At 50.1% G+C, this 132,847-nt stretch overlaps 5 protein-coding genes and 1 long non-coding RNA gene across 15 annotated transcripts; 3 read left to right on the top strand and 3 right to left on the bottom strand.

Moving 5' to 3' along the window:
• Nucleotides 1–19,095: 19,095 nt before the first annotated feature.
• On the bottom strand, nucleotides 19,096–44,743 carry SLC30A2 (solute carrier family 30 member 2). 4 transcript variants are annotated; one of them, XM_061560008.1, is made up of 8 exons: nucleotides 44,607–44,743; nucleotides 34,360–34,532; nucleotides 33,400–33,546; nucleotides 29,574–29,727; nucleotides 28,278–28,476; nucleotides 27,709–27,814; nucleotides 25,507–25,641; nucleotides 19,096–19,344 (listed from the first exon to the last, which is right to left on the bottom strand). In XM_061560008.1, the coding sequence occupies exons 1-8, from the start codon at nucleotides 44,729–44,731 to the stop codon at nucleotides 19,199–19,201; spliced, it is 1,185 nt and encodes a 394-aa protein (XP_061415992.1). In that variant the 5' UTR covers nucleotides 44,732–44,743; the 3' UTR covers nucleotides 19,096–19,198. The 4 variants fall into 4 exon arrangements, with proteins under 4 accessions (XP_061415992.1, XP_061415993.1, XP_061415995.1 ...); XM_061560009.1 differs by lacking the exon at nucleotides 44,607–44,743 and adding an exon at nucleotides 39,983–40,598; XM_061560011.1 differs by lacking the exon at nucleotides 44,607–44,743 and adding an exon at nucleotides 39,363–39,367.
• Nucleotides 38,714–47,473, top strand: LOC133347614 (uncharacterized). Its single transcript, XR_009755740.1, has 3 exons — nucleotides 38,714–39,156; nucleotides 45,201–45,317; nucleotides 47,326–47,473. It is a non-coding gene; the product is annotated as an uncharacterized LOC133347614 (long non-coding RNA).
• Nucleotides 46,646–62,484, bottom strand: LOC133347589 (pantetheinase-like). Of its 2 annotated transcripts, XM_061559991.1 has the most exons (9): nucleotides 62,300–62,484; nucleotides 57,915–58,205; nucleotides 55,844–55,980; nucleotides 54,586–54,790; nucleotides 53,697–53,750; nucleotides 52,486–52,723; nucleotides 49,530–49,918; nucleotides 48,470–48,640; nucleotides 46,646–47,579 (listed from the first exon to the last, which is right to left on the bottom strand). In XM_061559991.1, exons 2-9 carry the CDS (start codon nucleotides 58,164–58,166, stop codon nucleotides 47,358–47,360), a joined length of 1,668 nt encoding a protein of 555 aa, XP_061415975.1. In that variant the 5' UTR covers nucleotides 58,167–58,205; nucleotides 62,300–62,484; the 3' UTR covers nucleotides 46,646–47,357. The 2 variants fall into 2 exon arrangements, with proteins under 2 accessions (XP_061415975.1, XP_061415976.1); XM_061559992.1 differs by lacking the exon at nucleotides 62,300–62,484 and having other exon boundaries at nucleotides 57,915–58,218.
• A 2,262-nt stretch (nucleotides 62,485–64,746) lies between these two features.
• RPA2 (replication protein A2) lies at nucleotides 64,747–81,063 on the top strand. Its single transcript, XM_061560038.1, has 9 exons — nucleotides 64,747–64,897; nucleotides 65,872–65,984; nucleotides 67,856–67,957; nucleotides 69,319–69,432; nucleotides 70,378–70,452; nucleotides 71,804–71,947; nucleotides 72,655–72,756; nucleotides 73,504–73,598; nucleotides 80,865–81,063. Exons 1-9 carry the CDS (start codon nucleotides 64,882–64,884, stop codon nucleotides 80,947–80,949), a joined length of 846 nt encoding a protein of 281 aa, XP_061416022.1. The 5' UTR covers nucleotides 64,747–64,881; the 3' UTR covers nucleotides 80,950–81,063.
• Nucleotides 81,064–91,218: 10,155 nt separating this feature from the next.
• On the bottom strand, nucleotides 91,219–106,829 carry LOC133347592 (AF4/FMR2 family member lilli-like). Its single transcript, XM_061559995.1, has 5 exons — nucleotides 106,760–106,829; nucleotides 100,314–100,560; nucleotides 99,099–99,178; nucleotides 97,310–98,114; nucleotides 91,219–94,787 (listed from the first exon to the last, which is right to left on the bottom strand). Exons 2-5 carry the CDS (start codon nucleotides 100,548–100,550, stop codon nucleotides 94,467–94,469), a joined length of 1,443 nt encoding a protein of 480 aa, XP_061415979.1. The 5' UTR covers nucleotides 100,551–100,560; nucleotides 106,760–106,829; the 3' UTR covers nucleotides 91,219–94,466.
• A 4,999-nt stretch (nucleotides 106,830–111,828) lies between these two features.
• LOC133347599 (enoyl-[acyl-carrier-protein] reductase, mitochondrial-like) lies at nucleotides 111,829–125,560 on the top strand. Of its 6 annotated transcripts, none has more exons than XM_061560017.1 (11): nucleotides 111,829–111,914; nucleotides 115,995–116,209; nucleotides 117,640–117,737; nucleotides 118,174–118,305; nucleotides 118,783–118,926; nucleotides 119,323–119,425; nucleotides 119,796–119,898; nucleotides 120,331–120,404; nucleotides 121,637–121,697; nucleotides 122,257–122,329; nucleotides 123,063–125,560. In XM_061560017.1, exons 2-11 carry the CDS (start codon nucleotides 116,052–116,054, stop codon nucleotides 123,227–123,229), a joined length of 1,113 nt encoding a protein of 370 aa, XP_061416001.1. In that variant the 5' UTR covers nucleotides 111,829–111,914; nucleotides 115,995–116,051; the 3' UTR covers nucleotides 123,230–125,560. The 6 variants fall into 6 exon arrangements, with proteins under 6 accessions (XP_061416001.1, XP_061416000.1, XP_061416003.1 ...); XM_061560016.1 differs by lacking the exon at nucleotides 111,829–111,914 and adding an exon at nucleotides 112,984–113,107 and having other exon boundaries at nucleotides 116,020–116,209; XM_061560019.1 differs by lacking the exon at nucleotides 111,829–111,914 and adding an exon at nucleotides 112,984–113,107 and having other exon boundaries at nucleotides 123,066–125,560.
• The last annotated feature ends 7,287 nt before the right edge of the window (nucleotides 125,561–132,847 follow it).

The following is a 132,847-nucleotide window of genomic DNA, read 5'->3' as shown; positions in this document are numbered from 1 at the left end:
CCCCAGTGGCGATGTTAATACGCCACACCAGTTACTCGTTTGAGGCTGAGTCGACCTAGGGGAGGTTCAAATAATCGTCACCGATGGTGGCCGTGAGCGGGAATGGAACTCGGTTCGCCGGGTTTGTAGCGCAGCGTAGCGTTAACCACTACACCCAGTGCTCCTCACACACCACACACGCACAGACACACACACAGACACACACACAGACACACGCAGACACACACAAACAGACACACACACACAAACAGCACGCTAACCACTACACTACCGCTCCCCACACACCACACACGCACACACACAGACACACACACAGACACACACACACAGACACACACACACAGACACAGACAGCACGCTAAGCACTACACTACCGTTCCCCCTACACAACACACGCGCGCGCGTCCATAGGTACACATACACGCGCTTGCTGCAGACACACACGACTGTCAGGGTGCGTACGGCAGTAAACGACTGAAAAAAGAAAGCGGCAATGCTGCGCGAGGAACGCCTTAGACCTGCAACACATTTGTGTAATGCGAGCGTAAACACACAAACACATACAAACACATACACACACATACATACACACACATACACACAAACACATACACACACATACACACACATACATACACACAGACATACACATACACACAAACACACACATACATACACACAAAAACATAGACAATACACACACACATACATGCAGACACAGACAGACACATAACACACATACATACACACAGATACATACACAGAAACACATACACACAATACATAGACACACACATACATACACATAAACACATCCACAGACGTACATACACACATACATACAGACACGCAGACATACACATAAACACATACAAAAAAACCCACATACATACACACATACACACAAACACATACACACACATACATACACACATGCATACAGACACACAGACATACACAAACATATACACACATACACATGACCCGGCTTCGCCCGGGACTTGGATCCACCACGCCCGGCCGCCTTTGTCTCCCCAGTGACGATGTTAATATGCCACACCAGTTACTCGTTTGAGGCTGAGTCGACCTAGGGGAGGTTCAAATAATCGTCACCGGTGGTGGCCGTGAGCGGGAATCGAACTCGGTTCGCCGGGTTGATAGCGCAGCGTAGCGTTAAGCACTATACCCACCGCTCCTCACACACCACACACGCACAGACACACACACAGACACACACACAGACACACGCAGACACACACAGACAGACACAGACAGACACACACACACACACAGACACACAGACAGCACGCTAAGCACTACACTACCGCTCCCCACACACCACACACAGACACACACACAGACACACACACACAGACACAGACAGCACGCTAAGCACTACACTACCGTTCCCCCTACACAACACACGCGCGCGCGTCCATAGGTACACATACACGCGCTTGCTGCAGACACACACGACTTTCAGGGTGCGCACGGCAGTAAACGACTGCAATAATAAAGCGGCAATGCTGCGCGAGGAACGCCTTAGACCTGCAAGACATTTGTGTAATGCGAGCGTAAACACACAAACACATACAAACACATACACACACATACATACAAAGACAAAGATCCCCCATATAGCCTTAACAGACTGTAGGGGCAAGTGCTGTTAGCGAGCACCTATGAAGGCCGGAACGGTACACGAGGGGGTGGGTGGCCAGCACCACGCCCGACCGCCTTTGTCTCCCTAGCGGCGATGTTTACACATCGCACTAGGTACTCATTTGAGGCTGAGTCGACCTAGGGGAGGGCCCAGGACCGGTTGAGATAATCGTCACTGGTGCTTTCCGTGAGCGGGAATCGAACCCGGGTCGCCAGGTTCGCAGTGCAGCGCGCGAACCGCTACACTACCGCTCCCCACATACATACACACAGACATACACATACACACAAACACACACATACATACACACAAACACATACACAATACACACAGACATACATGCAGACACACAGAGACACACATAACACACATACATACACACACATACATACACAGAAACACATACACACACACATACATACACACACATACATACACACAAACACATACACACACGTACATACAAACATACATACAGACACACAGACATAGACATAAACACATACAAAAAACCCACATACATACACACACAGACATACACACAAACACATACACACACATACATACACACATACATACACAGAGACAAACACATACACACAAACACACACATACATACACACAAACACATACACAATACACACACACATACATGCAGACACACAGACACACACATAACACACATACGTACACACGCATACATACACAGAAACACATACACACATACATACACACACAAATACATGCACACAAACACATGCACACACGTACATACACACATACATACAGACACGCAGACATACACATAAAGACATACAAAAAAACCGACATACATACACACACACATACACACAAACACATACACACACATACATACACACATACACATGACCCGGCTTCGCCCGGGACTTGGATCCACGATGGCCGGCCGCCTTTGTCTCCCCAGTGACGATGTTCACACACGACAGCAGTTACGCGTTTGAGGCTGAGTCGACCTAGGGGAGGCCCAGGTCCGTTTCAAATAATCGTCAGCGGTGGTGGGCGTGAGTTGGAATGGAACTGGGGTCGCTCAACCAGCTTAATGACTATTTGTACAAAGAACATATAAAGAATCGATTATAATAACCAGGCTACAGTCCACATTATAGACTGGCAGTACACGCACTCAGCTTCATAAGCAGGCTAGAGTGTACATGATAGAGTGGCAGTACGCTCACCGAGTTTAATAAGCAGGCTACAGTCTACATGATAGACTGGCAGTACGCTGACCCAGCTTAATGACTATTTGTACAGTGAACATTTAAGTAATCGATTGTTGGCGCGTTGGGTTTCAAAGTAATATTAATTGCACACATTGTGGTGGGGGTGGAGTGAATAGTAGGAAAAACTTTGATGAATTTACCTCAGAGTGGCGTGGTGGGTGTCGAGGCCTAGTAGCGTGCAGAGCCTGCGGCCTCGCCTAAATTGTCCCAGCCGGCAAAGGCAGGGTACGGGTGGCGTGCCTTCCCCCCCCCCCCCTTCAGCGCTCCAACAATACTGTGTAATGGCTATTATTTAATTATTTACGGAGCCTATGAAAGTGGCGAAGGCGTGGCTAGCCGTTGGCAGGGGCAACTGCCGTCCAATGAAACTGCAGCCCTTGGCGAAGGCGTCGCTAGCCGTTGCCAGGTCCAATGAAAGCGGCGAAGGCGTCGCTAGCCGTTGCCAGGGGCAACCGTCGTCCAATGAAAGTGCGTATGGTCCGAAATCCACACACACACACACAGACGGACAGACAGACATGCACGATTTTATATATATAGATGTAGAGCAATGAAATGCGTGACCGAAAGTGTGACACATTGAGCGCATACAGGCGAGAGCACACAGACTATCAGTCATTGGAATAATTGATTAATATGTTGATGATTGCTTTGATTAATTGGCTTAAAAAGAAAGCACTCAACATGTGCAAATATTCGTTGTGCGTTTGTGTGCGACACCCCCTTGCAGAAACTACAGAATCAGAAGATGTATTTATACTGGTAGGAACCTCCTGGTTACACCAGCCCACAGGGGATTATTGTGTCCGTCGTGCAGGGAGGGGCTGGGTGGGGAGGGAGGGGCTGGGTGGGGAGGGTGGGGAGGGTGGGGAGGGGCTGGGTGGGGAGGGTGGGGCTGGGTGGGGGGTGGGTGGGGTGGGGGGTGGGAGCGGTGAGGCTGGGTGGGGAGGGGCTGGTCACCCCGTGGTGCCCTTATAAAACTCAACGTTTAACCTACTCACGCCGGCTTGTGCCCGCCCTCACAGTCGGCCATATTTGCGGAATACACCACGCCGCCGTTGACCCTGGCCATTGACCGAGCAACCCAACGTTCCTACCAGCACCCTCCGCAGCAGGAATGTGTTACTGGAGGAATCCGACGAGCTCCACAGCTATTTTTGTCATAGACGTCTGATAGTGGCGGGTCAGAACGTCACAACAGCCAACAATACAGAAGGAGTGAAAAGTATAGGAATGGTAAACACAACACTCGGAAAATATATTCAAATAAAAATATGGGGTTTTTTGTTTGTTTAATCTCAGCAGGTAAAGTCCACCGAATTACGAACTTGTTTTTTTACAGAAGCGATGGCAGTTGGATGCAGTACAGCAAGTAAGCTGCTTTGCCGTCTGCACGGGTCGTTGAGCATTATCCCCGGGACACGTGACGACGAAACGTAACCCGCTCGGCCACGAGTTGGGGGCCGTCCATAAATGACGTCACGCACCTAGGGGGGGGGGGGTCAGACATTTGTGACGATGTGTGACGAGGGGGGGGGGTGGTTGAGAAATGTGACGTCACATCAAAATGCGCAACTTTAAATAAATATAGACAACACGTTCTACTTAATTAAATTTACTTTTTGATAAATGTTTCTCCTACAACATCAGCGTGCAGCGGCACATTAAATACGCACTACAATGACAATAGTTTAAAGCGATTTGAAGCATGTTTTATTTTCGGGGGGGGGGGGGGAGAGCAGAGCTTTGTGACGTCATATTTGAGGGGGGGAGGGGTCTGACTTTTTGTGACGCCGTGTGACGAGGAGGAGGGGGGGGTCAAAAATCATCCAAAATCGCGTGACGTCCTTTATGGACGGCCCCTTGGACAAACAATCGTGGCACGTGGGCTCCGAAGCAGGGCTCCGAGTATTGTCCGGGGCTGCCGGGTAGACCGTGGCCCGCGACGAGAAGCCATTGGGGTCAACTGTTGCCGCACGTGGTTGTGCCGGCCGCAGTGAAGCCCCGGTCGTGGTGGCGTGTAGGGTGTCAAGGGTCACCGCCACTCGACCTCCAATTCCAGAGACTGCCGGTTTAGTTCTCCTGGTGCGGCAGTCGAAACACGTGGAGGCTAATTTCTTAACCCCCCCTCTCCTTCCCGTCACCTCCCCACCTTTGTCCACCCAGCAGTATCGACAGGTGTGGTGGGGTAAAGTGTGGACAATCTCGAGGTGTGTGTGTGGGGGAGGGGGGGGGGGGCTCTCTCGGACTCCCTCTAGGGGGGGGGGCAGTGGCCTTACGACATTAGCAGGTCAGGGGGTGGCGCGGCAAGCGGTCAGGCGGGGCCCCCAACATTTAATTTGTCTCGCACGGTCGCACCTCGAGGCGATTTATACATCACGGCTCTTCTTAACGAATCACATCGTGACGCTCACGGCCTTGAACATTTAACGCTGTTAGGGGCGCTCCGTCTTCGCAAAATGCAGCCACTGCGGCTCCGTGGTTACCTCGTTGCAATACGTACGTTACTGCTCTAATTGAAATAAAATAAATTAACAACGTAGAGCGCAAACGGAAGCATTGATCATTCAAACTGCATTTGTGTTTTAAAACAACATTTTGTTACTTTACACCGCTGTTGAAAACATCTCACGGCGGATGCCAAGGGAGCCCCCCCAAACTCGTAGCTTTTGCTGGCGATGCGACTAAGCGGAGGCCCTTGGGCCCAGCAGCAAAGAGCGAAAGCGCTGCACCTTTAGCTTCACCGCCAGCCTCGGCGACTATTCCCATGCGAATGGAGGAGGCCTGCGAATGTTTGGTATTCATTATCGTTCCGCCGCCTCGTCCCGGGAGCGCAAACACGGCCACGCGGCCGCTCGGGCGCCCCATGGGAGCGCTTCACCTTATACCCCCGCAAATGACACGGGTGACACGTATCCTGTACACAGTGGCAGTATCACCAGATTATATTGACCCCTCCGTTGTCATTAACCACCACAACCACCAACCACCACGTGGGTCGTATGCATTGTCGTCATAGTCGTCGTTAGCAACAAAAGCATCGTCATCACGAACAAAACCACCATAGTCGCTAATTGCCACCATTACCTTTGTCCTCATTGTCACTAGCAAGACCATCATCATCATGATCAGTATCCGTCGTTATAGACGCTAACAATGCATCATTGTTGTCATCATGATCGTCATTAACACCACTGCCATCATCACAAACAAACAGTCTCATCATCATCACCACCACCACCATCTGTCAGCATCACAACAGCATTGTAATGATGCTCATTAATACCGTCGCCATTCAGGATCTTAATGGTGAATAACTGCATCATTATACTATACCGTAAATTATGATCACTCTAGCATTATAATCATCAGCATCGCCATCACCAACATCATCATCATCATTGCCATTTGTATTCATATGTCACAATTGACAGCACAGTTCGCAATTGCAGAGCCTCCATAAGCACGTTTACAGATCGATGTCTTTATTCTATATTTGAAATTGTCGATGTCTGTGTCGCGAACCCAACACATGCTTTACAATGGTGGCAATGCAACAGGTATAAGACCACCAAAAGTAATTCCTCTAAACTAATAAATGTAAGATTGTGCAAACTTAACACCGTGGGTGTAAAAAACCCCTACGGTGTATAAAAAAGTAACAAAACAAGGGAATAGCCGAGTAATAGCATTTTATTGGACTTAAGACATAATCGAAAATAGTTAGGTAAATACGGTTTAAGCTTACACCATTGGAACCTCCGTTGCCAGTATCAAAATATGATCATTGGTTTTTTACCCTTTTATCTGGCAACAAAACTGACACCTTTTTTACAAGGAGTCATGTTTGCATTAACCACAATACCTGCGGTCGGAATGCAAACAAAAATCACAACTCTGATAATGTATGCACTGTCCTTGAAATTGATTGGTCCACACCCGAGACAGCTTTTCTTAGAGCCTAGTCTCACATGGTGTTGGACCAGATGACGCCAAAGGGCGCAGGTTTTAGCTTAGTATTAGAGGCAGCTAATGAGTCGGCTCATCCCAATATCCAAGAGAAGAGCCGTTTCACTCGTGCTGGGCAGCTCAAGGGAAGTATTTTCATCCCCCACTTGATGTGCACACAGATATTGCCCTTCATGTGGAGAGACGTTCAGAGTCTAATCTTCGGTGATGAGTGAACTCAGGAAGGTCCCATGCCAGGGGCTTACGCAGGCCATAATCTTCTCCGGAGGTCAGTAAAGTGACGTCTACCACCTTGTGAAAATTCTACCGTGATTGTCTTACGGATAGACTCGTTCATCCGCGTCATAGGAATATGGCATTTCAACCGCTTGCCTGTTCAAAAGGGCCGTCAAACTGGAGATAACTGCTGCCCCAATCGTTCTAGATGTGAAGTTTTCGTGACTTCAAGGATCCATACTCTTGGTTCTTTCGGTAAAGTCACGTAGGTAAGGAAAATAAAAAGTAAAAATAAAATAAAAAAAAATACATTTTAATCACGACGTTTCGATTGATTGTGTTGCAATCGAAACCTCGTGATTTCATTTTATTTATTTTTTATCTTTTATTCGTATTTTATTTCTTATTTTCTTTACCTACGTGACTTTACCGAAAGAACCAAGAGTATGCTGCCCCAATGTTCATTTGACCAGGACGCCTCAACAGCAGCCAACGTTTCACCCTAAATACTGGGCGATGTCACCGTGATGCTCGTGCGAGGCTAGTCACATTTCGACGGCCACTCTCAGGTCACGGCATGGACCCCCCCCCCGCCCCCGGCGTCTACGGGATCACTCGCTGAGACGTCTGGCAGTTTGCAACCACCTCAGGCACATTCTCACAGGGTGTAAAACAAGCCTCACCCAAGGACGCTACACTTGGCGTCACAACCAAGTCCTTAAAAACCTTGCATCCGCCCTGGAGGACAAGCGAACTGCCACCAACTCCCTACCACCCCCAGCAGCATCACACCCCTTACGGACGACCTTTGTCCGCGAAGGGGCTAAACCACCAAAGAGCGGCTCTACACCAATAGAGCGAGACCAGCTGCGCTTGGCCCGCGACTGGAAAATGCTAGCTGACATTGGCCGGCAACTTGTGTTTCCTCCGGAGATCGCAACCACCACCCTAAGACCTGACATGGTGCTCTGGTCCCGTTCGCTCAAGAAGGTCTTCATCATTGAGCTCACAGTACCCTGGGAGGACTCAGTAGATGAGGCTTATGAGCGAAAACATCTGCGCTATGCCGATCTAGCTGCTGAAGCACGGCATCATGGCTGGAACACAGAAGTCCGACCAGTGGAGGTGGGCTGCAGAGGTTTTGTGGCAACATCTACAACCAGACTGCTTAGAGACCTGGGAATTAAGGGCCAGAGCCAGCGTTCGGCAATCAGAGCTGTATCGGAGGCGGCAGAAGGCAGCAGTCAGTGGCTCTGGATGAAGAGGAAAGACCCCAGCTGGGCCCCAAAGTGAGAGGGCCAGGAGGTATGCAGTCAACAATGCTTGACTCAGGGATGAGGACGCCCCTGCCATGCATAGTCCCATGGGATGTTGGCTATCAACAACAAGGCAACTCCTATGACTAATTGGGAATGGGACGCAAGCGTAGGATTGATCACCCTGTCGCTGGCCGCCTTTGGGGAGGGTGTATAGTATGAAAGGCCGAAACACCCTAGGACCCAAAGGTTCACTACTGACGATGCGCTCCCCAAATTTCACCAGGCTCACTGTTCATGAACTCTTGGAAGTGCTTGCACAAAGGATAATAACATCTCATCCTGTGTTCTTTGGAATCTGGGCGATGTCACCGTGATGCTCGTGCGAGGCTAGTCACATTTCGACGGCCACTCTCAGGTCACGGCATGGACCCCCCCCCGCCCCCGGCGTCTACGGGATCACTCGCTGAGACGTCTGGCAGTTTGCAACCACCTCGCTGGGTTGTATCCGCTCGGCACCGCTCGTTCTCGCGAGAGTCGCTCCTCCTCCGCCTCCTGCTGCTGCCGTTGTCATGATCGTCCTCGTCATCGTCGTTCTCGTCGTCGTCGTCATTGTCGTCATCATCGTCGTCATCGCCGTCGTTATCAGTAGTCGTTCCGCGTCCGCCGTACCAACGCAGTCGCCGATCATTGGTGGGCACGAACCATTGCGCAACGCGGTCCTGCGACCCGCACGCGCGTGCACCGACACCTACACAGCCGCCACCAAGTGGCGGTGACGTCACCACGGCGTCTGTGCCAGGCCAGGTGCACTTTGATGCCACGTGAAGTGTCGAAGGCTCGCTGACAGAGAGGTCTCGGGACAGACCCAGCAGGTGCCATGGGTTGGCTGACTGAGATGACCTGGTCGAAGCACCACCAGCTGTACCCCCTACTGTGCCAACTTGATGCATTGTATCCGCCCGGCGCTCTGCTCATTGTTGGGAGCGTCGCTCCTCTGCCCTCCGTTGCTGTTGGAGAGCGACTGCCTCCAACTGCCCACGAGTATTTCACGAGCCTCTCTCACATGGGGCCCATCTGTTGACACCGCTAGTTTCAGTCATTAGTTTAGCAAGTCAGTGAACTTGAGTGATATATTTTCCTACTGTATCCATAGACAAATGGCGAGTGCCTGGTCTTCCTCGGTGCACCGCAGTCTGCAATAACGTTACTAAATTATTTTCGTCGGTGTCATCATTCTGACGAGTTAATTTTGTCTCGGTATATAGCCACGCTTTGATCTTTGCTGGGTATAGTTTTAGTCATCGTGATTCTTTTTTTTCTCGTGGTTAACTAAAACCGAACCTCCCCCCCACCCCCACCACCACTTTGCTAATGAACATTTCCATCAATAATTCCGTGTACGAAGTAAACACTCCTTGTGTGTGTGGGAGGGGAGACGAAGACAGTCGGAAACACGCGGTGCACGGGAGCAATCTCCATCTCTGGCAAAAAAGGCGTCACTTCCGATGGCCCGACCAGCGAAGATACACCGTGAGGGTGCCCGTGCGAAATGGATGGGTTTTCCATTTTGGTGCAAGTGCTTTTTTTCTTAGCAAGAGACCACAAATCCACTTAGGGCCCCACAAAGCACGCCACAAACTGCTGGGCTTGGGCCAACAGCGAGGGCAGCGACGCGGTCGCTGGCGGCGGGGGAGGGCGGGGGTCTTTGTTGGGGGCCAAGTTAAAATGATTGGAACGAGAACGCCGAGATGGAAAGGAGATGACGAAAAGGGGGGGTGGTGGTGGTTTTGGGGCTCCGAGAATTGAATTTCGCGCGTGTGTATTTTTGGAAGGCTGCTCTATCTGGCCAGCCCTGCCGCGACACCGCCAAACGTTGCCCGCATCCCGCCCTTAAAAGCGACCCGTCCGTGTGAAAGGACCCCTTCATTTGACTCGAGGCGCTGGGCACATCGATTTGTTATCTTTTTGCGCGCCGTTTGAGGGAGATGATTAGCGCGGCGAGATTAAAGCAGCCCGCAGTCGCACCGCCGCGTAACAATGAAGCAAATTGAACGGAACCTCCGTTCCAGATGAGGGGGCAGGAGGGCAAAATAACAACAACTTTTGAATATGATAATTATTTTTTTTACCCTTCTATCTGGCAACAAAACTGAAACCTTTTTTTACAAGGAGTCATGTTTACATAGACCACAATACCTGCAGTCATCTGGTCCAACCCATGTGAGACTAGGCTCTAAGGAAAGCTGTCTCGGGTGTGGACCAATCAATTTCAAGGACAGTGCACATTATCAAAGTTGTGTTTTTTGTTTGCATTATGACTGCAGGTATTGTGGTCTATGTAAACATGACTCCTTGTAAAAAAAGTGTCAGTTTTGTTGCCAGATAGAAGGGTAAAAAAAACAATTATCATATTTATTACTGGCAAATGAGGTTCCAATGGTGTAAACTTTTGAATAAATAAATAACCTCTTTATTTAACATTGTCATCTAAAATACGTTGGAACATAACTTGGCACGCAGCGCAAGGAGCCGTTAACACACGGACACGGCACGTGCTCCACTGCGAATTAGCCATATTACGATGTCCCACGTCTTGGGAGAGTTTGTTCATGTTCTCTTCCTTTATCTTCGTAATAAACAGATAATCATCATCATCATCGACGTCGTGGGCGTCATTCACAACTCGTCATACGAAGCGGCCCCTTTCATTGGCTCTCGCATCACGTGCTTTAAAAATCACCTGACAAAAAAAATCAAACGCATTGTTGAAAGTCAGAATGTTTAGTGTTTTTTACATTGTCCACCATCCAGCCCAGTATACGTGGGCACACCACAGTCACGACGTTCAGCTCAGCCACGTGAGGTTGGGGTAAAAAAAAGAAAGTATGTGTATACTACCACCTCTCCCACGCAAGACGTGTCAGTCGGAGGAGAGAACATGCCGGAGAGAATGTCCACCGTGATTTTAAGTGCCATGAGTGTGGCTTGAGGGGGCGGGCGGAGGGGCGGGGTAAGGGGGCTGTGGTCTTCTTGGGGGGGGGGGGGGGTCGGGCTGATAAAAAAAAAGATTGAGGACTACCGGTTTAAGCAATCAGCAATGAGTACAACGTTAGACGTTGTAAAAACACGTACGTGATGGAATAATATTGACCGCGGTGATAAGTGGGTTCTTTTTTTTCACATTTTAAACGATGATGTTATTCATGGACGGATGGATAGGACATCGCAGCAAAGCAGGTAAACAAAGGGACACACTGACAGACTGGCAGTGTAACACAATCAACTAGGGTTAGACAACCATCATTAAATTCACTTAATATTTAAACCATGCCTCTTACATCGATGCGGCCTGGGCAGGGAATTCCCCACCCCCGGGTGGCAACTGCCCGCGTGAGACGCCGAGCTATCACAGCATCATCGGCCAGGACGTTCTGTAGCCAATAGGGGGCGATGTTGCTACTTGGCTTTCCCAATTAAGCAACGTGTGAGCCATTAATCACATTTGGACCATCGCCATCGGCACACATGGCCTACTCGTTATGGGCACCGCGGTGGCGAGATGTCAACTACCTCGCCTGATATACAGGAGGTCGAGGGTTCGACCCCGACCCTGACACCTGCTGTATATTTGGAGTGTACATCTCCTCCCCGTGGCAGCGTGGATTTTTCCCTGGGATCTCCGGTTTTTCCCTCCACATTTAGAAATATGCGTTTAGACCAATTGGCTGCTATAAATTCCCACGTGATAAGCCACTTCATTGGCGTATCATGTGTGGCCAGGTCGCTTCTGAAAAAAATGTTATATAGTTCAGTAGGCCTTACCTGGTAGAATAAAAAAATAGTTTTAATAGTAAAAAAAACATCCCCGGTTCTTCAATGTCTGCTGTGTAGCAGGCAGTGCATTTTCTTACGTAATAACACACCTACGACGTTTAACCGCGAATATCTGCAACTCGATGCAAATCCTCTGGAATGCTACAGCACACACCTTTGGGCCTAATCACATACATTCGTTTTGTTATGAACTATTAGATCAATTTCAGAAGCGACCTGCTCACATTATAGTTCAACGAAGTGTTGTTTATTATTATCATGTGTCGAATTTGATAGTCCCCAACAAATAATAACAAATATGTTTTCTAAATGTGGTGGGCAAACCCGGAAAAAAAATCCACGCGACCACCACGGGGAGAGAAAACACGAAATGTAAAATGCACAACAGGTATCATCATCAAGGTCCGGGATTGAACCAAGGCCTTCTTGCTTACCAGGCGAGAGAGACAACATCTCCTCGCCGCCAGTGGCATCCTACCAGCAAATTCAGAAAACCTTTTGCCGTAAAATTTCGCGTAAGTTTGGTGGTTTTATGGTTGGCTTATAAACTGACAAGTACCTTTGATCCATCCGTGAAGCAAATGTTCACGCTCACCCCAACACTTCAAAGGCAACATATCCATTAAAGCAAACGGCACGGACATTGGAATGATGAGCAGGACTTGTGAAGAAGGTACATGATAGATCAGAAAGAAATGTTTGTGATGCACAGCTGAACATGCGAAACACACCGATATAAATAAACGCAAAAAGATTGTTTTTTAAAAACATGTTTGCAGCACGCTTTTGTTAATCCAATGCTGGAAGGACGGTCTCCCTGTTCGGTCGGTGCTCGAGGGTTATTTTTGACCATACTTCACCACGAGCAGTCAGTGCGAGTTGGTGAATGGCTTGTCTAGGATCGAACAACCCCGGTCAGAAAATCTTTGCTGGGTGCGCCAAAATCAGTGCTCGTGATGTCGCAACAGTTGAAAGACGAATGTTTGTGAGCGGATGAACACGAAGCTTCGCAGTCTGTTGCCATACAGCAGCACCCAGCCTGATGGCGATTGGCTGCTCCGTGTTCCAAAGGCAAAAATTTGACTCCTCGTGCCCGAGACTTGGTCGGACGGTTAATCGATTCAACGGACCCAAATCAATGGTCAATATTGACGGTTTTTTTTTAGCAAGTCTCAGAAAAACTGAATGAACCTTCGAATCGCGTTAGACTTGATGACAGGGTCAAATCAAGACTGATAAGACAGATTTGGCGGTTCAATTATTATTGATTTAATTATTTCAGACTGCTTTATGAGGACCGGTGTGTTATGCTGCACCGGTGCACCGCCAATTACATCCATTCACCGTCGATCCATCGTTAACAACTCTTCAGCAGAAAAAAAAAACTTTGGTGCCGTTTGCACGGGAGAGATGCGTGCGCTCTTCCGAACGCGACCACAGCAGCTCCTGCCGCCGTGACAAATTCGACTTCCGTCTCCCGCCCGGGGGAACGGCGGGGCCGCCTCAAACAAAAGTCTCCTGCATATAAACCAGGGACACAAATAGGAGGGAATACGGCCTGCCCGAAACAACCGATCGTTAACCGCGGCGCTCCCGTGTGTTTTTGCTGTTGCTGTTGCTTCTGTAAACGCAGCAGGCCGGGCCGAGCCTTCGCCGCCACACCACGTGGGCCGAGAAGCCGAGCCCCGTGTCTAATTAGGCCTCCCGCGACCTTTCAGGGCTCCCAAGAGGGGCAAAACGAAGACGGATCGGAAACACATTTTTTTGTGTGTGTTCGGGCCTGTGTTGACATTTGCCTCGGCGCGTTTGACTGACTGCTGGTTAAGCCGAGGAGGCACGCCCCGAGAAAGGCAAATGCTGGACGAATGTGGGGTTTGTTTTTGGGAGACGAGCGAGGTAGGGAGAGATGGAGGGGGGGTCGCGAATCACTTAGTCAGGGTGGCTTTGTTCCGTTTGGTTGCCGGTGACGTCAGCAGTGACGTCTGCTGTCGTCATAGTTCCCCCCCCCCCGCCCCCCATGAGTTGTCGAGTTTGTAACCGCGTGCTGTGCGGCACGATGTCCGTTGTTTCGATCGACGGCCTTGGGGGGGGGGGGGGTGTGGGGTTGGGGAAGCTTATTGAGTAACTCTTTCAGTTGTTCAGAAACGTCGGACATGGTGCCGAACAGCTAGTGGGGTGCAGTTCGATGAACGCATCGGAAATGTATTCAGCGCTCCCGCAAAAAAAACTAGCATCTGAATACAAATTTATTTACAGCGAATAGAAAACACTCAAAGGTCCGCACAGGTCCGTGAAACTCGCTGCTTTGCTGCCACCTTCTAGTCGCCTCGTATGTGGCCCAGCGGGTTTTGAAGTTTCAAAAATCTCGGTGTGATCCAGCTACCCTTGCCTCCACTCAAAGGTGGCTGGATCGCAGGCATGCGCCAACACGCCCGCCTTGTCTCTTCCACAACTTCGCCGACCTTTCCTGCTGACGAGTCTGGATGGAAACAGATTCATCAACAAAGGCCAAGACGCTGACAAGAAGATGGATGACACTGCGGAATAAAATAATAATATAAATCGGTTAAACTCCTGCGTGCGAGCGTGACGCAACGCCTCTACTAATTTCAACGTGTTCTGTGAACTATTATTCACTCCAGCACTTCCTTAAACGCGGAGCACGTCGCATGCATTTTGTGGCGGTGGCTCTGAAGGGTAATAATGCAATGTCAGAACCATGGAGCGGGCTCCTGTGAGGTCCTTGGGTTTTTCGGCACACGTGATTAAAACCAAACTCTTGAGTTGATCTCGTCTTAAGCCCAGTTCATCGATGACTGCACAAAAAAGCATCACATTACGTAGAGCTCGTCACTTATTTCGGCTTATTCCGGCTCTACGAGATTTACAATTTCAGTTTGACAGATGCTCGACATGTTCCCTTGGCGTTGATTTAAAGACTTCAAAACTAGTTCCGTGATTGCCAGCTTCTGGGGCACTTCACTTGACACTGTTTGGGCTAAGTAGTTCATCATATTACAATGTTGAATGGTACTCATGAAAGTTCTACAATCGAATACAGTGATGTTTCTTCGATCTAAAAATCATATACGTCAATAACTAGCAGCGCAGTAGTGAACCCCGCTGTCTGGATTTCATTACCCGACCATGCCTAACACGGATGGCGAGTGATGTCTGGACGGATCCTGGTCCTCACCTTCACTAAACCCGACTCGCCGGTTATGTTGAGAGTTGTCAAACACCCACCGTGTACCCTCTCCGAGCACATTCTCTCCGTTGGCTGCCAATCCATCTCTCGTCTCATCCATTGGTCGTCATTCATTTTCGCGGTGTGCTGCTGGTACGGGTGTCTAATGTGTGTCCCATGATCCATCCGCGTGCCCCTCTTCCTCGTAATGGAAATTCTGATCGTGCATCTCTTCATCTTACTTTGTGGATTTCTCTAAATAAACTATGCAGGCTGAAAGACTGCTCAAATGCCCTGGCATGAACGCCCAACTTACCCAGTGCCAGGCATCCCCCATGCCCCGACTCTTGTCTCAAGCCACCGTTGGTCAATCTCACGCCAACCGCTGGCCAAACGTACGTATGGCCATTTTTGGATACACGAGTTGGGAAGCAGAGCTGCGGTGATTATTCAATGAAATCGATTAATCGACTGCTCCTTTTTGAGGTTGGTTACTCGGGCCCCGTTAAAATTCGTGGTCCACCTCGACATGCTGCCTCCTGAAGGTGGGAAAACCCCCACGGGCCACGCCTACCGCGGGGCAAATGGCGGTTGGGACAATGATGAACTAATGCGTAAATCACGTGGAAAATTGTACAATATATATTTAGTCTTAACAGATATTTTGTTACGTCGAAAGCTTCGTCACATTATTTCGTTTAAAATGAAAACTCATCGGGACAAAATAATTCACGTTACAATTTGCCCGGTAATGCGTCAGCGATGCACACAACACAACATGTGCGTCGTGCCATGAAATATCTAATAAAATACCTGCTTGGTCACCAAATCTTCATCTCTATGTAAGGAACGAAACGGTTAGACTTCTCCACAAATCTGGCTGTCGCTTGATAAAGCTAGTTGTAAAACTGGCGAAACGTCGTACTCAGTTTGTGAATGTTGTGGCTTGGCTCTCCAACACACCGGTGTGCTGTACTCGTGACGAATTGGCACGTTCTGTTTACGTGACAACCCGTACGAGTCGGCTGTGTCGGATGGTGGTGATTTTAACGACACATTTATACATTTACGCGATCTAACCCAAAAAATAAAACCTCTATTATCCTTGAATAGTTTATTTTAAATCACATGCATGACGCCGTCAAGTTCACTCTACGACGTCACGCGACGACGCAGAGGTCACGTGACGGCGCCGAGGTCAAGTGACGTCACCGCCGTGAATAATTTAAGCACTGGTTTTAATCGCCAGGTTTTTGGGCATTCGTTAAATCGATTTAGCCAGTTTTCTAGAGGGAACGTCCCGAATAGGAACACAACTTATTCCAACATTCTGTTCTTGTTGGCTCGCCTGTCCGAGAGTTATCATGGCAACTGCCCCCCTCCTCCCAACCCCCTTCAGTCACCTCCCTATCGGACAGACAAATCTCACGTGTTCATGCTCTCGGCCTTGAAAAGCTTTGGGGGAAAAAAGGGACCAAAACACCGACCACCAAACTTAATATGATGGGATTTGTGTGCCATCTAAATGCCACGCTCACGGAAAACAATGCTGAACATGAGATGGGCGCCGGAGTTAACAGCTCACGGGCAGAGGTAGAATTACATCCGAAAGTCACAACTCATGTGTAAAGAGCACAGGCTGATGGGCATCGGCAGCTTATTTTCTGTTTTCCCTTTTCGACTCCCCCCTGCCACCCCCATCATGTATTTTATTGCTTTGCTTGTTTACCCAGCAAAGCCTCACCGAGTCTCAAGTCCCGTTTTCACGAGGGTCCTGTCAAGTTCTCGATTAAGGTCAACCCCCCCCCCCCCCCCCAACGATCCCCCTGCATATTCCCATTGAGTCAATCGCGGCCGGCACGCGGTTGGCTCTCCTTGCAAAAAAAATACATCGCGGGACCTTTAACGCTCGCCACAAAGCAGATGTGCGCAGTGGGTTCACGGTGAATACGCGCGCAGTAATAACCAAATAAAATAAACATACATTTCATGCGATGGTGTTTTTTGCGTGCAATCATTGGTGACTGGACCGAGCCCATCGGTTTACCTGCAGTAAGGTTGACCAACTCAGCCCTGGTAGCACTCTCAAGCAGCTGCCCAGATTAGAACCCAGGAGTTCAGCAATGGCAGTCCAGCAACCGACTTCTGCACCAACCAGCCATCTTTTTAAACAACGTTTGCACTCGGATAAGCTTTGTTTCAAATTTTACAACTAAAACTGTGATATTCCATGGCTAACTTTAACCTGTAATGATAATCAAGGTCCAAGTTGGCTGCAGAGTGCAGAACAATTAGATCTCAGATACTATAAAACAAACCGATGTTTTATGTTACCTTGGTAAGGCTATGTTGCTCTTTTTCAGAAGCAACCAGACTACAAATGATAGCTCAACGAAGTGGAAATTTCGAGCAGCGAAATACTCTAACAGCACGTTTCTAAAATGTAGAAGCGAAAAACCGGAGGACCCAGAGAAAAATCCACACGACCAAGGAGAGAACATGCAAACTCCTGCCTACCACGTGAGGCAGGTAACATATCGCCACCAGTTGGCTCCGGAATTGCAACATCAGTCAGAGTGGCAAGGCTAAAAATCCGGGTTCGCAGCAGCCCATGATTAAACTGGTTTCCCATCGTAAAACAACATGAAATTTGTTGTTGTTATTTCCAAAGTGTTCAACGTTTCAAAGAAAATTGGTTCGACTGCTCTCAGATGAGCACCATGGTGGCGAGATGTTAACTCCTTTGCCTGGTAGACAGGTTGTGGGTTCAATCCCGAACCTGACGCCTGTATATTGGGAGTTTGCATTCTCCCCGTGGTCACGTGGATTTTTGTCCAGATCCTCCGGCTTTTCCCTCCACATTTAGAAACATGGGTTTAGAGTATTCGACTGCTATACAATTACACATGATAACCCACTTTGTCGAGCGATCATTTGTGGCCAGGTCGCTTCTGAAGAGCTATACAGCTCAGTAAAACTGTTTAGTTTATCGTTTAGTTTTGGCAGGGCAGGTTGGCGGGCGCGCGCCGCTTTGCGCGCAGAGACGGCAGCTGGAAAAAATGACGGTGTGACCTGGACAAGCGGTGACTGCGTTTGTCGATTGCTGCAGAACCATTTGCGGTTCGAAGCACTTGCGGCCGACCTGGTTAATAAAATCCCGCAGGGTTAACAACCCGGGTTAGGCGCCGTCTGCTCCATTAGCGGGCCCGTTAAAGATCTCAGTGACGTCACCCGAGGAGGAGTTGGGGGCCTAATTCGTGACACAAGTTGGAGGATAAGACCCAAAAGTGTTTTCAAGCGCAGCCCAAACGTGCGAAACACACTCGGATCACAACGCGATCAAAGATGGACTGCAGACCAACGAATGCAGGTGCACACAAATGGGTCATTGTGACGTTGGCAGAACAGTAGCATCATATTAAAATCTGATAAGAAAAATCTTATGGTTTTAACATTATGACCATGGCCCATAACGATTCACCCCTCCCCCCACCTCTCGAGATTCCGTCTAAGAATCGATTCATTTTGCCAGTGGTGCATGGAGCGTCTCCACATTGGCTGTGGAGTTTACGCAAACCAGTTCCATAGCAACAAACACGCACACAAATCGAGCAGCGCTCGACACGTAACGCAGACAATTCAACACCCACCCCCGCTTCTCCTGCGTAATAAATGCTTTTAAATCGATGAAGCATACTGCTCCTGTAAAAATGGCGTCTGCATTTATTTTCTTATTAAAGCGTTGTAGGGTGGGGGGTGGTGGAGAGCGGTGGGGGGGGGGCAACTGGGCCTCTCCGCTCGCACAGTTTCAGTCGCTCGGGTCCTGGCAGTCGGTGCAATTTTTCATCTCGTCCATGTAGCGCTCCACCTGGATGGTCGTCGTGTAGAAGCCAAACTTCTTGTGCAGCGCGATCGTCGCTTCGCTCAACACGAGGTGAGGGTCGACAGACTCCTCTGGAAACACACGGGGGGGGGAGGCAGGACGGGGGCAGTCAGAAGTTAGGTCCCGTGAACCCCTTTAGCACTCGTTTTTCCACTCGCTAATAGCATGAACCAAGCAGTGATACTCTATATGTACATATGTTGAACTTATTTCGCACCGTACGTAGCCGACCGCGCTAAAATCAGAGGTGCGGGGGAAGGACAACATTCAATATAAAAAAGGCAGTTAAATAAATTAGTTTTCAATCTATACAATTGGCTGGCCTCAAGACTTCACAAGACGATCAAATCTGGGGGCCAAACGGGGCCAGGGCCAATGATGCGTTTGTTGTGCGCGATGTCAGTGAGTATGGCGCCTGGACTTGTGCCTTGCATGTGATGTCAGCAGCACGGGGTTCTGCAGTATGAAAAAAAAACTACCCGATCCCTGCCAGGCTAGCTATGTACGGCTCTGGTACGTCTCTTGGTTGTTCAGTGGGGAAAACAAACGTAGTCGGCATATCTCTCTGTTATAAGAAAAGTTCAAGACTCTAAATCCTTCCAACATGCCTCTGTCCTCAGAAACGTTCAGCTAGCGCAAAGTTCACCTTCCAATCCGCAGAACAAAACGAAGTCTTGAAGCCACCACGCTGGCGAGATGGTAACTACCTCGCCTGGAATGCAGGTGTTGGGTTCAATCCCGACCCGAGTTTGCATATCGCTCTCCCACTGGTCACGTGAATTCTTCTCCGGGTCCTCCTAAAACCAATGTGCGTTTAGAGTATTTGGCCGTAAAACATTTTCACGTGATGATAAGCCACTTCGTCGAGCTATCATTCGTGGCCAGGTCACTTCTTAAAATGAGCTACATAGCGCAGTGGGCCTTACCTGATGAAATGAAAAACAATTGTTTAGTTTTATAGTTTATGTTGCACACTCGAGATGAAGGAACGTGGGCAGGTGCTCCAAATCGAGGGCAAGCACATTTATTTATTGTGGTTCATACGAATCTTGGGAAGAACAGCACCGTCACTCTGTAAAATGCAACAACGCGTGTGTTACACGCAGCAAATCTTCCGAGACGCCATTAACCATGTGGCTGGTTTACACGTGCGGTTATTCATTAACCCTGCCAGCCACCTACAGGTCTGACTCAGACATTACATGCTGCTGTACACACGTGTTGTTGATGCATTGCACAGCACATCAGGACTTTCACAGAACCACACTTTACTCCGTTGCTGCACAAGGTCACACTTAAAAGAGTGATCCATTCCTGATGTGCCACATTTAGTTTAAGTCGCGCGATGTATGACGACGCCATGCCAGTGCCACGCGACGACGCAGAGGTCACGTGACGATGCAGAGGTCACGTGATGACGTAGAAGTGAATAATTTTAGCACTGTTTTTGAGCCACAGGTATTGGGCATTCGTTTAATTGATTTGGTCAGTTTTCTAGCGGGAACGTCCCGAATAGGAACACAACTTTATTCCAACATTCTGTTCGTGTTGGCTCGCCTGTACACGAGTTATCATGATATCCGCCTTCCCCCCAACCCCACCCAGCCACCCTCGTATCAGACAGACAAAGCTCATGCGTTCACGCCCTCCGCCTTATTTGAAAAGCTTTGGGGAAAAAAATAATAAAAACACCGAGCACCAAACTTAATATGATGGGATTTTTGTGCCGTCTAAATGCGACGCACATGGAAAGCAAAGCTGAACATGAGATAGGCACCGGAGTTAACAGCTCAGACGGGCAGAGGTAAAATTACATCCGGCAGTCACAACTCATCGTGTAAAGAGCACAGGCTGATGGGCATCGGCAGCTTATTTTCTGTGTTGTCCCTTTTCGACTCGCCCCCGCCCCCATCATTTATTTTATTGCTATGCTTGTTTACCCAGGAAAGCCTCACCGAGTCTCAAGGCCCGTTTTCACGAGGGTCCTGTCAAGTTTTCGCGCAAGGGGGTCCTTTCTCTCGACGATTGCCCTGCATATTCCGATAGAGTAATTTGCGGGTCATTTGTCCAACTTGGAATAATTTGGACAGTGACACTGGCACAAGGTTCTCTCACTCCTCGCAAAAAAAAGATGTCCACGGGACCTTGAACGCTCGCTACGAAGCGGACGTGTGCGTAAGGTTTACGGTCAATACGCGCGCAGTAATAACCAAATAACATTCGGTGACAGGATTGAGCCCATCGGTTTACCTGGAGTAAGGTTGACTTACTCAGCCCCGGTAGCAGACTCTCCATAAGCAGCTGCCCAGATTTGAACCCAGGAGCTCAGCAATGGCAGTCCAGCAACAGACTTCTGAGCCAAGCAGCCATCTTTTTAAACGACGTGTAATGACCGAAATTAGCAACCACTCACCAAGCCAATGTGCAGCCTAAAGACGGTTCAAATATAAAGGAGGTCTCCAATTGGTGGAATGAGGCCTCCATGGTGATTGGTCGGGAGGCAGACTTTTAAAGTGATTGGAGGAATAGATGTTATAGAGATTATGGGGGAAACAGATAGGATCCCAGACAGAGATTGGCTCGGAGAAAAACAGTGACAAAAACAGTGCCGTGTCATCGCACTTGCAGAACCTTGTTTTTTGGACCACTCATTGATATGCAAATGTTTTCCCTAACCCCCTCCCTCTCTCTGCCTCCTCCCCCCTCTGTCTATTTAAGGCCACCCCACAGAGATGATCACCCCTCTCTGGTTCCTGTGTTGCTCCCTCTATGTATCTTGGTGATATCTGTCTGCTAATATGTCTGTCTATAGTTTTCTGGTTAGATTTTATGTCGCTATTTCATTATACCTGATGATGATTGCTTGTGTTGCAATCGAAACGTCGTACGCTATTATTTAATTTAATATTTTATCTTTAGACGTGACTTAACCGAAAGAACCAAATAATCAGTGACAGAAGATTCGAGAAAGGGGGCTCGAGAAGTATGAAAAGGAAGAGCACCAGGGTAGGGGACGTTCCAAGGAAGTTACGGGCCGAAGACAAGATCGCAACCTCGGGTCCCGTAGTGTGGCGGTGTCCCAATAAAGTGGCTCTCATTACATCGTTGTCAGAGTCGTTGTAAACGTATGCACTATGTAAACTTTAAAAAAAAATTTACAACACCCAAAACGTCTAAAAAGTAGCCTCAAGTACAGCGGCACTGCCATTCCAGGGCTAATTTTAAGTAATAATCAAGGTCCAAGTTGACTGCAGAGTAATTGGTTCTCAGATACCATTAAAAAAACTTTTTTTTTATGTTGCCTTGGTAAGGCTATGACGCTCTTTTTCAGAAGCGACCTGGACACAAATGACCGCTCAACGAAGTGGCTCCTCATGTGGACATTTATAGCAGCCGAATATTCTAAATGTGGAATGGAAAAACCAGAGGACCCGGAGAAAAATTTCACCGCAAACTCCAAAAACACAGCAGGCGCCAGGGTCGGAATCAAACCCACGACCTCCTGTTTACCAGGCGAGGCGGATAACATCTCACCACCGTGGCACCCTCGATAAAACATGGAACGGATCGGACCATCTCGGAATCAAACCCGACAGGTTCGGGTCCCATCAGTCTCGATGCTCGCATCGGCAACATTGACACAGCGGTCCACACGGAGCGCAGAGCAGTGCTTGCGTATTGCGTCCCCAGGGCCTTGCGCACACACACAGATTTAGCAGCGATGCAAATGCGTGCGATTATTTACACACGCGCTCCGCGGTGTTTTTCTCGGTTGCGAAGGGACCACATTTTTATATATTCTGGAAAATATTAATGACGTGATGCGTTCAGAAAGTGATACCATGTCCCATCAGATGCGCACCTGGTGCTGGCGGGAGTGGTGGGAGAGGTTGAAGGCGGGGGGGGGGGGGGTGAAGTTATAAATAATTAAATGCATTTAATAACCCACAATGCAAACTTCATTTATAAGCGACCTTTTGTGTCTTCGCCAAAAGCAGTCTCTTCATTTCAATTTGCTGCTGGGTGCGCCCACTGACCCTCGCACATTTGTTACGCAACGGTCACGCCGAGTCTTGTTCTGCTACGTGCAGTCAGCAGGTTTTGCTTAAGAGGTCATCGGTTCCCGTGAGGTGTCCAGCCAGCAGGGCAATGATGTCGCCAGGAGATGGCAGTGCAAACAAATAAGCCGCTGACCCCATCTGTCTTTTATCCTCTCAAAATCTCTGTGGGCTCGCTCTCTCTGGGTAATCCGGTTTATCCTCACACCCAAACGCTTAAAACCAACATGCTATTGGCCAAACATCCGATTGTCGCCGGATCGTCCTGTTAATTTTGTTCGAGACTCCGTGAGGCTTTTCTGGACAGGTAAATCAGCTGTTGTTGTTGTGTCGCAACTTCAGGGTCTGGGCAGGTAAAAGTAAAGAAATCCGAACGAGAGAAGCGTTCGAACAAAGGCTCTCGGCAAGTGGCTGAACCAGTGTCTCTTATGCAGTATTAGTCCCCCCCCTTGAGCCACCCAGTGGATGGGATTTTTACATATTCAAACATTGGGGGGGGGGGGAAAGGCGAATGCTAAATGGCAACCAGCCATGGGCCGAATGTCGATTTAATGCAAGAATACTCCATGAGGAATTTGCCCAGCATATATACTTGGCTCGAGCGACAACTCAAAAAGGCAGTCAACCCCCCTCACCAGAAACGCCGCCTTGGCTGCACAACAATAGATACGAGGGCTAACCGTCCCCCTTTCTCGCGAGCAGAGGCAGGGGAGGATCCAACGACGACGTACGGCCGACGAACGCAACTCTTACGCTGGAGTGTGTTGAATAATAATAGCAATCTTGATTTGAAGCTTTCGTGACTGCAGGAATCCATACTCTTTGGTTCTTTCGGTAAAATCACGTAGATATAAAATGAAATAAATCACGACGTTTCGGGCACAACACAAGCGTCCGTCATCACTGTTTTAAAAGGTTTTAAAACAGTTTGCATCAGCAAGGTTTTAAACAGTCTGCCTCAGCAGCAGATCGTGCTTTCCCACCCGATGACGGACGCTTGTGTTGCTCCCGAAACGTCGTGATTTATTTCATTTCATACCTACGTGACTTTACCGAAAGAACCAAAGAGTAATAATAACAATGATAATAAGTGGATAATTTTACGAATGCAGTGAAAGTGATGGCTCTGTATTCGTATGGGGGGGGGGGGGGGGGAGGAGGAAGGGCAACAATAAAAAAAACGTTCTACGAGTGCAGTGAGATTGGTGCGGGACCACGTGCCTTTTCATTATAAACCGCGTTTTCTAAAGAAAATGTATGTGCAGACATGAGCCCAAATCGTGGACACCCTGTGTCGCAACCCATCGCTAGTTACGACATCAAGCGTCCCTTTCCCTGTATCCACGCCCGGCAGGGCCAGCCACAATCACCCAACGAGGATGTTCTCCCTGCTGCTGCTGCTGCGTTGGTACCGCTGTAACGTTTTGGAAGCAGCTCTTTGTTCGTGTGTAGCGCCGCTTAATCCACGTGTTCCCTCCGAAACTAAAAACTATTTCAATAATTAGCAGTCTCTTCTCAAGCACTCAATTCGATCTATGAAATCTATCTCGGGACTAAGAATCTATTTTTATTAGAATAGTTATTCACGAATCGCAGCACCGGAAGATACGCGGCCAACGCACAATCAGGCTGGCGTTGCCACCCGTCGTGGTATTCCCCGGATATTCCATCTCTCTCCGAGATGGCTCTCGCCTAGCCAATCTGAAAGTACTATCCGTGCCAGTTGTTGCCAGTTACATAATAAGACGTCGCTTCAAGACAGTGCATGCACACACGCATTTCTCCCCTCCTCCGCTATCGTGAGATATTCTTCTTCCCCGTAACGCAACCGGAATTTTAGGAAGGGGTTCAGAGAGGCCACCCCAATGCCCCTCCCCCCCCCCCTATCTAAACTAAAAACTTTACTATTTTTTACTTTACCAGATAAGGTCTTCTGAGCTATGTAGCTTTTTTTCAGAAGCGACCTGGCCACAAATGATGGCTCAATATTCTGGCTTATTATAATGTGGAAATTTATAGCAGCAAAACAATCTAAACGCTTGTTGATTGTAAACGGAGGGAAAAACCGGAGGGCCTGGAGAAAAAATCCACGTGGAATCAAACCCACGACCTCCTGTATACCAGGCGAGGTAGTTAACATCTCTCTCCCCCCCCCCACCATTCCTGAAGTCTCACCGATGGCGATGTGCACGGACAGCACGGGCTGGTTCATGGTGAGGGCCCAGAGATGCAGGCTGTGCAGATCGCGCACCCCAGGCACTGCCAGCAGCGATGCCTTCACCTCGTTAAAGTCAATGCCCTTGGGGGTCCCTGCGTCAGGGGTGACGAGGAACGGAGGGGGGGGGGGGCGTTGGAGAGAAATGGGAGAAAGTGTGGCAGGTGAGGGTTAAAGAATGCAACACGTGGACAGCAATTTGGCGATAGAATTGTAATAAAGCCATTCTTTGACAGCCACTTTGTCAATCCACTGCTGGATGAAGGCCTACCCCCCCCCAACCCCACGCTGTGTCGGTCATGGGCAGTTTTTCTGATCATACTTCACCACGTTGGTCAGTGTAGCTTGCTGAAGGAGTGGGGTGGGAAAAGGCCCAGGACCGGTTGAGATATTACCTCGCCACATACGCTAGCCGTGGCCGGGAATCGAACTCGGGTTGCCGGATTCCTTAGGGTGGCGTGCAAACCCCTTGCGCCACCGCTTTCCCCGTAGGAGACTTCAAGAGGGCTTTGAAATTAAAAACGTGTTCTTTTTACAATTTCACGTGCTTATTTGGCGGTGTGGGGTGGGGGGGGGCGCCGGTTTCAGTAAACAGATCACACAACAATATCTCTCCACGCATTGTTTGCGCACGCTCTCATGGTGTGACGTTAGAATTTCTGCCTCTCGAGTTTTTATGTAATTTGTAACCCGGCTATTGAGGGGTGGAGTGATCATTAAAGACACGCACACGGCCGAGATAAGTGGACCACACAACACCGCGGGGTCCGATTTTAATGTCACCGTAACTGATCCCCCGATGCCCAACCGTCACCAGTAAGTTCGATACGGACTGCCAGGGGACTTTTGCCCCAATTGAAGCTGCACTCGCTGGCATCAACGTTGTCCGGACTCTGTCTATTACATCGACGACCCAAGTGGTTGCCAACCCAGCTAACACACGAGAAAATGTTCTCTCTGCGACAGCATTGTGATCGTGGGCTCCGAAGAAGCAGCCGCGCTTTTTAGCGCCAACGATAGCGACGTTGTAACGGCACACGGCCTCCAAACGCAGTGGCGGTGAAATGCGAGAAATCCGAGCAACTTGTGATAGTATGCCCTACCTACTCCTGCTGGTCAGCCCCTCCTGCTGGGTCAGCTCCTACTGCTGGGTCAGCTCCTACCGCTGCGTCAGATCCTCTGTAAAACTATTTTGTTCCAACACCAATGCAGATTAAATGCACCAGCAGGGCAGCGTTCATTTTGTCAACGAAATTTTGTGATGAAAATATGAGTTGGCAAAAGCATTTTCCGTTTGAGTCGACGACAGTTATTGGCGTAGCGATGGCTACAACTCTCTACCAAAGTCTGAGTGAATTCCCCAGACTCGGACTTGACTAGAGAATCCGATGTAAATAAAAACAACTACAAAAGTCAGCACACGGGTGAAAGGGCAGGCTTAACGGGGGGCAGGAGCGCAGACTCATGCACGTACGCACAACAACCACCACCACCGTTCATCACCAAGTAGTGGTGACGTCACAACGCCGCTGGTGCAATGCTAGGTGCACTTTGAGACCACGTGACGTGTCGAAAGCTCGCTGGCAGGTGGTCACAGAACAAACCCAGGTACCATGTCTTGAATGAGGTGACCAACTGGCAGATTGCACCACCTGTGCCAACTTTCTGCGTCTTAGCCGCTCAGCGCTACACGGCCCTCCATTGTTGTTGGAGGGCGACTGCCTCCAACTCCACCGCGGCATCCTTCACGAACCTCATCCTCAGGGGAGGCCGATCTTAACACTGCTGGTACCTGTCATCGGCAAGTCCAATCAGCTACAAAAAGAAAGATCCCCGAGTATAGACTAAACAGACTGTTGGGGCAAGTGCTGTTGTAGTGAGGACCTATGAAGGCCGGCACAGCACATGAGGAGGTGGGTGACCAGCACCACGCCCGACCGCCTTTGTCTCCCTAGTGGCGATGTTTACACACCGGAGCAGGTACTCAATTGAGGCCGAGTCAACCTAGGGGAGGCCCAGGACCGGTTCAGATAATCTATCACTGATGTTGGCTGTGAGCGGGAATCGAACTCGGGTCGCCGGGTTTGTAGCGCAGTGTGCCGACCGCAACGTTACTGCTCCCCAATCAGCTACACGCACACGCACGCGCGCAAGAGACGCACCTTCCATGAGCACCCTGAGCACGTCCCTCAGGATGCTGATCGTGGTGGCCAGCACGATGACTGAGAAGATGAACGTGCAAATCGGGTCGGCTATCTTCAAGTTTGGCTGTCAAAGCACAAAGACAAAGAAAAAGATTTGCACGTCAACAAAGTCAACAAGAACGGCAATTCCCCAAAACGCAACCGTTGTTTTGATTGAGTGACGTGCGGTGTACATCATCGTAGAGTGGTTTTAGGCTAGCGATGCAAATTCTATATTCATATCGCAGGGACCAGTATAGCGAGCACCTATGACGGCCGGCAAGGCACGCGAGGGGGTGGGTGGCCAACACCACGCCCGACCACCTTTGTCTGCCGAGTGGCGTCGTTTACACACAGAACCAGGTTCTCATTTGAGGCTAAGTCGACCTGGGGGAGGCCGAGGACCAGTTCGAATATTCCCCACTGTTATTGATCATGAGCGTGAATCGAACTCAGGTCGCCGGGTTCAATTAGTGTGGCGCACATACGCGTGGGCACACACGCGCGCACACACACATGCACGCACGAGCACGCACGAGCACACGCACCTTGAAGAAGATGATGATGGCAGCGATGAGAACGCCCAGGCTCTGCAGCAGGTCGCCCAGCACGTGAATGAACGCCGCCCTCACGTTCACGTTCTGCTCGCTCTCCTTCCCCCCTCCGTGGCCGTGGCCGTGGCCGCCGCCGCCGCCGCCGTGGCTGTGGCCGTGGAAGCTGCCTGGTTGGTGCAGCGTCACGGCCATGCTGCGGGGGGGGGGGGGGGGGGGAGAAAACGCGAGGAGGACGAGCGCATATTGACTCCCACATTCCCACGTTCCCAAACACATCCACCCCACCCCGCCCACATCCTCCTGGAAGACCGACTCCATATGCTAAACTCAAAACCAAAACTATTTTTTATTTTGCCAGGTAAGGCCCACCGAGCGATAGAGCTCTCTTTCAGAAGCAACCTGGCCACGAATGATAGGTCAACTTATTGTCACGTGGGAAATTTATAGCAGCCAGATCCTCTAAACGCAAGTTGATTCTAGATGTGGAGTTAAAAACCGGAAGGCCCAAAATGGAAATCCACGAGAACACGTGGAGAGAGACATGCAAACTCCAAATATACAGGCATCAGGGGTCAGGATCAAACCCACAACCTCCTGTATACCAGGCAAGGTAGTTAACATCTCGCCACCGCAGCGCTAAAATAGTCAGGTGATTCACCAGAGCCAAGTGAGTGCATGTCACCAGCGCCTTCGCTAGCAGGGCGAATACTTTTAGCACTGTTTTTTTCTAATTGCCAGATTTTGGGACACCCTTCAAATTCAATTTAGCCGCTTTTCTCGAGGGTTATTCCCAAATGGCAACATGACTTCACCCTATAATTTCATTCATCTTTGATCGTTCAACATACAAACATACATCCCCACCACGAGAGTTATCGTGGGCATTCCGTGACGCAGACAGACAGGCAGGCAGATGCCCAGAACCAAGGCTTCGCTTTCAACTTGAGCCAATCACCATCAGCCCTATTCGATCTGCTGAGTGAGGGCCTTCCCCATGCCATCGCCACCATCAGCCATGGTTAATCCACTGCTGGATGAAGGGCCTCCCCCGAGCCCCTCGCAATCTCCCACAATCCCGCAAGGCCACAACCCACCCAGCACTGGCACAAGAACCGGTTGCATCATTTCCCCTCCCGAACGCGTCGGCTGCCCCTCCGTCGTTGATCGCAGCCCTCGACCATCGTCCCCCCCGAGTGACGTGTCCAGCCCCAGGCTCACTTTGCGCACCTCTGCAACGCTGGACGGTAAAGCGTTCTTAAAAAAAAAAAAAAGGGACCGGGCGGTCCTCACATGATGTTGACGCCGACGGCGCAAGCGGCCGTGATGAGCATGACCTCTCCGTCGATGCTGAAGTCGTCGCTCACGATCCTCTGCACCGCCAGGTAGACCAGCACGCCCGTCACCACCCAGATGGACAGCACCGACAGCAATGCTCCCAGGATCTCTGCACATGCACGCATGCACAACCATCATAATAAATTCACATTTATTTGTAAGGCGCCTTCCACTAATGTCTCAAGGCGCCTTGTGAGAATAAGGAAAGGCCGAAAGAGAAGGAGAAGATACATATAATAAACTGACTTAAGATGTAAATCTTGACTTAAAGCTTTCGTGACTGCAGGAATTCGTATTCTTCGGGTCTTTTGGCAAAGTCACGTAGATAGTGTTTTCCTGATGACGACCGCTTGTGTTGCCATCGAATCGTCATAGTTTTGGGTTATTTTGTTATTTCTTTTAATCTATCTACGTGACTTTACCGAAAGACCCCAAGAATATGACTTAAGATGTGTTTAAAGATGAGACTTAAAATTATCCACATTAATCGGATAAATAAACGAACGGTAGGGAATGCCACAACCATGGCGCACAGACAATGCCCGCCCCACCCCAGGGACGCAGCTGGGATTGGGGTACACACAGAAGGGCGAAGTCTGCAGATCTTAACGATTAATTAACCCGTGAATATACGGTGGTGGTTCCAGTCCATGCAAGGCTTCAATAACTAGTGGAAGGCTCTTAAACTCTACTCGTTTCAAGACCTGAAAGCCAGTGTAATGATAAGAGAACTGGAGAAATGTAGTCAAGTAATGGGGATCAGGTGAGCAAACGTTAGCAAGCGCAGTTGATATTAATAACAATGTACATTTGTAAGGCACATTTCATCCATAGATCCAAACGCATCCCACGTGTATGGAAAGCAGGGAAATAAACAGAACCATGGTAAACGGCCAAGGCCAGGGGGTAACGGACAGTTCAAAGAGAGCGAGTTTTCAAGACAAGACTTAAACGTGAAGCTAACAATTCCGACTGTCTCATTAGCCACGTGGACATCATCATCAGCAGTAGCAGCAGCAAAGGAAGAGGAGGAGTGACCTCCCATTGTGTGGGGGTGGGTTTACTGTGGGGGGTAAGAGCAATCGACAAGTTCAGGAGTGGAGTGGGATCGAAATGCTGCAATTCCAGGATCCACGATTCCAGGCCAGGTTTTGCGGGTCACGAATAAGGAAATACATTTGGGCCTACCCGGTCGTAAATGAAGGTCATCTGTCCGTCACCCGTTGACTTTTGGTCGGGCAGCCCCAGTAATGGTGGGACGGGCCAATTCTCCCAATGACTCCTTTACGCTTCAATAACTTGAAAGCATTCCGCCCTCGTTGGCAATGACCCTCAATCCATTAGGCGCTGTGCGTGACCGAAGTGACGTACCAATTCATCGAGCCGAACAAATTATTACACTTACGACGCAATAATTAAGCCACGCAACCCCTCTCTGCTGGTGGAAGAGCTTCCACGAGAGGGATTTCTGGAGGGGCCCTCTCTAAAGCCATTCGTTTATGCAAACCCAAATTTCACAAGTTCAAACTTATAGCACCGAATTTCATCAGTCTCTTGCACCTGCATATCCACGATGTGAACGCACTCATGAAGTTTGCAAAAATGTTAACTCGTGGCCAGCGGAAAGAACAACGAAAAAAAACCTGAAGCAGTGGCGTTTAAAAAAAAATCGCAAATCCCCAGTGTTGGCAAAACGCTGGTTTCACGCGTCACTATTTGTCGGTAACCCAGTTCCAGATTGAACGAGAAAAATCTTGAGTTGCCGCAATGCCGCGGCCACGAACCGTGAGGCACGTGCACACAGGTGTACTTGTGCAACCCGTTGTGTCAACCTACTTGCTTGCTTTGGGGAAAATGCCTCCCAAAATCTTGCCAGCCACGAGACATATTTGACCATACTTCATCACAACGTTGGTCCGTACAAGTTGGCGATTGTGGAGGGGGGCAGGGATTGGGATATCATCCCACCCCTGAGTGGACAGCGATGGCTATACCGTACTGGTGAGTGCCAATGATGACAAAATCGATATGCAGTTGCCTTGGTGTCTTGCAGTTTCTTGGAACTCCCGGCTATCGCATTGCAGAGTGCACAGTTATTAGCCGAATGTCATCTTGATATGCAGAGCGTAAGGAGATTTTCCCATTGAGCCGTGCTGTCTGAAACACGTTTATTGCCCATGTCGCTATCGAATAACTGCGCAATCAGCGATAAGCGTGGCACTGCCGTTGTAGTGAGCACATCCCGAACGGGGGAGGGAGGGGGGAAGCGGACCTTGAGCAAAAAGTCATCGACAAAATACCTCAACACATCATTCCCAGCACCTCAGATTAGCACGGTTCGCTAGGACAGGTGCCAAAGAAGTTCAACATACATAGACACGCATACTTTTACGTCCGTAACGGCTACTATTGTTGTCGAATGAAAACAACCAAATCACAATCTCCCTCCGATAAACACGATGGATAGTTTTGTCGGCATTTTTCAAAAATTCTTCACATTTTAAAGCCTTTGTGCAGTAATGCGCGACTTCTTTTTTCTAACCCCTGAACAAATCGCTTGGGGTCTTGTTGAAAATGACGATGTTCTGGTTTGTTTGGCACAAGGCGCAGCCCTGCAAATGCTCGCTTTATCCGAAATGGGTCGCCACTAGAGAGAACTCGAGGGAGATTCTCCAGGAACTTATTTCATTTTTCACGAATAATTTTAGCTTGGGAATAGCACACAAATACTCACATTCAAGGGGGGGGGGGGGGGGGGTGCTGCGTGAATATTGGTGCGTTAATTTCAACAGCTGGTCCCGTTTCTTTGACGACGACGTCCAAAGTAATTCCTTTCTTGTTCAACGGCTTCCCCATTTTGCATGTTGTGAAGGGCTGCCGCGGACAGGGTCGTGGCTGATGTTGACGACCCAGAGGCTCACCAATTCCATAAGCCCGATAGTAAACAATGTTACACGATACACCCGCAACAAGCAAAAAACATGTTATTCGCACATCAATTCCTCCTTTTATTGGACAAAAAGGGTTCAAGTTCTGAAATGTGAGGAACGTGACAGTGGAGCCAAAAAGTGTGCGACTGATGTTTGTGCATCCACGCAACTTTGTTGCATTTCATGTCCTCCCTCGGGAGGCGTTGTGCCGCCATGACCCCGGTTGCAGTTACATTTGTGTCCACGTGTCCGAACCAGTCGGAATGTGCCCCCGGCGCCACCGGGAGAGAGATGTTAACTCGCTCGCCCGGTATACAGGAGGTCGTGGCTTCGATCCCAACCTCGACGCCTGCATATTTGGACTCTGCATTTTCTCCCCGGTGTTCGTGTAGATTTTTTTCCCCATCGGGTCCCTCCGGTTTTTTCCCCCCTCCACATTTAGAAACACGGTGCTATACATTCCCACTTTGTTGAGCTATCATTTAATGGCCAGGTCGCTTCTGAAAAAAAAGAGCTAGCTGCACATTGAAAGAGCAGCAGCGATTATCAATTGGGTGTTCCATCCTCCGAGGCTGCGACTACCATTATGGATGGTAACAACTGTATCATGTCTGTGGCAACGTTAACAAATAGGCAGAACAACTGTATGTATAACTTCCTTCGCACACCGTACATAGCCAACCGTGCTAAATCAGGAGGCGCGGGGGACGTGAGAACGTTTGTGACGACGGCGACGGGAGCGGTAGTAGGCCAGTCGATGTGTCGGCTCCAGTCACAGAAATCGTTCAAATTGTTATTACTTAGTGCAACGACCCTGTGTCTTACTGCGGTTGTTGTTGTTATTTTTTTACCTGCTCGGAACCACCCAAAGTTCATGTTCTTGGTTGCCGGCCTGGAGGAAACCCAGAGGGAGAAGAGACTGATGAGGAAGCTCGCAAAGTCCGTGAGGAGGTGAGCGGCATCCGTCATGATGGCCAGGCTGCCGGCCAAGTAGCCGCCTGTTCAGAATCAGAGTATTTATTGACACAGGAGGAATCCGATGAGCTATAAAGCTCTTCTCCACAGATATTCAGTAAGGGGGAGGGGGGGGCAGGTCATAACGTTACAACAAACATTATAACAACATGATAGAAGTACAGAGTATAGGACAGGTCAACAAATCACTTTAAACATATACACAAATAAAACTAATTTTTTTTATATCACCAATTAAAGCCCACTGAGGTATTAACTTATTTTTCAGAGGCGACCCGTCCACAAATTATAGCTCAACAAAGTGGCTCATCACATGGAGATGGTGTAGAGGGGAGTGGGATTTGGGAATCGCACAGCCCACAACTTCATTACCCTACGGCCCATGGTGGACACGTGGCTCGGGCTATAGGGCCCTGCCACTTAGAAACGTGGACTCATAAATACCATAACTTTTGTTCGACATTGTTGTCTACATGTGCCTTAGGCAATCTTCATCATTACAGGTCCCACCTGATGATGGACGCTTGTGTTGCGCCCAATACGGACCAAAGAGTATGGATTCCTGCAGCCACGAAAGCTTCAAATCAAGATTGAATCTTAATCATTGTTTAGACTGCAGGAATCCGATGAGCTATGAAGGTCTTTTTTTTTTGTCGAGTAAGGGTGGGTCAGCAAGTTACAACAAATCTAAACAATTTTCGGTGGGCGGGTGTCTGGACACCCACAATGGCTGCATGCCCCCCCCCACCCCCCTACTCTGTCCCTCCCGCCACCGACCCCTGGGCCCCGGTCGCACCGCCTGTGCACTCGACAGCAACGTTGGCGCACACCCTCACCGACGATCTCGCCGATCATGAAGACGAGGCACACGAAGGAGGCGATGTAGAGCTTGCGCTTGGCTTGCTGCTTCTCGCGGTGGCGCTCGCCGCTCAAGGAGCGGTCGGCGTGGCAGTGCCACATTGCCATGTCGAGCGACACCGACGGGCTGGTGCCTCCGATCACGCAGGCGCTGCGCACGGGGGAGAGGGGGCGTGCGGGGGCCGGCGTTAGATCGGACCAGCCGGCGCTGGTGCACTGTGGCTGTTGTGGAGGTGCATTATGGGTGCTTTTAGAAAGGACACGGGCATCTGGCATGGTAACGTTACATTTGTAGCGAGCGACTTCCGACACACGTCTAGTAGAAGGCTCTTTATTTATTAAGAGCACACAGGACGATACATTTCGTACCGCGGCTACACCTGGGCTGTCCAAACACGCAGCCGATCTCCGTTGCTGCACTACGCTGGCTGGTTGAAGAGCGTAGTTGCCGGGACGAAGCTGATCTTGCAGAAGAACAGCCACGTGGTCGAAGACGAATAGATGACGATGGCAGCGACGCAACCAGGACCCAGACCCCACTCTAACAGAGGTTCGGTGCTCCTTATATCTGCCTGGCACGAACACGCTCCACCTCTGGCCACGCCCCCTTTCCAGAACCTTCGGGTTGGTTCCCGGAGCTTCTCGACTGACTCCGCCCTTGACCTTTGTCCCAGTTACGCCCCTTCATAATAAGGCATTAAGTAATGCAGCTATAACCGTAATTACCCCTACAGGCCGGCAGGTGTCACCCTGTCATTACACATTGAAGACTCGCAAGATTGTCAGGATTATCGCCATTCATGGAAAAACACGAGAAGGGCCACCTGGTACCATGGGGTTACGCCCTGCCACGCGCACCAATGCCACGGCTTTCACACGCACAACTGAGCAAAGTAGAGAAAATGGATGAGCACGAGTCATTCTGTGGGGGAGCCTTCGGCTGTTAACCCCACCCCCCATCCCCCTCCCGTTTGTTGGTTTTCTCCAGGTACGCCAGATTCCTCCCACTTGAAGACAAATGCTCATGAACGGAATTGTCCAAACAATCTAATATAAGCAGTGCCCTAGCAGATTCGATTCAGGTTTCCAGGGTGAGCCACATGTTTATGTAAAATATGCATGGTAATGCCTCTTATTCGGACAATGGCATTGTAATCTCTCACCGTCTGCACTCAATCTGACCTCCTTCCCCTCCCTTCATCACCCTCACCCGCTCGGCTCACCACACACAGCTGCTCACACTCTGGCACCGTCTTCCATCACCTCGCCGAGCACGTTTCACTCGCACCCGTCACCCTTGAAAACACATTCCTCCTGCGGAGGGAGCTGGTAGGAACGTTGGGTTGCTCGGTCAATGGCCAGGGTCAACGGCGGCATGGTGTATTCCGCAAATATGCCCGACTGTGAGTGCAGGCACAAGCCGGCGTGAGTAGGTTAAACGTTGAGTTTTATAAGGGCACCACGGGGTGACCAGCCCCTCCCCTCCCAGCCCCACCCCTCCCTCCCACCCCCCAGCCCCACCCAGCCCCTCCCCACCCAGCCCCTCCCCACCCAGCCCCACCCTCCCCACCCAACCCCATCCTCCCCACCCTCCCCACCCAGCCCCATCCCACCCAGCCCCACCCCTCCCATATTTGGATGCCCGACGGACGGACACAATAATCCCCTGTGGGCTGGTGTAACCTGGCGGTTCCTACCAGTAACAAAATCATTTGGCCAGACATCCCAATGAAGGGAATGCTCCTTCAGAAAGCGTCTCGAGTCTCGGCGGTGTTTTCCTGGGTAGGTAAACTGGGCCATTACACCAACCATTCCAGGCTGACCGATTGACACCAGTGCGGGATTATCCTAGTAGCACAAGTAGCTACACGTGTAGCTACGAGCCCCGCACTTTCAAGGGCCCCGCGCTGAATGCTTTCAAGCTATCAATTCCGGTTCAGTGATTTTGCACTTGCTCTATTACTATAGTACTACACTGCCTTCAACTTTTATGAACGACTGGGTGTTTAAGGTTAGCAATTTGTCGTATTGTCTGGCTGTATAGCAAATGAAAAAATACAATTACTTTACTATGCAAGTAAAAAAATGTGTGTTTGAATATTTATGTGTTTTTTTAATGTAGGGCCCCTTTATAAAACACATGCTACAGGCCCCGCACCAACTTAATCCGGCACTGACAAGCGACAAGACATTCTTTGCAAGGCGTTGCGAAAGGTGCCGTCCCCTCGTGGGGCTCAAGGAGAGGCCGAGCGAAGTGACTTCACGAGCGCGGGTTTCAGGCCACGTCGTCTCTGCCGGGGAGCCGTTGGTTCACCGCGGCGAGAGCTCCGAATGAAGAAGCGGTGGGGTGGGGTGCCGGGAAAGATCACGAGGCCCGACCCTGCGGGATTGCACGTGCAGTCTCTCTCTCTCGCCTCCCCCCTCTCCTGCGTGGTGCTCCCACCGAGCGCTGCTCCCAGACACAAGGGGGCTCTTTGACTCCCCCGTCTCCACGCGCTCTTCTCGGGCCACGTGCTCCCCACCCCTCCCACGCGCGCGCATTCCACACGAAGCCCATGTGACGACGGCCACACGGCGTCGGGGCCGCGTATTCAACCGCCGCAGTCGAGGCCCTTCTCAGCCTTCGTGCCAGCGAGGCCGCATGCCACCGGGATTGCCCGATGACAATCTTGTCTGCGCGTGTGAGCGGCATTGCGCTATGAACCCACGTGCAACCATGTAACAATTACACGTACGGCCCTCTTTGTCAATCCATCGCACGACGAGGGGGGCCTCCCTCCCCACGCCGTGCGGGTTGCGCATGTTGTTTGACCATACTTCACCAAGCCGGTCAATGCGGGTTTGGCGAAGGTGGAATACATAATGGATGGTTTTGCTGGACTACCCTCTGCTGCCCACAATGCTTAGTCCGCCTGGGGGGGGTCACCCATACAAGCACTATCGAGGCTCGATCCTTTTTGCGCGTTTAGTTTGTTCTCCTTCCTCCGATTGCGTACGGTGTGAAAGAAGTTCCACATACACGCGCCCCTGCTTGGCTTCTTAACATCTGGCGAGCTCGGGTGCATGCCGGGTGATTTGGTCACCGAACACGAGACAACAATAATACAAATTAAATCGTCATCACAAATGTCTGCCAGCCGTTACTCGGTCGCGATGGAGAGTAATAACGTCGAGGTTTATGGGCAAACTCCTTCATTCACACACGACTCAACGACATAGATGTGATGGACGCATGCCCTCATTCAGTTGTAGAATTCGCGATTCATAACGCCTGTTGTTTAGTCAGGAAGTGCTTGTTCTATTGACTCGCCCCCGCCACGGGGAATGTGAAATATCTACCCGGTGGTCCTGGGTTCTAAACGGGATGCGAGCAGCACATCAAGCGCTCATTCGAGTCACACAATGCAACGTCCACACATATGGGGGGGGAGGGTCAGCAACCCTCCTGCTGTACTGCCATCTCCTGGTCAATTGGCAGCCCGGCAGATTAGGGAGTCACGCGGCATATTCATGCGAACTTGCCAACCCTGCCGATTTAAGCGGTTGGCGGCCGATCGTGTAGCACCCCTTCACTGCCTGCCAATTTACGAAGTAAAAATGTTGTCAAATGTTTCAATATTTCCCACCCCCCACCCAGAATGTTCTTCAGCGGAACAATCTCCTTTGGCCCTGCCTCTTGACACCCTTAACAGTGACCATGGGGCCGTCCATAAATGACGTCACGCACCTAGGGGGGGGCAGACATTTGTGACGATGTGTGACGAGGGGGTTTGAGAAATGTGACGTCACATTAAAATTCTCAACTTTAAATAAATATAGACAACACGTTCTACTTTTTCATAAATGTTTTCTCCTACAACATCAGAGTGCAGCGCCACATTAAATACGCACTACAATGACAATAGTTTAAAGCGATTTGAAGCATGTTTTATTTTGGAGGTGGGGGGGCAGAGCTTTGTGACGTCATATTTGAGGGGGGTCTCACTTTTTGTGACGCCGTGTGACGAAGGGGGGGGAGGGGTAAAAAATCGTCCAAAATCGCGTGACGTCATTTATGGACGGCCCCATGGCACAGCGACACGAGTTCGCGGATCTGGACTCCTTCAGGGTAACAACTCAAATTTAATGCCAGCTTTATTTTTGGGCGGTCATTGATGACCAGGCTGAGCAGGACAACAACTTATCGCAACTCTCGAATCTGGTTGAATGACCGTGGCAGGTGAAACACAGATTCAGACCCCACGATATAACCAGCGGCGCGGGGTTCAACATTGTTCCGACACGGCCATCAGGAATCCCCCCTCCCCCCCAAACCACTCTGGTACTTTAACCTGTCGTAATTGTGAGTGCAGAGTCATTGGTGGACAAAGTGCAGACATTATCAACTCCGCTACACTTGCGATATCCCGGATTCAAACGCGGGTGCTGTGCAGTGCTGGGCTCGGCAGCTCTGACAATATTCATTATTAATCTCGCCCCCTCTCCCCCACGGCTAACACTGCGGTAGGGGCTAACAATGCGGTAGGGGCTAACAATGCGGTAGGGGCTAACTCTGGTGCGTCTACCGTAAGCACCACGAGCTTGCCGAACAAGCCGTAACTTCACAGTTCACCTGTGGACTCCCGATGGGTGTGCCGAGCTCGTAAAAGACTGCTGTAATAGAATCCCGATCTTAACCAGATCCATCGCACTGTCCTCATACGTAACCCCCTTAGCACCAAGCTGAACGCAAAATCCTCTCGGTATCAAGTAAGCTTCATCTGGACAACGCTGCGGTAAGTTTATACAACTCTAACACGAACCCAACCGTAACCAGAACCCCAACCCAACACCAAACACTAATCCCAACTCCAACGCAATCCTAACACAAACCCTCTGCCTGAACACAACAACGCCATGCCTAACACAACAAACCAATAACTAACACTAACAACAGTAAGCATATCGTATCTCTTACGACAATAATAACCAAAATCATTACCCATGTGCTCCATCCCCGACTCCGGCAAGTAGCCTCCGACACCAAGTGCAAATTGTACGCGTTACAAATTAGCATTACGATTCAAACCCTGGCAGTAAACACAACATTACGGTGGGGCAGTTGGGGGTGGCTGTGTTGATTTTTTTTCAAACTTTTAAAACTGCACCTTCTTCAAGTTAGTTAGTGTTCCCTCTTCCCCATTTTGAAGAGCGCCTTTCTGAAGAGCGGTCCACGCTCAAGTCGGCAGAGAAGCGGCCGACGCCGCCACGCCAGCGAGATGCAGCACGGGCAGAAACAGAATGAGAATGGTTTGGTTTTCACATACCCGGGGAATCCGATGAGCTATAAAGCTCGTTGTCACATATCCAGCAAGGAGCGGGTAAGAACGTTACAACAACAACAAACGCCGTTTTGGTGGGGGGGAGGAAGGGGGTTACTTTCCGCATCATTGCAGCGCAACAACAGAGTCAAGTTACACGCGACTCACCGGAGCGGTGCGCTTATCAGGACGGGGGTGGAGATGAAGACGATGATGGTGGTGATCGTGGTGGCGATGATGGAGGGGTGTGGGGGGCCGTGTATTGAAGAGGTTGCGAGTTGGGCACAGGTCGAGAGCTCACCTGTCGTCTTCACCCGTGTACGATCTACTCTTCGCAACGCCCAAGAGACCCGTCTTCTCAGTGCCGTCCTTCATCTCCATCGCGATTCCACAACCTCGTGGCGGCCTGGCCGACTCCCCTCCAACCGCGTACGTCGTGGGCTTCCCCTCGCCTCCCCTCGCAGTCTCTCGCCTCTAGCCTCCCACCACACCACCAGCACCACCACCCCGTACTTTTACTTCCCCTCGAGCCTGCCCTCTTAACAGCCAAGCCTGCCCCCCGAGGTGGAACCACCGGGTTCACGGTTGAAATTCGAGCGAATGTGAGACACCGCGCGTTCGTGTCCGTCCGGTCACCCACGCCGTATGAACGCGCCTCGTGTCCCTTTACCGCGTTATTATTATTAATAACAACAATAATAATAACGAATGACTCGACCGAGGAACTAATTGCTTCGAATTGCCTGGCGTCGCATGGGTCGCGAATGTTGCAGCGCGCACACACGCACACGCACGCGGGCTGGAACAAGGCGCAGAGTGGAGTGTCCAAGGGCACTTGCTGCTGCTGCTGCCTTCGTCTGTAATCGCGCTTGCTGCCTGCTGCCGACCCGTGTGCAACACCACCCACAAGCACGCACGCGCACCTCAACAACAAAGAGACTTGCACACGGCACCACCACCAAAGTTGCAAGCGGCACCAATAGCTTTTTTTTTTGAAGTGGAGGGGGGGTGTTACCGAACGATAGAGATGCAACTTTGTTATCACCCCCCCCCCCCCAAACCCAGACGACAACCGCCTACCTAACCAACACCTCACACCCACCCCCTCCACCCCTGCCTTGCTGATGCTGTGACATGATCTCCGATGTTCTCTTTCACCGGTGCTGGCAACTTCTTCGCGAACCGAATGACAGCAGCGTTCACTCGATTCAGTTCCACGAAGAAGAGTTGCGCAGACTATACAGACAGGGTGTTCGGTTTCGGCGGAAAGCTCCCAGCGCGTGGAGAGCGAAACGTCGGACAACATGGCCGTGCAGCAACATTGGAGAAGTTACACCGCAACACCGGCCACAGTGCGGTGACGTCACGCACATTAACTCCTCACAAGGTTCCACTTTCATTCCGCCTTCCTTCTGTGCGGTGGTTATTCGGGGTTGGTGCGGTTAACTTGGGGGTTATTTTTTTCCTAGCATACTTTTCCGGAGTCTCCACAGGTGGCAAAGGTGGTGTTCACTCCCTCGCCAAGGATGCAGGAGGTCGTGGGTTCGATCCCGAACCTGACGCCTGCTGCTGTATATTTGGAGTTTGCATTTTCTCCTCGTGGCCGCGTGGATTTTTTTCCGGGTCCTCCGGTTTTTCCCCTCCACGTTTAAAAGGACGCTTTTAAAGTATTCGGCTGCTGTACATGTCCACGTGATAAGCCACTTCGCTGAGCTATCACTTTTGGCCAGGTCGCTCCTAAAAATATCGATATAGCTCAGTGGGTCTCACCTGGTAAAATCATGAAAAGTAAAAGTATCAAACTCAATTTGAAGCGTTCGTGACTGTATGAATCTATACTCTTTGGTTGAGTTGTAAAAGGGCACGTTAATAGTTAACCACACGGTGACAGCGAGATGGATACTTGAAGTGCTCGTGTCGAGTGGAGTTGCAATTGATTAGCCGGCCGAGTTGTCCTGAACTATGGCACACACCACGTGGGGCCGGTGTGGTATGCAGCACGTGGAGCCGTGTGCAACACAGCACGTGGAGCCGTGTGCAAAACAGCAAGTGGGGCTGTATGCAACACAGCACGTGGAGCCGTGTGCAACACAGCACGTGGAGCCGTGTGCAACACAGCAAGTGGAGCCGTGTGCAACACAGCACGTGGAGCCGTGTGCAACACAGCACGTGGGGCCGTGTGCAACACAGCAAGTGGGGCCGTGTGCACACGAAGTTTGGAGGGGATTGACACCACCACACCCCTCTCCACCCTCATTCCTTAACTGTCTCCCTCCACTCCAAAATGGAGAAGTGGGGGAGCTTTGCAGTGATAACACTGTGTAACCAAAAAACGTGGTTTTTTTCTTTCTGGATAGTAAGTGTTATTTCCTAATTTCTTATGCCTCAAAAGTGCAGAAAATGGCTAATATTCCCCACAAACCTTGCTTTTGGAAATGTACCTATTTTCAATGAGAAAACGTGTACATTTGTGTCTTTCATTCACAAAGTCCTGGTCACAAATTAAAAGTTTGTGGGGAATAATAGCCATTTTCTGTACTTTTGAGGCATAAGCATTACAAAAAATAACACTTAGTAGTTAGTACCCAAGAACAAAAATTATGTTACATAGTGTAATTAGTGCAGAGTAAGGCCATCCCTGTTCTCTGGTGTGCGGTCGCGGTCAAACCCGAATGCACGTCAGACGAGCCGTACGCAAGGGTAACAATTGGACAATTCTAGCTGTGTGCACGGTCTTTAGCTATTCCCGATGCGAGGGTTGGCAGAACACTTCCAATCCCGCTGCATGGAGGCCGCGGGGTGTTTGCTAATGCGTTGGCAGTCGAGAACGGCCACTGGGTTCAGGAACCCATCTGCACGGTCCCTTAGCATCCCCTCTTATGTTTGGTTATTTAATAATTGTATGAGTTGCTTGCTTAACTTTTCTCCGTCTTAACTCTTGTAACTTTCTGATCCCGGCTCCGACTAAGAATCTGTGAAAAAGTGCTTCGTGGCTCATCAGATTCCCCCAGGATGAAATCATATTCTGATTTCTCCCGCACACATTTCTAACTCCCTCCCGAACACACGAAAAAAACAGTTTTGAAAGTAAATAAAATTCAACTTTACCGGATAAATAACATTACAGTCGCGTATAGACGATATCAGCGCGAGCGTGCTTTGGGTGTCGCACATTACACGGTAACGAAACCCGTGGGCCTCGCCTAGATCGACTCAGCCTTAAACGAGCACTCCGAGCGGTGTGTTTGTGGTTGGTGATGGAGCCACCTGCCCACTCCCCGTTGTTGCATCAATTTGAACACTTTGTGTTCATGGCCAGAAACTCGTGAAGGAAGTGAAGAGTGAGCGAGAGCGAGCCTTGTAAAGTAAAGACCGGATGGATGTCTTGAGTAAGGATGTCTCGAGTAAGGATGTCTCGGCTCTTTTAAGTCGGCGGTCTACCACCGGCCAAGGCCGTGTGTGCATTACACACGGGTGGTGTCACGTGCTTCGTCTGCTGCTGCTACTGCACGCAGCGCGTGCGTGGAGCCGTGTGCACACGAGGAGTCGCTGGCGGAGTGCGGCGCTGGTGGTGGAGGTGCGGCGGCGGTGGTGGTGTAGGGGAGTGGCGGTGGTGGTGGTGGTGCAGGTGCGGCGGTGGTGGTGTAGGGGTGTGGCGGTGGTGGTGGTGGTGCAGGTGCGGCGGTGGTGGTGGTGGTGTAGGGGAGCGGCGGTGGTGGTGGTGGTGCAGGTGCGGCGGTGGTGGTGGTGGTGGTGCAGGTGCGGCGGTGGTGGTGGTGATGGTGCAGGTGAGGCGGTGGTGGTGGTAGTGCAGGTGAGGCGGTGGTGGTGGTGGTGTAGGGGAGCGGCGGTGGTGGTGCAGGTGCGGCGGTGGTGGTGGTGTAGGGGTGCGGCGGCGGTGGTGGTGGTGGTGCAGGTGAGGCGGTGGTGGTGCAGCGGTGGTGGTGGTGTAGGGGAGCGGCGGTGGTGCTGGTGGTGGTGCAGCGGTTAGCGCGCTGCGCTACTGAGCGGGCGACTCGAGTTCGATTCCCCCAACACCTGTGACGATTATCTGAACCGGGCTTGGGCGCTCCCCTAGGTCGACTCAGCCTAAAAATGAGCATCTGTTGCGGTGTGTAGACAAAGGCGGCTGGGCGTGGCGATGGCCACACACCCCATCGTGTGACGTGCCGGCCTTCATAGGTGCGCGCTATCAGCACTTGTCCCCCTTTGCCTTCGGGGGTCGGGGATGAGGTCACACCTCAGCACTTCCTTCCCCTCTTCCTCCACCCACGAGGGAGAAGTTCCTCCTTCTTTACTTTGCGCGCACGACGCCCGTCAGGCCCCAGGCAGTGTTTCGGATGCGAGGGCTGGTGGATCGCGCACAGACCGTTTGCGAATTTCTCAAACCCGCCGACTCGGAAGCCAAGCAAACCTGAACTTGGTTGTGCATCGCATGTCCACGGCAGATGGATGCGACTTCGAGAGCTGATCGCGAGCACAATTAAGACATTCCTGCGGCGGGAGCTGGTAGAAACGTTGGGTTGCTTGGTCAATGGCCAGGGTCAACGGCGGCGTGGTGTATTCCGCAAATATGCCCGACTGTGAGGACGGGCACAAGCCGGCGTGAGTAGGTTAAACGTTGAGTTTTATAAGGGCACCACGGGGTGACCAGCCCCTCCCCACCCAGCCCCACCCCACCCAGCCCCACCCCACCCAGCCCCACCCTCCCCACCCAGCCCCACCCTCCCCACCCAGCCCCTCACCACCCTCCACACCCAGCCCCTCCCCACCCTCCCCACCCAGCCCCTCCCCACCCTCCCCTCTCCACCCTCCCCTCCCCACCCAGCCCCTCCCTGCACGACGGACGGACACAATAATCCCCTGTGGGCTGGTGTAACCAGGAGGTTCCTACCAGTATAACGTACGCATCGGTACATGCCTACCTGTCTCCAATCCGTGACGACGCAGCCCCGCTGTCTTCGTCTTGTGTCTCCCACTCCTCTGCCTCGGTCTCGTGTCTCCCACTCCTCTGCCTCGGTCTCGTGTCTCCCACTGATGTACCCATCATCACGTTGACTCTGCTCTGTGATGTTTATGAGCAACTTTTGGTCCTCGCGTTACTGCCGCTGACTCAAACAAATGACCTGCCGTTCACACGCACACACACACAAAATCCCGCTTGTTTATGCTGTGTGTTAGTAAAATGAATAACAGTAACAAACTGTAGTAGCCCTTTTGTCAACCCGCTGCTGGATGAAGCCCTCCCAATGTCGTGTCGGTCATGGGGGGTTGCTTGACCATACTTCACCATGCTGGGCAGTGCACATCTTGCGATGGGCCGTGGGGGTGACCAGGATCGGTTTAAGATATCGCTCGTCGCTGTTGTTGGCCGTGGCCGGGAATCGAACTCAGGTGGCCCGGATCCATAGCTCCTCCAACCACCTGCGTGTTAATATTTAACGTTGTACACGGGGGGCACCGCCTGGAGAAAATCACACGGATATTATTGACTTATTGCGTCAGGGGGCCTCTTGCAGGAGGACACGTCACTAGAACAGCAGTAACGGACAACGGTCGAGGCCAACGATGGAGCGACAGTCAAAGGAGCGAACGCGCCCGAGGAGATTGGAGCTCTGATGTCAGCCCGCGTGCAGGTACCACCAGACGGATCGTGTGCATCGTGATCGATGATGAGAGATGAGCACTTGCTTGGAAAGGCCTTGATCCCGCAGTGGATTGATCGTGGCTGATGATGATGATTTATTTGCATCATCAACTCGAGAAACAACATGCATAATGCAAGGAACAGTAATTCACAATAAAATTAACAAAGTAACTCTCACTTTCCGGAAGGGCATGACCTTGACCTGAAGAGCTGGCAAAACAAAACCCATTTCCTATCATGGAGTTGAGAATTGCTCGCTAGACACCTGCCGAACAACATGTCTGTATTGCAATGTGTCTAATAGATCTGACGATAATACTGGTAGGAACCTCCTGATTACACCAGCCCACAGGGGAGTATTGTGTCCGTCCGTCCGTCGTGCAGGGAGGGGCTGGGTGGGGAGGGAGGGGCTGAGTGGGTGGTGGGAGGGGTAGGGCTGGGTGGGGAGGGGCTGGTCACCCCGTGGTGCCCTTATAAAACTCAAAGTTTAACCTACTCACACCGGCTTGTGCCAGCCCTCACAGTCGGGCATATTTGCGGAATACACCACGCAGCCGTTGACCCTGGCCATTGACCGAGCAACCCAACATTCCTACCAGCTCCCTCCGCAGGAATGTGGCAATAAAACAGCAATAAAACAGGTGTTAAGATGTTAAAACTTCACCGCAAGTATTGTGGTTAGGGGCCATCCATAAATGACGTCACGCGATTTTGGACAATTTTTGACCCCCCCCCCCCCCTCGTCACACGGCGTCACAAAAAGTCAGACCCTCACCTCAAATATGACGTCACAAAACTCTGCCCCCCCCCAAAAAAATATATATATAAAACATGCTTCAAATCGCTTTAAACTATTGCCATTGTAGTGCGTATTTAATGTGGCGCTGCACTCTGATGTTGTAAGGAGAAATAATTTATTAAAAAGTATATTTCATTAAGTAGAACGTGCTGTCTATATTTATTTAAAGTTGCACATTTTGATGTGACGTCACATTTCTCAACCCCCCCCCCCTCGTCACACATCGTCACAAATGTCTGACCCCCCCTCCCCCCCTAGGTGCGTGACGTCATTTATGGACGGCCCTTTAATGCAGACGTGATTCCTTGCAAAATGTTTCAGTTTGGTGTTTTAACATCCTAACACAACTGATTTATTGCCAGAACAGGTAATACCTATTGCTATTTTTTGATACTGGAAAGGGATGTCCCATGATGTTTGAAACTGTACATTGGTTCTGTCTGTGTACTGTACTGCGTGCAGTTTCCTCCTACACTCAAGAGGACATTTTTTTCAATGAAGCTCATTCAAACGCGACATTTACATTATTTGTTTTTAATCAGTACCGATTAAACAGGCAGAAAGCGGTCATGAATGGCAGGGGCTCTCAATGCATGCAACTCGGGCCAAGCGTCATTACAAAGCATAATTACAAAATTGTCAACACGCAATGAATAATGAAGTCCCTCTCCACTAAATTTATCTCGGTTTAAAACAAACACAATTTCTACAGCTCGTGAAATCATTCACCATGTGGGCACGGGTGGCGATTCTAGGGTGCAGTAAATAGGTGGGCGGTCAATATAGGCCAGTGTGTTTGGCTCATGTGAGTTAGAGTTATGGTTGTGGTCTGGTTGGCTACTGGAGACAGGTTAGGGGTAATGAAAGGGTCTCGTTGAGTAGTGTCAGTGAAGTTAGGGGTTAAGGTCTGGTTGCCGAGTGTGCTTGAGGTTAGCGGTTAGACTCGGATCTGGTTGGAGAGTTTGGTTCGAGTTAAGGTGAGTAGTGCTTGGGTCTGGTTGGCTCGTGTGGTTGGGGTTAGTGTTGGGGTTAAGACCAGTACTCTGATTGGCCAGTCTCGTTACTCTCCCTATAACAGCGTGCTCCGTCCCCCCACGCCATTTCGTGGCGCCCCCTCCCCACCCTTCCCCCTTCATCGCTCGTCCCTTTCGCTCTCCCATCGTCGTTCCCGTCTCTTCCTCCTCATCCTCCTCCACAGCAGTAGGAGTCTCAGCGCCCCGTCCACATGAGTCACCGCATCGCAACGCCGGTCAGCAGCGTCGCCACCGCCGCCGTGCAGAGCCCGAGCATCGCCACTTGCCAGCGGCCCCGTCCGATAGAACCGGGGCCACTGGGGCCTCCACCACAGCAATCACCCTCGTCTCGCTCGTACCAGCGGCCGAACAGCGTGACGGACAGAGGAGGGCCCTGCAGGCCCACGTCCGAGTTCATAAGACGCCCATCGTCCAGGACCTGCGTGGCCAGTCACACCACAAAACGCCTCGAGTGGAAACCTCCCCTGGATTGGCACGGATTTCAACAGGAAGCTAAGGGAATATCGTCCGTCCCGTTATCTCGACTGACCCCCCCACCCCCTTGAGAAAAGACGCTGCTGCTGCTACAACTTTCAAACAAGACGCAAATATTTGTAAAAAGAAACGCGGCCATTTGCGCAATTGTGAAAGAAAAAAAGAAACCCATCGTTATTTTCCCGAAGAAGCGATTTGTGGCGCTCTCAGGTCACCATCAAAATACATTTGAGCAAATGTGACCGACTGACAGCAGCAGTGGCGATGCGGCGATAGACAACCGCGGACCGGTGTCTTCGTGATTAGGACTCGTCAACAGGGCAGCATTGGTCACCAATGCTCACTGCTGCAAAGTCTGCCTCAGGGAACCAACCGTGGGTGTATAGTGCAGTCCAACTCAAAGAGCATTGAGGTGTTTACAGCCAGTGCTGGATATTCCACATTCCTATAGAGTTCCTGGGGGGGGGGGATGCATTATCCCAATAGGGAAAGCACTGTTATTTACTCAATTAGGCACTCTTTCTCTCTGACCTCCCTCTGTGACATGGCCAAGAGGCAATCGCAGTGTTATCGATGACAGTGTTGAGTTTTTATTGTTGGTTGGAAAGCATTACTTAGTGAACAGAGCACCGGGCAATAGAGCGTGTGTTCGTGCGTGCGTGTGCGCGTCACAGGACCACGTTGCGCCCACAAAATGATCGGCGACTGCGTTGGTACGGTGGACGTAGAATGACTCCTACGACGCTGACGACGATGACGACGAGGATGATGATGATGGTCATGACAGACGATCAGATGCCGTGCGTGCGTGCGACGAGGTCGCCCCCCGCGCACCTGGAACTGCCCTGGAGCGAGATCCACGCCGCTCAGCAGCACCTCGGGGAAGACGTGGCGGGTGCCGAACGTCCCGGACAGAGAGAAGCGGGAGAAGCGCGTGGCTGCCTCCTTCGTGGGATGGCCGCACGTCTCCTTCTCGGCTCCGGCGCACTTGAGCAGCGTGCAAATCTACAGGTCATGCGCCGCGGGGTGAGGCACGGGTTGAAATGGGGTGATGCGGTGCTGACATGTTAACTACCTCGCCTGGTATACAAGGAGGTCGTGGGTTGGATTCCGACCCTAATGTATGTATTTTTGGATTTTTCTCTGGCTCCTCCGGGTTTTCACTCCATATTTAGAAACATGCCTTTGGAGTATTTGGCTGCTATACATTTCCACGTGATAAGCCACTTCGTTGGGCTATCATTTGTCTCCAGGTCACTTCTTAAAAAGAGCTATATAGCTCAATGGGCCTTACCTGGGAAAATAAAAAATATTTCAGTTTAGAATTAACGGCACGTGGAGAGAGGTGTGCTCACAAACAGCGCGAAGCCACGGCCTCTGTAGTGCTATGTACGTAGGTATGCTGAACTTCTTTCACACCGTACGGAGCCTACCGTGCTATTTGGAGGTGCGGGGGGAAGGACAACAAACTGAACATTAAAAGCAATTCTCAAGAAATTATTTTTCAATCGAGATTACGTAAGTGTACAGCTCCAGTGGTGTCAGAATATCGGCAGGAAGAGCGTTCCAGACGACCGCAGAAGCGCATCTGAAAGCACACAATAAGGTGACTGTTTTTACACACCGCACCAGCTACTCATTTGAGGCTGAGTCGACCTAGGGAAGGCCCAGGACGGATTGATAAAATAGTCACTGGTGTTGGCCATGAGCGGAAATTTTACACGGGTTGTCGGGTTCGTGGTGCGGCACGTTAACCGCTACACCCACCGGTCCCCACCAATAACACCAACAGCCACAATTTGCTATAAAACGACGGTGACGTCACCACAGCCCTCGTACCAGACGAGGTGCTAGGCACCACCACCACCACCTTCGCCGTCACCGGCGATGCTACCTGCAGGTAGTACTGCCCCTCCACCACGTGCAGGCCGCTGAACGCCCCCAACGCGTGCAGCTCCCCGGCTGCCCGCGGCTCCTCGGCCGCCTCCGTGGCAAACTCCAGGTGGCAGCACAGCTCCCCGTGGCACACGGACGCGTTCCCGGCGCCGGCGGCCAGCAGCACCATGGTGAAGGGGTCGTGAAACACGTCGGCGGTGAAGGAGGGTGGCGACGAGGCGCCCGGCGAGGGGGGCGCCAGTGCGAAGGCGTGGCGGCCCCAGTCGGGCCGCTGGTACCCGGGAGCCCGCGGGCTCACGTCGAGCTCGGCGAGCAGCAGGTGCCCGTTGCCGGTGACGGCGTCGTAGTGGTAGGCGCGGGCGCCGTCCGGGCTGTAGATGCCGCTGCCTGCGGTGGGATGCGTGCCGTGGAAGGTGAGATTTTTTTTTGTTATGTTGCGCACGCAAGCCTTTGCGACAGTGTTCTTAGCTATTGTTCAGAGGTGGAGGGAGGGAGGGTGGGGGCCCACTTTCGCCAAGAAGACATCATCAAGTGTGAGGGCCCCCACACATTTGAAACCATTGGGGGTTTGACAGCAGCATAATATGGGGGCGGTTTCATATTTGTGTATTGTCGCGGGCCGCATTAAAGGCGGCCTGCAGTCCTTGCAATGAAGAACACTGCTTTACAACTGTGGTTGCAAGTGTTGATCCACGAGCACAGTCCATCTGTGGTGCCACGACCGCAGAGCCACTCCGCAAGCACCGCGACTCCCCCCCTACCCTCGCCCTGAACGCACACACACCACGCACACACGCCACGCACACACACCACGCACACACACACACGTAGTGTCCCGGTGGGGGATCGCCTGGCACCACGGGTAATCATCCGAAGGGCCCCTAGGTGGGAAATCCCATGGTTTCCCGGTGCCAGGAGATTGGCTGACCCGCCCAGGACAAATCACATTGCGGTCCCCCTAAATTGGCTTAAAATTATATGGGCGCACAGAAGCTCACGAGCCATCCGCAATGAGTCACTCACAGCACCGTGGAGGGGCCAGGGTGAAATATTAAGCGAACACCGGAGACGATGAGGTCAGAGGGAAATCCCCGTGCACACTCGCGGGTGTGTATTCGCCAGCCGGGCGGCCTCACAGCATTCAACGGCGTGCGCATTTGCGCCGCTGTTTAACGCTAGTCTTTGTGTGGAGCGGCTGCGTTGGTGGACGCGCGGCGAGAGTGAGGGCAGAGCCACGCCACGAGCACTCGTTAAAATAGTCGCCTGCAGGTGCGCGCGTGTCCACGTCGCTGCTGTAGTGTTAACTGTCGTACGCGTGTTAGAATATAAACATCAGCAGGGACGCGCGCGTTCGCGCCGCCACTGTAGCATTACCGTATTTTCCCGCATATAACCCGCGGGGTATACCACTTTTTACAAACAAAACAAGACCCTGCGGGGTATATGGAGGTGCGGGCTATCCCAAAAATATTTTACACGTGTGGCGTGTCTAAATCGTTTAATTTTTTCATGGTAGACTATCTACTATGCAACACTTACCTTTGACTAAAGCACTGCTGAATAAACCACTCACACTAAATTGCACATGTTATCACGTTTTAAATGATTCTAATTGTTCGTACAATTAAACGACAATGTTTGAAGTGGGCGCACTTTGTTTACCGGCGACGGGAGAGCTGGGGGGAGAGAGAGATGGGGGGGTTTGGGGGTGGGACAGAGCAAGATCTGTGGTGGTGACAGGAGAGTTGGGGGGAGAGGCAACGGCGTTACCGTAGTGCCGCTATTGTCTGCGCAGTGCGCAATCTACCAGTGCTAAAACTGTACTTATTATCTACCAGTTATGTGTTACTTATTTATTGGATATTTACTTTTGTTACTTATTTACTGTTTTAAGTTCACTCGTTTGCGGTTATTTTGTTTTCTTTGTGCACGTTATGATTTTAGTGTTAACAATTGATAGTGGAATGTATTACAAATGTAAACTTCGTATTAATATGATGGAATTGAGCTGCGGTAACGACGTTAAATATATGAATGCATGCGGGTATATGGAGGTGCGGGCTATCTGAAATTTGTTTACACAAAACGCAATTTTTCCGGGGTATATGCGTATGCGGGCTATATGTGGGAAACTACGGTAGTCAAAATGCGTGCGTGGGTTATAAAATAAATAGCCCGCAGAAGCGCGCGTGTTCATGCTGCCGCTATAGCGTTAGTCGTGGTGCGGGCGCATATTAAATTATATGCGTTAGCAGGGGTGCACGCGTTCCCGCAGCCACCTTCGCATTAGTGGTGGTGTAGGTGAGCGTGTGCGGAGTAACCCCGTGCGGCGGTGAGCCAGCACTTTAGCTATGTCTCTCCGAGAGGGCGCTAGCGCGGGAGGACCGATCACACAATCGGCGGGGGCCCGGCGGGAGCTGAGCGATGCGGTGGAGGAGGGAGTGGAGGGGGTGAATGTAGCACTCCACCTGCCCAGCGAGGGCGGTGGGGCAGGCGTCGGCCCCCACACATCCGTTGGTCTGCCCGTCCCGTCTTGTCCGCCCGGAAATAACTGTTTAGCGACACGGAAACTGAAGGCTGGCGCCGGGGGCAATTTTTTTTTGCTCTGGTTTGTTTCTGGGACATTTTTAGATTGTTTTTTTTTAAATCAAGTTTATCAAATTTGCATCTCTGGGTTTCGGGCAACCCTTTGTTGATTCACTCGTCCCGTTTTGATTTGAGTAAGTCTCTTATAACAGCACAACTTCACCTCACAGTGTCGTTCGGTATTGGATCGTCTTTACGAGAGGTATCATGCATGCACCCTCTGTTACAGAGATGGACGGACACCCTGAATGCAGTAACGCTCTCCACAGATGGACGTACAGACCTAGTGCAGTCCAAGCCTAACGATCTCGGTTGCAAAAAACGTCAAGGCCCCGGCTAGGCCCCGGCTAGGCCCCCCCCCCTCTCACCGGTCATGCGGTTGGTGGTGTTGTGCGTGTTGGCGGCGAGCATGTTGACGGCCATGCCCATGGCCCACGCCGAGTGGAACTGCACGGCGCTCAGGTGCGGCAGCACGTTCATCCACGCTGTGGGGAAGAGCACCGTGTCGACGGCGCCCTCCTCCACCAGTTGCACGGCCGGCGCGCGGAACAGGATGTCGAAGCATGTGAAGACCCCGAGCCGCCCAAAGTCTGTTTCCACGATGACCTGCGCGCGTAACCCACGCGACGACCATGGCCGGCCGTAGCCGGGGAGGGGGGGTATGGGGGTGGCGGCCGGAGGGGTTGCGGGGAAAATCACACTATGTGGACTCCCCCCCCCCCCCCCCCCCAACTAAACCAGTAGTATATTCTTGGTTCTTTCGGTAAAGTCATGTAGAAGGGAAAAAGTAAAATAATAATTTAAAAACTATAAACTTTTCACGACGTTTCGATTGCAACACAAGCAATCATCATCAGGTGTGAAAACCACAGCTTTACCGAAAGAACCAAGAATATGAATTCCTGCAGTCACGAAAGCTTTAAATCGAAATTTAAACCAGAAGTATTACATCTCACACCGTGACGTGAAAGCGTACCAACCCCCCCCCCCCTCCCCAAAGTGCGGTGTGCTGTACCCTCGGGACGACTCTGCATGCGATGATGAGTTGCGTTCAAGTCCTCACCCCCCCCCACCGTCCCCCACCACCCACTCAGCCAGTCCGTCAGGTCACTTGGACAGCTGCGACCCGTTGTGTTGTTCTGTGACACGTATGGCCCCTGACATAGCAGCAGGTTGCGGCGTCATTGGGACATCTGATGGGTCCAGGATAAGAGAGGGCCCCGGCAAGGTCTCCACCAGGCTGGTGAGGGATGTCTGCCTGACCTGACATTGGTGGTGAACTTTCACTCTTTGTATGATGTAAGTGGTTGAGATTTAGAGCTTTGTTCGATGTCAATGGTTGAGCTTTAGGGCTCAACCAATATTGGCGAACATCACTAATATATCAGGAACCCTCCCCCCCCCCCCCCCCCCCCCCCGTGTAACAAGAGTGGACTCAGCGAAACTTCCCTGGGTAATGGACATTATTAGTTTGCACAGACCACAATCATTAATCTTCATACACACGACTTGGTACACGCATCTCCAGCAAAAGAGTCGACTTGAGAGGCGGATCGACGAATCGTCTCCACGGGCCTACCTGTGTGGGCTCAGCAGGTTGGTCAAACTGATCTTCGCCCATGAAGAGTCGATACTGTGGGAACAAATGCAAATATTCTCTGCACAGCCTAACATAGACTGGTGGGGCGAGTGCTATTAGCGAGTACATATTAAGCGTGCACGCAGCACGAGGCACTGCGGTGTGGCCAGCACCCGGCCCGGCCTGGCCCGGCCGCTTTTGTCTATCCTTGATGTTTTACGCACAGCCTCGGTTACTCGGTTAAGACTGCGTCGAAGTAGGGGCGATGTAGAACTGGGTTAAAGTATCGCTCGCCAACGACGTTAAACCGTGACTGGGAATCGGAACGTGGGTCTCGTAGCGCCGCCGTTCCACTGTAGGAACATGCACGCACATTGGTTAGGTGCTCTGCAAACGACAGTGTAGCACCGGGGTTTATTTACCAGGTAAGGCCCACTGAGCTACGTAGCTCTTTTTCAGAAGCGACCTGACCACAAATGATAGCTCAACGAAGTGGCTTATCACGTTGACATTTATAGCAGCCAAATACTCTAAATACATGTTTTTCAATGTTGAGGGGAAAACCGGAGGACCAGGAGAAAAATCCATGCGACCACGGGGAGAGAGAACATGCAAACTCCAAATTTACAGGCGTAAGGGTCGAGATATAACCCACGTCCTCCTGTATACCAGGCGAGGTAGTTAACATCTCGCCACCGTGGCACCAAGTCCAGGTTTTCCAGTCTTTGGTGATATTTTGTCAGCATCGTCCGATATGTTGTATCGAGGCCCGAATTGCGTCGATTAACACGACGGTGAGTTGTTATTGGTTTTCCGTGCTGTGATTGTAATTCTGTGATTTTTTTGTACTAGTCCGAGACTTGGCAAACGCGTCTCGAAGCTTCCGCACCTTGTGATAGCGTCCCACCAGGCGGCCGAGCCGGTCCAGCACCACGTCCGTGTTGAACTGGTAGCGCGAGTCCGGTGGGCAGCGCGGGTCGCTCCCCCTGTCGCACTCCTTCCCGTCGCCCAGGTTCGCCACCAGGTACACACTAAGGTCGCGCGCCAGGCAGCTGAGCCTCGACAGCACCGAGCCCGGTTCCAGATCGTTTGCGCTTGCCCGGTGGAGGGGGGAGGAGGAGGAGAGGCAATGCTTTGAATCGATGTGGCTCCACAGCTGCTGCCAGTCACGGACTGGGACTAAATATCGGCCCAGCTATTTGTAAACACACCGGCCCAGATTCGGGCTATGGGCATTCTTTTTTTTCAATGGGTTGTGCGACAAACTGCATACGAGTAGCCCGATGTGCGATGTGACGGATTCGTGTGATTTTGCTGTGCGATCTCATTGGCCCATTTGAGTTGGTCCAAAAAACAAATGGGCCGGTGAGAAGGAATCTTTCGAGTTGTTGAATATGGGGACTTAATGCCAACTGAGGGTGTAAGTAAGCAATGAAGCATACACATTCGATGTAATTAAATATTTTAATAACAACAATATATGTGAATATGTATTTTTTTGGTAAAAAAAATAAGTGGATATATGTTCTATTTTACTCTGATCACAATTTTCCCACACAGACCGGCCCATCGGAGTGCCCTATGGCCAGTCCGGGCCAGGCTGTCGCTGTGAAGGAACGACGTCGTTGGGACAGCAGAAGTTGTGTATGGTGCTGGAGAGAAATGTGTGTTACGAGTTGTCAGTTAACGGTTATTTTAATGGCAAAACGGCAGCTGCTGGTGGTGGGGAGGTTCCAGTTGTGAGATTAACTTTTTCATTCTTGCGTAGGATGGCAATATGTGCGGGAGCTAAATGCCAATGTCGATACCTGCTGCTAGCTACGAAAGGGCTTCAGGAGAGAGTTTGTGTAGTTTTGCTGTTCCTTCTCCAATGAAGGGGCGCAGGCTGCAGTGGTTTCCCTACACGGTCCATAGTTTTGGTTGCATGGCCACAATCACATGACCGTAGCTTTCCTTTAATTTTCAATTTATGTAGGAGGTGTGCCCATCGGCCTGTGTGTCTTCTGATGCAGTTGATGGTTACACTGGTGTCTTTGAAGAGGTCACCTAGGAGTGGGCGACGGGAGAATGACTTCACGTGGGAAGATAAACTAACCTGCGAGGTTCACAACTGGGAAGATGATGTGATCTTGCAGACGGATCTTTACCTGGGAGGCTGTTCACAGGGCACCCAGACAGGCTGAGTGCTCGGATCGAGAATGTCCTCCATGTAGAACTGCGCCTCTTCCCGTGAGAGTGTCCATCCGTACAGACCGTCCTCCGGACTCACCACGATATCCGCTCCCTGGGTTGGTGCCACGTGAGCGCGCGGGTGAGACCTCGTCTCGCATGAAAGAGAGCTAGGGACGTCGTCTCGTCATCTCGTGCAAGAGAGGCAGAGCAAACACTCAAAAACACGCACAGCAACATCACGACCCAAGCGTTGGAATCTCCCTCGATGAATTAAGAGGTTACATTTTTATTAGAGGGGGCCAGATGGCTTGAAGGTTACAGAGCACTGAGCTAGCAGACTGCTGAGTCCTGGGTTCGAATTCAGGTGTCAGCTGCCTCTGAATTCACCGGGTTTTCAAGTGTAGTATTTCACAAACAAAACAAAACATATATATAGTTCTGTAACTTCCATTCAGCTAAATTCCAAACACACACTCGCGGGCCCTGCTGAAGTTCCTGTGACCACTCCTTCGCTGCGCCGGTGTTGGCTTCAGTTCTTGTCTCGAGGTGGTGCAGCAGCATCGCCGTGTGAATTCAAGCACGTTACATTTAAAACATCGTGTGCTTAAGTCATGCGTCCAATTCCCAGCACGCGACAGTTTTGGACAGCGCTGGCGACGGGCAAACGTCGAAGCAAGACAGCGGAAAGATCCAGTGCCCGATTAAGCTAGTGCGAGGCCTGTAGCATATGTTGTAAAGGGGCCCTAAATAAAAAAAAACACATACATATTTAAAAGACATTTTTAACTTGCATAGTAAAGTAATTGTATTTTTTTCATTTGCTATACAGCCATATAATACGACAAATCGCTAACCTTAAACACCCAGTCGTTCATAAAAGTTTAAGGCGGTATAGAACTATAGTAATAAAGCAAGTGCAGAATCACTGAACCGGAATTTAAAGCTTGAAAGCATTTAGCGCGGGGCCCTTGAAAGTGCAGGGCCTGTCGCATATGTAGCTGCTTTTGCTACTAGGATAATCCGGCACTGGAAAGATCGATTTCAGTGACCGTCGGTGCTGTGAAGGATATCTACTGACTCTACAGTAGTATATAAGACTCTATAGTAGTATCTACTGAACATAGTAGTAACTACTAACTCTATAGTAGTATCTGCTGACTCTATAGTAATATCTACCAACTCTTTGTATCTACTGACTGTAGTCGTATTTACTGACCGTAGGAGTAACTACTAACTCTACAGTAATATCTACCGACTCAATAGCAGTATATGCAAACTCTACAGTAGTGTATACCTACTCTACAGTCGTATCTACCTACTTTATAGTCGTAAATACCGACTCTATTATAGTATATATCGACTCTGCTAAATTAACAGAGTGCCGTGGTGAGGCCTAGTCCCGTGCAGAGTCCCCGGTCTCGCCTAGATTGCCCAGCCGGCCGAGGTGGCGCCTTGGCCGGCTGGGCTGGGCTTGCTACCCCCCCCCCCCAACCATCCCCCCGCCCGCTCTTCAATAGTAGTATCTATGGGCTATAGTAGTATCTACCGACTCTATGGTAGTAACTGCACACATTGGGGTGGGGGGGAGAAGAAGACATAACACTGTGAAGAATTTACGTCAGCGTTGTGTGCATTTTTTTGGCATTTTTTATGCAAATGAGGATTTTTCCCTGCCCCCACCAATTGTGTGTGTGTGCTAGGGCAAACCACGGGTCAGCGTTCTCGCGCATGCGCAGGTGCGTACTTTGGCGTGCACTCAGCGTCGTAATATAATAATAAATAGTAATAGATTGTTAATTTAACTACTTTACATTTGACAGATGGGAAAAGAAATCGCGATTTGTCGGTCGGGGGCTTATTGCGTCGTACATGTTTAGTTTGTTGAAATGTAAAGCCGGCAGTTTGTGAGTTAAAAGCCTCACAAGGGTGTGTACACAGACAGACACACAGATAGACAAAAAATACTTATAAAAGTAAGATAGTACGATCATTGTGTGTTATCTCCTATTGAGGTAGCCAAGGCTTGTTGTTATTGGTCGAACTCACCATACTGGCCGCCTTGCGGATGAGAGGCTCCATGATGTCCAGGTTGCTGTGCATGAGCGTCAGGGCTTCTGCCCGCGTGGGCAGGGTCCCCTGTGCGCGGGGGGACGGCAGGAGCACGGCATGCTCCAACACCGCCGCCGTGAAGCGGCGTCCAGTGGAGCCCTGAGTAGCTCCCTGGGTGCCCCCCAATAGCGTGGCCAGGGTGAGGAGGACACCGAACCAGCACCACCAATAATACCCCCGGACTTCCATCAGCAACGGCGTTTGGACGTAACTGCACCTGCACACGTGCTGTTGGGTTTATAGGCGGTGGCAGGGGAGGAGGAAGGGAGTAGCTGAGTCAGCGAGCAAGAGTATGTATGTATCCATAAGAGGGTTTTTTTTGGGTTAGATCGTGTGAATATAAATGTTTCGTTAAATCCGCCACCACCCTGCACAGCCAATTAGTACGGTTTGTCACATAAACAAAAAAATGCAATTAGTTGCTAGTTCAGCACACCGGTGTGTTGGAGAGTAAACCCACGACATTTACAATTCAAGTACAACGTTTCGCCAGTAATAACAACCAGCCTCATCAGGCGACAGGCAGAATTGTGTACGGATGTTATATATATGTTGAACTTTTTTAGCACCCTACGTAGCCAACCATGCTAATGGGCCGTTCATAAATGACGTCACGCGATTTTGGCCGATTTTTGACCCCCCCCCCCCCCCCCATCGTCACACGGCGTCACAAAAACTCAGACCCCCCCCTCAAATATGACGTCACAAAGCTCTGCCTCCCCCCAAATAAAACATGCTTCAAATCGCTTAAACTATTGTCATCGTAGTGAGTATTCAATGTGCCACTGCACTCTGATGTAGGAGAAAACATTTGTTTAAAAAAAATCTATTTAATTAAGTAGAACGTGTTGTCTATATGTATTTAAAGTTGCGTATTTTGATGTGACATTTCTCAAATCCCCCCCCCCCCCCGTAACACATCGTCACAAATGTCTGAACCCCCCCCCCCCCCCCCAGGTGCGTGACGTCATTTATGGACGGCCCCTAACCGGAGGTGCGGGGGAAAGACAACAAACTGAACTTTAGCCCCAATAGAAATGGCTGACCTAATTGTAGCAGAGAAACCTACGTTAATTTTTCATCGTAGCTATCAGCCGTAATCAATCCATTGCTGAAGAAATTATTTAAGTCCAAAGATCAAATGTGTTGTTGATCGAATCACTGCTCTGCACAAAATACAGTTACATTCGGGTAAAGTTTATGTTTTTGAAATATTATTTTATGTTTACATGTATGGTATACTGTACAATGTTGTCCGTTTTTTGGCTGCCACTCCGTGAATGAAGACGTCCGCCAACGAGATGGAGCGATGACATCAGCTTCGCTTGCAGGTGCTAGGTTGATTATCACATGACGGAATGATATGGGATGGCGTCGGTGTGGTCTTCATCGAGCCGGGAATTGACCATGGCTGACGATGCTATTGCGTTGGCGTTGTAAGCCAAATTACAAATTCCTTTCTCAATAAATTCCAGAACAAGTGCATTGCCTCATTTGGAAGACCGTGCAGAGTAATCCAGAGAAAACCCAATAGGTAATAAGAGGGAATAACACTTAAAACACCGCACGAACGGATTTAGGATTCACGACTCCACTTCCTGTACTGCCATAACCTCATAGCCAACCCAACGATGTTCGGCAATCTCACAATCTTTACATGATCCGCCAACGCTTGTCTCCAGAGAGTAGGATCGCATTTGAGCGCCACCGCACCTATAAAACTATAAACTATTTTTTATTTTGCCAGGTAAATGTGGAGGGGAAAACCGCAAGACCTGGAGAAACATCCACACGACCACGGGGAGAACCTGCAAACTCCACATATAAAACAGGCGTCAGGGTCTCTGGATCGAGCCCACGACCTCATGCATACCAGACCCAAAAGTTAACTTCTCGCCACTGTTGCGCCCTCATTATATCAGCACGTATAATGCTTTAATCAAGTCAGTAAAGTCGAGTTGACGCACGGATGGTGTACAACTCCAACATGCATTTCAGCAAAACCAAAGCGATTAGTGAAATGCACATTTGCACCTGGTTTTTAGTTTAGTTTTACACTGATTTGGGTTTCTGAGGTATTTGAGCAACGCTTTCATCAGTTTGGCCGGTTTAATTTTTTTTCATAATCAGTCCCTGAGTGGCAACGCGGCTTTACAACGGCGTTTCATTCATATCGGGTCATCTTCCCAAGCCTTCCCCCCCCCCCCCCCCCGTGTTACAGATGGACCGAGAAAATGCGTATGCAGCGCCGTCATATCCCGAGCCACCTGCTGGGATGGCTCCCAATCCATCTCCCTGCGTATCCCCAAACTTGGGACTACCCCTCTAGCCCCGAGCTAGCTGCTAGACCTCCTGCTTTTTGTTTTATACGGGTCTCCTGGTGCTCGCTTTTCCTTCCACGTGTATAAACACTCATTAATCGTCTGAAAACACCTTAATATCGAGTATATGTACGTACGTTGAACATATTTCGCAACACCGTACGGAGTCGACCGTGCTAATCGGAGATGCAGTATAGAGAACTTTAGTGCATATTCTTAGGTTTTTTTCGGTAAAGTCACGTAGGTAAAACATTAAAATTAATAAAAATCACGACGTTTCGGAGGCAACACAAGCTTCCGTCTTCAGGTGGAACCGTCACAGCCACGACAGCTGTATCAAGTAAATGTTTTACCTACGTGACTTTACCGAAAAAACCTAAGAATATGAATCCTTGCAGTCACGAAAGCTTCAAATCTAGAACTTTAGTGCAACTGTTGCCGCCCGCTTACCGCCTGGCAGCCTTCCTCTTTGTCTATGGTTCCTACTCAGCAATTGTGCAATTTGCATGAATGATCTTGTTTCTGTTTTATTACACTGCCAGTGCAATATATATATACACTAGCTTGTTTGCCCGTCCTAGGACGGAAGCTGTAATATTTACGAAAAAAATTACCAGAGTATAATTAAACCTTGACTTCAAACTTTCGTGACTGCAGGAATTCATATTCTTGGGTCTTTCGGTAAAGTCACGTAGATAGGTTCAAATAAAATAACAAAAAATATAAAAAAAACTACGACGTTTCGATCGCAACACAAGCGGTCGTCTTCAGGAAAAGGGGGGTTAGCTTCCAAGGCAGACTGTTTATAAGGGTTTGAAATGGGCGAATTTGCGAAAAAGTTTGTCTTTCCACTCGACCTTCTTCTGCGTGAGTGTAAAAATCCACCCACTCATGATTATTAATGAGGGGGGGGGGGCTCATGTGGAGGACCCCACCTGTTCATGATTATTAATGAGGGGGGCTGGTCGACGTGGAGTGACGTCACGCGCGTTACACACAGACATTCTTAGCTCGTATTAGTAATAATTGTATGTATGCCCCCACCCCACACTTATAGTTTTGCAATATCCAGAGCATAATGGACATACACTTGCAGATCATACAGTGAGGGAAAAAAGTATTTTATCCCCTGCTGATTGTGTACGTTTGCCCGCTGACGAAGAAATGAACAGTCTATAATTTTAATGGTAGGTTTATTTGAACAGTGAGAGACAGAATAACAACATTAATAATCATGAGTGGGTATCGTCACTCCGCATGGAGAACCCCCCCCCCTCATTAATAATCATGAGCAGGGGACGTCACTCCACATCGAACAGCCCCCCTCATTAATAATCATGAACAGGTGACGTCCTCGAAATGGACATTCCCCCGCCATTAATAATAATTAGCAGGTGACGTCATTCCACATGGGGGGGCGAGGCGCCTCCTCCCCCCTCCTCGGCGTCAATTTACAACCCTCACTACAAAGGCAGAACCCTCACGTCACGCGATCTCCGCTCTTGAGACATCAAAGTAAAAAGGACGTCATGATGAACAAGGGATTATAACCTTTAAATGAAATAAGTCTGTGTCGCCGCTGCCTTACAAATTGCATACGAATGGATGAATATCACGTCGCGGTCTGCTTTTCACTTGCAAGTTTCAGATTTACTGCAATACACCCGTCCTTATTCTTAGGTTTTTTTCGGTAAAGTCACGTAGGTAAAACATTAAAAAAGTAAAATAAAATAAAAATCACGACGTTTCGGAGGCAACACAAGCTTCCGTCTTCAGGTGGGACCGTCACAGCCACGACAGCTGTATCAAGTAAATGAGAGATTGCAGGAGCTACCACTCCTTGGACGGGCAAAAGGCTAGTAAGGTTTGTCATGTGTGGGGCCCGACGCCCCCACCCCACAGCCCTCGCAGGTGGGGCGCGACGTCCGCCCGTTCCGCTCCCTCCTCCACTGCGTCGGTTGGCTACGTACGGTGCGAGAGAAGTTCAACATACATACTTACAATATTGTGGTGTTCTGGCCTGCACTGCTATTCTGTTATGAAGGGTTGTACAGGTTTGGTCACGGGTCTGTTCGAGGCGATACGGGGTGGAGATTTGCTGTCTTTGTTGCTTGTCGATGTCGCTTGCGTTGGCCAGTTTTTTTGACGATGTCCGATGAACGATGTACAACAGCTAGTCCGCTCTTTCTCAGTGTGTGAGAAAGAGCACGCGTTGACGGGTGTGGAGTTTCACCCGCGTTTTTACTCTTTGTGTTGACAAAGTCTGATTGTTGATTAACCTCGCAAGCCACATCTTTTATAGTTTGGGAGAAAACAAAAACCCAAAGCCCCTGTTACTTGATAACTTTGCGACAAACACACGTTACGCAAGTCAGATGTTACTGTTGTTGCTTTTACGTGGACTTTAACGCGGAATGGAATTGATTTGTATGTGTTACATTCCACGTAAAAAAATCCATTCCATACCATGTTATTCCATTCCACGTATGAGTTTATTGTTTACAAAGTAGGAGGCTCACATTCCAACACACCCCGCTACGAGATTGTCTTCACATTGAGGTCAATTTGAGGTCAAGGCTTATACAGTATTTACCAGTCCAGCCCCGGTTCATTCACGATTCTCTGCGATACGTTTCGTTGAATCGTCACTATTCGATGTCGTTAATCGATGTAATACTCTACTATTCATTTTTGTCATCTGGGTGAATGTAGCTCTTCTACTAATGGCTGCAGGGGTTACATCAACAAATTAAAATTTATTTTACCTGTTCAGGCCCACTGACCTCTTTTTTCAGGAACGACCTGGTCACAAATGATAGCTCAACGAAGTGGCTTATCATGTGGACATTGAGAGCAGTCAAATACACCAAACGCATTATTTTTAATGTGGAGAAAATCTCCAAATACCTCCTTAAAATAGTTTCATTTGGGTTAGTTTGCGTAAATGTGTCGTTAAACCCACCACCACCCGACACAGCAAATTAACTACTATAATGAGCCAAGAATGTCTGTGTACCACGCGTGACGTCACTCCACGTCGACCAGCCCCCCTCATTAATAATCATGAGTGGGTATCATCACTCCGCATGGAGAACCTCCCCTCATTAATAATCATGAGCAGGGAACGTCACTCCACATCGAACAGCCCCTTTCATTAATAATCATGAACAGGTGACGTCCTCGAAATGGACATCCCCCCGCCATTAATAATAATTAGCGGGTGACGTCATTCCACATGGGGGGGGCGAGGCGCCTCCTCCCCTCTCCTCGGCGTCAACCCACAACCCTCACTACAAAGGCAGAACCCTCACGTCACGTGATCTCCGCTATTGAGATATAGAAGTAAAAAGGACGTCATGATGAACAAGGGATTATAACCTTTAAATAAAATAAGTCTGTGTCACCGCGGCCTTACAAATTGCACACGAATGGATGCAATGAATATCACGTCGCGGTCTGCTTTTCGCTTGCAAGTTTCAGATTTACTGCAATACACCCATCTTTGGATGGGCAAAAAGCTAGTTAGTAAGGTTTGTCATGTGTGGGGCCCGACGTCCATCACACAGCCCTTGCTAGGCAGGTGGTGCGCGACGTCCGCCCATTCCACGCCCTCCTCCACTGCGTCGGTTGGCTCCCTCTGGGCCCCCGCCGACCGAGTGATGGGCCCCCTCGCTAGTGCCCTCTCTGAGGGACATACTCGTGCTGCTGGCTCGTGGCCACACGGAGTTAGACCACACACCTGTCCACACCGCAGCTACCGCTAACACAGGGGGCACGAACGCGCTCGAAGACGTCACTTGGTCGCGAAAGCCCTACGTGTTAAACACACGACCTCCTGCATACCAGGCGAGGTACACAGTTGTTAACATCTTGCCCCCGTGGCGCCAATGCATACGCCTGGAGCATATATCGCAAGCGTGAAAATAGCTTGCGATCGACGGATCGTCGTCCCAAGTTTATTAAAGTTGGAAAATTCGACGCAATGCTTCAATAGGCGACGTTTAGAGCAACGGCCCATCCTTCATGTGCTAGGAGTTATTATTGTTCGTGCTTGCGCACCGCTCTTGACGCATTGTCGCCTAATAATGCGTTTTAAATTGAAAACGGACCGTACCGAGTGAGATGTAAGCCTCTGGTCTGGCATAAAACAAAAAAATTCGCCATTTTTTATAATCACGTGCGGTACCCAGCCTCGTGTGGCCCAGTCTTAAATGCAAATTTACGATGCTGTGATTGGTTCTCTGGGTGGAGAAGGCGGGGCCCGTCGAGGCGCTTGCGTGCGTGCGCGCGCTCCAGTTTTCTCCACATTTCATTGGTCGCTGAGTTTGGTGCGCGAGCGTTAGTGATTGGCCGTCGTCGTCGGTGTGGGCTTCGGCGGGGCAGGGAGTTGATTGGCCGCCGAGTAAAGTGGGCGCGCCTCCTTCGAGAGAGGTTCTCGAGATGTGATTGGCGGACTGGCGGCTCGGTGGGTGAGACGCGGTGTGATTGGCGGACGGCGGCTCGGTGGGCGGGGCTTCGCGCTGCAGTGCTGAGGGTTGCGCGCGAGTTTCCCGCGCTTTTGAGAGATCGGAGTTGTGATCGCCATGTGGAACGATCAGGGTGAGTGGCAACTCCACAACAATAACAACAGTAAACAGCAGTGATAAACAACACTAACATACCTCGACGCTGACGGGAGGTATCGTGAAGAGTAACTGTTGTTGATAAGTAATGTGCGTGGCGGCAGCGGCGATCCACAAGGCCCAAGGCTCGCCTGTCAAACAGGGCCGCGGCTACGTTAATCTCATTGTTGTATATACACGTTGTTTACACAGTGTTTGTTACGCCGTCGTTATTTTACGGCGATTATTTGTTGCAAATGTGTACTTTGTCTCAGTGGCGCGTCATTATAGTTAATGACAATACAAAAAGTAATCGCCATCAAGCGTGACCCAATCCGGAGCTGTCGCCATCTCGGACGGTCGAGTGGTAGAATTGATTGCCGACCGCGGCTTCATCTCCGTGCCGGTTGTTACCCCGGGGACGTGTTCTCTCGCTTTCTCTCGCTTGCAACTACCTCGTTCCTCTCAGACCTACCATTTGCCCAAGCCCCCACCTTATAACGATGCATGGTATGGTTTGAAATGCTGTCGTGCTGGGTGGCAGCAGCAGCAGCAACCGTGATGGTGGCAGGGTTGGTGGGTGGTTGTGTGTTGGGCGCAACACGTCCGCCGAGGAGATGGAGCGATTAAATGAACCCCCCGTGGTGCGACTGTCGGAACAGGATTGTTGCGAGAGGGAGGAAGGATGTCCGGCAGTGGACAAACTCTGGCCGATACATTTGTTTGCATTTCTTTTTCAATGTACACACGCATTTCTTTGCGGTGTAATAATAATGAACAGATTTGTTTTCTTACGTAGCCTCTATCGTATCAATCTGTGTACATAGTTTGCATAAATATTGGGAATTATTGACTCTTTGTACGAATCATTTTGTGTATCACGACCGTGTGGTTTGACGTAGCTCTTGCCTTGTGTACATGACCGCTCGTGTGTGTTTTTTTCTCCCCCCCCCCTACCGCCCAACCAACCAGGCTACGATGGAGGATTTGCAGACTCTGGCCGAGGAGGTGGAGGGGGGGGATACATGCAATCTCAGGGGGGGTTTGGAACTCCTGGCTCCACGCAGAACAGCGAGCGAACCCGGGTACGTGTTCGGAGCCGAGCTCATTCGTGATGTGTAAATGTGTTGAGGAAAAACATGTGGTCTGTGAAAAACACTGGTGGTTTGCAATTGCCATGGCCCACATAACTTTTGCAGATATTTTTTTCTTCACCAAACGCCCTTGTTTTACTGGCCCATTTTACAACCATTGAGAATGTATTCAAAACTCATAAACTTAGCTGCCTATTGACTAAATCTGCTGGTTTATGGCATTCGTTATTGATGAGCAATCTTAATTTTTCAATGTGTTGGTGCGTGGTAGTCCACACGTACATTTTGTTGAGGTTTTACGGTGGTGCCCGGGTCTGGAAACATGTAGATTGCTTGGTTTCCTCCCGATTACTCTGGTTCCATCCCTCAAGAAAATTTAGCATTCAGGAATTTGCCAATCATCCCAGTACAATACCTTAATGGAAAAAAAATTCTGACTCAAACGTTTCTCGCATGAAGGAGCTATTTTCAGAAACATGGACATTGACACAGACTTTGCAACCGGCTGAAAATTGTGCCAAATATCACGCTCAAGTTCACACTTAGATTTACACTGGGAGACACAAAGAGGAACAAATTGGTAATTAAACGTACACAAGTTCGAGATACGTCGACAGGAAGGAAAAATAAGTTGGCTTGGGCACGATACATCACTTGAACTGATGTCCAATGGTCGAGAATAATGGCGGACTGACAACCAAAGGAGAGAATGTGCTCGATAGACTGTCCACTGCAGAGATGGAGAAACTAAATCAGCTCATGTCAAGGTGCTACGCGGATCGTTGCATCGCAGGACTGAGGCTTGGTGATGACTTGAGGGGGTCTCCATCCAGAAGTTGATTGATCATTGATGGTTATTAGCAGAAAAAATAAACAACAGGTGCATATTCAGGTGATTGCCTTTATAATCAGAGGTGGCAGGTTTTACGCTGGATACCATAGTTGTATACAACACATTCTGATGTGTTGAAAATACTCTATTGTCTTGAAAGTTCAGTTACAAAGCATTGCGTATTTAAATAACGTTTTGTTCCTAATTGTGTTAACATTCCAATTACTTCAGTTGGACAGGGTGGCACCGTGTAATTAATCAATATAGATGCAACGTTTTTGGTGGATTGACAGGTTGGGATATTCCCTACCTCGCTAGGTTGTGATGTGGCCAGGAGATGGCAGTACACCATTATGGATTGCGAACTCGGAGTGATCTTGAGTTTTATTCAAGTACACTGCATCGGTGGTTTTCTTCCAGTACTTCTGTTTCCTCCCACACACAAACTCTGAAAATAAATTATCCAAACTTCTCAATGCAGGGCCCTCCTAAAAACAAGTTTTGAAACTCATTGTGAGTCATGGGGTTATTTGATTATACATCACGAAGCTGGTCAGTGTAGGTTGTTGAAGGCGGGTGGGTTGGTGGGCAGCGTGCATTCAGATCCATTTCAGATATCACTTGATTCTGATGTTAGTTGTGGCAGGGAATCAAAACTTTGTTATCGGGCTTCATAATGCAGTGCACCAACCACTGAATTGCTGCCCCCCACCCTGCATTATTATTACACAACGTATAATCAGAAAAGCATGTGCCCCATTGCTTCTTGCACAAGGTTACTGTTTCACTTCCCACAGAGCCCCCACGGAGCAGACAGTGAGCTCAAGCTGCTATAAGAGGCCGAGAGAGAGAGATGTCATTCCAGTGGCGAGAATTCCTCGGATCAGTTCACACGTTTAAAGTCATGCGCTTTTTCGTAAGCACCCGGTGTTGCATCATGAGTAAATGTTACCGCGGAGGTCATGTGTATCACGACGGTGATTTACCGCCCCCCTCCCGTGCGCACGTGTGTTTCAAATTTTACCCACAGAGGCCGCGCGTGCAGCATTTGATTCCTTGCACCGGGGCTCAGCTCATGGCCGCGCAACAGAATGATGACATGTTCTGCCTCGGTGATATCGACCTCAACCAGGTAATTGATTAAACTATGAAACAATAAATTTTACCAGGTTAGGCTCACTGAGCTACATAGCTCTTTTTTGTAGAAGTGACCTGGCCACAAATGATAGCTCAACGAAGTGGCTTATCATGTGGAAATTTACAGCAGCCACATTTTCTGAACGCATATTTCTAAATGTGGAGGAAAATCCAAGCACCCACGGGGAGAGCATGCAAACTCCAATTGTACAGGCATCAGGATCGGAATCGAGCCCATAACCTGGATACCAGGCGAGGTAGTTAACATCTTGCCACGGTGACACCCCAACAACTGAGCTTGCTTGTCCAAAGTTGATCTACTGATGCCGCTTTTACCCTTGGCACAAACGTGCCAAGCTAGGCCGAGACCGACACGGTATGGGTGGTTTTCTACGAAGCCTTTGCTGGGCATGAGCATTGACTATTTCATATGTGCTTCAACTATGAGTGACCAGTAGGGGGCATACTTAATTCCTAGAATTCGTGTTTGACTAGCAGGGAGGAGCGAAGGGGAGTATAAGAGTGGGTAAAGACAAGTGCGGGACTTGGCAATGCTAACGTGGGGGCCTTTGGAACAAATACGATTTATTTGACCCTGCACATTAGTTTTTAATATTCTGAAAACAAGAGTAGACAGTAAAAGTCAATAATGCATGCATATTATTATCTTTTGGTTTGTAGCTGTTAATAGCACGTGCGTGTAATGTGTACGCTCGCATTAGATTAAAAAAGTATTACAATTCCGAGCTTCTGACAGTCCCAGTTAGGATTTGACCTTGCTGTAAAGTTAATCCCAAAGTTCCAAACAATTGGGGGATGTCTTGGACAAACCTGATAACTGACATGGATATATTTTATAAAAACCCATATTTGGGTTTAGGAACGATTTACAATCCAATTTTTATATATCATTCCCACAGATGGCTGAATAATTAACTTAAGTATTCAATCCATTTAATCTTTCTACTCTCAGCTTAACCCTACTTTTTGAAATAATTCGATTTTCTAAGCACAGGTCCAAACACCCAAAATGCAAAACAGCCAGCAACAGTACATTTGTGCGTTATCAATATTTCCAGGATACCCCTAACTGAAAGTGGCAGAACCGTCCTTCAGCTTGGCATGCAGCCTTAACGTTTGGAACAAGAAGGGGGGGGGGTGGCAGGAACAGATCAGGTAAGGAGAATGCAAACAGCTTGGAGGCAGTGATGATGCATTGCGGCAGCACGAACAAATGGTCACGAAAAAGACCCAGGGATCGAGAAGTAGGGAGTTTGAGTGGTACCAGGAGCCCGAGTCTGGATTTCACGACGTCGCTGTTTTTTAACCCTCTTGGCCGTTGGCCCCTCCTTGCAGGTGACCATGGTGGGGCTGGTACGTCAGGCAGAGAAGTCGCCCACGAACATCCTGTACAAGGTGGACGACATGACATGTGACCCGCTGGATGTACGCCAGTGGGTAGACGCCGATGTAAGTGCTCACTCGCCACCATCGGTTTTGAAAGTTTTTATTGGTGTGTGACCAGGGCTTAGTGTTTTTTTACTGCATTTTTTTCCAGGTTGTTTGTGGACTGCAGTCGTAGCCATAGTCATAGCCAGAGGTATGATGAATGTGGTGTGCCAGGTGCGGAAATATATTCTGGGTCGTTTACCCGGATATAGGCCTGGCTGAAAATAAGCCCTACATGTAATAAATCATCTGCCCATACGGAAATTTCATGTCATGGTTCAACTTAAGAATAGAGTTATTTTACGTCTCGTATTTGCTCTCTCTTTTGTGTTGTCCGTCTGGTGTGTTCTGTCTCTTCCTGTCTCTTTCATTTATTTAACATTTATAATATATTTTTCACACATCGATGAAGATAATCTGTAAAGGCAGATGTTAGAGGTTGGGTGTTGCGGTGATGAGATGTTAACTCCCTCGCCTAGTATGCAGGAGGTCATGGGTTTGATCCCGACCCTGACGCCTATATATTTGGAGGTTGCATGTTCTCCCCGTGGTCGTGTGGATTTTAATCCGGGTCCTCCGGTTTTTCCCTCCACATTCAGAAACATCCATTTAGAGTATTTGGCTCCAAAATTTTCACGTGATATTCAACTTATTTGAGCTATTATTTGTGACCAGGTCGTTTCTGAACAAGAGCTGGTAAAAAAATAATTATTTTTAATAGTTTCGGGTGTCAACTGCACAAAAGCACAAGGGAGGAAATCCTGGTAGCATTGTGGCATTGTTGGAATTGGCCATTATCACCTCTTGGCCTTGTTACGAGGGTACATTAGGCTGCAATGCTAATTGTTCGATTGTGGTGATTAAGCAAGCTCCCCTCCACCACCCTCCCCCTCCTTACCCATCTTGTTTTATTGCAGCAAGTAAAGTTCCTCTTGATAACTGTTGCCAATTGAATTCCCTTTGTAGGAGGACACTAACGAGAATAATGTTGTGCCGCCTGGGACGTACGTCAGGGTCGTTGGCCACCTGCGCTCTTTTCAGGTACGTTTAAAGCTTTTCTGTGATCGTCATTATGAAAATGTGCATGACGTATTGTCATCGTTAGCCATTGTGTATGCACTGCTGGATGGAAACCTCCCCATGCGTTCAATGCCTCCCATGGGCCTGCGGTGCCGTTATCATTCTTGCCTTTGCACGAGAGCTGATTTCGTCACTCCATCTCCTGTTGTACTATTGGGCGCATTCTCTCCTTAGCTGTTCCATCACCTGTCTCGTCCATTGGCCATCATCCCTCGTAGCGATGCCATTCAATGCCTACTTCCTTTTCTTAACAGGCAATATGACGTCTTTCGCTTGCCAACTGATACAATGTGTTCCTCTTCCTATATTCTCACTGTAAATCCTGAGCATGCACCTCTCCATGCTTCTTTGCGCACTTTTCAACGTTTCCTTTTTTTTTTGGTCGGCCACGTAATCCATACGTCATATCCAGCAGTATGCACCGGCTGAAAATGTTTCTGTTCTAGCACAATAATGTGATGGTTGTCATCAAGTTCAGTTTTCCATTAACTGTGGTTATGAGCATAAAACTGGGATGGAGTGAATTTTGACTCCCTTGTCAGAAGTGATTTCCTGCTCAAATGGACATTGATGCGGTGCTCATATCCCATGAACAACCTTGAGCCAAGGGTGGAAATTCCTCATTCCTATTGTGGGGGCGAGTATTCTAAAGACAACCACTGTTGACTTATCAACAAACTGGTACTTATTTTATCGACCCAGGAGGGTGCTGGAGTCACATTAACTCCAGTTGGACCTGATAATGAATTTGCTTTGTTATCGCTTAAAATAATGCATCTCTTTACTCTGCCACCTCTGTAGTGGTACATGTAAGTAGCATGCAAGAATTGTGTCCTCTGCATCATCTTTCCTGCTTGTCTCATGAGTTTGCTGAATTGCAGTTAAATGGCCAAAGAACCTAGATATCAATTTATAACATTTGTTGCCGCTCAAAAGTGTATTTTCTTGTCGCTGCGTCACGCCGTACGCAAATGGCCGATGACCAAATCACCCGGAATGGACCTGATCTAATAAGATCTGGGAAGCTAAGCAGGTTTGCACTTGCTTGAATGGTCCACCACCTTTGAAACAGGTGTTATGGGCTGCAGTAGAGTTGTGCTACATTGAGGGGCACAGTGCAGTGCAGCAACATTAATTGTTGTACTGTCCCTCTTTGCTCTCGCATCTATACGCTGCCCTTCTTAACCACCCCGCGCTGACCGCTGTGGTGAAGTAGGGTGGGCGGTTGAATGACGACGTGACATCGAAGGCAGCGTGGGGAGCAGCGGCATCACGCGGTAACTGATCTTGTGCCATTTCTTGTTCGGTGCAGAACAAGAAGAGCCTGGTGGCGTTTAAGATCCTGCCACTGGAGGACATGAATGAGCTGACGTGCCACATCCTGGAGGTGGTGCACTCTCACATGGCTCTGGGCAAGCCGCCCGTCCCAGGCCGCTGCCGTGAGTTGGAGCTGGGGGTCACACGCAGTACACACGCAAGATAACAATCAGTATAGCCTACACGCCAGTGATTCCCAACCTTCCTGGAACCGTGGACCACAAAAACCGTCAACTCACTGCATTTATAAACAATTTAATGAAGGTAGCTGCCAGGTTTAAAACCAGAATCTCAATCTCTTGACATGGCTGTTGTAACCTCGTAAACTGTGTCTCTGTGTGGTAGGAGCAAAGGCTTGTGGTTATCAGCACATTAAAGCGGCCTTCCCAAAACTTTATCTCAACTCCTGAACGAGATTCTCTTGACAATTTGTATTTTTTTTTTGGTCAAATGTGCTGTCAATTGCTTCTAAGTGGATTAAGTTGCCAATTACATTTTTTTTTACATTTACACATTTGGCAGTCATTTCAATTTGAAGGTATGTGCTCATTTTCATGAGTGAATTCTCCATAACCTTGATTTTATAACGTCATTGCCCCCATCAGGGCAAAATGGAGTGAATGTAAATTGAACAATCCACTAACGGGAATGTCCAAAGTTAATGCAGAGCCCAGGACGTGTATATTGTTATCATTTACATTCAGTGGTTCAGTACTTGCTCGATGGGTGATCCATCGTTCCATCTTGGCGACAGTGCAGCTGATTAAGAGTTTTTGGCTGGGCTATGGGTGTGGATGGGTTTTGGGACTCCGTTCCAAGGCGGGACGTGCGGCGTTTGTCTTGCAGTCCATTGCAGTGACAACGTCTATGCCGTTGAACACGTCCTTGAAGCAGTCAGCCGCCGGGACTTTGCGCGCGGACAATGGACTCGCGCAGCACCAGACCAAGGTGAGAGAAACCTTGCCGCAGCGCTCGCATCGCGCGACCCTGGATGTCAACACGTTTCTGTGATGCATTTATCCTTTCCATCTCTCGTTGATTTAATCCATATGGCCATCTCCGTCTTCAAGGTCCTTCATGAACCCCTGTCTCACTCTCTTCTGTCATCTCACTCTATTCTCCTTAATGTACTCTCCTAACTCTCCCCGATTATCTCACTCTACTCCCTTCCATGCACTATCCTATCTCTCTCATCTCACTCTACTTTCCTCCACTACCTATCATACAGCTCCCCTATTATCTCAGTCTACTGCCCTCCAAAATCTCCTACATATCCTCTCATCTCACCCAACTTCTCTCCATACTCCTGCATCTCCCCTCAGATCTACCTGATTCCCTCCACACACTCTCCTACATATCCCCTCTCACCAACCCACCTTATTTCCCACTTCGCACTCCGCTCCAGCAACCAAGGCGATATCGAAGCCCCCAGTCAATCTTTGCTCAGTGGGAGATGGCTCTTCTGTCTCCACTGCTGCTCCCAGTTATTTGGAATTCCTTTCCTCCAGCCATCTGTGCTATGGACTCCCTTGACCCTGTTAGAGTCCAGGATCGAGACATTCTTTTTGTGCTCTGACTGTGACTGACTACCTCCTCAATCGAATATAAATTTCTCGACTGTTTCTGTACAGCGCCTTAAGAGCTAGTCACAGATGTTATATAAATCCACATTGTATTGTATTATTTCCCACGCAGGTGCTCACTGTGATCCGGAGCTGCCACAGCTCGGAGGGCATGAGCATGCAGGAGCTGAAGAGTCGCATCCCTGCCATGAACTCCGGTTTACTCAAGTGAGTGAGCTCTACACACCACCAAAATAAACAACCCTTAGCAGTACAGGCTGTTGGGCACAGTGCTGTTCATGAACACATATGAAGGCCGGTAATGCACGCAATGGGGTGGTGTGGCCAGAACCACCACCCCCCCCACTCCCCCCTTTACCTCCTTTGTCTCTCCAATGCTGATGTTTACACATTGCACGCAGTACTCATTTAAGGCTGAGTTGACCTAGGAGGGTCCAAGGACCGGTTGAGCTCTAGACACACACACATGCATGTACACGAGGTAAGTAGCAATTCAAGGAGTGTCGTGTTAAAACTTGCTACTTCACTGCAGTGCTTTTGTCGTTTTTGCTAGCACAGGCCACTTGCAAATGACTCATCCGGGTCTCTTGACGTCTCACTTGGTTAAACAAAATAAACTTTTAAGCGTTATTGTATATATTCTCCCCACGGATGGGCCGCACAATGAATTTGATAATTTACTTTTTTCAACCCCTTAATCCACCTACTGTAGAATGGTAAAAAATGGGTAAAAAGAATAATACATTCAAACCGTGACAATTCATCAAACCACTGGGGGCATGGGGTGGCATGAATAGCAACATCCCTTAAGCCCAGCGCACATGGCCCACCCACAGTGAAAGCTCAAAGCTGGTGTTATCTCACAGTAACTGCCGCCTGAATATACGCACTTGGAACGTGCGTGTGCAAGGTAATCGTGTGCGCACGACGCAGCACCCGTGCAGCCTGAACAAAGAGGACTGGATTGTCTTCTCGGATCATCGCAATCATGGGAGCTTGAGAGTGCAGGCGCAGTTGGGGTGAATGTCGTAACCTCTGCCCTAGTTAGCGCTGCAGCGTTGCACATTTTTGCACACGCATTGCAGACTTGAAGTTGGGCTATTTAAAGGTCCACCGTGTACGTCTGTAAAAGCCCGGATCTAGCGATCGCTCTGGAGATGTTCGGCTTTCAATCACTTGAGTGCAAGCGCGGCAAGCCGTTAAAGAACTTTGTTCCGTGTCTCCACGTGTAAATAAAATAGATTTTTAGTCCATCGGCATATAATTTGCATTCCAGGCCAATATTATTAAGCAGCATTTGTTTAAGCAAGTGACCTCTGGACCGATTTTAACCTTATGGGTCTCATCAGCAGAGTCAGTGTAACATGCTGCTGGGATGCCAAATGTTATTCTCAATTAAAACAAACTAATATAGGTCTGGAAAGCCAATAGACCAGTGGAAGATAAACATTTGTATTTTGATGTGGAGACGCTTAAATTCACTTTTACTTGTAATGCTCCGTAAGAATGGATATAATAATAAGTTCCCCTAAGCCTTCAGAGAGTTGTGTGTACACACGAGCTTAGAAGAGTCAGTCCCAGAGAAATGATGTGTTTATTTTTGTATGCGGCGTGTTTGTATGACATTCGTTCAGGATGTGATTGGAGCGTGCAGGCTACATACACTCGCTTGCTGTATGAGCTCGTGTGCCTAATTTACAAGGGTTCATTCTCTTCAAGGTGTTTTTGAAGTATTTTTTTTATGTGCCTATTTTTATTGGGCACTTTTTTCGTGTGAGTCACGTGTTTATTCACAGTCCTAACAGGAGTTGGCTTACACAACAGATAACTTTGTGGGGTTAGTGTTTGTCTGCACGAGAGGAACCGATCGTTTTGTGTAATGCCTTCTATCTAAAACGATAAATGGATCAACATGAAGTTGCGATCACGGTGGTTTCAGTAGAGCGAGTGGACACGTAGAGTTTTTAATGATGAATCGTTCTGTAATTGTTTGGCGCTTTGGCCGCGAGTCTGAATTCATGGCGAGTCGATGCCGAGACTGCTGTCGCGACACCCCCCGGGGAGGGCTTGTTTGACGCATCGTCGGGAGGCAGTTTGACGGTGGGTTGAAGGGGTAAAATTGGAAAGAATTGCCCTGTGGGGGCCAAGGCAGCGTGGCCTCCGAGATGTGAACATGAAGGGGGTTTCCTGTGTAAAGTGAGAAGCCTGAGCAAGGGGTCGTGACCCTGTCATCCCTGGCCCCTTACGCATTCGGGCCTGGGTTGTGGAGGTAGTCCTGGAAACGCGGCTTATTTCGATAGAATGTACCAATGGAAATATGTATTTATATTAAGATGGTATAGATAGTACAGCATGGTGAAGCATGGTCAAACAAGTACGGTGTGGGCGTCTAGTCCTTCCACTGCTATACGAGGTTCACTCTATACCGTAGTGAGTTTATGAGGGTTTGAGCTTACTTGACCACGCTGGTCAGTGCGGGTCAGTTCGAGGATGGTGAGCATAGATTCTGGAGCGTCGTACAGTGCACAGTCCCCTGTCTATAACACCTGTTATGCATGGTGGCCACTCGTCAAAGTACTATCCAGGTTCAAAGCTGCTTGGCTTCCGAGATCGAGTGCATTCCGTGCTACGATTTGGTCATGGGCATTTATACAGATACGTGCACACAAATATGCAGACACCAATGCCATGTTTTTTTAAACTTGCAGAAGCAGAACTTTGATCATTTTATTTCAAGAGGCATAGCACCGTTGTTTTTAAATACGGTACATTGTACTCACCGCAGATAACTCCAGCGACATGACCGCACTCTATGATAGCTGGTGCCAAACTGCTACACGCTCTCCTGCATGGCCTTTTTGGAGCCTTGGTACCGATAAACCTATTTAATTTTTTCTTCCGGTTTCGTTTTGATTATGTACACGTATGTCATCGGAAAGGAATCGGAAGAAAAACTTGTCATCGGAACAGGAAAGGGTTACATTAATTTTAAAACTTTTGTTTGACTGGGCCAAGCAGCCTCGCTGCGTATACCATCCTTTTATTGGTTAAGAGCCATTTGATTTTTGAGGTTTCAACTTCTGTGATTGAGAGTCATTTTCATTATGTTTTTGCCTCTCCCGTGTATGCATGCATGGCGTTTACGAATGAGTAACACGAGGCTTTTAGAGAAATGTCACGGGTAATTATCCATTAATAAATAAACTATTCTGGAAAGTGAGTTAATTGCCGTGCTCATTGTGCGTGCTTTTACGAAAGCTGTCGGGATGCCAAGGTCGCCAGAGACCCGATGGAAACTCGCGCTCACACTAAACAATAATAGGGAAGCGTGCAAATAGAGGTTTCTGCCTATGATAGGACCCAGGGGACTTGTTAAAAGGATAAGCAGCGCATGGTGTTGTTGCAGGCTCAGAACTTGTAAGGCTAGGCAGTTCCACGATATCGGCGATACGAAAGATGTGAGTGATCCTAGATTTGAAGTTTTCGTGACTGCAAGGATCCATACTCTTTAGTTCTTTCGGTAAAGTCACGTAAGTGAAAACAATAATAATAAAATGTAAACAACTAAATTAAATCACGACGTTTCAGAGGCAACACAAGCTTCCGTCAGGAGGAACAGCCACAGGCAGAATTACTATTCTTATTTTTTTTCATCTACGTGACTTTACCGAAAAAATCAAAAGAGTATGTGAGTGATCATTAGTAGAATAGTCAAAAGGGTTTTTTACTTGCGCAAGGGAGAAATGCTCCCAAAGTGCCACGGTGTCTGATGTACAAAGATGGGTTTATTTTTTTCATCCATGCTGCCCTGTTGGTGATAGTGAATTGAGTTTTGTCTGTGTTAAACCATTGCCTTGTTCCATAAACAAGCTATGCCCTCTGAAAAACGCTCAATACTTACTTGAGAAATATCACCCCGTACATGTATAAATACATATTCTGATTATATTGGGTGATTTGGAGCTGTTTCACTTGCAAAGTTGCCTAATTTGTGGCAGCGCCTGGCTTCACCTAACGTAGTCAGTTTGGTGTCACATGTTGAGGAGTAACAGAAGTCGTGCGTCAGTAGCGCATCGTTAGACCCGGCTCGCGTGCAGTGAAAGCGGCATAAATAGAAGGCTGTGGATGCATCATTCCCCGTGCCCTTGCGATATTCTTGTATTTTCCATCGATGCAGACGTCACGGGTTCCAGATGAAGGGGGGTGGGGGCCAGTGGGACTTCCAAATTGGAGGTCGCTGGCTGCATGTGCCGTGTGTGTGTAACTGAACCCTATTAACACGGCAACGGAGTGTTTGGAATATACCGAGGTGCACCGCAGCAACTTGCACGGCAACACACCTTCCGCTGGGTGTGTTCAAGGTGCCCTACTGTTAAAAAGGGAGTTAAATGGAGTTGTCTTGTGAGGCATATTTAGTCGTTGGAATTTGTTATTTCAATTCTTTGATTACCTAGGAAACCCTGACTTGAGTTTTAAGATCTTTTTCGCGCGGGGGTCGTGCGTGGAGTTAATTGGCCACCCACTAGAGTTTTGCAGTTGAGGGGGTATTGTTATTATGGATTTTTCCAATTTTACCCATTCCCGTATCGATTACTGTATGTGTACGTCACCAGTTTTTTTTCTCCCAATTCCGTTCAAATGACGTACGTGTACTTAATCAAAACGAAACCAGAAGGAAAACTAAAATAAAATAACTTTATCGGTACCGAGGCTTCCACAAGGCCATGCGGGAGGGCGTGTGGCACAGTTTGGCACCAGCTAGCATAGTGCGGTCTTGTCGCTACCGTCCTCTGCAATGAGTACAATGTCTTTAAAAACAACGGTGCTATGCTTCTCTAAATCAAATTAACGCTGAGCCACTCGCGCGTTCCGAGATTGGGAGATGAATGGGGGGACCCAACCTGCAACTTGCAGTTTTCTCGGGACGGGAAAGGGTTGAGTAGGCTTGTGCCTGGAGCGCGCTCGGGATGGGGGTGGCCATTATGCTTAAGACTGCTGTTGTGGGCTTTCTTTGGGTGCAATGGTTGGCGGCATAGGGCAGTGCAGTACAATTCACCAACCCCCACTGACCCCCAATTATAGTCGAATAACCCCCACAAGCAGCGTTAATTACATTTCCATTTGTCGTTTGTTAAACTTGATGCTGCTCCGAAGCCTGGGTGTATCGATGTAATGTGCTCTCTTTTTATATATATATTTCAAAAAAAATCTGTGCTCATGTGAGTACTGCACATGAAACAAATGGCAATACATAACAATACAAGTAGAAACGGGTCATTTTATTTTATGCAGCGTCATTCATGCGAGTTGCATTTGAAAAACACCGAACGTTGCGAACCGCATTTTGATCTAAACAGGGAGGGGGGACGAAACAACAAGAAGACGACTGGTGAAACAACACACGCGAGGCAAAGGGCACGGAGCTAAACGTCACACGGACTGTGCGGGGCGACCAGCAGACACTCCCGCTTTGCCTGCACCCCACCAACACACTGAACAGGCGCAGCTTAGTCCTTTAATTGGCGACTCGTCTTTGACCTTGCGTTTAGAAGTTTGCGCTGTCCACATGACGAGCAGAGAGACTGTGAAAGGATGCTGTGCTTTCCTTTGCACTGCAGGAGGCTTGGCGCAATCCTTGGGTCGGAAGTTATATTAAGGAAACAAGACATTTGCTGCTTTAATTATAGTTAGTGCTGAAAGGAACCTGCCAATGTTCCTCTGTCCCACGTCTTGCTGGTGATGTTTAACAGTCCCGGGTCGTGAGTATCGCCTTGCCTGTGTGTGCGTGTGTGTGTGCGCTTCTCCGTGGTATTCCGGCGGATTTGTTACTGTTGCCCTGTTATTTTTAATGGTTTATTTTTACGAGCTGCTGGATAACCCCAGGTTACAATACCCCCTCGGCCCAATTGGCTTGAGTTTTGTCTCTGCTGTTTACGTTCTGTTTCAAACGGGAAAAAAAAACTGGGACTGTCCATCTTCTGCATCGCTCGTGCTATTGATACTCTTGCTTTTTTTTTTGCCCGAATACTATCTTCATAACCATCATCTAGCCAGAGTTGTTTACAGCCTTCTCCCCATTGACTTCCGGACATTGTCTAAAAGCACATGACAACGTCTGTCTCCACTCGCCATCATCACAGTTGGAACAAAAATAATCCAGCTATGCATCTCACGCTGAGAATCATAGCTTTTTCTGTGTTGTGAAAGACGAGGGCGTTAGAAAGGTATTTGAAAATAACAGGTGTCCTTTGTTATGGGTTTTTATTTGGCAGGTCCTCATAGTTGTTTTTGCCATGCATCCGTAACACGCATGGGGAAACGTTTACCGAGACCAACGCCTGGAAAATAATCCCCCAGGGGTGACCATGGGATGGCTCGGAGCTCTTTGGTACTGAGTTGGCACCACTGAGATCCGGAGATCAAATCCAGATAGCCGCCTGAGATTTTAAACCAGGTTCTGAATTTATTGTGTCAGCCTGGTCACCATCGACTGGGCTGACACACACACAAACCTATTTCATCACGTAAATTATGTGCTGCACTTAATTTGGCTAAATACCAGCTCTGAGAATTACAATTATCGGTTTAATGAATGGGACAAACATGATTCTTGGTGGCAGAGCGGGTTGGAAATTGCTGCCCCCAACTGTGTGAACCAGAGATCGCTTAAAAGAGATATAGGAGCTCTGATGTCGACTTCTGTGGGTCGTTCTCCAACGCGAAGGGTAGCACTGCTCTGTGACTAATTCCAATGGAATCTTCATCACATGACACCAATACCCACCATTCGCAACTACGTGACGGTGATGTCACCACAGCGCCTGTGCCAGGCCAGGTGCACTTTGAGGCCACGTGAAGTGTCAAAGGCTCGCTTGGTAGGAGCTCACAGGACAGACTCAGCAGGTACCATGGGTTGGCTGACTGAGATGTCTGGCAGATACACCAGCTGTACCTCCTGCTGGACCAATTTTCTGCATATTAGCCGCCCGGCACTCCGCTCGTTGTTGTGAGCATCGCTCCTCTGCTCTTCGTTGTTGTTGGAGTGCGACTGTCTCCGACTGCCCAGTAGCGTCCTTCACGAGCCTCCTCCACAGAGGCCCATCTTGATACTGCTGTACCATTCTTCGGCAAGTCCACTCAGCTCCATATCCTCCCATACCGCATCAGTCCATCTCTTCTCCAGCCCGTGTCGTACCCGTTTAGCCCCCTCTATCCGGCCGAACAGAAGCTGCTTGGGCATGCAGGTTGCATGACACGAAGCTGATTGAACATTCAGGTTTAACCTTTCGGAGAAAAGAGATTCAAAATAAATTCCTGTAATCGGCCAATGCCAAACACCAGATTACACGATTGCTTTGCTGCAATCGTCCTGTTTTCCACCAGCCTCCCAGCTCCTTGTGGGCATTAACAAAACAAAACGCTTGTTTATCTGAAGTTTTTAATGTGTTTATTTTTCTTGTGCTTTTTTTTCAGGCAAACCATTGACTTCCTCAGCAACGAGGGGCATATTTACTCGACGATTGATGACGACCACTTCAGGTCCACCGAGGTGGATTGAGGACAGCAACAAAGTTTTGCGGCTGGCCTTCCCTCACCCGCCTCCCTCCCTGCCCGGCGTGTTGATGTTACGGGGGATGTCACTTACTTACAGACGTTGGACACTTATTTTACCGCCTTCCCCCAAGACAGTTGCTTTTATTTGAGACCAAAATTATGCACCCTCCATCATACAGGACTTGTACTGTTGGCGTTTGAAAATGCGTTTGCCACCACCGCCACATTTGCAGGTTTAAGAACACCATTGTGATTTCGAGGTGGCAACGGACGTTGCTGGCACAAGTGGTCAGGCACGTTGAAGAGAGAGGCGAGGTATTTTTTTTTTGTCTCGCTTGGGTTCCCGCTTAGTTAACGTTTTCTTTCTCTGCAGGGACCCTTTTCCAGGGCTCAGTCGGTTTTGTTCAGTTGATTCTTTATCATCACAAAGCCTATGATCCAAATCTGGAATGCACCCGCCCGATCTCGTCAGAGTCCATCATGCAGGTGTTGTCATCAGAGGGCAGTGCAGCAAAATCTAATGTTGTGCTGTACTTCTATGCTCCCATGTCTCTGTTACCCATTGTCTACACTAACCAGCCTGATGAAGTCCGGTCAAATTACCCACGCAACCCGCACAGCAGCGTGGAGGAGGCTGTCATCCAACAGTGGATTGGCAAAGGGCTGTAATCTGTAAAACTGTAGTAACCCAATCTGGACCATGATATCAGATGCCGTCCCTCCTCTCCACATGGCATATCCATTGAGACCTTTATCCATAGCCAGGGTTGCCACCTGTCCCTAGTTTTCCTATCAGTTGCGTAATAATACCCCTCTTGCCCTGTAGTGTCAGCAAGTGGTTCTTTAACAGTCACTGGTCTCTTGCCCAAATGTGCACGGAGCTTTTGCTCAGCTCCTATTTACAGGTCTGAACCAGTGATGGAAATTCCACATTTCTTTGGGGGTGGTGGGGGTCTCTCCAAAGGAGCACCACTGTTTACTTACCCCCCAAAGTGGTACCTACCCAATCAGGGTTGGAACTCGCAACCTTCCAAACGTGAGCCGCTCGCAACACTGCTGAGCCACCTGGCCAAAGTCGACAATGATGCCTGTGACTTGGAGCCAATCTGAGGCACCATAACATGTTATTGGGTTGCTTTTTTTGGGTGTGGGCTCTGTGCCCATGTGGGTTTTTTTTCCCCACCAGATTAGATGAAGCATAAGCTATCGTGAATCCACCCTGATAGCACTATTAACGTTCATCCTTAGGTCATGTCTTTTAATTTTGCAAACACCCCGAAAGAGAGACTGACACGCACGACTTTTGCTCCCGATAAAACTCGAGACAAATCAAGAACCTTAATTCGCAATTAAAAATTGGATCATTCCGTTTTAAGTTTGACCACGATGTTCCGTCTCGTTTAGTTACCGGTCATGTGCCGCTGTATACGTTTGTAGTAATCTGTTTGCCTTTTTCTTTAAAGGAAAGTCGTTTATTTCATGTTGCCGGATGGGGTTCTGCGTGTCGCCAAATAGCTTCAGCGAGCACGGTAAACTTTGGCGCTGCGTCTGTGTGACGGGAAGGGCTTGCAGCGTGCACAACCGGTGCAGTGCCTCCATTGGCTATGAATGTCAGCTGAATGGTGGCCAAGTCGAGCCCCATAATAACAAATTTAAAAGCTGTCACTCGCAAATGCCTCTGGGCTTAGCGTCACGGATTCCGTTTCGAGCGGCGTGACCCCCGTGTGTTTTAGTATTCGTGGGTTTTGTGTTTGCGGTGCCAGGGCCAGAATTAGCTTGTTTTCTTCCCATGTCTGTTATTTTTTTGTGCGTTGCGGATGTTTTTCACGTTGCGTTTGAATAAAGTTACGTTTATGATGAAATGTCAACGTTATTGGATTGTTGTTTTCAGACGTGTCTGTTAAGGACTCTTGCCTTACGTGATGCAGAACCTTCGTGTGATTGGATACAACAATCTTGCATGTCTGATGAAGACCAAGATGAATAGGTCATCATGGTGAATGCCGTGTAGTCCGCTACACCTGTCTGTTGCTTCATACTGCTAAAATGCCACAGCGATAGCACAGTTGACACCTGACCTCCGAGCCCTGCACCCTGTCTCCCACTGGTCTGGCTTTAGGGTCTTCCCTTTGGCCACTGACCTCTGAATGAAACTCCGATGCCTGTGTCCAACCTGCCTGCAATCCTGTACACACGTCACCCTCTTGAAACCTCTTCAGCGCTTTCATTCCACGTTCTGTTATGGATTTTCAAATTGTTAATTATATTCTCCCATACGATCCTTAATATCCTCGTGCCCTGCTAACTTAATAGGTACCATGATCTTACTGCCTACTATATATTAAAACTTCCACCGTAATACACCAAGAACTCTACAACCTCCACCGTCTCATTTTCCATTGACGCCTGTGATGATTATGCTGAACTCGTCCCTAACAACTACCATCAACTTCCTCTGGGAGCACACTTTAATGCGCCATTGTTCAGTTTCGTTCTCTGTGACTGCTAAACTTTTCAAATACCCGGCCAGGGTTATAACTAATAAACCTGCATCTACCAAAAAATAACAAACAACCATAGTTCTGTTAAGGTTTAAAATATTGGCTTCCATATTGTTTGCCAATTTTTCCCAATTATAACACTCAATATACGTTGAACAGAAAATAACGTTTCGCTGGCTGAGTCTTTCTGCAATGACCAGTCTAAAGAAGTTGTTGGGGATCCTGTGGGTAGACTTGGTCATGACACTTTGCTTAAGCCCAGTTTCATGAACCGGTTGTGGATTAAGCCCGTCCTGCCTCCGACATTGAGCCGATTGTGAGTAACTGATGTAAATTGTACGGATGTTACCTAGGGGCCTGAAAGCTGGCATTTGAAACAAGAACCGGCGAGTTGTTTTGCTGATACTCTAATAAAAAAAAAAGCAAAATGTCCACATTTTAACCTCCAAAAACTACTGCCCATGGATTGGTTTGTTCACTCATAGGTCAGGATCGGCCTACAGTTTACTATTGTAACCCACTGGGCATCTGTGAAAAAAATTGCTTCATAACTCATCGGATTCCTCCAGTCCAAATAAACATTTTCATCCTGATACAGTTCTTAACGTCGGATGGGAAGCTCTTGTAAATATACGATCCCTGTCATCGGTTAAGCTCGCGATGTCCCCCCTCGTGGAGTGTGACGCTCAAGCCTCCGGTCACACCATCGTAGCCAACCGATATTAACCCGGTTGGCTATGTACGGTGCGAAAAAAAGGCTCAACATACAAGAGATAAAGGTGCAGGCCTGCCATTGCTTGCTCACGCCACTGCCGCCAGAAGGGTTTGCGCGAGAGGGAGCCGCTCCCATAGACTGTATTTAGCCTACTCTTCCCATGCTGACCAGATGTCTTGTAAGAGGTGGGTGGCACCCACACTTTACCCCACCACACGCAACTTGCTGACGATCACTCAACCGTGGCGTTTCCCCACGTAAGCCGCTGGGTGAACAGAGGCAGGCAGACAGGCTGATTTAAGAAACATTCCACATTGTACCTGTGCAGTCGTATTCAACCTGATCTTTGCATTGGCTTGCCTATTGGCTTTATTCTGGTCCGACACTGGTGAGGCAAGACCAACAACTATCGTCTGTCTCTTGTGTAGGCCAATCAGTTTCAGTTACAATGCATATATTATCAAAGCATTTTTGCGTGCACGTTTTACCGAGTGTATGTGGTTAATGCAGACTTGATGCCTTGCGAGGGGTGTCTTTGTTTTTCGAGCGTCTTGAACGCCAATGGTGTTAAAGAGTATGTAACACCTGTGGTGTTATTGCCGGCGTGCTAACCGTTCCACCACGGTAGCGTCCCTTCTAAACGAAACTAGTTTTGCTTGTTGCCAGGTAAGGCCCACTGAGTTATATCGCTTTTTTTCAGAAGCGACCTGGCCACGTTCAACAGTTCAACGGGGTGGCTTGTCACATGGAAATGTACAGCAGCAGCCGCATGTTGATTCTAAATGAGTAGGGGAAAACCGGAGAAAAATCCATACGACCACGGGGAGAGAGACACCGCAAACTTCCAATATACCCATAACAGAGGTTTGTTTTTGCGTTAGATCGCTTAAATATAAATGTGTCGTTAAACCCGCCACCACCCGACACAGCCAATTAGTAAGGTTTGTGACGTAAACAAAACGTGCCAATTCGTTACTAGTACAGCAGCACACCGGTGTTATTAGAGAGTAAACCCACTACAACATTTACCATTATAGTGTAGTGTATAGTGTATAGTGTAGTGTATAGTGTAGTGTATAGTGTAGTGTATAGTGTAGTATACTAGTACAGCAGCACACCGGTGTTGTTGGAGAGTAAACCCACTACAAACATTCACAATTCGAGTGAACCGTGACGTTTCGCCGCTAATTGCAACCCGCCTCATCAGGCGGCAGCCAGAATTGTGGATACATCCTCCTGTTTCGTTCGTTCTTATACCGCACAGGCGTCAGGCTCGGGATGGAACCTCCACGGCCTCCTCCCGTATTCACACCAGGCGAGGTCGTGGCGCGCCCTGCCAGGATAGGAGATCGCGCTCGGCAGTTGCGATTATTTTTGTTTGTACAATTTAGTTGGGGCGTTGTTTGGCGAGCCGGGGCGAGTGAGAGTTCTTGCGTTTTTTTTAAATACGATCGAGCACAACAGCGGGAGCGAGCCGGTGACGAACGCGATCATCTCCCCCCCGCCCGCCCGCCCGCTGTCCTCTCGCGGGGGCGTTGGCTGCACCTGGCCGATATTAGCCCCAGGTGCTCAAACAAAACCCACGCGCAAGGTTGCGTGCGCGACGTTTCACAGAGAGCGCGACAGCAGCAATAGTACTAATACACACTCGCAGACGAGCGAGTGAGCGAGCGAACCAATTTGTATTTACGCGGATCCATTTCGCCCGGAATGCTTTGGCCAGCGTGCCAAGCCGTGGCCATAACGCTGCTGGCTTGGCCGGTTGCTGATGGAGGCAGCAACGGGAATAGACGCGGGGGTGGGAGCGGTGGGTGGTGACTTGGGCTGCCGTGTTTACTGCAAAGTGGGGGGGGGGGGGCAATATGACCCCCTCCCCCTCCCGTGGGCTCGTGTGTCACAGCACCACCCCTAAACTCCGACTCACCCTCCTCCTTCTCCTTCAACTTCCCCGTGTGTTTTTGTTTTTCCCAGCTTTCAAACGAACCTCCAGCACAGGAGGACATTGTCTAATCGTTGTCACCCCGTGAAACTGTGTCATCATCATCATCATCATCGGCGCACATTGGTTTGCGTCCATCATCATCAACGTGTATGTATGTTGAACTTCTTTCGCACCCTACGTTGCCCAACCGTGCTAAAGCAAAGATATGCGGCAGGGGAGGGGGGGCAACACACTAAAAACACAAAAAAAGTAGTTCATAATCATCGTCGCATTGGCATCCATGTGGTCAGTGTTCTTTTAGAGCGGGTTGTTTGCAAATTTTCACGAAGGTTAAAAACCATGCTGATGACACTGATGCCAATGAGACGACGATGATGATAACGATGATGATGTTTTTATCGTCATCATAACCATCATCCCAATCATCATCCCAATGCAATCGGTATCGTTCTGCTTGTGTCGTGCCGACAATGACGATGACACTCGTGAGGCGATATCATCGACATTGCTTTTTTACATTTCACAAAAACAGAAAATATGGAGCGTTGTGTCACCGACGTGATTGGCACGCGTTGGAACACGCGCGTGTGGGTGGGGAGCCCTCGCGGGTGGCTTGCATCAAGGACAATTGAACGGATCGCAAGGAAGCCACCCACTTTTATTCGGTACATCAAATTCATATTATTTTCTCGGGTAAAAATATTTGTTTCTATTTTTGAGTTCAAATAAAAGTGTGCGCATTAAAAAAAAAAGTTTTTTTTTACTAACATTTTTCTTGGTACGGTTAAGTCCCTAACACTGACAGAGGCTCCCTTGCTAGACCGGCTTTGCCAGCTAGTTTACCACGTTGTTGTTGTTGTTGCTGTTGTGGTGCATCACTCACCGCCAATCAAGTCAAGTCTCCCTTGATTGAATAATGATTACTAATAGCTCCAGATGTGTCTTCTCCTGGCCCGCTCTTGCTTGCATCTCAGAAATATTCATGGAATGCGTCGGGTTGGACCTGAATAGGTTTAACCTCCCCATAACAACAGCTGTGTTCGCTTGTCAAGCAGGAGATACAGACCACATGGCACTGCAAATACCACCTTAGGAGCTATAAATGAATAATTCTGCGAATCCCCGTGCTTTATTTTATTTATAAGTGCAGTCTTAAAATACGAGTCTGTTTCAATTACCGATATTAAACTCACCAATATTCCCGTGGGAGCAGACGCAGCGACGGTGCATAGCAGCATCCACCGTCTGGCGCTAACGCCTAGGGGTCCTTCCTAGCAGAACCCCCAAGCGAGCCCCCTTCAGAGGGGTCCTTCCTAGCACAGCCCCCAAGTGAGCCCCCTTCCTAGGGGTCCTTCCTAGCACAGCCCCCAAGTGAGCCCCCTTCCTAGGGGTCCTTCCTAGCACAGCCCCCAAGCGAGGCCCCCTTCAGAGGGGTCCTTCCTAGCAGAGCCCCCAAGCGAGCCCCCTTCAGAGGGGTCCTTCCTAGCAAAGTCCCCAAGCGAGGCCCCATTCCTGTCCCCGAGTGTCGACAATCACCGATCGATCCGATTCAGCCGCGACGCCACTGTCCCGAAACGTCGGCCTTCTCCTCCCACGAGACTTAGACGAGACGCGCAGACGTTGAAAGGCATTCAGAGAGAGAGAGACAGAGATATACAGACGCACAAGAAGACTGAAACAGCGAGAAATACGGGCACACGCACAGAGACAGAGAGAGAGTCACACCAAGAGAGATTAATCTAAAGGAAGACACCTTGACACAGACGCAGATAAAGAGACAGCTACACTTAGAGTTGCAGACAGAGGGACACGGAGAAAGACAGATTCAGAGAATAGAGGGATGGGGGGGGGGGTGATTCTATGCTCCGGCGTGTGTGCACATTACACTCGTGTGCATGCAGCTCCGCGGATGCAAATGCACACGCGCGCAGCATTTACACGCGGCGCTCTGCAACCTCAGCGCACTGTGAGCGCAGGCAGCGCAAATCATCAGCCCCGACCTTGCGGTGCTGTCAGCAAGAGGTCAGGCGGCGCAGGCGCGGACGTGCTGGGGGAGAGCTGTGCAGAGTGAACAGCGCAACGGCGAGACGAAACCCTCATCCTCCTCCTCCTCCTGCTGACCCCGTGCTGCTAAACTCTGTGACTCATCACCCTCCTCCTCCTGACCCCGTGCTGCTAAACTCTGTGACTCATCACCCTCCTCCTCCTCCTGACCCCGTGCTGCTAAACTCTGTGACTTATCACCCTCCTCCTCCTCCTGACCCCGTGCTGCTAAACTCTGGAACTCATCACCCTCCTCCTCCTGCTGACCCCGTGCTGCTAAACTCTGTGACTCATCACCCTCCTCCTCCTGACCCCGTGCTGCTAAACTCTGTGACTCATCACCCTCCTCCTGACCCCGTGCTGCTAAACTCTGGAACTCATCACCCTCCTCCTCCTGCTGACCCCGTGCTGCTAAACTCTGGAACTCATCACCCTCCTCCTCCTCCTGACCCCGTGCTGCTAAACTCTGGAACTCATCACCCTCCTCCTCCTGCTGACCCCGTGCTGCTAAACTCTGGAACTCATCACCCTCCTCCTCCTGCTGACCCCGTGCTGCTAAACTATGTGACTCATCAACCTCCTCCTCCTGCTGACCCCGTGCTGCTAAACTCTGTGACTCATCACCCTCCTCCTCCTCCTGACCCCGTGCTGCTAAACTCTGTGACTCATCACCCTCCTCCTCCTGCTGACCCCGTGCTGCTAAACTCTGGGACTCATCACCCTCGTCCTCCTCCTGACCCCGTGCTGCTAAACTCTGGAACTCATCACCCTCCTCCTCCTGCTGACCCCGTGCTGCTAAACTATGGGACTCATCACCCTCCTCCTCCTCCTGACCCCGTGCTGCTAAACTCTGTGACTCATCACCCTCCTCCTCCTGTTGACCCCGTGCTGCTAAACTATGGGACTCATCACCCTCCTCCTCTTGCTGACCCCGTGCTGCTAAACTATGGGACTCATCACCCTCCTCCTCCTGCTGACCCCGTGCTGCTAAACTCTGTGACTCATCACCCCCCTCCTCCTGCTGACCCCGTGCTGATAAACTCTGTGACTCATCACCCTCCTCCTGCTGACCCCGTGCTGCTAAACTTTGTGACTCATCACCCTCCTCCTCCTCCTCCTGACCCCGTGCTGCTAAACTCTGTGACTCATCACCCTCCTCCTCCTGTTGACCCCGTGCTGCTAAACTCTGTGACTCATCACCCTCTTCCTCCTCCTCCTGACCCCGTGCTGCTAAGCTCTGTGACTCATCACCCCCCTCCTCCTCCTCCTGACCCCGTGCTGCTAAACTCTGTGACTCATCACCCCATCCTCCTCCTCCTGACCCCGTGCTGCTAAACTCTGTGACTCATCACCCCCTCCTCCTCCTGACCCCGTGCTGCTAAACTCTGGAACTCATCACACTCCTCCTGCTGACCCCGTGCTGCTAAACTCTGGGACTCATCACCCTCGTCCTCCTCCTGACCCCGTGCTGCTAAACTCTGGAACTCATCACCCTCCTCCTCCTGCTGACCCCGTGCTGCTAAACTATGGGACTCATCACCCTCCTCCTCCTCCTGACCCCGTGCTGCTAAACTCTGTGACTCATCACCCTCCTCCTCCTGTTGACCCCGTGCTGCTAAACTATGGGACTCATCACCCTCCTCCTCTTGCTGACCCCGTGCTGCTAAACTATGGGACTCATCACCCTCCTCCTCCTGCTGACCCCGTGCTGCTAAACTCTGTGACTTATCACCCCCCTCCTCCTGTTGACCCCGTGCTGATAAACTCTGTGACTCATCACCCTCCTCCTGCTGACCCCGTGCTGCTAAACTTTGTGACTCATCACCCTCCTCCTCCTCCTCCTGACCCCGTGCTGCTAAACTCTGTGACTCATCACCCTCCTCCTCCTGTTGACCCCGTGCTGCTAAACTCTGTGACTCATCACCCTCTTCCTCCTCCTCCTGACCCCGTGCTGCTAAGCTCTGTGACTCATCACCCCCCTCCTCCTCCTCCTGACCCCGTGCTGCTAAACTCTGTGACTCATCACCCCATCCTCCTCCTCCTGACCCCGTGCTGCTAAACTCTGTGACTCATCACCCCCTCCTCCTCCTGACCCCGTGCTGCTAAACTCTGGAACTCATCACACTCCTCCTGTTGACCCCGTGCTGCTAAACTCTGTGACTCATCACCCTCCTCCTGCTGACCCCGTGCTGCTAAACTCTGTGACTCATCACCCTCCTCCTGTTGACCCCGTGCTGCTAAACTATGGGACTCATCACCCTCCTCCTCCTCCTTCACACCTAATTACCCTTCTCTTACCTCCCACCTTCAGTGACACTTTCCATATTTTTCTTTATAAAAAAAAAAGCCAGGTGCCAGCCACCACCAATCAGTCTCGGATCTGCTTTGGTGACAGCAATGAGGTTCACATTCTGTCGGTCTAGACTTTTCGTAAGCAAATGTCACTTAAAAATAACAAGGCCCACCCCCCCCCCCCCCCCCCCACTGCATGCCCACTCAGTTCAGTAAAAATTCGAACATATTACTCGGCCTCGCCGAGATTTAGAGGATGTTTATATTTAGCTGTTGACCGATGGCATCGTCGCATCTGCCTGCCTCGAAAGTCTGCTTTGTACGTCTTGCACCCCGAGTCCGTGTCAAAGGCGCAGGCCTGCGACTGCTTAATCGGCCAACCTCTGTGAAGGACCCTACCGGGCAGTCGGAGTCGGTCGCCCTCCAACAACGACGGGGGGTGAAGAAGGAGCGAAGCTCACAACAATGGCCAAAGTGTCGGGCGGCTAAAACACAACAGGGTGGCACAGTGGCTTGCGAAGGTTGTGCATTTTGGCTGCCATCCACGGTCAGTTAACCCTTGAACCACCTGGGGTCTGTCCCGTGACCTGACAGGGAGCCTTTGACACTTCGCGTGACCTCAAAGTGCATCGCCATTTATTGGCGATTGGCGGTTGTTGTTGTTTCTGTGCACGTGTCTGTGTTTGTCTCAGTCGGCAGTGCGGATGCTAAGTTGTTTACACCGTCTGCACAGACCGTTGACAGCTGCACACACGCACATATATTTGAATTGTATTCCTTTATTCTTTAAATATGTTTACAGGCATACTTACAGCACGTGTTCACAGCGATGGACAATATACAGCATGCGTGGATGGCGATGGGCCCTTCCCGCGCGGCAGATCGACCGGTGAACTTAACTCACCCGTCGCTGACAGACAACCAACTAAACTCACCGCCGCTTACTCGCTGCCAGCCAGCCCATCACGCAGCAGATCCGCGAGAGATCTGATAGGGCCCTTGCACAGAATGGGCCATTCACTCAGCATACACAGCCAATTCGACCTTTTCAAACCACCGTACGAGGTTGTTGTGTTGTTGATGAAGCCGCGAGCCGCAGAGCGAGAAAAAAACAAAACATCTTTGAGTGAAGGTATTCGGCCGGTTGCGATTGCTCTCATAGAGACCCCAACCCAGCAACGTGCCAACGTTAGGTCAACGTAGGTCAACGTTGCCACGTGGTTGGAAGCGTTGCAACAACGTTAGACGAACGTTGACGCAACGTTGGCCACGTGGTCTTGTTTTCTATGGTTTTTTATGGCTATTGACGAGTGGCCGAATTACCGTTCTTTTCAAATCACGGGATTATTGGTATTTTTTCTAAGATTTTTTTTGTCATCGTTATCATCTTTATCGTGTTACTTGTTATCTACTGGCCGTTGTCTGTCATTATAATTGTAACTCAAGAAGCACCGCAGGCAGCGTTGATGGCGTGGGTATTTGCCATAAATGTGATATCTGCGGGAAATTTAGAAATAGGTGGACGCGTTTTCTTTGGGCATCTCCCGATTATACCTCTGGCTATTGGATGGTTTTGTCACATGTACGCATTTCCACTATTTACAGGTACGCGTACTGGTATGCGTACAGGTGAGCGTACAGACAGTGGTAAGATCTGTACGAATATACAAGCTGCTGCATGCCTCATGTAACATTACATACTCAAGCGTTATCAAAAAAATGGTGAAGTACTACTCATAGCGATGTCATTTGTACAACGTACACAAAACCACGGCACATTGCTTTTGCACATCAATCATCTTAAAAAAAAATCAAAACATCTAAAACAGCGATGGCAGGAACACTTCAATATAAATATTTAAGCCAACGTTCAACTCGGTTTGTGAATATATACAATATATACTCTGCATGTCCATGCGTTTATATTCAGTGTATCTGTGTGTTCGTGTGTTCGTACATAATGTACATTGCATACTCACGTGATCCTATTAAGTGTATCTGTGTGTTCATATCCTATGTAAATTGCATACCCACGTGATCATATTCAGGATGTGTGTGTGTGTATCTACAGGTGGTGTATCGGCCAGTCATCTCAGTCAGTCGACCCATGGCACCTGCTGGGTCTGTCCCGTGACCTCCTGCCAGCGGGAATTCGACACTTCACGTGACCTCAACGTGCACATGGCCTGGCACAAGCGCCGTGGTGATAGTGGCGAATGGCGGTTGTTGTCTATGTGAGGAGTGGTAGTATAGGAGTGGTAGTACAGCGATTAGCGCGCTGCGCTACGAACCCGGCGACCCAGGTTCGATTCCCGCTCACGGCCAACATCAGTGACGATTATCTGAACCGGTCCTGGGCCTCCCCTAGGTCGACTCAAACCACAAACGAGTACCTGGTGCTGTGTGTAAACAGCGCCACTTGGGAGACAAAGGCGGCCGGGCGTGGTGTTGGCCACCCACCCCCTCGTGTGCCATGCCGGCCTTCATAGGTGCTACTCGCTAACATCACTTGCCCCAACAGTCTGTTTAATGCTATATGGGGGACCTTTGGCTATGTGTTCGTATCCAATGCAAATGCCATATCCGTGTGCAGTATTCCGGTGTTCGTATTCTTATCACTTATGAACAATGCTAATTATTTACAGCGCACCTCATGATCACGGCATGTCACTAGTTTAACAACGCATCCGTCTGGACGCGGACGGCATGCCATGCACATACTGTTTGTAATCGAGCAGTGGTTGCATCACATTCTATTCACGAAACGTTACCACATCACATTACAAGGCATCGTGTTACAATTACAATGAAAACAAATATATGTACAGCCCTCTGTCAATCCTCTGCTGGATGACGACCTACCCACGCTGTTGTTGATTGGCCATGGGTGGGAGGTGATGGGGGTGGAGGGCGATGGGGGGGAGGGGGGGGCTGACCATATTTCACCATGCGGTTTGTTGAAGGGGAGTGAAGTGCCCAGGTCCCGTTTCAGATGTCACTCACCACTGATGTTATCCGTGGCCGGGAATCGAACTCGGGTTGCTGAGTCCTGATAATTATTCTGGCCTATCGCCCGATGATGCTTGCTGTAATTACCAGCGAAACGTCGAATTCAATTTGTAAATGTTGTGGATTTACTCTCCAACACACCGGTGGGCTGTCGTAGTATACTAATTGGCGCGTTGTTTACGTGACAAACCTTACTGGCCGTGTCGGGTGGTGGAGGGTTACGACGCATTTATACTCACGCAATATAACCCAAACACCTTTATTATGAATTATATGGGTCGCGAAAGCCTAAGTGTTGAACTAGTCTTACAGTGTCGGCATACAGCATTGTGCCGCACGTTTGGAGCACAGCTGGGACAGCAAATAACTAAATTAGAATTCAGCGATGAAACAGAGAAGAGCCCAGCTGAACACAATCATCCTGCAGTGGATTCCAGAATAAATAAAATTAAAAAGCCCCCAGCGAGACTTTAGCAACATTCATATAACGCGTTGGAGCGATAACGGATGAATATTTACAGTCCCGCTCGCTGCGTGTCGCATTCGCAGGTACTGATGGCCTCGGCAGAGTCTTTTTTGCTGACGTGCATAGAACACGAACCCTTTGTGTGTAGGATGGGGAGTGGCGGTCGTGTATCGCGGGCTGTGCGCCGCGCTACGAACCCAGCGGACCCGAGATCGATTCCCGCTTACGACCAGCCAATCCTGGGCCTCCCCTAGGTCGACTCAGCCTCAAATGGGCACCTGATGTGGTGTGTGTGTGTGAATACAACAGCACGGGGGAGATAAAGGCGGCCGCGCGTTTTTCTGGCCACCCACCCCCTCGTGTGCCGTGTCGGGCTTCATAGGTGTTCACCAACAGCACTTGCCCCAGCATTATGTTAAGGTCTATACGGGGGGATCTTTGTCTTTGTGTGCTGACATACGTCGCGTGCATGCGCGTGCGTGCCCCTCCACGTGTGGCGCTGGCGGGGGGAGGGGGGGAGGCGCGAGCGCCGGGTGCTCTTTTGTTTTTCACTTTACACGGCGGACGACCGCAGGTCCCCCCACGACAAAATGTCCATGATGTCGTGGATGTTGTACGAGTCAGCGGGGGGCCGGTCCACTTTGGGCGCCGGCGGGCACGCGGTGGGCGGGCGCGCGCCTTTAGGAGCCGGCCGAGCGGCGGGCTCCTGCCGGCTCGGTGGCTCCTGCTGGCTCGGTGGCTCCTGCCGGCCGGAGTCGGGGCTCTCCGGAGGGGCACGGCCGGCCCAGCGGGAGGGGAGACGGCGCTTGGAGGGACGGGCGGGCAGAGAGAAGCGCGTTTGTAGGGGCGGCAGGGTGCCCGTCGATTCGCCGCCCTGCGGGTCGCCACACGCGCGGACAGGGATGACACGGTCAACATTGACGCGCGCACTATGTGTGTCGGACGTTATCGATCCGTCCTCGGACGCGCGCTTTCACCTGTGTAGCTTGAGCATGAGAACCATTCGCACCTCTGCCTCTAACGAGGGAAGGGCACGGAACAAGCGCTTGGCGGTGACCCTGTCGGGAGTCCGTGTGAAACGCGCTGATGGCTCACTTCACTTTCAGCCGGGAGACCCAGAAGATATGGCCGCACCCGGCACACCGCATCCGGCAGGCGCCTTTGGCTGCGGATTTGTCACGCGTCACCTCACGTCGTTCTACCAGCGACCCGGAGAATATTTGGCGGGGATGGTAGATGGTGGTGGTGGGGGGGGCACTGGGATGAAGCCCTGAGCGTCGGTGTCCGAGTGTCAACTTGCGCACGTACCCACTGCTGGGCCGCCCGCTCACAAGGTCAAGTCACATTGTCTGCGCGTTCAAGCCCGTGCTCACCGCTATTTGCGGCGCAGAGTTCGAGGTGGAAATTTGTACATTCCTCTGGTGGGGGCCAGTCTCTCTCCACGGAAGAATCTAAACTCCCCTCGATCGAAGAAGGTGGTGGAAATTCTACTTTTCTATGCCAAGTGTTTTTTTTTCCGCATCTGACAATATGAACTTCTCTCGATTAAAGAAATTGGTGGAAATTCCTACGTCCAAGGGAAATCTGTTCGCACACTGTTTACTTTTGACAAACTAGTACTTATTTTAATTGCCACTTGAAGGATGATAAGCCGAGTCTACCCACAAATTTGTTTGGAACTTAAATATATATCATCATCGACAATGTATCATCAGTGAGCACAGGAAACACGGCATTATAAAAGATAACGCTCATGCAATTAATGATCTCCTTTAAATTTAACCCACATTTACATTAAACCAAACTACAGTTAGAGTTGATCGGGGTGGTGAAGTATGGTCATACGCAGCATATACAGAGGTATATACCAGATTTCTTTTAAACCTCTGATCTGCTAACACTGGGGGGGGGGGGCAGAGTAGTGGCGGGCGGGGGGGGGGGGGTAGATTCCCTAGGCGTGTTCGTGGCGTTGTCAATCATGTTAATAATGCACGGCACGCAGGAGTTATTTAAAGTGCACTAGGAAAAGCAATGCCGTGTTCATGTGCGTTAAAGCTCACGAACACGGGCGCGGTGAGGTCTCCATCTGGCACCAGGGGATGTGCGTAGGAACGCATGCCAAGTGCGTGACCCCCCCCCCATCGCCTCCACCCCCCTGTCGAATACGAGGGTGGAGGGAGACTTAGGCCAGGGTTGACTTTGCTCGCTCATTTGATTGGCTATTTTTTTTGTTGTTTTAGCTGTTCACCGCGTAACGCCGATGATACGCGCATGCCCAACAGAGACAAGCACACAGAGCCGCGGGGACAGACACAGTTCGACACAGATTTGACGTGTTGCAGACAGACAGACAGACTTACACGGCGGAGTCAGAGATAACAAAGAGACAGAGAAGACACACATCGATCCCGCTGTAGGCTTTAACGGAATGTTGGGGCAAGTGCTGATAGCGAGCAGCAACCTATGAAGGCCGGCACGGCACACGATGGGGTTGGTGGCAAGCACCACGCCCCGCCGTATTTGTCTCTCTCGCGGCGATGTTACACACCGCACTAGGTACATATTTGAGGCTGAGTCGACCTAGGGGAGGCCCAACACGGGTTCAGATCATCGTCACTGGTGTTGGCCGTGAACGGGAATCGAACTTGAGTTGCCGGGTTTCGTAGCGCAGTGTCGCGCGAACCACAACCGCGCCCTTTTACGCAAAGACAAAGATCCCCCGCATAGCCTTCAAGGTACTATTGCGGCAAGTGCCGTCAGCGAGCGCGCGCACGCACTCGCGCGCACACGTAAACAAATACAAAGACCCTCCCCGTATAACCTACTTAGGCCGCCTTTGTCTCCCCAATACGCGTGTGACTTGGGACAAGCAGAGTACACGTTGAAGTATCTCTCGCCACTGATGGTAACCGTGGGCCGGGAGTCCAACTCCGATGGCCAGGCTACGCAGCAAAGCGTGTTAACTACTGCGCCACCGCTCTCCATACAAAGACAAAGATCCCCCGCATAGCCTTAACAGACCGTCGGGGCAAGTGCTGTCGGTGAGCATCTACGAAGGCTGGGACGAAACACGAAGGGGTGGGTGGCCAGCACCATGCCCGGCCGCCTTTGTCTTTACACCATGCACTCATTTGAGGCTGAGTCGACCTAGGGGAGACCCAGGGTCAGTCCAGATAATCGTCACCGGTGTTGGCCGTGAGCGGGAATCGAACTCGGGTGGCCGGGTTCGTCGCGCAGCGCGCACATTACTGTGCCACGAATCGCGTGCGTTAACGACATCGCCGGTGGAGAGACAAAGGCGGCCGGGCGTGGTGGTGTCCGCAACCACCCCTCTCGTGCATCGCGTCGGCCTTAAACTATAGGCGCTCGCGCACACATCGGCAAAGCCACGCGTACCTGCATCGCGTCCGCACGGCCAGCATTCACCGGGTGTCCCCGCGACGCTGCGTCCGCAGACCCGACCCGACCACAGACGCCATCCCTACGGGTTCGACTCCCTAGCTCGGGCGTAGTGGGCGCTTTCATGCTGCTGCTGATGCCGCTGCTGCCGCTGATGCCGCTGCTGATAATGCTGATGCCGCTGATGCTGCTGCTGCTGCTGCTTTTGCCGTTGCTGCTGCTGCCTCTGTTCCTGCCGCTCCTACTGCTGCGGCTCACCGTTCCCACTGACTTCGCAGCTCCCTGTCGCGGTGGGGCAGACGCCGGAAGAGTTACCGGGCGGCCGAGGGATTTCGGCTCCGCATGAGAGCGGCTGTCCAAGTGCTGCTGCTGCTGCTGTTTTTGTTGTTGCTGCTGCTGTTGCTTCTGCTGTTGTTGTTGCTGTTGCTGCTTCTGCTGCTCCACACTAGAGCGACTGTCCAAGGGCTTCTGCTGCTGCTGCATCATCAGCTGCATCAGTCTACTGCTGCTGCTGCTTCGAGGAGAGCACGGCGAGGAACTGTGCCCTCCCACGATGGAGGTGCTCCGTGGAGGAACCGTGGGAGGGATGGCCGCGCACTCGTGCTCCATCTCCCCTTCCTCCTCCTCTCTCTCCTCCACGCCGAGGTGGAAGCTCAGCCACGTGTTCATCTCGTTCATCATCTGTTCCGTGGGGCCGTGACCGTCCGGGGTCGGCGTGCAGGTCGGAGGAGGGGACGGGGTCGCGACGGGGGTCGTCTCGGGGCCGTTGCAGGCGCAGGACAGCGACGACGCGGACCTGGGGCTGGAGTCACAACCGGGGGAGAGAAAGAAACCATGAGCTGTGCGGTCACTCGTGGTGGGGAGGTTGCGTGGACGCGCTCGGTGGGAATGTTACGAACGGAATGGTTCACGATTACGGGAAGCGAATCGATTGTGCGCTTAGATTGATATTGTCGTGTTTGTGCTGCCTTGTTTGGTCTGTATCGCTTGCAGCTGATTATCTGCATCGTATCTGCTGTTTCCCTTGTACTGTCTCTTCGATAAGAATGGCCTGTACTGCCAGTCTCGTCTGTACTGATGAGCACTGCCAGTGCTGTATTGATTGTACTGTTTGTCTCCTTGTGCTGGCTGCCCCGTAGATATTGTCACCTGTGTGCTGTACTGTGTGTACTGTCTTGTCCTGTCTAGTTTGTACTATCTCGTTGGTGCTGTCTGTCTCATCTGATGTATACGTTTTGTTCCGAGCCATTACTCGAAGTGAACGAGGCGTACGTGGTCGGTCCTTCAGGGCACACTCTGCTGATTAAACCCAGAAGTTGACACTCGTCCAGGGTTTTTGCTTCTGAAACGAATGCTGCAGGAAACAAATCGGGAGGGCGATTGGCTGATGGATGAAAATGTTAAATGTTATATTTAGGTGCAGGGGCGACGTGGACGCTTGCTTATTTATTCCTGTGAGAGATGGTGACTACTTGGGGAGGCCTTCATCCAGCAGTGGATATATCATGGCTGATTGATATTATCATCGGTCAATAAAATCTTCTATTTAAAACCAGGTGAGAGTCCTGCATTTCCTAATTAAGTGTGACGTTGTATGATGAGCATGGGGCAAGTGAGCTCATTGAGCATGGCGTGAACTTGATCCATGGACCTGCCCTTGGGCGGAGAGCTCGAAAGGTCCCACTGAGGCCAGACGTTTATTTTGCAGGTGAGACCCTGAATCAGAGGGGCATCCACAATGCGGGGACCTTCACCTGTCACCTGCACGTCCTGAGAGCGTGTTTACCTGCTCGTGTTGGACTTTCTGCGCAGCTCCTCCTGGTACGTGGAGAAGTCCTGGCTCAGCTTCGCGATCTCCTCCAACACCTGGCAAGGAGGCCGAGCACGTCGTGACACCGAGCTCCCGAGCTACGACTCCAGTCCGTCCACTGGCTTCCAGATCCAACCCCGGATCGAATTCAGTGTCACAGTCACCCGCTTCAACGTCCTCCGTGGGCTCCTTTCCGCCTACCTCTCATCTCACTCTACTCCCCTCCACGCACTCTCCTATTTCTCCCCTCTCATCTCACTCTACTCCCCTCCACGCACTCTCCTACCTCTCCCTTCTCATCTCACTCTACTTCCCTCCCTCTCTCATCCCACTCTACTCCCCTTCACGCACTCCCCTACCTCTCCCTTCTCATCTCACTCTACTCCACTCCACGCAATCCCCTACCTCTCCCTTTTCATCTCACTCTACTCCACTCCACGCAATCCCCTACCTCTCCCTTTTCATCTAACTCTACTCCCCTTCACGCACTCCCCTACCTCGCCCCTCTCATCTTACTCTACTCTCCTCCACGCACTCTCCTACTTCTCCCCTCTCGTCTCACTCTACTCCCCTCCACGAACTCCCCTACCTCTCCAATCTCATCTCACTCTACTCCCCTCCACGCACTCTCCAACCTCTCCCCTCTCATCTCACTCTACTCCCCTCCACGCACTCCCCTACCTCTCCCTTCTCATCTCACTCTACTCCCCTCCACGCACTCTCCTATCTCTCGCCTCTCATATCACTCTACTCCCCTTCACGCACTCCTCTACCTCTCCCCTCTCATCTCACTCCACTGCCCTACATGTACTGCCCTACCTCGCCCCTCTCATCTCACTCCACTCCCCTCAACTCACTCTCCACTCAAGCATCCAAGGCGTTCTGTCGAAACCCCCAATCAGTCAACCAATGCCAAGTGTGGGGTCGCTCATAGCCGACTCACAACGCGCTCCACCACCCACCCTCCCCTCCAACCAAAGCGCCCGATCATCGGACGTTGCTTTGCATTTTCTTATAATTGTTATTATCAGCACTGTGCAGTACTAGTGCCGTTTGAAATCGTCGGGGTGCGCACGGACCCACGTGGCTGTGGGTCAGTCCCCGGGCCGGCCTGGGTGGGGTGGAGGTGTCGGGGAGGGTGGCGGGGGGATGGCGGTGTGGGGGGGAACCGTGGCAGAAGCTGTCACCCACCCCGCTGAGACACGCAGCCTTCTTCTTCGTCTTGTGCCTCCCGTTCGGAGGCTCCGTCTCCTTGGGGCGGGCAGCCCTCGCTCCGACGCCGCCGCCGTCGCGTTTCAGCAGCTGGTCGAGCGTGAGGATCACGTCCCCACCGGCGACTCCTCGCGGGGTCGCGCACGTCGGGCTCGCCTTCTTCGGGGGGGCCCCGAGGCCACGGGGACCCTCGGGGCGGCTGCGCAGCGCGAGCATTGCGTCTGCGCTGGGCATGCAGAAAGGCAAAGGTCCCCCGTGAAGCCTTGGCGGACTGTTGGGGCAAGTGCTTGTTCGCGAGCACACACGAAGGCCGCCACGGCGCACGAGGGGGTGGGTGGCCAGCAGCACCACGCCCGGCCGCTTTTGTCTTCCCCATTACTGATGTTTACGCATTGCACCACGCAGCCATGCGTCACGAACACACAAAAGATAAAGATCCCACTTAAGAGCCCTGTTGGGTCAGTGCTCTTAGCACGGCACACGAGGGGGTGGATCGCCAGCATCACGCACAAGCGACTTTTTGTAACCCCAGCGTTGATATTTGATACACCACACCAAGGTACTAATTAAAGGCTGAGTCGACCTAGGGGAGGGCCAGGATCGGTTCAGATAATCGTCACTCCTGTCGGCCGTGAACGGGAGTCGAACTTGGATGGCCGGTTTCGTAGCGCAGCTTGATAACCACAAAGACAAAGATGCACCGTGTAGCCTTTACAGACTGTAGGGGCAAGTGCTTTTGGCAAGCACCACCGATGCAGGCTGCCACGGCACACGAAGGGGTGGGTGGCCAACACCACGCCCGGCTAACTTGATCTCCCTGTTGACTTCACACACACACCACATCAGGTGCCCATTTGAGGCTGACTAGACCTAGGGGAGGCCCAGGACCGGTTCAGATAATCGTCGCTGGTGTTGGCCGTGAGCGGGAATCGAACTCGGGTCGCCGTGTGGACGTGCTCGGTACCAGGGCGCTGTGAGCGGGCACCTCTCAGTCGCCGGCGTCAACTCGCTCCGCACTCGAGTGCGCGCATCGCGGACGCGGCAGGTTGTGTGGGTGCGTGCCCCCGTGCTTTTTTGAGCGCCCCTCATACCACGTGCCAGGAGTGTGCTTTGAAATGTACGCTAGAGGCCGTTCGTTTTCTCCGCTGTACACAGAAGTCGCCTTTGCTCAAGATGCCACTTTATTAATCACTGACACAAAGACTGATACCGTCACTGCAGTATAGCCTAAATAAGTCCCACTGCATTGTAAGTGGCATGTGTGTGCTGTTTTAAGCGTCGTTTTATGTGCGTTCCGGGACCTGTGCGCTGTCATATGTACTTAGTGTTCCGGCACCTTGTGATTTACAAATGAAGCATTGGATACATCATGATCTGCGCGAAAGTGAGCGGAAAACTATGAAATTCACCCTCCTGCTCTCCGCACATCCAAAGCCACTCTTTTCTCTCCCGGCTCTCTCTCTCACTCACTCTCACACGTACACACACACACACGACCCCGCCCCCCATGTCACTCACATGCATGCCGCATTCACTGGACAGGCACAGTAGGAAACCAGAACATCATAACATTGTCCCACACAGCAGCTAACAGCGAGGTTGCTACAATATAAAACTCGCGGGCCGCACTAACATTAAACTTTCATATTAAGGTGGGGGCCACAAAATATCGTCCCGAGGGCCGCAATTGGCCCGCGGGCCGCGAGTTTGAGACCCCTGATGTAGGGTGTGTAGGTATATATACCTACGTGGGGGTAAATATATTTTCTGAGGGGCGGGGGTCGATAATTTTCGGAAACCGTTAACATCAACTACTTTCTATAACTTTTGGAACTTTTGCAAGCCTCTCATAATTTTGTTGGTGGAGAAATGGACAAACGGCCCATTGGGCTTTCACAATACCTTAGTATCTGTGTATGTATATGTAAGGTTTTAAAGAGAATTTTTGAAAAATATTTTTCGCCCGGGCAACGCCGGGTACTTCCCGCGAGTATATCTATAAGCGCGTGTGTGTGTTTAAATATAAACACACTGCTCCATAAGAGTTTGTTTTGGAACGAGGGCGCGGTGTGGTTGTGTGGTGGTGGGAGTGGTGGTTCGTGATGAAAGTGGTGATCGTGGGAGGGGTGGTGGTGGGAGTGGTGGTTCGTGATGAAAGTGGTGATCGTGGGAGGGGTGGTGGTGGGAGTGGTGGTTCGTGATGAAAGTGGTGATCGTGGGAGGGGTGGTGGTGGGAGTGGTGGTTCGTGATGAAAGTGGTGATCGTGGGAGGGGTGGTGGTGGGAGTGGTGGTTCGTGATGAAAGTGGTGATCGTGGGAGGGGTGGTGGTGGGAGTGGTGGTTCGTGATGAAAGTGGTGATCGTGGGAGGGGTGGTGGTGGGAGTGGTGGTTCGTGATGAAAGTGGTGATCGTGGGAGGGGTGGTGGTGGGAGTGGTGGTTCGTGATGAAAGTGGTGATCGTGGGAGGGGTGGTGGTGGGAGTGGTGGTTCGTGATGAAAGTGGTGATCGTGGGAGGGGTGGTGGTGGGAGTGGTGGTTCGTGATGAAAGTGGTGATCGTGGGCGGGGTGGTGGTGGGAGTGGTGGTTCGTGATGAAAGTGGTGATCGTGGGAGGGGTGGTGGTGGGAGTGGTGGTTCGTGATGAAAGTGGTGATCGTGGGAGGGGTGGTGGTGGGAGTGGTGGTTCGTGATGAAAGTGGTGATCGTGGGAGGGGTGGTGGTGGGAGTGGTGGTTCGCGATGAAAGTGGTGATCGTGGGAGGGGTGGTGGTGGGAGTGGTGGTTCGTGATGAAAGTGGTGATCGTGGGAGGGGTGGTGGTGAGAGTGGTGGTTCGTGATGAAAGTGGTGATCGTGGGAGGGGTGGTGGTGGTTCGTGATGAAAGTGGTGATCGTGGGAGGGGTGGTGGTGGGAGTGTGAATGGCGGTGGAGGTGTTGGTGGAGGGAGAGAAACAGAGATTCATTAAACTAAACTTAGTGAACTGACCAGTTAAGTCTACATTTGAAGCTTTCGTGGCTGCAAGGAATAATACTCTTAGGTTTTTTCGGTAAAGTCACGTAGGTAAAAAATTATGATAGAATAATAATAAATGAAAATAAATTAATTTAGTTATTTTCATTTATTATTATTGATAGAAAAATAATGATAGAATAATAATAAATGAAAATAACTAAATAACTAGATTTAGTTATTTTCATTTATTATTATTCTATCATTATTTTTACCTACGTGACTTTACCGAAAAAACCTAAGAGTATGACCAGTTAAGGTCCACTGAGCTATTTAGCTATTTTTCATAAGCAGCCTGGCCTCAAATGAAAGCTCAACCAAGTGTCTTATCATCACGTGGAAATGTATAGCAGCCAAACACTCCAAACGCATGTTGCTAAATGTGGAGGGGAAAACCGGAGCACCCGGAAAAAAATCCACGCGGCCACGAGGAGAACACGCAAACTCCAAATATACAGCAGCAGGCGTCACGGTCGGGATCGAACCCACGACCTCCTGCATACCAGGCGAGGTTATTAACATCTCGCCACCGTGGCGCCCCTTAGGAAGAGAGGAAGGAATGGAGATAGCGAAGCGCGATTAGAGATATATATAGAGCGCAGGAGCGAGGGAGTGAGGGCGAGAGATGGATCGTAGAGAAACGGAGCTGGACGGAGGAAGCGGTAGGTAGGGTGAGGGGCTGGGGAGATGGAGGTAAAGAGGGTGATCATCGTGGGAGGAAGAGAGAGGGAGCCAGCTTGGGATGAGTGTGCGTGTGGGGTAGGCGTGTGCGGGAAGCGGTTAGCGCGCTGCACTACGAACCCAGCGACCCGAGTTAGATTCCCGCTCAAGGCCAACACCAGTGAACCGGTCCTGGGCCTCCCCTAGGTCGACTCAGCCTCAAATGAGTACCTGGTGATATATGTAAACATCGCCACTCGGGAGGTGGCCGGGCGTCGTGCTCGCCACACGGGCCTTCATAGGTGCTCGCTAATAGCACTTGCCCCAACAGTCTGTTAAGGTTACACGGGAGATCTTTGTGTCCGTGTGTGTGGTGCTGGGTGGTGGTGGTGGTGGAGCGTTCGGAAAGACCCATCAGAGGCACGCGCCGCTGTGTAAGCGGGGAGGCCCCTGCTCGTCGTGCGCAATGGAAAGAAAGGGAGGGACCCCCCGGGAGCGCCCCCCCCCCCACCTCCCCCTAGAGAGTGCAGGGAGCCCCCCCCCACCACCACCACCTCTCCGCGTGCCACCGCGCGTGCGACATCGTGGCGCTATTCCTGGCCCGAGCGCGTCGCTGCGCGGTGAGATCAGCCCTGACACGCGGCCCAAAACACTCTCATCATCCCTCCTGCTGCAGCAGCAGCGGCAGCAGCAGCGGAGGCAGCAGCAGCTCCACGTTGCGATGATCTAACGGGCGCGCGATCTCTCGCGAGTTCTAAATCCCTCCCCAATGGGACGGTCGTCCAATGGTCGAGATCGACCGGGAACGCGCGTTTCGCGATGCAGTGGGCCACTCCGCGTCTTGGCTGCGGTGCATTGGATGCGAAATACAAACTCGACGCTAGTGTCAATAACACTGCATTGAAAGGGAAAGGAAAAAAAACCGAATGGTTAATGCGCCGTGAAGGAGGGCCGTTACCAGTAATGCCGCCTATTGTTTTGCTTTTTTTTGTTTATGAGCAGTTTTAATGCCGAATGTCTTGCTGAGTCGATGAACGTTATGGTGACTCAAGATTGCAGCGGGGGTTTTTTTTTCTTTAGAAAGTGGGCAGCATACGGGCAAGCATGGCAACGGCGGCGTAAACAGATTCATCATCACAAGAACCTACCGCTGGGCAGTCTGCGTCACGGGATTTTTACATCGTGGGGCTTCGAAGCACGGTGGTGGTCAGGGGGCAGCAGTGGCGGAGTGGTTAGGACACTGCACGATTGAGTTCGCTTCCGAGCCACGGCTAACATCAGTAGCGAGTGGAATGTGAGCCGGTCCTAGCCCTCCCGCTTATCCAACCCGCACTGACCAGCGTGGTGAAGTATAGTCGAGTCAAACAACCCCCCCCCCCCCATAACCGTCTTGGCTCGGGGGAGACCCTTATCCAACAGTGGAATAACAGTGCTCGTGAACACGGTCCACTTTTGAATGCTTACCAGGTCTGCCATAATAGAGGTTTTTAGGGGTTAGATCGCGTAAATATATACGTGTCGTTAAAACCCGCCACCACCCGACACAGCCAACCAGTAAGGGTTGTCACGTAAACAGAACGTGGCCAATTCGTCACTAGTACAGCACACCGGTGTGTTGGAGAGCCAAGCCACAACATTTACAATCTTAGCAGGTATCTACGTTCGAAAACAAATCAAGCGTCGTTACGCGCTGCACGCGTCCGATGATTGATACACACGTTCCACGTGGCGTATAGAGAGCGCCGGTTCAAATTGCTCTGATTTTAATTAGGCGTTTGTAGTGACATCGAATCGTCAGGCGCGTGTAGCGCGTAAAGACTTAATTTGTATCTGTACAAGGATACGTTTGCTATACTGCCACCTGCTAGCCTGGCTTTCTCAGGTTGTCGCTGAACCAAGTGGTAACCAGGCTGAAGCCGGATTGGCTTCCAACATCTGACAAGTTCGGACGCGTTCAGAGTGATTTCAGTTTCAAATGTGTTTGGTTTAACCAGGTGAGATCGCAAGAAGCCAGGGTGAGTATCATTTGCTCGAGTGACACAAGTCACTGCAATGGCAATAGAAAAACAAATATAATAAAGTACGGTCATTTATCCAGAACTAATCGCTGACATAATTCCATACTCTCGAGACATTACCCGTGAGCGTGCGACATTCTAGAAAGAAAAAAAAACAGACAAAAGTCGAATGCATTTTTTGATCGTAACGCTCCATTGGCATAACCACCACCGTCACCCCCAACATCCTCATTACCACGAGCGCCATACTCACCACGAACACCATCATTCACCAACGTTATCATCAACGCAACTACCACCATCACCACCACGAGCGCAATAATAACCATCACGACGAAAACCCATCATCATCACCACCACCAGCATCAAAACCATCAGCATCACCACCATCAGCATCACCACCACCAATCAGAACCACCACCAGCACGATCACCACGATCACCATTACCACGAGCACCAACGCCACCGCGGCCAGCAAGCAAAGCAAAACACCACCACCACCACCTTGGGTATTGAACGAACGAGGGGCTTCAGCGCATGCAGGGTGCACGGTGAACGTGACGGGTCCGTGCTTGACGCACCTGTGGCAGGCGGCTGAGTGAAGATGCTGGCTTCTGGGAGGCACTCCTGGCAACACCTCGCGTGTCTTGCTCGCTCAAAGCGCTCTCTGGCGAGAGGAGACGTGCCGGGGTGAGGAGATAAGGGTGGATGGGGTGGAGGAGGGGGGGGGTCCTCACCACGAGTCGGAGATGCGAAGCGTCCTCCACACGCGAGGACAAGCGAAGTGTTCTCGCGACGACCGCTCTAATAAAATTCTACACCGTGGAAACCAACCCCACTCGTTGACGTCAGGGGTATCTCCTTTTGGGGGAGGAGGATGATGGGGGGGGGGGGATGAGGAGTAGGAGCAGGGGGAGAATGGGGAGGAAGAGAATTTGGAGGAGAATGGGGAGGAAAATAATGGGGGCGGTGGTGGGGGGGGGGAAGTGGAGGAAGAGATTGTGGAAGATCAGGAGGCCGATGGGGAGCAGGAGGAGAAGGGAGATGAGAAGCGGATTTGCGGCTTGGGGTGTAGCGGGGTGGGTGGTGGTGGCGATGGTGGTGGTGAGAGATTGGTAGTGTTTGATGGAAGAACTGGTAGTGTCGGTGGTGGTTGTGGTAGAGGTGGTTACTGGTGGTTATAGTGGTGTTCGTGGAAGTAGTGGTTGGAGTTGGAGTGGGTGGCTGTGGTTGTTGTTGTTGCTAGTGGGTAATGGTTATGGCTGTAGCGATTGGTGGTGGTGATGGGTATCTGCCTGTACCTTGCAATCCTCCCTTGTATGTATGGTACGTTGAGCTTCTTTCGCACCGTACGTGGCCAACTGTGCTAATCTGAGGTGCGATATAGGGTCTTGCCTCTGATCTTCACCGTGCGTGTGTGCTGTGTGCAGTGCCGGATTTTCCGAGTAACACAAGTAGCTACAAATGCTACGGGCCCCGCACTTTCAAGGGCCCCGCGCTAAATGCTTTCAAGCTATCAATTCCGGTTCAGTAATTATGTACTTGCTGTATTACTATAGTACTATACCGCCTTCAACTTTTATGAACGACTGGGTGTTTACGGTTAGCAATTTGTTGTATTATCTGGCTGTATCGTAAATGAAAAAATACAATGACTTTACTATGCAAGTTAAACATTTGTTTTTAATATTTAAGTGAGTTTTTATAATTTAGGGCACCTTTATAACATATGCTACAGGCCCCACACTAGCTTCATCCGGCACTGACTGTGTGTGTGGTGCAGCGGTCAGCGCACTGCACTACGAACCCGGCCACCGGAGTTTGATTCCCACTCACGGCCAACACCGGTGACGGATATCTGCACTGGTCCTGGGCCTCCCCTAGGTCGACTCAGTCTCGAATGAATAGCTGGTGCCGTGCATAAAAAGATCGCCACTCGGGAGACAAAGGCGGCCGGGTGTGGTCCTGCTCACTCACCCGTTCATGTGTCGTTCCGGCCTTTATAGCTGCTCGCTATAAGCACTTTCACCAAACGTCTGCTATGGATATACGGGGGACTTTTGTATTTGTATGCCTCGGGAGAGTATAATTAGTTCAACCAGTGGGAAGGCGAGGGGTGTCGAGTCTGTGAATGCAGTGTGTGTCTGTGTATGTGTGTGTGTGTCTCAGTTTGTCTGTGTGTGTTGATGTGCGGTGTTGTCTGTGTCAATGCGTTGATGACCAGAGTTCGATTCCTGCTCACGACCAATAACAGTTGCGAATATCTGAAACCGGCTCAGCCTTAAATTAGTACCTGATGTGGTGTGACTAATAACAGCACGGCGGATATAAAGGCGACCAGGCAGTCGTTTATTATGTGATCATGTGCCTGTTGCCGTCTGCGTGCATGTCAAATGAAAAGCTCTCCCTTCATCACGCAGACAAAGATAAACATCCCCCCCCCCCAGTATAGCCTTAACAGATTGTTGGGGCAAATGCTGTTAGTGAGCACCTATGAAGGCCGGAACGGCACACGAAGGGGTGAGTGGCCAGCACCACACCCGGCCGCCTTTGTCTCCCTAGTGACAATCTTTTCACACATCTCACTAGGTACACAATTGAGGCTGAGTCGACCGAGGGGAGGCCCAGGACCGGTTCAGATAACCGTGTACTGGTGTTGGCCGTGTGCGGGAATCGAACTTGGGTAGCTAGGTTCCTAGCGCAGCACGCTAGCTACTGCACTACCGCTCCCCCACATCACACAGGACACACACGCGCATACATACGTACACACAAGTACTCAATTTTTATTTGAACCAGAGCTACGTGAACATCAACGTGTGACGCGATCACCAATCAACAGGCGAGTCAAGCTCATCACAACTTCATTTCAGTTACAAGGGAGAAGAATCGTAAACAACGGAAGGTGGAGCGCGGGGCATGGTTGGTCGCCAAGGGCTGGAATCCAGGACCCCCCCCCCCCCCCCGCTAATGATGACCACTATCTCCTCGCGTTCTCCGGGATTTCTCCGGGCCACCGTGTAGGAGCATAGGGTACCGTGAAGGTTCGGTGCCTCGACTGCCGCATGAGGAAGGAAGCGATGGTGGCATCAGCAGCACCGCTGTCCGTGATGACCTCTATAACTTGAGCTGCCTCCGAATTGGGAGAATGCATTAGTGGAGTCGGGTGGGGGGGGCACAGCCCTTCGACCCCATCAAAGCTGTCACAAGCAACGTTAGGGGGCCCGAAGCAGACGCTATTTATTCGTGTGTGTCTCTCTTTTGGCTGATATCACCCGTGTCAGACGGCGACAGAAGCGACATTGACAAGTGATACAGATTAATAGTCATGTCGAGAAAGACGAGAAGAGAGTTGCAGACAATAATAATAATAGTACAATTTGTAACGCGCGCAAATTTGCAGACGTAGTGGCCGCAACTCAGAGGCGAGAGTCTAATTTGATGTTAATTATCGCGGTCTGCTGGTGAGGATTTGAATTTGAGTTGACACACAATCTATATGCATCCCATATAGATATGCATCCTATATGGATTGTGTTTATGAAACCGGGGGTCTCTCTTGGGTCACTTTGGAGCCGAAGCTTTGTATTGTATTTGCTTATGCCTTCCGTTAGAACTATTATCTCGCGTGTGTAGCCTTAATAGGCGCTCGCTAACCGCGCCGTGTCTGTCCCAAGAGGTCACGGGGGCTGTAAGGGGACCCCTTGCAGGCTTTGTTGTGTTGAGGGTGTCCCTCCCGGAGTGCATGGGATCATCTTTTCCATTACCCGAGCGTGCCGACTATGGGACGGAGAGAATACTGGGACAGCGTGTGACTTGGGATTATTCATATACGGCGCTCGGCTACGTATAAGCTGAGTGCCGAAGAGGACTTTCAAATAACTTTTAGGCGGTCTACAAATTTGGCCGTGGCTAAGTTGCATTGACCGTGTACTCAGTGCAGTACTTGGACACAACCGGTGACGACGAAGTGTCCGTGAAATCGTATCAGCATCGTGCCATCCATCTCCAGTATCCGATCAGTGCGGCTGCTACACTTGAAGTGATGGATAATTATGGTTCGCGGGGCATTTCGAGGTGGCTCGGTCGACTCGAAGTGGCAACGGTGTCGTACGAAATCAAGTCAGTCGTTTGGCTCACCACCCTGGACCTACCGCGACTTTACTCCCTACCTGTCAACCCCGTATCAGTGCCTACATTGTTACAGACCAATTCAGACCGTATTGGTCACCCCGTGCCCTTGTAAATCTCAACGTTCATCCTACAAAGTCCCATCACAAGGAAGAGACACAAATAGACAACAAGATCAAGTTCATTGATTAGGTATAGCCCCTGTGAGCCATTCGGCTCTTGAATCGGGTGCAACCGCAACAAACAAAAAACATGAACAAGAAAACATCTTAAAGTGACTATGTGCAAACTGAAAATCGCGTTGCCCGTATTGAAACGGCTGTGCGCCGTATGGACCTGAAAACTCAATTTCCCTGTACAAGAATACGGGTAAACCGTATGGGTTGACAGCTTTGTTACTCGGACTCTAGATCATTGTAGCAGCGAGCTCTTGGTACAATCTGAGGAATTAGCACAGCTGCCTGAAACTCTGTCGAGCCCACCCTGCTGGATTTTCTGATCAGATGTCGATATTTTAACGTGAGATACGTATGTATGTTGAACTTCTTTCGCACCGTACGTAGATAAAAGTGATCATCGGAGATACCAGAGCAATGTCGTATCTGTTATAGATTACAATACACGTACGTCACAAAAAAAGTGGAACTAAATCTTATTGTTGAGAAAGTAAAACGTTCAGTAATCGATTGAATATAAACTCTTAAGATAATACATCTTGTATCGGTTCACCTGAACTAGGCAATGTGAATGGCTTAAATCTCAAGGATGTTTGTAAACATATTTTGAGTCTGTACCCATAAACAATGGAAACGTTGAATGCTTAAGATGCGGATAACAACACGAATACGTAACAATAGAGGGCGGCATCACCCTACTTTTGTTTCCGCTAATAAACCTCCAGATACAGTAACACGCTTTAGTTTGTCGAGGTTAAGGGACCGAATATTTAATGCATTTTTCGTGCACAGCACGTACATCCCATGTGCCACTCCGTTGCTGGATGAGGGCCACCCTTCGTTGCGTGCTGATGGTGCCAACCCTCGGTGGACTGGCACGTCCACCGCACCTCCGACTAGCACGGTTGGCTTGCGTACGGTGCGAAATAAGTTCCAACACTCACCTAGTACATACATAAGGGGCCGTCTATAAATGACGTCATGCACCTGGGGGGGGGGGGGCAGACATTTGTGACAATGTGTGACGGGGGGGGGGTTTGAGATATGTGACGTCACGTGAAAATGCGCAACTTAAAATAAATATAGACAACATGTTCCACTTAATTAAATATACGTTGTAATAAATGTTTCTCCTACAACATCAGAGTGCAGCGCCACATTAAATACGCACTACAATGACAATAGTTCAAAGCGATTTGAAGCATGTTTTATTTTGGGGGGGGGGGGGGGGGCAAAGCTTTGTGACGTCATATTTGAGGGGGGGGGGGTCTGACTTTTTGTGACGCCGTGTGACGAGGGGAGGGGGGAGTCAAAAATCGTCCAAAATCGCGTGACGTCATTTATGGACGGCCCCTAAAGCAGCAGCGACAACAACAACAACAACGGCCGTACTTCAAACACGCTGGTCAGTTTGCGGGTTGATTAATGGGGGGGGGGGGGGGCATAGACATGGGCGCACATCCGGCGCAGTGCAAAGTTCGGTGATGGCCTTTGCTGCACCGCCCTCTGCTGCCCGCCGGCCCCCAGGGGCCTGGATTGGCCTCACGTGGGTGACCGCCACAGTCAAGATCGGACGCATTTCCAGGTGATTTCCCCGCACCTCCCGGTAACCGCGTACGGTGCGAAAGAAGTTCAGCGTTACAGTGACAATCCACTGCTGGATGAGGGCCTCCCCCTCACACCCCCACACGTGTGCGAGGCCCAAGAGAGGTTATTTGGGTTACGTGATCATACTTCACCGTGCTGGTCAGTGCGTGCCCGTGGCGCAGGAGGGGAGAGAAGAGACCGTCTGCTGCCTCTCTGACAGGTCCCCTCCACCCCCGTGTGCCCCCCACCCCCACCTCGGTCTCCCCCCACCCCACAATGCCCCCCCCTCCACCCCACCTCGGTCTCCCCCCACCCCACAATGCCCCCCCCCTCCACCCCCGTGTGCCCCCCACCCCCACCTCGGTCTCCCCCCACCCCACAATGCCCCCCCCCCACCCCCGTGTGCCCCCCACCCCCACCTCGGTCTCCCCCCACCCCACGGTGCCCCCCCCCTCCACCCCCGTGTGCCCCCCCCCCACCTCGGTCTCCCCCCACCCCACGGTGCCCCCCTCCACCACCCCCGTGTGCCCCCCACCCCCACCTCGGTCTCCCCCCACCCCACGGTGCCCCCCTCCACCACCCCCGTGTGCCCCCCACCCCCACCTCGGTCTCCCCCCACCCCACGGTGCCCCCCCTCCACCACCCCTGTGTGCCCCCCACCCCCACCTCGGTCTCCCCCCACCCCACAATGCCCCCCCCCCCTCCACCCCCGTGTGCCCCCCACCCCCACCTCGGTCTCCCCCCACCCCACAATGCCCCCCCTCCACCACCCCCGTGTGCCCCCCACCCCCACCTCGGTCTCCCCCCACCCCACAATGCCCCCCCTCCACCACCCCCGTGTGCCCCCCACCCCCACCTCGGTCTCCCCCCACCCCACAATGCCCCCCCTCCAGCCCCCCCCCTCCACCCCACGGTGCCCCCTCCCCTCCACCCCGGTGTGCCCCGCCCCCCACCTCGGTGCCCCCTCCACCCCACGGTGCCCCCCCCCCCCTTACACCCCCCCCCCATACCCCCCCCCGTCCCCCCGCTCCGGCCCCCGACCCCCTCCGGTCGCCCCGCCCCTCCAGCTCGCGCTGCCACGTGAGGCGCGCGCACGTGGGCGAGCGCGTGGACAGTGCCGTGTACAGTGCGGTGTGATTTTGACGGTGCGTGCAGTCGGCGTCCTCGAGAGAGAAGTGAGGTGAGAGAGAGGTAAGGAGAGGGTGAGAGGGAGAGAGGGGTGAGAGGGAGAGAAAGAGAGGAAGAGAGAGGGGTGAGAGGGAGAGAAAGAGAGGAAGAGAGAGGGGTGAGAGGGAGAGAGAGAGAGGAAGAGAGAGGGGTGAGGGGAGGGTGAGAGTGGGGTGAGGTGGGGGAGAGAGGGGTGAGGTGGGGGAGAGAGGGAGAGAGAGAGGTGGTGAGAGAGGGAGAGAAGGGTGAGGGTGAGAGAGAAGTGAGGTGAGGGTGAGAGAGGGGTGAGAGATAGGGAGAGAGGGGTGAGGTGAGGGTGGGATTGAACAGCGCCTGCCTCGCATCACGAACACCCCCCCACCATCCTCCTGGTACTCACATTCACACTTTAGACACCCCACTCCGGTCGCACCGTTACACTCCGAACTCACGTCGCTCACTGTCGCGACGTTCACTTAACCCACACACACAGACACGCTCCCACCCCCCTAACATTAGCCACAGCACTGGCCTTCGTACAGTTCCCAACTCGCACATCACTGGCGTTTACCCGACGACCTGAACGCCAGCACCACGTGATGCTATCAAGGGCCCCGTCTCGTATTCACGCGCATTGCGACTCTATTATTGCCTTTAAAAAAAAACACACGAAATTCGAAAAAAAATGTCTCTTCCTGTTATGTTGGTTGTCGATGCCTGCACTCGCCCTACCGCTTTGTATGTGGAACTTCTTTCGCACCGTACGTAGCCAACCCACCACACAGTAGCCTTAACGTTATTATCGTTAACTAAAATACTAATCGGAGTGCTAACCTTACATCTAACCCGAGTATAAATCATCGTCCAATCCGTTCTATCACCAACCCCGTGCCTTTCACTCACCATTTATTAACTCTTGCTCCTAAGCCAGCTAATTAAACCTTAGCCCCAACCAAATCAGACCATAGCCCTACTTATAACCCTTACCATAATGCTCAACTATATAGTAACCATACCCGTAGCCCTAACAATATTAGTCCACCAGATACAGGAGCGGGTAAGCATTTCCTTATTGAGGGCCGAACAGTATTTTCCATATCACTGAAGAGATTCACACATTAACACGCACACATTCGCATTCTGCAATAATGCGGAAAATAATTTCTCGGCAACTGGGCGTGTTAATATTAGAAACAAGAGTCGTGGCCAAGTCGAATCTGTGCCCCTCGAGTAACTAATCAGTGTCGCTACGACGCTTTCAGTGACGGGGGTCTATTCAAATTCTGCTTACAAACAAGACCCTTGACGGTTTTGTGGATATATATTTAAAGGAACCGTTGGTAGCTTATTCTCCCGGTCGCACCATGAGATCAGCGAATGCTGGCTGAGCTTCTGGTTACCATAGGTCCTAGAAGTCGTTTAGGTTCGGGAGGATCGAGGACCTCGAGTTGCTATGCTCCCTGCCGTTTGAACTCTGTCCCAGGTCATATCGGGAATGCAGGCACAGGCAAGGCAAAGTAAAACATTTTAAATGTTCCGATTTAAAGCTTTCGTGACTGCAGGGATTCATCTTCTTGTTTCTTTCGGTAAAGTCACGTAGAAGGGAAGTAATAAAATAATAAAAAAAATAAAACATAATAAAACAATTCTCACGACGTTTCGGCTACAACGCAAGCAGCCGTCTTCAGGTGAAGAATGAGACACTACCAAACTAGGAGCTTATATATAAGCTGCATTGGGGGTTGAAGAGCGCCTTAACAAAAAGAATGTGCATGTGAAGAGGAATTTAGCATATTCATGGAAAATGCGTAGGCGTTGGGCGGGGGGGTGTCAAAGTCATATTATGCCCATGCATTATGCAGGATCAGCAGCAACCAAGGGGGGGTGCAGGGATTAGCAGTAACAAAGGAAAGGAATGTTAATGATATGTAGCTGCAGTTACTCAACAACCACGTAGAAAACTAAAGTATAAACTACATAAAAAACTAAAGTATGAACTGCATCGCACCATCAGTATACTTACTATACTCTATAATAAGCTGAGTTACTAACAGCAAGTAATACATTACAATTCTACCTCGTAAAAATTATATAATATGCTTCCATCTAAACCTTATTCTATAGAATTTTTACGAGGTAGAATTGTAATGTATTACTTGCTGTTAGTAACTCAGCTTATTATAGAGTATAGTAAGTATACTGATGGTGCGATGCAGTTCATACTTTAGTTTTTTATGTAGTTTATACTTTAGTTTTCTACGTGGTTGTTGAGTAACTGCAGCTACATATCATTAACATTCCTTTCCTTTGTTACTGCTAATCCCTGCACCCCCCCTTGGTTGCTGCTGATCCTGCATAATGCATGGGCATAATATGACTTTGACACCCCCCCGCCCAACGCCTACGCATTTTCCATGAATATGCTAAATTCCTCTTCACATGCACATTCTTTTTGTTAAGGCGCTCTTCAACCCCCAATGCAGCTTATATATAAGCTCCTAGTTTGGTAGTGTCTCATTCTTCACCTGAAGACGGCTGCTTGCGTTGTAGCCGAAACGTCGTGAGAATTGTTTTATTATGTTTTATTTTTTTTATTATTTTATTACTTCCCTTCTACGTGACTTTACCGAAAGAAACAAGAAGATTTTAAATGTTCGTGCATTAGCTTATCCTTGAGCTGGATTGATTGGCCAGAACTATTTTATTCATTATTATAGTCATAGTTTTTATTGCATGGATGCTCTGTGAGAATATTGCTGCATACAAAAGCAACTGTATTGTTTCAGGGTGACAGGGCTTCCAAGTGGCCGCAGACCGTATGAAATAAAGTCACGGGACCGTGTCTAGTCCCGCGGGCTCTAGGTTCCTTAATGATTGATTTAGACGCCGTTTAACTCTCATTGTGTCACTTGTGTGTTGTGCTTTAACACAGAATCTCCCTACTGTGGTCGGCTCAGCTGGCCACTGACAGATTCCCCAGGCCAGCACCATGCTGGGACTGCTGGGCATGGCGATGCTGCGAGCGGCACCTCGTCTCGGTGGCGGGGCTCGCGCCGCTCTAGGGGGCTCTCGCAGTCTCCCCCGACGAGGTCACACAGCTTCGTGCCTGGTGTACGCCGAGCACGGGGAACCGGCCAAAGTGGTGAAGTGCGTCACGTCTTCGCTCGCGTTACGCCGCGTGCGGGATGTTGCGAGCGTCGGTGAATGGGGACGGACATTGGAGTGGTCTCCACAAGTCTGGCAACCGAGAGGAGAAGACCTAAGACCTTAAAACCCATCTTTTCTCCCGAGCTCATCCTACTGCTACTTCCTGCCCCAACGCCCCATCTACGACCAGGCCTACCCCAACCCCTCCTTAACCACTCCCACCCGTCCTCCTTTCACCATAACCACATCAGCACTGTTCATAACCCCACTCCGTATTTGAACCACTATCATCTAATGTACAAATTTATCATTGTTGCAAAACGCCTTGGAATAAGGTGATGTATACATCTATATAAGATGGGATTAGACCAGATGGTGGTGGGAGACGATGGAGGGCAGATCGTGATCTGCAGAGGCTGCAGGATCTGGCGGAGGGTAGAAAGCATTGTGGAGGTGTGGTGGAATTCTCGGCTTTGGCCAAGGTGACATGTTGATCTTTATGATTTGGATTTAGAAGCCTCTGGGCAATTCACCCCAAATGCACCGAATCTCGTCAGATCTCAGAAGCCAAGCTGTGTTGAACCTGGATGGTGCTTGGACGTGTGGCGACCGTGCGTAAAAACACGTTATTAAGGGGCTGAGTTGGAAGCAGAGAGCTGTGCAGCAAAATCAATTGTATTGTACTTCTACGCTCCAACGTCTGTGCTGCCCACCTTCACCAACCAACATTGGCCAGCGTGATAAAATATGGTGAAATAACCTCCATATCCCACACGGCGTGGGACCGCCTTCATCCAGTAGTGGATTCACAACAGGGCTGTGGGTACAGGGTTACAGCCCTCTTGATGTGGTAGACAAGTCCTAGGCGTGGGTCATTTACCAACTACTTAATTATTGGTTTTAATGTTGAGTGAATGCATAGCACCCAGAGAATAGTAACTCAAAATCCCCAAGATGGCTCAACAACGTGCATGGACTGCCATTTCCTGGTCAACTCGTGGCCACCTCAAAGCCTCCCTGGGAATGCCATAGCGCACGATGAGATGAGTGCGATCCACCAACCCCAACTCGAAAGCGTAGAATAATACTTTCATTCCACAACGCGGTACATGAATTATATATGAGGACAAAATTCCATATACAGTCACTACCAAGCAAATGTAAACCTTACTACCAAGAAAAATCTAAAATGAATAAACACATTTAGAAATGGCACCAAAACAAAAAGCACAAACAACAACAAAAAGTAATCACACCAAGAAATTAGTCCATGAGGTCTATACAACGTTCCAACCAAGCCAGGAAACGTTCACAGGAGGGATGGATGAGTGGGGCTGGGATCTATCGACTCATTTACGCTTTAGAACCCTGTTCAGCAGCGCCAGAGCCCAGCATCCCTCGAGTCACCTGGGTCTCGTTTCTCGTGACAGGATGGAGGAGCAGCTGCTGCCCCCCGTTGGCGAGAGGGAGGTGCTGATCCGCATGCTCGCTGCTCCCATTAACCCCGCCGACATCAACATGTTGCAGGGTGAGAGGGGCAGGGCGCAGACATCGCTCTCTTGAACAGAATGGCACATTTCGATTCGCGGTTTTGTAAAAAACTATGCACTTTGCTTTCCAATTTGCATTTTACCGAAGGTCACAACGAGAGATCGAGAGATTCTGGTTGATTTGAAAGCATTTGTAGATAATTTTTAGTTGAAGAAGATGTGGATAAATAGATATGCAGTGCGTTCCTCCAACATATAGAGTACTTCTAATTGTTTAGCAAATTTGTTGTAGATAAACCTTCACGTTGCTCATTTATCCTGTGCCCAACTTTTCAGTCTTCCTGATGAAGTTCTGATACCGTTTACTGTGGGAGAAACTAAAGAGATGAATTCCTCGTTAAAGAACACGGGCAGCGAGCAGTCGGGTTCAGTGAGTGTGTCGCGTGTGCGTGCGTGCGTGTGCTCATGTGGCAGGGAAGTACGGGATCCAGCCCCCGTTGCCGGCCATTGGCGGGAACGAGGGAGTGGGGCAGGTGGAGGAGGTCGGGTCAAAAGTCACGAAGGTGAAACCAGGCGACTGGGTCCTCCCAGTGGGCTCGGTGTTTGGTGAGTCAGAGCACAGTCATATCAAACTCTGTGTGTGTGTGTTGTGTGTACGCGTGCAATGCTGGCAGTGTGCTATGAATTAGAGCATGCTGGTCTGTGTGGTATAAGTATGTGCAGGATGGGTGGTGTGTGCGCATGTCTTTTGCTGTGTATGGGGAGCGGTGGTGCAATGGTTAGCGCACCGGGCGCACTGATCTGATGACCCAAATTCAATCCCCACTCATGACCAATAACAGTGGCGAATATTTGAACCGGTCCTAGGCCTCCCCTAGATGATTGACTCCTTTAACAAGTGCCTGGTGCAGTGTGTAAACATCATCACTGGTGCGGTGTGTAAACATCGTGGTGTTGGCCACCCACCCCCTCGTGTGTCGTGCCCGCACTGATAGGTGCTTGCCAACAGCACTTGCCCCCCAACAGTCTGTTAAAGGCTATACGGGTTTGGGGGCTGGTATCGGTGTCTTTGTGTTCGTGTAGGCACGTGGAGGACGGCTGGCGTGTGTTCCGAGGATGCCATGGTGACGGTGCCACGTGACCTGCCGCTACTGTCCGCCGCCACCATTCACGTGAACCCGGCGACAGCGTACCGCATGCTGCACGACTTCACTCCGCTAAAACCAGGCACCCCTCACAACGGCACCGTCACTCTCCCTGTCATTGACACCATCACCGGCACCGTCATTCCCTCTACTTTCAATAGCACCGGGATTAGCAGCGGCGCTCACCATCTTGTCATTGGCACCATCATTGGCACTGTCACTGGCACTCTTGTCATTGGCACTGGCTTTGTTCCTTTGGTTGACACTCATTTCACTGGCACTTGTCACTGACATTGTAATTAGCACTGTCAGTCACAATTCTTACATTGGCACTGCCATGGACACTTTCACTGGCATTGCCATTAGCACTATCATGGCCATGTCACTGGCACTCCTTAAGTTGGCACGGTCATCATTACTGTCACTGACACTTACAATGGCACTCTCAATGATGGTTGTCTCCGCGCTTTGCGCGCAGGCGATGTGGTGATCCAGAATGGGGCCAACAGCGCGGTGGGGCAGGCGGTGATCCAGATCGCGGCCTCCATGGGCGTAACAACGGTTAACATCGTCCGAGACAGGTGAGCTCACCTCCTTACATCGAACACCACAACCTCGCCACGCCGCAACATACCCCTCCCTCCCTCCCTCCGTCCCTCCCTCCAACCCCACCCATTGACCCCGTCTTCCCGTGTCCCGGCTGGATGTTGCCTGTGTCTCTAGTTGAAGTTGCTCCACCATGCCTGACTCCCTTCCTCCTGCTGCTCACCCACTCACTCGCTCATAAAATTCACTCACCCACCCCGCTCGCTTGACGACTCGCCCGCTCCGCCCACCCGCTCCGCTGGTTGTTTGACCACCCACTCGCCCACCTGTTCGCCCACGCACCCACTCATCCGCTCGCTCGCCCACTCACCCACCAACCCACCAACCCCTCGCGAACCTGGCCAGGCCGGAGCTGGGGAAGTTGGTGGAGAAGCTGAAGGCGATGGGCGCAGACTTCGTCCTCACTGAGGAGGAGCTCAGGAAGGTGGAGGCCAAGGAGCTGTGGAAGGTGGGGGAGGTGTCCCGATAAAACTGCTTGAGGGTTTGTGTGAGTGCGAGTTCCTTATAGTGGGTTAACAACCACTGGACAACAATCGTAAATGAGTGCGTGAAGTGATAGTGAAGTGCTTGGCACACTGCGCTACAAACCACAATATGGCCGAATGTGGTCCTGGCCACGCCACCTCTCGTGCATGTCGGCCTTCATAGGTGCTCGCAACCGGCACTTGCCCCAACAGCCTATTTAGGCTATAAGGGGTGTCTTTGTCGTATCTTTTGTATGGGTACATGAGTGTGTGTGTGTGTGAATGTCTTTGTAACTGTTATTTTAACTACCTGCATGAGAACATTCAGCATAAACATTGTGAATATCGGGTTCAGTGCCCTGACGCTGTAACCCCCGTGACCGTGGACTTGTCCCCGCCCGTGCTTTTCTGAGCAGAAGCTCCCCAAGCCTCGACTTGCGTTCAACTGCGTCGGAGGGAAGAGCGCCACGGAGCTCCTTCGTAATATCGAGTGAGCGACACGCCTCAAGACCCTTAGACCCCCACGTACCCTTACATAGAGACGCATAGACACACCGATCGAATTTTAATATGAACCACCGCCAACTTTTGGCTTAAAATACAAGAAAAAAAGTGTGTCTTTCAATCTGGAGAATATGGCACAACATCGAGAGATCATCGTGGATAACGTCGCTGATGTGACCGCGCCTCGCCGTCGACACTCGGCCTCACCGTGTCCCGATTGAGCTTTGAGAGACAGCCACCAGTATTGGTACCCGTATTTCGGCAGCGTTAAAAGACATCGGTGGGCAGATAGGTGTTTTCTGGAAGTTATTAAAATTCATAATTAATTTTTGGGCTAGGCGACCTAATCATCCGACCAGATGTGTCTCGAAAGACCCTCTACCACACTGAACATAGCCAAACAATATATATGTTGAACTTCTTTCGCACCGTACGTAGCCAACCGTACTAATCGGAAATACTAAACAAGTTATATTGTCACACGTACATGTGTTCAATGCACCAATTAATGTTGTTTCGGCTCGCCGGTAAAGTTGAAGAACAGTTCCTACAAATAAAATTAGCAATTCCCTTTTTATGTTTCGCTTGAAACTGCGCAAAGCGTCTTCAGGAAACATGAAGGAAGTCAGGTGGATTGAGGGCGACCTAAGCAACACCAGGTGATGAAGTGACACGCAGTCAAATTCGAATAATTTTGAAATGTGAATTTTAAGCAAATCGGCAGATGCCTAAAAACAAAGTCAACTTCAGACATTGTTTGAGCGGGAGGTTTTTAATGGATTACATTGCTTCGACAGATGCTTTCAGATATGTGAATGTTGTAGCTGATGAGTAAATGGGTGAGATGTAAATGGGTGAGGTGTATGAATGTTGTAGGTGAGATGTGTGAATGGCTTAGATGTGTGACTTGGTAAGGTGTGTGAATGGTTGATGTATGTGATTGCTGTAGCCGGTGAGTGAATGTGTGAATGGGTGAGATGAGTGAATTGATGGAATATGTAAATGTTGTAGCTTATGAGTAAACGGGTGAGATGTTAATGTGTGAGTGTGTGCATGATGCAGCTGACGAGCGAACGGTTGAGACGTGTGAATGGGTGAGGCGTGTGAATGGGTGAGGCGTGTGAGCGGGTTGGCTGAGATGATGTTCGAGCGTTGGAGCTGGCGAGTGATTGCGTGTGATTTCACCGCTTGTGTCACACGACCCCCGTGCCGCGACAGGCGATCTGGCACCATGGTGACGTACGGAGGGATGTCGAGGCAGCCCGTCATCATCCCCACGGCAAGGGCCTTGCGACCCACACAGTGTCAACGCTGACATTGTCCGCCCGTGACACAGTCCACCTTGAACTTTCTGCCACTTGCACATTCTCCTGCCAAAGACAAGATCGCCCCCCACCCGTACAGCCTTGACAGACTGTTGGGGCAAGTGCTGTTAGCGAGTAGCACCTATGAAGGCCCGTACAGCACACGAAGGGGGCGGGTGGCCAGCACCACGCCCAGCCGCCTTTGTCTCCCCAATAGCGATGTTTACACACTGCTCCGGTACTCATTCTGCTGCCTCTCACACTTGCCACTTGCGCTGTCAGGGTAGGCAGTGTGAGTGCAACAGTCTGCCACTCGTGTTAACCCACCCTCACATTGTCCACCAGTGACACAGCTCCACTTTTAACGCGATGAATTAAATGTAGAAACTTGTGGTGCGCAGATTGTAACATCTTTTCATCTTGCTACAAATTGCCCTGTCGTCTCCGCTGCAATAGGCTACTGTATTCAGCAGTTAAATGACGTCTTTGTCAGCGCGCCCTCAGGTCTCTGCTTGTGTCGTTTCTCTCCCACAGAGTGCGCTCATCTTTAATGATGTCAAGGTGCTGGGATTCTGGATGACCCAGTGGAAAAGGCAGTATGCTCAGGGTGAGCTTAAAGGACGGTGCAGCCAAAATGAACGATAATTTGATTCTACATGTGTACACTGACACCACATTGTATCAATCCACTGCTGGATGAGGGCCTCGCCACACCATAACGTCACCAATACTGGCCAATGCGGATTGGTGAAGGCAGGGAGCAAGGGCTTGGTGGCATAGAAGTACGGTACCGTCGTAGACTTCACTGCACTGCCCTCTGCTGCTCACAGCGTTGCCCTGCAGCAGCCTGTTATGCATTGTGGTCACCCAATCCAAAACTTACGCAGCCTCAACCTTGGTCAGCATTGTTTTGTTTATATATGTTTTTATATTCATATTGTACGCTAGTGTTGAGGCTGTGTGTATTTGTGTGTGGATCGATGTATACATTATTCTATATATGTGTGTATCTGCGAGTGTGTATTGGTGGGGGGCGGTGGCACAGCTTCTAGCGTGCTGCGGTACGAACCCGGCAAACGGAGCACTATTCCCGCTCATGGCTAACACCAGTGAGGATTATCTGAACCGGTTATGAGCCTCCCCTAGATTGACTCAGACACAAATGAGTACCTAACGCGGTGTGTAAACATCACCACAGGGAAGACAAAGGCAGCCGGGCGTGGGTGCTGGCCACCCACCCTCTTATTCACCGTGCCAGCCTTCATCGGTGCTACTTGCTAACAGCACTTGCCCCATCAGTATGTTACGGCTATACGAGGATCTTTGTGTGTGCATGAAAGCAGACGGTGAGCGGCAGGCACGCATGCTGTCGGAGCTCTGCAGCCTGGCACGCGTGGGGAAGCTGACGGCCCCCATGTGCAACGAGGTCCCTTTCCACGACTTTCAAGTTGCTCTCGAGGCCGCGGTGAAGCCCTTTCTGTCAGAGAAACAGATTCTGGTCATGTGACCCCTCCCCCAAACATATGCCGCCCCTTTCACACGCCAAGTTGCCAAGACGCGGCTGAAGGTTTTTCCCAGCCAGTTTCTAGGTCACATTGAGGTCATAGTGTCTCCATGCTTGATCAAGCAACAGTGCAGACCTGAACCAGTAAAACATTTCACATTTCCATGGTAGAGCCAGTCTATTCATGATATTGTAGTGGACTAGGGTACTCTATATGCAAATTAGTCCAGGGCGAAAATGGGAAATGAACTTGAGCCCTGCCAAACTGTTTCGAGTTGTACGTCGTTGACGTGGCTCGGTGACTTGATGAAGTACATGTCAGAGAGCTGAGCTGACACTGCAGAGACGCTGAGTTGAAATCCAAGATGAAGCCATCCACGTATCAACCAGATTCTCAGGAGTAGCCAGTTGATGATCTCCACGCAGTCACCAGTACATTTACAAACAGCACTTTTGTCAGTCCACTTTACCACACCGATTTGGTTTCCAATTCGTAGTAATCTTGATTCTTAGTTTAAACATTTGGGTTTGACTGCCATGCGGCGATAATTTGTATAGCACGGCACGTGGAAAAGTGCAATATCCCTTGGTGTGTGGATGAGGGTAACGTGAATGAATTTCAACAGTAGTTCTGTAATATCTACGTCCACGGGCCGTTCTCTGAATGAACCCTTTTCATAACGATGCCGATTGCACACGCAATTTTATATTTTGCCATGCAACACTCCACATGGCAACCACTGAGTGTGGGTAAGCCCCTATAGACCTGAGAACATAAATGTTAGTGATGTCTTCTTGTTTAGAATCACATTCCCTGACTTGATGTGAAGCTACGCCCACTCATTGTGAGAGTTGCAAATGGTAATATATTCGTTGTATAGCATTCCAGTTCATTAATGCCACGATTATAATGCAGTTAAAATGTATTGATGACACAAACAACGGAAATTGTACACTGTCTTGATGTGCCATAAGTCACACTGGTGTAAATTGTTTTTGATACAATAAATATAAGATATCCTCCCACAGTACAGTGGTTAGCACACTGGACTATGTATGATGGGTGATACATAATTTACATATAAATAGCAAAATTCACAAATATACTCTCGCGCACATGAATTGCTGAATGTATCATCGTGATCTTAATCGGTTGTAATCGATGCGTCGTCACGTCCCCAACGGACGCTGCCGCAGTGGTGTAATGTTAGCACGACGCTGGACTTGTAAAGTAGAGGTTGCCGGTTCGATTCCATATCCCGACGCAGCTGTCGAAACAGTGGTGCGAGTGTCTTGAATTCCCCCGCTTCTGGCCACCCAGCGATATAAAATTTGGTGGAATAAAGTGTGGGCTACTCCCGCATCTTGCAAGACGTCCAGGCCAGCGTGTAGAAGGAGTAGGACTAAAAGGTCGTCTAGAGCAGGGCTTCTCAAACAGTTTTTAGCCTGCGGATCCCACTCAGCCAATGCAAACATTTCCGTGGGCCACCCAGCCCCCCCACCCCTGGTGACAAAACACATTCACTTCTCTCTCTAAATACCACGAATACAAAATGATTAATATTACGAACATATTTTTTTTTAATGCAGCTGTACGGTTTTACTGTTTTTAGGTGGTGGTGCATTTAGATGATGCTTAGGGTAGTTTAAATCAGGGTAGTTTACCTAAACTTAATTTTTTATTATTAATTATCACGAGTAAAATATCAACCGACGTCCAAAACAAAGCGTGTAAACATCGTCATTATTTCCGGATCAACCTGCATTTGCACCACAGCCCCGCGGATCAATTGGAGGGCTGTCGCGGACCGTACTCTTGAGAACCGCTGGACTCGAGGGACTCTGCATCGCTTCCTCTCGTGGATGCCCTTCCGCCAGAAGTGGCGCATGCAAGCAAAATTGCGAGGCTGAATTCTTTATTGTAAACGTACACCGCGAAGCGATCTGTACACCGCATTTGCCTATTTGTTGTGATTGCACACGCCTCTGTTGACGTTCAATATGTGCGCGCGTATGCACACGCGCACCGAGTCTCGTAGGAAATGAGACCTGATTTGTATGTGGCCCGCGGCGTGTGTGCGCGCGCGTGTTTTTGGGGACCTGATTTATGCGCTCTGACTGCGCTCATTCAGTGGCCGCGCAGCCGAGCGTACAGATACAAGAAGCGCAGCCAACTCCTGCTGAAATAAGCTGCGTAAACACCTTTTCATTATCTGTCACTCACACACGTACACATACCGAGAGGTGCCTTGCTCTGAAATTGATGCATTCTTGCCTCGGATGAACAATGATGGAGATTTTTTGTAAATAATAAATGTGCATTATGCTCTTGAATCGTACGTATATATTTGTTTTGTTCCTCTGGCCTCTCCATGTCTGCTTTTCTCGAGACAGATGGGTAATATACAGTTCGTTTGTCAATCCACTGCTGGATGAGGGCCTCCAAATGCTTTGTTGGTCATGGGGTTGTTTGACCATACTTCACCACGCTGGTCAGTGTGAGTTGGTTAACGCGGAGAGCACAGACATGGGGGGGGGGGGGCCGTATGAATCAGAATCTTTACTTAGACTGGAGGAATCCGATGAGCTATGAAGCTCTTTTTCACAGATGCCCAGCAGGAGTACAGCACAAGGGGTGGCTCTTGCTTCACTGCCCTCGGCTGCCCACAATGCATCATTGCAGCGGCTGATAATTCTGAGGCGTGACGAGATGGGGCCAAATTTCGGGTGATTTCATCAGGGGCAGGACGATTGACAGCTGGGTGGACATCTCGGAGTCTCGCTACGGCCAACAACACCGCGTCGTTGTCAGCGCGGGCCGAGCGGAAACGCTCTTAGGGACCGTCCATATATGACGTCAAGCGATTTTGGACGATTTGTGACCCCCCTCGTCACACGACGTCACAAAAAGTCAGACCCCCCCCCCTCAAATATGACGTCACAAAGCTCGGCTCCCTCCCCCCCCAAAACCATATTTCCATTTTGAATATAAAACATGCTTCAAATCGCTTTAAACTATTGTCAGTGTAGCGCGTATTGATGTTTTAGGAGAAAACATTTATTAAAAAAGTCTATTTAATTAAGTAGAACGTCTTGTCTATATTTATTTAAAGTTGCGCATTTTTATGTGACGTCACATTTCTCAAACCCCCCTCCCCCATCGTCTCACATCGTCACAAATGTCTGACCCCCCCCCCCCCCAGGTGCGTGACGTCATTTATGGACGGCCCCTAAATATGAGCAAGGCTCGTGGTGTGGTGCGTGACTGTGGTCCGGCACTCCGGACGTCGAGATTTGTGACCGAGTGATGTCGGTACAGGAGATGGATTCCGCTAACTCGGCTGTGTGGATTTATACAGAGTTGCTATCTCTGTGTAGGAGTGTAATATGTCTGGACCTACACAGTGTTGTTATCTCTGTGTAGGAGTGTAATATGTCTGGACCTACACATAGTGTTATCTCTGTAGGAGTGTAATATGTCTGGACCTACACAGAGTTGTTATCTCTGTGTAGGAGTGTAATATGTCTGGACCTACACAGCGTGTTATCTCTGTGTAGGAGTGTAATATGTCTGGACCTACACAGCGTGTTATCTCTGTGTAGGAGTGTAATATGTCTGGACCTACACAGCGTGTTATCTCTGTGTAGGAGTGTAATATGTCTGGACCTACACAGCGTGTTATCTCTGTGTAGGAGTGTAATATGTCTGGACCTACACAGCGTGTTATCTCTGTGTAGGAGTGTAATATGTCTGCACCTACACAGAGTTGTTATCTCTGTGTAGGAGTGGAATATCTCTGGACCTACACAGCGTGTTATTTCTGTGCAGGAGTGTAATATGTCTGGACCTACACAGCGTGTTATCTCTGTGTAGGAGTGTAATATGTCTGGACCTACACAGAGTGTTATCTCTGTGTAGGAGTGTAATATGTCTGGACCTACACAGCGTGTTATCTCTGTGTAGGAGTGGAATATGTCTAGATCAGGGGTCCTCAAACTTTTTAAACAGGGGGCCAGTTCACTGTCCCTCAGACCGTTGGAGGGCCGGACTATAGTTAAAAAAAACTATGAACAAATTCCTATGCACACTGCATATATCTTATTTTGAAGTGAAGAAACAAAACGGGAACAAGTACAATATTTAAAATGAAGAAGTAAAGTTAAATCAACAAACTTGCCAGTATTTCAATGGGAACTATGGGCCTGCTTTTGGCTAATGAGATGGTCAATGTCCGGTTCCATATTTGTCACTGCTAGTCGTAACAAGTGATGCAAGTGTGCATCCATTAGTCTAGATCTGGTTGGAGTTTTCAAATGTTTCATTCTGGAAAAATTCTGTTCACAGACATAAGTGCTGCCAAAGATGGTTGCCATTTTGAGTGCATGGTTCCTGAGATGAGGATATGTCTCAGAGGGGAGAGATGCATAGAAATTATGAAGGCTGCTTGACTTGAATGCGTCTTTCAGAGTCACAATTCTGCAGTTCAGCCAGTTCCATTTGGTAAATTGTATCCACATTTTCAATGTCAATAGAAAATGGGTTACGGAAAAGCTGTATGTCCTGTTCATGGAGATGAAGCTCTTTAAATCCAAATTGGAACTCCTTTTGCAATTTTTCCAGTGAATCCACACGTTTTGTTTGGAAATGCAACCAATGGTTTTTCCGCTAACAGATTTTGAGTTGTGGGGAGATGGCAGAAGTTTTCCTCTTTAACTTGTTTGATGAGGCCTAATTTTACTTCAAATGCTTTGACATGTGATTGCATATCACAGATGAGCTTCCCCTTTCCTTGAAGTTGCACATTGAAACTGTTGAGTAGCTCTGTTACATCTGTCAGAAAGGCAAGGTGCCATTTCCATTCTGCATCATTGAGCTCTGGTACTTTTGTTTTTTTTAAGCAGAAAAGCTGTAATCTGTGGAAGTAAGTCATAGAAACGTTTCAAAACTCTCCCTCGACTCAGCCAACGGACTTCTGTGTGATACAGAACATCTTCATAGTCAACATTTAGCTCAGACAGAAATGCCTGAAATTGTCTTTGGTTTAGTGCATGAGCTCTAATGAAGTTAACACAAGATACCACAAATTTCATAACCGAGTCCCACTTCAGTGATTTACTACACAGCGCTTGTTGGTGGATGAGGCAATGTATGGCTATTGGATGAGAATGGTTATGTTTGTCCATCTCTTGGTTAATGCGAGCAATTACTCCTTTCTTAGACCCCACCATGCTAGGAGCACCATCAGTTGTCACACTGGCTAGTTTAGCCCAGTTCAGCTCCAAACCATTCACAGTTTGGCAAACCTTTTCATAGATATCCTCTCTTCTTGGTTCTTTCGGTAAAGTCACGTAGAAGGGAAGTAATAAAATAATAAAAATAAAACATAATAAAATAATTCTCACGACGTTTCGGCCACAACGCAAGCAGCCGTCCTCAGGTGAAAACCAGGTCTGTCGGGGAGACAGCGTCTGAATGAAACAGCACACGAGCTTGGAGCATATATAAGCTGGGTTGGAAACGGGGGAAAGAGCGCCTTGACAAAATAATTTGCATATCAAGAGGAATTTAGCATATTTATGGGAAATGCAGGAATGTTATTAGCACTACATATGCAGTACGGGCATATGTAGTACTAATCACATTCCTGCATTTCCCATAAATATGCTAAATTCCTCTTGATATGCAAATTCTTTTGTCATGGCGCTCTTTCCCTTGCTTCCAACCCAGCTTATATATGCTCCAAGCTCGTGTGCTGTTTCATTCAGACGCCGTCTCCCCAACAGACCTGGTTTTCACCTGAGAACGGCTGCTTGCGTTGTGGCCGAAACGTCGTGAGAATTATTTTATTACTTCCCTTCTATGTGACTTTACCGAAAGAACCAAGAAGATGAATCCCTGCAGTCACGAAAGCTTTAAATCGAAAGATACCCTCTCCTGTAGTTGTTCCTTTGATGCTTTGCAGTGCAGCAAGCTCTTCTGTGACTTCGAAATAGTCATTCGTCCCACGAATAAAAATTTGAAGTTGTGCAGAATCACGAACATCATTGCTTTCGTCGAGTGCCAAGGAAAAATAGGAAAGTTTTTTGTGGAGTTTTGCAAATGCTGATGCAAATTGTCTCCCATTTCATCAATCCTCCGTGTAATTGTAGGTCCTAAAAGACTCACTGTACTAAATAAATCGACCTTCTCTGGACACATCTCTTTGGCAACAGAAAGAAGGCATTCTTTAACAAATTCTCTCTCCACGAATGGTCTGCCAGTGCACGCTATTAGCTTGGCAACTTGAAAACTTGCTCGCAGTGATGAAATATTTAGCTGCTTCTGCTTCACAAAAGTATTTTGCTGAGTTGTTAATGTATTTTTCAGTTTTAATATTTTATCTTTTCTCACTTCTCCGACCAAACAAGCATATTTATCTTTATGTTGAGTTTCATAGTGTCGACGTAAATTGTATTCTTTGAACACAGACACTATATTCTGGCATATCAGACACACAGCTCTTTCCTTGTACTGCATGAAAAAGTAATCATAAGTCCACTGTTCTTTGAATATCCTACACTCCGAGTCAATTTTTCTCTTTCTTGACATCATTGTTTCCTAGGGAGTCAAAATTGCTATTAGTAAAATACCAATATATATACAGCGCTACAAAAACAATATACCAGCAATAACTTTGCCCACACAGAGACATACAGACTGCACTGCCCATCAATGTGTAATAAAAGGACTCAGACACTTCTTGCTGACTCCGTGTCCTTTATTTGGGGTTCGCGTTCTCCTTCCCACACGGCACTCCTCCTGAGACTCTCTCCCTGGCAGCCCCACATCTGCCTTCGCTCCCGTAGCCTTCCACGCTCCTGCAGCTCCGCTGCAGGCTCTTGGTGCAGCCCTCCGGCTCCCCCCACAGCAGCTCCATCGCTGCTCCCTGTTCCTCCGTGCGTGGCGATCTCGCCACCTCCCAACGTCAGCCCTTCGTGGCCTCTATGGCTATCTCGCCATTTCCTACCTCAGCCCTTCGTGGCCTCTGTGGCTATCTCGCCACTTCCTACCTCAGCCCTTCGTGGCCTCTGTGGCTATCTCGCCACTTCCTACCTCAGCCCTTCGTGGCCTCTGTGGCTATCTCGCCATCTCCAACCTCAATCCTCCACTCTCTCTTCCACCCCGCTGGCTGGCGCCGTCATGAGCCCCTCAGCCACCAGGCTGAGGCACGGCGACCACCCAACGTGTTCACCACCCTTCACTCCCCCGACTGACCCAGATAGCTTCCTGTCTCCCCGCTATAACTTCTCCCCCACGTCACCCTGACTCCTCCCTCTCGGATCGTCATATCCGCCCCGCCCATTTACGCCCGCATTACACTACCCTCCCCCGTAGAGAAAATCCCAGCCGTCCTCGGCTGAAACAGAACAAAATAATGCGGGCGAAGGCATCACAATCAGGAGTCCCCCAGACACAACGGAGATTATAACAACAACAACACAAGCAACGAAAGGGGAGGTATCAGGAACTGGAACAGAACACCGGCCTGTCCTCCGCGCAACATCAACAAGAATAAGAATGGCACAATGAACAAAACGGCAACTGACACGCAAGAACGGCCAACGCGCACAACCCAGAAATGTGATGTTTTAGTGCGTGTCCATGTTGCAGTTCCATCCGCTCGGCTCAAGTCCAACGTCAAAGAGCAAGTGGTAGAGCAGAATGACGAACGGCGCTCAATTGCTCCTTCAAGTCCTCATCCAGCTAGCACACCAGGTAACACCCAGTGCGACGGGAGCTGAAGAATCTGTGACGAGAAGGAGAATCCAATCCCCTGAGGCACAGCACAACAACGCACATCCGCATGTCGTACACGACAGCCACCCGGCCTCAGGGTAGTGGAGATGATGTAAATCCAGCCCGCCTAAAAAAAACTCCCCATAAATACCCAAAATAACGCAATGGATGCCCCAGTATTTACATTTTAAAAACAATATTATTTACACGTGACAACAACAACAACAACAAAATTTCCTGCTCTTACCCACCAGCAGTCCTCCCTTGAGGACCAGCACAGACATCGCACGTACACAGCATGTACCCACGGTCACTCTCAGCAACCCAACAAAACACCTAATCGCACACCCTCGCGTGGAGAGAGCCACGCTCCCCAGCGGTAACGTTTAACTCGCCCTAACCCCCACCGTGGTCGTCAACCCACAGCAACATCCACTGACCATACTCTCAGCTAGTGCAATTTCGGGGATGAGCAGCAACTCGGCCATGCTCCTCCCTTACTATCCCATCAGAGATGGACACACACCAGCCTCGTATAGTCCGATGCTTTATAGCCCAGGGAAGGTTCATCCCCCAGCAATGCCAGACCCCCTGTACTCCCCCCACGGGGCAATGTTCTCTTATAGAGACAATAACACCCTAACCCAGATCCCGTGAGCCCCCGGCACACCAGGTTCAGTCTGCCCCCGCACAACTGAACCATGACTCCCCGAGTCATATGAGCACATGGCCCATTAGTTTAAGACATACCACGGAGGTTTCGCCTCCGGGCTGTCAGGTCAGCCATCAGCCATAGGCCGATGTGACCACAACTCGTGCATCACCCAATCAACAATGGCAGGCATAACAGATGGAATATTTGCCCCACCGAGGTTTTTCCCGCGCGCTCAAAATGGCGGCCCCCTTCGCCAAGCGCGTTCGCGCAATATCTCGCGCGCACTCAAAATGGCGGCCCTTTCCGCAAAGCGCATCGTCGCCATACCCCGCGTGCGCGCAAAATGGCGGCCCAACGTGCGAACACGTGGCCAGAAAATGGCGGCCCAACGTGCGAACACGTGGCCAGTTTTCTCCATTCGTGCACCCCAGCTTCCCTATGCTGGGGGTCACAAAATGCATCCCCCGTCTTATTGTAACAACCCCAACAACGATAGACGCACAGCCCCAGCTTGCTGCGCGCAGCAGTCATATCGGGGAATTTTTAACCAATTTTTTTACCAACCACATTAGTTACACAACCCAACTCGCAAAGCAACTCGTGGCTGCATGCAATCAACCAATACACGACGCCACTTGGCGCCCATTTACGATCCCATTAGCATTAACATCTAAGCCACCCACAACGGCGTCATCGCGCACCCTCATTTTCAAAAAGCTCAATTACCCCTATAATATACACGCAATGTCGTGTGCACAACACCCATACAACCAAATTTTTGGGTCCCCCTCTATAATATACACGCAATCTCGTGTGCACAACACCCATACAACCAAATTTTTAGGGTCCCCCTCTATAATATACACGCAATCTCGTGTGCACAACAACCATACAACCAAATATTTGGGTCCCCCTCGAATTTGTTACCAATTTCCAACAAGTACGCACAATATAATAACAATCTCAATTCCAATAGTCAACCACTGCATCGCACCCCATAACCATACAGAACGGTATAACAGCACATGCAATCAGCATATCGCGATCACACGCGTACATTTAAGCACAATAGCAAGCAGATCTGCAGGCAACCAACACACCATTAATCCTGTCGTAACTTTGCAGCAACAACACAATTATTCTCTCTCTTGCAACAATCGCATCGCACACAGCACCTCGCAGCACAATA

Source organism: Lethenteron reissneri, chromosome 26 (assembly GCF_015708825.2).
Source record: "Lethenteron reissneri isolate LAM-NWPU_2019-01 chromosome 26, ASM1570882v1, whole genome shotgun sequence".
NCBI lineage: Eukaryota > Metazoa > Chordata > Hyperoartia > Petromyzontiformes > Petromyzontidae > Lethenteron > Lethenteron reissneri.
This window is presented reverse-complemented; position numbering and strand designations above follow the sequence as displayed.

Excerpts from the sequence above, each read along its gene's own strand:
- SLC30A2 (XM_061560008.1), bottom strand. The coding sequence starts at position 44,731 with ATGATGGGTACATCAGTGGGAGACACGAGACCGAGGCAGAGGAGTGGG. Across the intron at positions 34,533-44,606 it reads TCGTCACGGATTGGAGACAG|CGCCTGCGTGATCGGAGGCA; the intron begins GTAGGCATGTAC and ends CCCCGTGCGCAG. Across the intron at positions 33,547-34,359 it reads CATGATCGGCGAGATCGTCG|GCGGCTACTTGGCCGGCAGC; the intron begins GTGAGGGTGTGC and ends GATTCTGAACAG.
- LOC133347589 (XM_061559991.1), bottom strand. The coding sequence starts at position 58,166 with ATGGAAGTCCGGGGGTATTATTGGTGGTGCTGGTTCGGTGTCCTCCTC. Across the intron at positions 54,791-55,843 it reads CCCTGTGAACAGCCTCCCAG|CGCAAACGATCTGGAACCGG; the intron begins GTAAAGATCCGT and ends CCACCGGGCAAG. Across the intron at positions 53,751-54,585 it reads TGGTGGGACGCTATCACAAG|TATCGACTCTTCATGGGCGA; the intron begins GTGCGGAAGCTT and ends TTGTTCCCACAG.
- RPA2 (XM_061560038.1), top strand. Across the intron at positions 70,453-71,803 it reads GCCACCTGCGCTCTTTTCAG|AACAAGAAGAGCCTGGTGGC; the intron begins GTACGTTTAAAG and ends TGTTCGGTGCAG. Across the intron at positions 72,757-73,503 it reads TCGCGCAGCACCAGACCAAG|GTGCTCACTGTGATCCGGAG; the intron begins GTGAGAGAAACC and ends TTTCCCACGCAG.
- LOC133347592 (XM_061559995.1), bottom strand. The coding sequence starts at position 100,550 with ATGCTCGCGCTGCGCAGCCGCCCCGAGGGTCCCCGTGGCCTCGGGGCC. Across the intron at positions 98,115-99,098 it reads AGAAAGTCCAACACGAGCAG|CCCCAGGTCCGCGTCGTCGC; the intron begins GTAAACACGCTC and ends TTGTGACTCCAG. Across the intron at positions 94,788-97,309 it reads GCCGTGCGGACGCGATGCAG|GGCGGCGAATCGACGGGCAC; the intron begins GTACGCGTGGCT and ends GGCGACCCGCAG.
- LOC133347599 (XM_061560017.1), top strand. The coding sequence starts at position 116,052 with ATGCTGGGACTGCTGGGCATGGCGATGCTGCGAGCGGCACCTCGTCTC. Across the intron at positions 120,405-121,636 it reads GAGCTCCTTCGTAATATCGA|GCGATCTGGCACCATGGTGA; the intron begins GTGAGCGACACG and ends GTGCCGCGACAG. Across the intron at positions 122,330-123,062 it reads GAAAAGGCAGTATGCTCAGG|CAGACGGTGAGCGGCAGGCA; the intron begins GTGAGCTTAAAG and ends TGTGCATGAAAG.